At 40.9% G+C, this 121,582-nt stretch overlaps 16 protein-coding genes and 1 pseudogene across 21 annotated transcripts; 7 read left to right on the top strand and 10 right to left on the bottom strand.

Annotated features, from left to right (window-relative positions):
* The first annotated feature begins 2,649 nt into the window (after positions 1-2,649).
* LOC102710939 (structural maintenance of chromosomes protein 1) lies at positions 2,650-20,413 on the top strand. Its single transcript, XM_006664735.3, has 18 exons — positions 2,650-3,182; positions 3,319-3,555; positions 3,633-3,866; positions 4,837-5,075; positions 6,284-6,550; positions 6,671-6,941; positions 7,611-7,735; positions 8,998-9,107; positions 9,269-9,376; positions 9,473-9,612; positions 10,380-10,469; positions 10,553-10,761; positions 10,880-11,049; positions 18,174-18,283; positions 18,422-18,801; positions 19,270-19,521; positions 19,877-20,098; positions 20,178-20,413. The coding sequence occupies exons 1-18, from the start codon at positions 2,736-2,738 to the stop codon at positions 20,224-20,226; spliced, it is 3,660 nt and encodes a 1,219-aa protein (XP_006664798.1). The 5' UTR covers positions 2,650-2,735; the 3' UTR covers positions 20,227-20,413.
* Positions 20,414-22,856: 2,443 nt separating this feature from the next.
* On the top strand, positions 22,857-26,976 carry LOC102710655 (sucrose transport protein SUT2). Its single transcript, XM_040529303.1, has 5 exons — positions 22,857-23,354; positions 24,632-25,362; positions 25,449-25,512; positions 25,583-25,626; positions 26,417-26,976. The coding sequence occupies exons 1-5, from the start codon at positions 22,865-22,867 to the stop codon at positions 26,579-26,581; spliced, it is 1,494 nt and encodes a 497-aa protein (XP_040385237.1). The 5' UTR covers positions 22,857-22,864; the 3' UTR covers positions 26,582-26,976.
* Positions 26,977-27,052: 76 nt separating this feature from the next.
* On the bottom strand, positions 27,053-28,233 carry LOC102710366. Its single transcript, XM_006664733.3, has one exon. The coding sequence runs from the start codon at positions 28,041-28,043 to the stop codon at positions 27,084-27,086; it is 960 nt and encodes a 319-aa protein (XP_006664796.1). The 5' UTR covers positions 28,044-28,233; the 3' UTR covers positions 27,053-27,083.
* A 1,740-nt stretch (positions 28,234-29,973) lies between these two features.
* Positions 29,974-44,870, top strand: LOC102717305 (sodium/hydrogen exchanger 8). The gene is made up of 23 exons (XM_006664193.3): positions 29,974-30,541; positions 31,069-31,119; positions 31,194-31,285; positions 31,779-31,856; positions 31,927-32,084; positions 32,877-32,978; positions 33,068-33,185; positions 34,022-34,074; positions 34,150-34,215; positions 35,286-35,330; positions 35,477-35,532; positions 36,750-36,934; positions 37,041-37,091; positions 37,162-37,269; positions 38,018-38,252; positions 38,866-39,168; positions 39,737-39,834; positions 40,422-40,553; positions 40,656-40,874; positions 40,978-41,184; positions 43,239-43,497; positions 43,679-43,983; positions 44,191-44,870. The coding sequence occupies exons 1-23, from the start codon at positions 30,391-30,393 to the stop codon at positions 44,530-44,532; spliced, it is 3,414 nt and encodes a 1,137-aa protein (XP_006664256.1). The 5' UTR covers positions 29,974-30,390; the 3' UTR covers positions 44,533-44,870.
* A 215-nt stretch (positions 44,871-45,085) lies between these two features.
* Positions 45,086-46,742, bottom strand: LOC102716746 (actin-1-like). The gene is made up of 2 exons (XM_015842902.1): positions 45,555-46,742; positions 45,086-45,458 (listed from the first exon to the last, which is right to left on the bottom strand). The coding sequence occupies exons 1-2, from the start codon at positions 46,629-46,631 to the stop codon at positions 45,393-45,395; spliced, it is 1,143 nt and encodes a 380-aa protein (XP_015698388.1). The 5' UTR covers positions 46,632-46,742; the 3' UTR covers positions 45,086-45,392.
* Positions 46,743-47,046: 304 nt separating this feature from the next.
* On the bottom strand, positions 47,047-51,226 carry LOC102717028 (microtubule-associated protein 70-1). Its single transcript, XM_006664192.3, has 11 exons — positions 50,905-51,226; positions 50,660-50,745; positions 49,959-50,024; positions 49,703-49,873; positions 49,108-49,278; positions 48,867-49,022; positions 48,628-48,774; positions 48,449-48,520; positions 47,876-48,349; positions 47,595-47,782; positions 47,047-47,490 (listed from the first exon to the last, which is right to left on the bottom strand). Exons 1-11 carry the CDS (start codon positions 51,062-51,064, stop codon positions 47,454-47,456), a joined length of 1,728 nt encoding a protein of 575 aa, XP_006664255.1. The 5' UTR covers positions 51,065-51,226; the 3' UTR covers positions 47,047-47,453.
* A 3,243-nt stretch (positions 51,227-54,469) lies between these two features.
* LOC102716274 (serine/threonine-protein kinase GRIK1-like) lies at positions 54,470-58,508 on the top strand. The gene is made up of 12 exons (XM_015842901.1): positions 54,470-54,548; positions 54,714-54,760; positions 54,910-54,984; positions 55,058-55,102; positions 55,452-55,526; positions 56,152-56,239; positions 56,327-56,436; positions 56,563-56,658; positions 57,383-57,449; positions 57,720-57,835; positions 57,934-58,012; positions 58,111-58,508. Exons 3-12 carry the CDS (start codon positions 54,928-54,930, stop codon positions 58,278-58,280), a joined length of 903 nt encoding a protein of 300 aa, XP_015698387.1. The 5' UTR covers positions 54,470-54,548; positions 54,714-54,760; positions 54,910-54,927; the 3' UTR covers positions 58,281-58,508.
* A 1,469-nt stretch (positions 58,509-59,977) lies between these two features.
* Positions 59,978-75,892, top strand: LOC102715438 (serine/threonine-protein kinase prpf4B-like). 6 transcript variants are annotated; one of them, XM_015843149.2, is made up of 15 exons: positions 59,978-60,253; positions 60,624-61,639; positions 61,724-61,905; positions 61,992-62,215; positions 62,306-62,374; positions 63,230-63,302; positions 63,405-63,561; positions 63,888-64,179; positions 64,393-64,507; positions 64,614-64,777; positions 64,914-64,988; positions 65,068-65,468; positions 65,983-66,043; positions 68,353-68,437; positions 75,673-75,892. In XM_015843149.2, the coding sequence occupies exons 1-12, from the start codon at positions 60,038-60,040 to the stop codon at positions 65,254-65,256; spliced, it is 2,772 nt and encodes a 923-aa protein (XP_015698635.1). In that variant the 5' UTR covers positions 59,978-60,037; the 3' UTR covers positions 65,257-65,468; positions 65,983-66,043; positions 68,353-68,437; positions 75,673-75,892. The 6 variants fall into 6 exon arrangements, with proteins under 6 accessions (XP_015698635.1, XP_006664251.1, XP_006664248.1 ...); XM_006664188.3 differs by lacking the exon at positions 75,673-75,892 and having other exon boundaries at positions 68,353-68,664; XM_006664185.3 differs by lacking the exons at positions 68,353-68,437; positions 75,673-75,892 and adding an exon at positions 66,438-67,244.
* Positions 70,590-73,536, bottom strand: LOC102710085 (G-type lectin S-receptor-like serine/threonine-protein kinase At5g35370). The gene is made up of 2 exons (XM_040529896.1): positions 73,451-73,536; positions 70,590-73,279 (listed from the first exon to the last, which is right to left on the bottom strand). The coding sequence occupies exons 1-2, from the start codon at positions 73,534-73,536 to the stop codon at positions 70,837-70,839; spliced, it is 2,529 nt and encodes an 842-aa protein (XP_040385830.1). The 3' UTR covers positions 70,590-70,836.
* A 1,144-nt stretch (positions 75,893-77,036) lies between the features above and the next one.
* LOC102709800 (carotenoid 9,10(9',10')-cleavage dioxygenase) lies at positions 77,037-83,393 on the bottom strand. The gene is made up of 14 exons (XM_006664732.3): positions 83,065-83,393; positions 82,321-82,391; positions 82,021-82,035; positions 80,971-81,082; positions 80,274-80,373; positions 80,069-80,131; positions 79,603-79,713; positions 79,331-79,515; positions 78,623-78,761; positions 78,310-78,427; positions 78,133-78,234; positions 77,681-77,932; positions 77,413-77,524; positions 77,037-77,294 (listed from the first exon to the last, which is right to left on the bottom strand). Exons 1-14 carry the CDS (start codon positions 83,296-83,298, stop codon positions 77,262-77,264), a joined length of 1,647 nt encoding a protein of 548 aa, XP_006664795.2. The 5' UTR covers positions 83,299-83,393; the 3' UTR covers positions 77,037-77,261.
* On the top strand, positions 83,383-86,654 carry LOC102709521 (annotated as a pseudogene).
* A 2,266-nt stretch (positions 86,655-88,920) lies between these two features.
* LOC102709236 (cation/H(+) antiporter 28) lies at positions 88,921-91,547 on the bottom strand. Its single transcript, XM_040529670.1, has 2 exons — positions 91,325-91,547; positions 88,921-91,241 (listed from the first exon to the last, which is right to left on the bottom strand). The coding sequence occupies exons 1-2, from the start codon at positions 91,466-91,468 to the stop codon at positions 88,926-88,928; spliced, it is 2,460 nt and encodes an 819-aa protein (XP_040385604.1). The 5' UTR covers positions 91,469-91,547; the 3' UTR covers positions 88,921-88,925.
* A 2,745-nt stretch (positions 91,548-94,292) lies between these two features.
* LOC102708954 (premnaspirodiene oxygenase-like) lies at positions 94,293-96,138 on the top strand. The gene is made up of 2 exons (XM_006664730.1): positions 94,293-95,228; positions 95,527-96,138. Exons 1-2 carry the CDS (start codon positions 94,293-94,295, stop codon positions 96,136-96,138), a joined length of 1,548 nt encoding a protein of 515 aa, XP_006664793.1.
* A 6,036-nt stretch (positions 96,139-102,174) lies between these two features.
* On the bottom strand, positions 102,175-104,868 carry LOC102715162 (vesicle-associated membrane protein 722-like). The gene is made up of 6 exons (XM_006664184.3): positions 104,839-104,868; positions 104,139-104,702; positions 103,321-103,462; positions 103,074-103,194; positions 102,904-102,966; positions 102,175-102,805 (listed from the first exon to the last, which is right to left on the bottom strand). The coding sequence occupies exons 2-6, from the start codon at positions 104,326-104,328 to the stop codon at positions 102,662-102,664; spliced, it is 660 nt and encodes a 219-aa protein (XP_006664247.1). The 5' UTR covers positions 104,329-104,702; positions 104,839-104,868; the 3' UTR covers positions 102,175-102,661.
* Positions 104,869-105,268: 400 nt separating this feature from the next.
* LOC102708676 (beta-glucuronosyltransferase GlcAT14A) lies at positions 105,269-107,677 on the bottom strand. The gene is given in 5 exon segments (XM_006664729.3): positions 105,269-105,866; positions 106,637-106,752; positions 106,844-106,919; positions 107,009-107,405; positions 107,407-107,677. Coding segments are annotated over 5 exon segments (1,290 nt in total). The 5' UTR covers positions 107,593-107,677; the 3' UTR covers positions 105,269-105,351.
* Positions 107,678-108,426: 749 nt separating this feature from the next.
* LOC102708398 (HIPL1 protein) lies at positions 108,427-113,515 on the bottom strand. Its single transcript, XM_006664728.3, has 7 exons — positions 113,308-113,515; positions 113,082-113,239; positions 111,729-112,517; positions 111,424-111,640; positions 110,305-110,483; positions 109,258-109,499; positions 108,427-109,099 (listed from the first exon to the last, which is right to left on the bottom strand). Exons 1-7 carry the CDS (start codon positions 113,450-113,452, stop codon positions 108,724-108,726), a joined length of 2,106 nt encoding a protein of 701 aa, XP_006664791.2. The 5' UTR covers positions 113,453-113,515; the 3' UTR covers positions 108,427-108,723.
* A 5,228-nt stretch (positions 113,516-118,743) lies between these two features.
* LOC102708116 (AAA-ATPase ASD, mitochondrial-like) lies at positions 118,744-120,176 on the bottom strand. The gene is given in 2 exon segments (XM_006664727.2): positions 118,744-118,824; positions 118,827-120,176. Coding segments are annotated over 2 exon segments (1,167 nt in total). The 5' UTR covers positions 119,913-120,176.
* Between the last annotated feature and the right edge of the window lie 1,406 nt (positions 120,177-121,582).

Raw genomic sequence — 121,582 nt, 5'->3', positions numbered from 1 at the left:
AAACCCTAAACCCTAGAACCCGTAAACCCTAAACCCTAGACCCGAACCGTAAACCCTTAACCCTCAAACCTAAACCCTAAACCCTAAAACCACTAAACCCTAAACCCTAAACCCTTAACCCTTAACCCTAAACCCTAAACCCTAAACCCTAAACCTAAACCCTAAACCCGAACCCTAATAAACGCCCATAACCTAACCCGAAACCCTAAACCCTAAACCCTAAACCCTAACCTAAACCCGTAACCACTAACCCTAAACCCTACCGAACCCTAACCTAAACCCTAAAGCCCTATAACCCTAACCCCTAAACCCTAAACACTACACCCTAACCCTAAACCCTAAACCCCTAAAACCCTAAACCCTAAACCCTAAACCCTAAACCTAAACCCTAACCCTAAACCCTAAACACTAAACCCTAAAGCCCTAACCCTAAACCCTAAACCCCTAACCCTAACCCCTAACCCTAACCCTAAACCCTAAACCCTGTGTCATAAGAAGGGCCGGAGGGAGTATTACAAATTAGCGCAGCGCGGCGGAGATTACCCTTCTTGTTGTTATTCTTCATGGTTACAGATGGTTTGAATCAATGGTGAAGATGACCGACCGGTGCTGTTGGTTAATTTGGCCTGCGCTGCGCATAATTTAATTGTTTGCTATGAATGCCCACGTTCGTATACTCCATGGTCTAGCCAGCTAGCAACCTCCTATACTAGTTCTCTTCATAGCCGGAGCAAAGGAGGAGACAAAAAGCTTCCGAATTTATCCTAGATTTACTAGCTCGTAATATATTCATAGATAGAGATAGAAATCCTTTTCGAGTCTAGAAACCAAGACCGACTGCTATTCACATGGAATAAAAGCTACTGTACATACTAGTATTGTGCCTGTGCTAACGCTATGGTACCATAATATGTTCTATAATATATTATAAAAGAGTACCATTTAAGATATTATTTTTAAATACAAAGTGCTCAATTATGAAATATAATTTAGCATGAGTAACTCGTCAAGTAGTACATAAGTGATTATTAGTAAGCGTAACACGAATAGCTACCTATGTGTGATCATGAAAAATATGATAGCTATAGTATTATTTGCTACTAAATAATATATGTTATGAGATCCTAGAATTATTTATAATTTACTATATTCATTGGATTTATAACAAATGTCACTCGCTTATTTATAACATATAATAATCATCAAATTTATAACAAATGCAACAAAAGTGACCACATGTTTCACATAACTCCACATTTTCTAAATATCAAGTATATTTAATTTTAAAATGATATTAAATATTAAATTCACATAACTCACCGTCTTTTCTAACATCAATTTCTGATTTGAGTTACAGACCAAAAAAAAGGCAAGCAAGTACAGGTTGGGAAAAAATCAATGAAATTATATTCCGAATGTAGAGTTGATTTTGACTAAGTTTTAAATCAAACACATCACATTGATTGTGTTGTATGTGTGTATATATAGCATATAAAGGAGTTATATACTGTATAAATTTATATTTTATAGGAAGCTTCTAATATATAGAAAGATTTTCTCTATGCATGACATCTACAAAGTTTCTAATATAAGTTTATATTTCATAGATAGTTTCTAATATATTTTATCACTATAGGGTAGATTAGATTATACATGCGCATATATATTAATTAAATAATTTAATTTGGACCCAAACAAATTGTTTATTTATTTTGTGAATGACTTATGATATTGTATAGGTCTGAAATTTAGCGGCATCTAAAAAACCGGACGAAGTAGTACAAATAACACCATGTCAAAAAAAATACCTCCTGCAATCACCTGTGAGTTAATCTGAACACACACATATTTATAATTTAAATAATACATGTACATATATATTATAAAATTTATATTGTACTCGTTCATTTTTTATTTGACGTTGTTGATTTATTCACGTTGATATATATGTATAAAAAAACCCCAAGTGAGTATTATAAATACCACCGTGTGAAAAATATCTCTCTTTATTTAATATTGTCAACACGAACGTACATATAAATATTATATATATATGATACATCATTAATTGATATTTAGTCTATTTTTATTTAATATCGTTGATTTAGAGGTCTAAGATTGAACATTCGTGTTGATATATATACATATAAAAAATTATTTATTTATGAATTTGATTCAATATTAGTAACATAAAAACTTTGAAACGATGAATGATTAAACGAAGATTTGACCGAAATATAAATATAAGATGGTGGCATTTGTAATACTCCCTCCGGCCTTCTTATGACACGTTGAATTTTAGATCTATATTTGATCGAGATTTAATAAATTAAATTTGACATAGGGAATATAGATGGAAAGTGCATGTAATTTTGGGAGCCAGTAAATAAAAGAAGGCCATCTGATTTGATACAAATAATTTCAGTCATTGGATTTATCTAATCTAATGAGTAAAGTTTGTGCACTATAGATCAGAAAAGCTGGCCAGTCATGCGGCAAGGAGGGCGGGCTGTGTTCATGGACGCCGACACTGGAAGGAGTTTGTTCAGAGACGGGCTCATTTACCACCATGGGCCGAGACAAAACGAGAGCAGAAACGGCCCAAATGGCCGAATAGCATCAATCAGGGAGCGAGCGACCGTCGTCGTCTTGCTCCGCTCCGTGTGCCTCGTTGTCCATTTCGAATCTCGTTTTGCCGGAAACCCTAGCTCACTCTAGGGTTTGGAGGGGAAGCGATGGCGGCGGGCAAGGGCGGCGGTGGGGGGCGCATCCATCGGTTGGAAGTGGAGAACTTCAAGTCGTACAAGGGGACGCAGACAATCGGGCCCTTCTTCGACTTCACGGCCATCATCGGTCCCAATGGCGCCGGCAAGTCCAACCTCATGGACGCCATAAGCTTTGTGCTTGGGGTTCGCTCTGCCCACCTCCGAGGCGCCCAGCTCAAGGACCTCATCTACGCCCTCGACGACCGCGATAAGGAGGCCAAGGGTCGCAGGGCCTCCGTCGGCCTCGTCTACCACCTCCCCGGCACCGGGGATGAGCTCCACTTCACCCGCACAATCACCGGCGCCGGTGGCAGCGAGTACCGGATCGACGGCCGGCTTGTCACCTGGGACGACTATAACGCCAAGCTCAGATCCCTGGGCATCCTCGTCAAGGCTCGCAATTTCCTCGTCTTCCAGGTGCGCTGCGCTGGCCTCCCTCCTCTTACAATTCCTTAATTCCATTAATAATAGCACTACGTTAATGAATGGCCCTCTTGGACGAGGGGGATTGGTTCTGGTTCCTGGAGACGTGACATTAGCATTTGCACTCCAGGGTGATGTGGAATCCATTGCCTCCAAGAATCCCAAGGAGCTCACTGCACTTCTGGAGCAGATCTCTGGCTCTGACGAGCTCAGGAGGGAATATGACGAACTGGAAGACCAAAAGACCAGGGCCGAAGAGAAGTCTGCACTTATCTATCAAGAGAAAAGGACCATTGTCATGGAAAGGAAGCAGAAAAAGGCTCAAAAGGAAGAGGCAGAGAATCATCTACGCCTCCAGCAGAAATTGGTACGGGATAGGAATCCTCGCTCACATTTTTACCAAGAAACCATTGTTGTATTCTTCACATTAAGCTGTGTTTCCAGAAACTAGCCAAGACAGAACATCACCTATGGCAACTCTACACAATTGAGAAAGATGCTGAGAAAATAGAAGCTGAACTTGAGGAGGACAGGCGGTCTCTTCAGCAAGTGCTGGAAGAGAATCAGTCCTCTGACTATGAGCTTTCTGCAAAAAAGAAAGAGCAAAGTGCGTTTCTCAAGAAAATGACCTTATGCGAGAAGAGTATAGCCAAGAAAAAGCTTGAACTCGACAAGAAAGTAAGTACCTTCCTATCCATTTTATGCTTCACTGAACTTTACTTGTGTCAGTTCAGTCTTGGGCTTATAGGAAGAACCATTAAGTTCTTTTCTCGATGAAAATGGTACTGTTTCATTATTCAATAAAAACTTATTGCACGATAATAAGACTTCTTTCATGTAGTATCAAGGTTCTATGTGGCCATCGAATCTGCTGCCATGTCATTCACCAGTCTAAGCACATGCGCATCATTAACAATTTTCTCCCACTTCAAATTGCCTAGTACCCCTTTAGAATATCTACATATGCACATTAGTTTGTACAACTTACAATTGGGGAAATTTAAGATAGGTGTGAATTGCTGCTCCTACAGTGCTTTGGCGTTATCTGGTGGCTATCATGTTGCTTCTGCAGCTATCCATGTTGATCCATTAGCTGTTAGTGTGATTTGGGAACTCACTATCTACTCCAAGCGTCTGTCATGTGGGACATTACTACATTAGTCTTTTTGCTGGACCCATGGTGGTGAACACATGCTTTCACAGAAGTTGCTTATTTTTCTCCCAGCCTCTCCACATATAGCCTTTCTAGGCCTACCATGTGCTGTGCTGATATTCATACGTTGCCCTGCCCCCATGACGAGTGGTACTACCATTGGGTGGCCAGCTTCCGTTGTTCAGCTCAGCACGGTGCACAGAACTTTTTGCTTGTGCTATGAATATCTACTGCTTTACATGCCTAAAAATGAAGATTGTATATCCCACACAGTGATCTGATTTACTCTGGCCTCTTTTCCATGTGATTATTAATCCCACTGTTGTCAATGAATTGCATGCTCATATGACATCATGTTTGTTTATGGAATCACTCAACGTTGCCCTTTTGTTATTGCAGTCAACATAATTGCTTCTAGCAGTATAGAATCTGTACTTCATGAACTGGGTGCATTAAATGCATTCTAATTAATTACTACTACTTTTTCCTCTTCAGCAACCTGAGCTTCTTAGATTGAAAGAACAAATTTCTCGGCTGAAATCCAAAATCAAAAGCTGCAACAAAGAGATTGACAAAAAGAAGGATGATAGCAAGAAGCATTTGGAAGAGATGAAAAGGTTGCAGAGTGCTTTGGTTGATGTCACGAGAGCTATTGATGAGTTGAATGAGCAAGGCCAAAATAAAAGCGAGAAATTGCAATTAGCTGATGACCAACTCCAGGAATACCATAGAATGTGAGTTCAGAAGACATCTTACATAATGTGTTAAGCTTACATTTGAGTTCAGCTATCTATTAAAAGTACATACCTACACAAAAGGATATGTACCTGGGTTAGGAACTGTTACAGTTTAGATATGTATTGGTGACATATAAGTTTATTTCTCGTAAACAAATTTTCAAATAATCCTGACATTACTCCATATGCACTGGAGCAGACCCAATGACTGTCCTTGCCCCCAACAACTACTCTGACGTTGCAAGCTGTCTCCCTTGAATGTATAGGGGATGGGAAGGGAGGAAAGCTTAACTGCCTGAGCCTGATAGAAACTCTATATTAATATTCGGCAACAATTATTATAATGTATTGTATTAACTAAAATTGAGTTGTGAACTAAATTTGGGCACTAGCTCTATATTACTTTCTTAGCAACTTTACAAGTTTCTTCCTAGCAACCTTATATGTACCTAGGGGGTGGGCATTCAGTCAGACTTAACCGATCAGTTTGGTTCTTTTTTTTCCTGAATTTTGATCTAATCTATCTACCCTACAGTGCACAAACATGTTTTACTCATTCTACATCTTTCATTCATCATTCCGACGGCTAAAATCATCTTTGTAAGATCGGATGGTTAGGACAGACTCTACCTCTCCTTATGCAGACTTTCCATATATCCGAGGCTTTCTAAATTAGAAATTATCTTACCAATTATAGAGTTTCCATATGTTAGGAAATATCTTTTCATTTAGAAGCACTTTATATATATTGGACTTTATATAAAGATAAATTCATAATTTTTTAATAATAAAGTTTCTACAAATATACAATGTATATCTTTAGAATCAAAGTTCAATTATAATTTTTTAATCACACAGCTAGAGCACCAACAATGATACTAAGACAATGAAGTTTATATTCAACACTATGCCGTAGTTGCACTAAACATAAGATCAATCAAGCTCTAGACCACTATTGTTGGATGCCCAAATAGTCAAATCACTAGCAATAATATCAGAGATAAATCTCTGGTAAATAGGAATGAGTATCTGGTGCTCTAGAAATGGTTACGGTTAAGAATGAACCTTTCTACTATACTCAGCCAAAAAGATGTCCCTTTTTAGTAACTTATGGTTATGGATATTTAGCTTGTTTTCTTTATTCTATATGTATCAATGCATCCCTGTAAGATTAAGTACACTTTAGCATTAACTTTCTGTTACAGTAAGGAAGATGCAGGAATGAGTACAGCAAAGCTGAGAGACGAGAAGGAAGTTTTTGATAAAGAGCTTAATGCTGATGTTGAAGCAAAAAAGAATTTAGAGGAGAATATGCAGCAGCTGCGTAACCGTGAGAATGAGATTTTGTCACAAGAGCGTGAGTTGCGTGCAAAGCTTAATAAGATTCTTCATTCAATCCCCAGGCATGAAGATGAGCTTGCTCACTTACGTGAGGAACATAACAAAATTTCAAAAGAGCGCCAGTCCTCCGGGTTAGTCTATACGAAGTCCTTTGATATTGATAGTGTGTCTCACATCCTTAAGCACACTAATTTGCACTCGATTATCAACATTATGTTTTACCCCTTATACTTGTTTCAAATTTTGTGCAGAGTTAAATATCAAATGTTGAAGCAGAGGTTGGATGAGATAGATACAAAATTACGAGAGCTCAAGGCTGACAAGCATGAGAGTGAGCGGGATGCTCGATTTTCGGAAACAGTTAGGAGTCTAAAGCGACTATTCCCTGGAGTCCATGGTCGCATGACAGAACTTTGTAGGCCTTCACAGAAGAAATACAACCTCGCTGTCACTGTTGCTATGGGGAAATTCATGGATGCAGTGGTGGTAGAAGATGAGAACACAGGAAAAGAATGCATTAAGGTGCCTCTCCGTGACTTGACTTAGCTGATTCATTTTTCTTATATTTGGGGACAGTCGTTGTATTATCTGCACTTCTGCAGTACTCGATGGTAATAATTTTTTTAGTCAAAGTGTACTTTTAGAAATTGAAATGGGAGAACCTCTTTAATGAAATAAAATGTCTAGGCTTCACTGTTGAAAGAAGTTTGAACTGATTCTGTTCAAATGGATGTGAGGGTTACATGGAGGGAGAGTTTGTGAGTAGGGCATTGATAGACCATTATCATTTATTGGGATTCTGTTGACTCACATCCATTCAAACTAGACCCATGCAAATCTCATCAAATAACTTTAATAATAATAATAATAATAATAATACTAATAATAATAATAATAAGATAATCTGATTATATCTATGATCATGAGTTCATTGCAGCTGCAGTCTCAGGTGTTCGATAGATAATAATACAAAATACTCCCTCCAGTCAAAAATATGTCCTATTGCCTGTTGGGCATTGACAGGGTCCCAAAAAATCCAACTTGACCAGTAATTCTATTTGGAGTAATGGTTTCATTTTCCATTTATGCTGATTGGCCTGTGATGTTCTTGTCTAAGGTAGTTGTTTATTTCTACGTGATCTATGGGAATGGACAAAACCATAAATATCACCTTTTCTCTTCTGTGTACAGTACTTGAAGGAGCAGCGCCTTCCTCCTCAGACATTTATTCCCTTACAATCAGTCCGCGTGAAGCCTATAATTGAGAAGCTGCGAACACTTGGGGGATCTGCGCAGTTGGTCTTTGATGTTATTCAATATCCTTTTTTCCCCGTAAGGAGGCAATTTTAACCCCCACACATGGTCTTACGACTTTGCAGAAATCTGTATTTTTGGTTCCCCCCACCCCACACACACATGAGCGCGTGTGCACACCGGAAAATGAATCAAGCATATTGTTTTTATTCTGTATATTGCATAAGCAATCAGTGTTTTGTCCATACTCTTTATGGGCCGTGTCACTATGTTATCCTTGTTTTGGGTAAATTTGAACAGTGTCATTATAATTTTGCAAAGTTGGAGATATAACATTGGTATCTTACTGACAGGTGAGGCACACATAAGTCAATGATATGTGGGCCAGGATGACATATCTCCAATTTAGCAAAATTATAATGTCAGTCTTGAAATTTTCCTTGTTTTGTTTTTTTTTTTTGGTTTTTGTTTTGTGTTTTTGGTACTCATTTGCACTGTTTGTTATGGACTGTATGGGATATTACCAATGGCAATAAGCAGTCTGCTCATCCCGTAGCTTTTCTGGGCATTCTAGCTGATTAATACTTCCAGTTTGTTTAATATTACACATACTATCTCCTACTTTGTCTCAGTTTCCCTAGTTATATTTTCCACCTAACCTGTAGAAGAATTGACAATCAACAAATTAGAAAAGGGTTTCCCCCACCAATCTAGTGATCAGGGCCTTGAGCAACGTCAGGAGAAGCCTTAAGCCCTTGACCAGGAACTATCTGCTTGCACCATGATACTTCATATCAGAGCCAAGGATTTGTCATTGCCATTGCCATCCCCTGCCCTTTTCTGTCTCTGCTGTGCTGCTTTGCTCCCCATTTGCCACCACGTCTTTGCTTACTTCTGCTACCACTATTTTATTTCCTGAAAAGCCCATAGTTGGGGGTATATATATAAGCTACCAGCAGCATTGCTGCCTGCCATTCTCTCCCCTGCCCCTGTCACCCCCATCCACTGCATGCTGACTGTCTTGTCCTACTAATGATAAAATGTTGCTGACATTTTGTTCACCTCGCTTGATTTCTTCCATCAAATGTGCCATCTGTTTTTCTCACATGTATCCAAATTTATATACAGACTCCCTTGATTTTTGGCCTTTGGAAGAGCTGTAAAGGCTACCTTTCATTTGAGCCTTGGTAGTGTTGTTCAATTTTATGCTTGCTTGCTTGTTTTGCCAAGTGTTGCTTCTGTATCAATTATCCATGAACTATACTTATAACAGGTCATTACTGTCAGCTAAATAGTATTCTGTTTGCTTTGCTTAACGTTATACATTTGACCGAGCTTTGGAGAAAGCAGTTCTGTATGCTGTTGGAAATACGCTTGTCTGTGATGAACTTGATGAAGCAAAAACCTTAAGTTGGAGTGGTGAAAGGTACAAGGGTAGGTGTTTGCTTCTGCATATTGAAATCAGCATTTTTCTTGTTTGGTTATTTTGATGCTGACTATTCTATCATGTGTCTATTTTAGTTGTTATCATCAACGGATTCTTCTCACCAAATCAGACTTTTATGTTAACTGTTCTATCATGTGTCTATATTTAGTTGTTACCGTCGATGGGATTCTTCTGACTAAATCGGGCACAATGACTGGTGGAATAAGTGGTGGAATGGCAGCTAGATCGAATAAATGGGACGACAGCATAATAGAATGTATACATATCTCTTTTTTGGTTTATCTTTTAACAAACAAACAGATGTCTGTTTTGTAACTGTTTTTATTGGCTCCTTATACAATTTGTGCTGCAGCTTGGAAGAAGAAGAAAAATCAGTATGAATCTGAAATGTCTGAACTTGGGTCCCCCAGGGAGTTACAGAGAAAGGAGCTTGCTGTGTCTGAGAAAATAACTGGACTTGAGAAAAAGCTACATTACTTGAATGTTGAAGAGGTAGGTGCATAACTTTGAGTTCTAATCAGATACTGGTTGATGGCTTCTTTTGTCATAAATGGATGGCAGAAGATCTTTGTTAAGGCACACAAGTTTGACTTGGTCAAATAATGATTATGATTGATTTGCTCATAAATGGATGGTTGTCTGCTTGGTCCAAATTGCTTAACCCCTGAAAGAAATATCTTCATTGATGGTCAATGCTATTTTTTTAGTTGCTGGGCTAGCCCTTTTATCTCACTTCTTTTGTTTTCTTTTTTGCTTGTACAGGTTTATAGGTTTCTTTCTCTTTCTTTTTTTATTATGGCTATCTAGTTACTGCTTTTCCCTAACCCAAAAAAGCAATTTCTTCATTATGGTCTTAGGTCAAGATGGCTAGAAAACATGACATGGGAAAATGGATGAAAATGCAATAGCATCTTCTTATGAACTGCTGTTTTCATTTATTGTTTTTTGAAATATGGATCTTATGCAAATACTGTTTACTTTTGTTTAGTTCCAAGCTGTTTAATGTCTGCCCTTATGTTGTAATTCAGTAACTGTGAATCATAGTAAGAGTGAAATGGCCAAAGCCAACATCTGCCCATGCAGCAATTTCACTCAGTTTTACTTCTACACTGCCAGTTTTTTATTTTTTTTATCAATTTTCATGCTTCACATCTGACCTGTTAATTGTGGCTTGTCTGAATATGTGGATAATCTCTGTTATCAGCCACTCCAAGAGAACCTCATTCTTGACTATTTGTAATATTGAATGCTTCATGCAGAATAATCTCAGAGAGAAGCTACACAGATTGGAATCTGAGAAGTGTAATATTGAGGAAGAGATCAATCGTCTTGAACCAGTAAAGGAGGAGGTACTATATTACATGTTTTCCTGTGTCGTTCTGCTAGGGTTGCACTTTATTTTTGCATCAATAGCTATGTCTTGTTTCTTTAGTTGGAGACTCGTCTGGGTAAAAAGGAACGGGAAGTAAGAGTTCTTGAAAAGAAAATAAATGAGATTGTGGACCGTATTTACAAAGATTTTAGCAAGTCAGTTGGTGTGAAGAACATCCGTGAATATGAAGAGAGGCAACTAAAAGATGCTCAAGCACTGCAGGAGAGGAAGCTAAGCTTGAGTAATCAGATGTCCAAATTGAAATACCAGTAAGTAACAGTTACTAAATTACCACATCTTGTCGACCAATTGACCAAGCCTAAATTTTGCTCACATGGATGCCTTCTGGAAACTTTGGAGCATAATAAGAATTAATTTGTGCTGCAGGCTGGAATATGAACAAAAACGAGATATGCAGGCACCAATTATGAAGTTAAAGGAGACACGCGAGTCCCTAGAGAAGGAGCTTAAGAGTTTACAGGAGAGAGAGTCTGGAGCTAGGGCTGAAGCAGAGCAAATTTCAAATCAGATGGAAGAGCTGAAAGCTGAGGCTGAAGGTATGCATTTGAAGCTTGCTTTCTTTTTTTGTTGAAAATTCATGATCATTTAAAGGAGCAAACTGGGTGACTGTTGCCTTTTCATCCTTCATTTTGAACGTAACTAATTTGTTTCTTTACTTTTTTTTTCAATTTACCCACAATAATGGAATTTTACATTTACTTTCTATTATTCACACCTTAATGCGAGTAAATTTTCTCTTGCAACTTTATTCTCTTTTTTTTTTCATTCCAAAGGTCCACTTCTCTCTTGTCATTCTTCCGTTTGAACCTTACTAATAGAACCTAGTAAATATGTCATTTGCTTTTTTTGCTTTTCAAAAGAAGAGATTGCACACGATAGCAATTTTTTTTTATAGAGAAAAGGCTTAGAGCCCTGCTTTTTATAAAGCACAAAAGGAGTTTGTCTGCTGGGGATACCAGCTTACAACATCTGGAACACTAAAAACTTGACCTGGAGACAACACCATCCCCTTTCATACACAGCTCTGAAATCCAAAAACCCAAGATCCACCCAAACTCCACCCTCTGATGCAGAGCTAAAACTTTAAACAACCTCAAAAGAAAACGACAGACTCCCTGAAAAAACAAACTAACCAACCCCAACCCTGTGATTCAAATGCCTGACGCAAAGAAGAATCTTCTCCATTTCTGTCACCTTTCTCTCCTCTTCTTCTTTCGTCAGCGAGCGCCATTGGGTCAAATAAGAAACGCCCCTGTAAATCAAAAGACAAGGTGAGTTAACAAACTTTTTCCTAAAGATCATCTCATTTCTTGTGAGCCAGATAGTCCAACAGTAAGCCCCCATCACCATCAACACAGCCCCGGACAGTATGTAAACGAAAAATCATCCAAACTTAATTGTAAAAGTGACTCAAAATTAATCGGAATGAAAGGCCATCCAAAAGCATCTCGGCAAACACACCAAACAAACTTTGCCATGGGACAAGTAAATTACATGATGAGTAGTTTCAACCTCACCACACAACATACAAAACTCCGAAGCTCCCTCCCAATTCATGTTTTTCAACACCGCCGCGGCTTGAATACGCTCTTTTGCAACCAGCCATAGAAAGTGTTTAACTTTCAAAGGAATGGGTGCTTTCCACATTGCATTCATATTTTTATCATTCACACCTCTAAAAGCCATAAAGTTGTACATAGAGCTAGAAGAGTAAACTTTTTTGTTATCCAGCTCCCATAGTAACACATCTCTTTCATCTCTAATTTCAATGCTTGAAATAATCTCACAGAGTTCTAACCACTTGGCTCACCTCTTCTTGATTAAACATTCTTCTGAAAGAAAGGGCATCAGGCCCTCTCCTGGCAATCTCCTCTACCAAACAATCTTGCTGATTGCAAATTCTGTATAGTGAATAAAAATAAATTTTCAGAGGACAATTTTTAGCCCATACATCTCTCCAAAAGAAAATGCACTTGCCACTTCCCACATTCCATCTACTACCTAGATTAATCCATTTTCTGATACTCAGTAAATTTTAACTTAGTAATTTGGAAAATACTCCCTCTTGGTAAATATTTATTTCTAAGAAGAGCAACACAAAGATTTTCCTCCCCCCCCCCCCTCGCCCTTTTCTAAAAGAAAGATCCATTTTGCTAAGAAGGCAATGTTTCTCAACCTAGTATCTGAAAATCCTAAACCCCCATACCCCATACTCTTTCGGTAGAGCCATATGTTCTCATCTCACCAATAGAATCAAATTTCTTGTGAATGCCCTCAGGTAGCAGGTAAAGACCCATAGCATATGTCGGGATAGAAGATAAACAAGCCTCAAATCTAATAGCTCTGCCACCATAGGAAAGATATCTAGTCAGTAGTCTGCCAAGTAGTTAATCTCTTTTCAATTTTCAGGAATAAAATCAAAGTCTGTTGCTAACAGTTTGTCTGGGCTAATCTTAAGACCCAGATACTTCATAGGAAACACCCCCCTGTACAGTTAAGCATCCCTTCTACTCTTTCTTTCTTTACATCAGTTAAACCTATTGTAAACACCTCACTTTTGCGGTGATTTACCTTCATACCAGACATCTCTTCAAAGCAATACAACAGAAATTTAGTAATTCTAATCTCTTCATCATTGTAAGGCATCATGATAACTGTGCCATCAGCATATTGAAGATGGGTTAACCCTCCATTAAAAATATCAGGCACCAGCCCTGTGATAATACCAGCTCTTTTAGCACTATCGAAAACTCCTGCCAAGGCATCACTAATCAAATTAAAAAGCAAAGGAGAAAGGGGGTCACCCTGCCTTAAACCTCTAGAGGTATTGAAAAACTCACTTTTTATCCCATTTATATTCACACAAACTTTACCCCCTTTAAAACAACTCTCCATCCATTGAATCCATCTATCAGGAAAATTCTTTTTCATGACCTCACTCAGAAAAGACCACTTAACTCTATCATATGCTTTCTCAAAATCAATTTTTTGAAAAACCCATGTTAATTTCTTGATTTCATTTCATGCATCACCTCTTGCAGAACAACACAACTCTCCAAGATGTACCTGCCTGGAATAAAAGCATTCTGGGTAGGGGAGATAACCTTGTCTGCTACTTGGGCAAGTCTATTGGCTAACACCTTTGTGATAATCTTAAAACTCTCATTTAAAACACAAATGGGTCTGTATTGCTTAATATTGATTGCATCTCCAACTTTAGGGATCAAAGTGATCACCCCATAATTCAACCTCTTTAGATCCAACTCATTATGTAATAAGATAAGCATTTCCAAAAAATCAGGTTTGAGAAAGTCCCAAAACACTCTATAGAATTGAATGGGAAAGCTGTCAGGGCCTGGGGCAGTATTCAACTTAGCTTCTTTTATTACTTTATCTAACTCAAATATATTAAAAGGTTCAATCAGTACCTCTTTATCCTCCTCTTTTAGACAAAATCTATTCTCCCAAATTTCATCTCTAAGATGAATAGAGGCACTCTCTTCTTCTCTAAAAAGCATCTTATAATAAGATATAATATGCTGGTTTAGATCCACCTGGTCGGTAATAGTCCTATCCCCATCTTCTAGGAAGTGGATGCCACATTTCCTTTTCCTCCCATTAGCAACCGCATGGAAAAAATCTGTGTTTCTATCCCCCTCCAGGATCCATTGTTCACCACTTATTTTCATCCAGGCACTTTCCTCAGCTTCATACAACCTCTCAAGAGATTCCTCAATCTCGTATCTCTCCTTCCATTGATCATGAGAGAGGCCCTCCCCCTCATCTAACTCATCCAACTTCTCCAATTGATCTATATAAGCCCTCTTTGCCTGCTTCTGAACCCTTGTATTGTTTGCACTCCAACCTCTTAAAAATTTTCTTAAAAGAGCTAACATTTTATTCCAGTGGCTTAGGATATATTCACCATCTCTAGGGATCATCTTATTACTTAACAACTCTTTAAAACCATCAACCAAAAACCAAGCAGGTTCAAATCTAAAGAAATTAGTTTTGTTACACTGAATCCCTAAAGATAAAACTAGAGGAGCATGATCAGAGCCTATTGTCAGCAAAGATTTCAAAACTGCTAGAGGGTATTACTCTTCCCAGGAGAAATTAACCAAAACTCTGTCTAAAACCACCTGAGTAGGACAATCCTGATCATTAGACCAGGTAAATTTTCTCCCAAAACGATGCAACTCCCTGAGATTCCATTTGGCAATGAAATCATTAAACAACACCATATTTCTCACATTAAGATGATCATTAGACTTCTCATGAGCAAACCTATAAAGATTAAAATCTCCCCCTATGATATAAGGAATCTCAATGGCATTAATATGATAATCCAACTCTGCAATAAAATCTTTTTTCCTAGAATCAATAGTAGGACCATAAACACAAATCGCCTCCTAGCTTTTTTTTGTCTTTCTTGCTTTTAACCACTGTACTTAAAAAATAAGCTCCCACATGATTATTCTCCATCTCGTAATTATCCTCATTAACCCCAATAAGGAAACCTCCCGAGGCACCTTGAGAAGCTTTCCAAGCCCACACAAAACGCCCCTTTCACAAGGACAACAAGTCCTTTTCCTCGAACAGCTCTTTCTTAGTCTCCTGAACACAAAGAATCTGAATATTGTTGTTCTTAATAATCTCTTTCAGCTGAGCTACCCTACCCACATTACCTAACCCTCTCGCATTCCAGAAAAGAATAGACATCTTTTTTTATATATTTTTGTTGCTAACCCTCTTCTAATCAAGCACAATATCATTTCCCAAACCATCAATCATCTCTTTCTGGTAACTCTGATGTCTCAGGGTGAGAAAAGTTCATCTCTTTCTTATTTTTCCAAGCTAATTCAGTAATTTTAGCTTGAGCCAACTCTTTGGCCTTAATGGTATTAATATTATTCTCAATCTCTTCTTTAGAACTTCCTAAACTAATATTAGCAACCAAGGCAATTGAATTTAAAGTATCTGAATCTATACCTGAGAAAATAGCAAAAGGATTAGACTCTGATTACCTTCCAGATTCTTCCTTTGTGTCAGCATCTTGGCCTTCAGAGGTACAGGAATGTCTTTGTCTTTTTGTCTCAAACTCATCCTTGAGGCTAAAGCAGGGCCCTTCTTTTTGTTAACCTCTCTCTTTTTTGAAATCACCTCCTGAAATTGAGTGTTGTCTTCTAGATCTTCCTCTTCTCTCAACCTCTCCAAATCAGAGTCTGTTGGGATGTCACATTTCTCCTCTTGTGACAGTTCCAACACCTTACTATCACCTTCAAAACCAGAAATAACCTCTGCTTGAGATAAAGGGACAGCACTCAGAGGCAACTCTTCCTCTTGAGATTCTTGATTGCCCTTAACCTCCCATAGAACCAGAGCTTGCTCTGAAGATACATCTCTTTTGAAGCATAGATTCTGGGTAGAAGAAGTCACTTCAGCATAAGATTTTCTCTTGTGAGTAGGTGGGACTGAGTTAGAGATTTTATCTTGCAGCAATTTATCAGCCATCTTCTTGAAATCAGTATCCTCATCATCATCATCTAGGAGGTCCTCATCATCAAAATTACCGTCATCTCCTCCCCCACCATTATTATCACCACCATCTCCACCTCCCTTGTCTTCATCATCATCTCCTCCAGGGGGGGTGGCATCTTTTTCCTTGGGCTGGTACCCCTCCGGCTCCCAAACAATATCATATCTCACTTTGTTGATATATAAATGCACTTTAAAAAAAAAATAAGGCCCTTGGGTCAATACATGCACATTTGACCCTAACAGGTCCAACTCCACTTAAAGTGCTTTCATCTAACTCCTCAAACTCCCCCATCATTTCTGTTATAGCTCTAGTATAGGTGTCTGTCCTTGCTAACTCAGTTATTCCTCTCATTTTTACCCATACGACACCAATTAATCAACAGCCTCTTCTGTCATGTTTGATGCCACCACACTAGCCTTAATAGACAAGCATCTAAAGTCAAAACTGGGAAATCTAGTGAAAAAGTTCTTGTTCTCCTCTGAAGGGAAGTTAACTAAAAAGTCAGTCTCATTCAATTGTTTAACTCTCCAGTCCCATTTCAGATCAGGAAACAGTTCATTAAGCTCTTTAACAACTCTGGCTACATCAGCTTGACCTTCTTTGATTGACAAAATCCCTCTAGCTATGTGTTTGTTTTTGTTATCAGCATTCCTGTCAACCTGAAGACTGTAAAATCCTTGACCAGGGATACTGAAACCACATGACTTCACCACTTTCTTCCCCACTCCTGAAGGACAGTTGGCTGAAATGTGACCAATCTGTTGGCATGCATAGCATAAAGGAGGTTTAGTACAAGTGGCCTGATGGTGACCATCTTGCCCACACCTGAAACATTTGAGCACAGGACCCAAACGTCCCCCCTGATCCCCATTTTTCTGAGCATCACCAGCAAACTCTTTCTTACCCCATTCCTTTTTAGTTTCACCCATAGTTTTAACATTCCTCCATCCCTGCTGATCAGTTTTGCCCTGCGAATGACGACCTCTACCATCAGAACCATTACCACCTCTTCCTCCATCTGGCAACTCTTCAAAATTACAAGCATGAAAATTCTGCTTAGCTAACTCACCCCCCGAAACCATGTTACCACTACCAAAATTTCCACCAGGAGCGTTCCCCCAAACTGGATTCCATGATTGATTACCAACCCAGCGATCAGAAAGCGATTCATTCCCCTTGTTATTGCCTCCCAGATTAGGCCAGTTACCTTCTGGACACCATGATCAGGGCGAGGATGCTGCTGGCTCGCAAGAAGTTGACGACGCAGCTCCTCCTCACCTCGCGGATCATCCCCACGTCAGCCTCCCTCACCTCCATCCACAGCTCTCCGTTTGTTCCACTGCTCCTGCGGGGTAGGCACCGGCCAGCGATCCATCACTACCTCTGCGTAGGAGCGATGATCCTGTTGCTTCACTGGAACCTTCCAGATCCTCCTGGCGCACTCTCCCCAAACCTCACAATCTCCCTCGGCCTTGCAGGGAACCCTAACCCTAGGTGAGTAGAACCCTTGCGAATCCACAGCACCTGCTGCCTGGATCGCCTCCGCAACTCACCTTAGGGTAGAGATCCTCCACGCGAAACCCCCGATTTGCCCTCGCCTCTCTAGAAACAGCGTTGGGGCAAAAATGTCCTGCCGAATATATGGCCATCAGCCTTGGGCCTATGTGGGCCGCCGGCCTGACCTCCCTTGCCTACGAGACACGGGGACTCCGTAGGAGCAAGCTCGCCGGAGTTGCCAAGTTCGCCAGAATGGCCCCTCTCGTTGCCCCCTTTGACACCCTCCGAGACGCTCATTTTCCACCCATTCCACCAGATTTGCTAGGTGTTGTTCAGACACGACCCCTTCGAGAAAATTGTGGGAAAGGTCCCCACACGATAGCAAATGCTGGACAAGATACAGCAACTCAATGGAATTATCTTTATTTTTGTTAGATATATTTGGTTTGTTAACTAAGTGATGCTCCTCTTCATTGTGGTGCTGTTTTTAGGGCTCTGATGCTACCTGCTTTTATCGTCATAACAAACTTACAAACATCAACTTCTCCAAATTCTAAATGCTCAATTGTTTATGTTCATCATTGTAGTTGTACTGACCAATGGAACTCTTTCCCAATACAGACTGGAAATCCAAGTCTGATGAATGTGAAACAGCTATCGATGAACTGAAGGAGAAGAATGGTAGTGTTGCTGCGGCCTTGGCGAAGCTGGATCGCCAAGTGAAGTCAAAGGTAAGTCTTTCTGATAGTACTAGTCCTTTCATAAACTAGTCTTAAATAAATTTAACAATAATATGTCTGAAGCCTGTTAAAAGATTAGTTGTTTCATTTTGTTTGCACTATTATGAAACCATACCATGGGATTTGTAGGAGGGGAAGCTTGTGCAACTTAGATCACAGGAACGGGCGATTCATGAGAAATGTGAACTGGAGCAACTGAAGCTTCCTACAGTTGATGATCCAATGGATACTGGATCATCTTCACAAGTACCGATCCTTGACTACAGTCAGCTTAGCGAAACCTACCTGCAGGATATGCGGCTTTCTGAACGTGACAAATTTGAGGCAGAGTTTAACAAAAATATAGGGGTTCTAATTGCTGAGATTGAGCACACTGCCCCAAACCTGAAAGCGCTAGACCAATATGAAACATTGCAAAGGAAGGAAAAGGAGGTTATGGAAAAGTTTGAAGCAGCAAGAAAAGAAGAGCTGGAGATAGCTGACAAGTATAATTCTGTCAAGCAACGAAGGTATTGCCCGAACATTATCTGCTATACCTGTTCACTCAATCCATATTAGAAATGCAAGCATGCAAGTCGTTACCTGTTCAAATTAGTGCTTCTTTTTTCTTGTAGTTTGTTGTTGTAATCATCAGGATTAATCTCTGCTTATTTATATATTACAGTAGCTAGCTTTCTTTAAGAAATGGTTATGATTATAGGCTAGCCAGAAGAATGCACTGTATATTACAATTCAATACTCCAGTAGTCTAAGAAATACATGCAATCCAATGCCGCTGTTTTTGAAAGTACTTTAATTCCAAGTACATTCTGAACGAAACACCATGGTTTTCTAAAAGTGATTGGCCACGCAGCCACTACTTTGCCTACTTTGGAGGCATGTTCAATTTACACCATAGTTGTATTCATTGCTCAGATATCATATGATGCCGTCTGGTTCTTAGTCAACTATTTTATACTTATGATATTGGTATTTAGGTATGAGCTGTTCATGGAAGCCTTTGATCACATATCTAAAGGCATAGACCAAATTTATAAGGAGTTAACGAAAAGTCAAACACATCTACTTGGAGGAACTGCATATTTAAATCTAGAAAATGAAGATGAGCCATTTCTACATGGAATCAAGTACACAGCTATGCCTCCTACAAAGCGCTTTAGAGATATGGAACAGTTATCTGGTGGTGAGAAGACCGTTGCTGCCCTGGCATTGCTTTTTGCCATTCACAGGTAAACATTTCTTGTGAATTCCGCACAGTTTCCTTCAACCTGCTTCTTGTATTGCAAAAAGGCTGTCAGGTTGTTGCATCAGTAATCCTTTAGCCGTGGACAACACATTGCACTTGAACAGCCATATCGATGCATTTTGGTTATAATATTCATTTTAGTTCTCGTTCGACCAGCTTTTATGAACTTTGATCTTCCATGACCAACCAGTGGGTGTCATGCATACTTATCAGCATATCACTCCGAGAAATGAGAATGCGCGGTACATTTTTTTTTTGTGATGTGCCATATTTGGGCAATCTATTTCAGATAGTATTGTTGCCCAACCAAGTTCTTAACTTGTGTGGCGATTCCTCAGTTTCAGGCCATCCCCGTTCTTCATATTGGATGAAGTCGATGCTGCTCTGGATAATTTAAATGTTGCCAAAGTTGCTGGGTTTATCAGATCAAAGTCATGCCAACGTGTTGAAGAACAAAACGGTGGAGGATGTGGATTTCAGAGCATCGTTATATCGCTGAAGGACAGTTTCTATGACAAAGCTGAAGCACTGGTTGGTGTTTATAGGGACTCAGAACGATGGTAAGATGCACTTCTGTTATTATTTCTAAATCATTTTTTTATTTACACAGACCCTAACTCCCAAATAATATATATGCAGTTGCTCAAGGACCCTTACCTTCGACCTGACGAAGTATAGAGAAGCATGAGTCCACTTTGTTTGAAGTCTTCACTGTTCTTTTTAGTCGGTCTAATATATTTTTTAACTTGTGTACATAAGTGACCAGTCGCGATGTCGCTTGTAGAGTTGACGTAGAAACCGACATGCTACCTGTGTAGTAATACTTATTTGTATAAGCTACAGCAAATCAATAATGCGCGCGGCCTTATGTGTTACGTGCAACCGTAATTCTGTTTTCACACGACAAAACAAAAACCAAACAAATCAGCGAATACGTTGGAAGCAGTAGGAAAATTAGATTGAGAGAAGACCACATTGGACGTGACCAGTGGTGGTTTTATCTTTTCATTTTTATTTATGTTTACTAGTATAAATTTTCTTAAAAACATATAATTAGCATGTTAATAAATAGAGTTAAGAAAACTTTTACGTGCTACAAGATTTTTAATATAAAAAATCTAGTGAGCCATATAATCGAAATTTAGAGGTGATTTGATATGTTTTTGGACCTTGACTCATGGAGCAACCTATGAGTTGCACACCGTAGCGCTTATATATATATATATATATAAAGAAACAAATGTTTACTTTTATTAGTGATCTAATTCATCTGTACATGTTACGTCGGTGTTTTTAAACTAGATAGTTTAAAAGTTATCACTCTTATCTAAAACAACAAGAATTGTGGAATTGGAGTGAACTAGGAGTACAAATTATCCCCTAACGCCCCTTAATCCGTGCTAGATGATGCAAAAGATACCAGCAACAACCGAATAAAAGCGCATAATAAAATTATTAAACTCCATAATCCAACTGTTTACTTTAGTCTTATGCCTTCTACATTCAAATTTATTGCGAGTAAATTTCCTTAAATTGCAACAAAACTGTCAATTTGCTACAACTTTACATATGTATTTTACAAACTATAGTAATAACAAGGAATTTTATCATAATACAACTTTACCATCCAAGTTTGACTGATAAGTGGCCCAACTTGCATTAGCTGCAGATGGGCCCATCAACTAAAATTATAGTTTTCTAATAAATTCATCAAATATTATTGTAGTTTTGTGAAATACCCTACAAAAGTTACGACAATTTGATATTTTTGAGTGTTTAGGATTGATATACTCTAGTGCAATTACTTCTAATATTACTATCTAAAAACATGGGATATAAATATTCAATCAACACCTAATAAATTAATCTTAAGTTTAATCATGTAACGGAGTTAATTATAAGTCACAATGTCTCAATAATGTTTAATATTGTTGTGGCACATTTTTTTGGAGCAATATTGGTTGGACTTGTCAATTAATCTCTAAATCTAAAAGAAAATGTTGGTTGATTTAACAGCTCAATACCGTGAGGAAGAACCAAAGAAGGGATAAAACCACCGTATCTCTCCCCGACAAAAAACGAAACATAAATACTCAAAGTTTGTTTGCGTGATCGGTGGAAACCAACCAAAACCCTACCAGGAATAACCAATTTGATTGATTGATTCAATTGAATTGTCATTATATGTTACTCGTACGTTTTAGCCATATCTTATATTTTACATTTTACCTAGTGCCTTAGTTAGTTCATTTTGATTTATAGACCCTCTTGTCTGTCCATGAGATGAGAGCATTTACCCCCGATTCGATCTAAATCAGCCTAGTGGTAAGCTTTGATATATAAATCAGTTTCCCTAGCCATTTTTTAATCTTTTTTATCATCTTGGTCGACACGTTCCAAATTATGTGGAAAAACAACGTATTTAGATGTGGGTTTCGCAAAAAAAAAGGTGGGTTAAAAAACTAAAAATATGAGTTTAGTGGGTAGAAAAATTTTAAAATTAACTTTAGATTTAACATCAGAGTTGATGCGGTTGTCTATAGAAAATGCAAGAGGTAAGAGTATTTTATACTACCTCCGTTTTATAACGTAAGATGTTTGACTTTTTTAGTCGTGACGTTTGATCATTCGTCTTATTCAAAAATTTAGTACAAATATAAAAAAATGACAAGTCATGCTTAAAGTTCTTTTGATAATAAAGTAATTCATAATTTTTAAATAAGACAAATGATTAGAGAGAGTATTTGCCAAGTGAAACCGAGTTGTATATCCTTCTCTCTAACCCAAGTAAGTAAAAACCGTAGTTAAGAAAAAAAAACAAGCACTACATCCGTCCCATAATAACCTTATTTTTCGTTTTTTCGTGTTCAACGTTTTGACCATTCGTCTTATTTGAAAATTTTATGCAAAAATCTAAAAAAATTAGTCACGTATAAAATATTGTTCATATTTTATCATCTAGTAATAATAAAAATATTAATCGCAAAAAATTTCAAATAAAACGAATGGTCAAATGTTGGAAGAAAAACGAAAAATTTCAATAGATATGTACTGTTCATAATTATTAATAATACGAACATATTGTGATACTCGTATATATTACAAATACCAGTAAGGGCAAAAAGGAAAGAAAACACTCGTCTCCCACCTCATCATGTGCGAGGGAGAGGCCCACTCTGACAGCAGTTGATGTGTTGGCTAGTGGGAGAGGGAAAGGGAAAAATCCCTCCTCTCTTCCTCGACACAGAGAGGAGAGGCAGGCAAGCAAGCAAGAGACAATCCAGGCCGAGAGGAGCCGTGAAGCAGCAGCAGCAGGAGGAGGAGGCATGCCGCGGAGGCCTCCGGCTCCCCCCGGCCCTGGCCCCGCGCGCAAGGTCCCCCTGCGCAAGCTTCTCCGGGCGGCGTCGGTGGCGTGCGGCGTGCAGTTCGGTTGGGCGCTTCAGCTCTCCCTGCTCACACCCTACGTCCAGGAGCTCGGCATCCCGCACGCCTTCGCCAGCCTGGTCTGGCTCTGCGGGCCCCTCTCCGGCCTCCTCGTCCAGCCCCTCGTCGGCCACCTCTCCGATCGCATCGCCCCCGCCGCCTCCCCCCTCGGCCGCCGCCGCCCCTTCATCGCCGCCGGGGCCGCTTCCATCGCCGCCGCCGTCCTCACCGTCGGCTTCTCCGCCGACCTCGGCCGCCTATTTGGCGACCCCATCACCCCGGGCTCCACCCGCTTCGGCGCCATCATCGTCTACCTCGTTGGCTTCTGGCTCCTCGACGTCGGCAACAACGCTACGCAGGGGCCCTGCAGGGCCTTCCTCGCCGACCTCACCGGTAATCTACCTACAAATTCCACTTCCATTTCCAGTTCTACTGACGAATTGAATCCGTATCCTCCTCCCTTATCTTTTTCTTCTTTTTATTTTTTATATATTCCGGCGAGCGTTTTAGGGCCAAACTGCCAAAAAAAAAAATCTTCTTCTTCTTGTTATTATTGCTGGCCCTGGCCGTGGTGGTGACGTGGTGTGGACACAACACAACGGAGCGGCCTGCGTATCGCTTTCCCCTGTAGTCTCAGATTCTTGCTCCGATGCGATGCTGGTCGGCGTAACTCATTTTGCTTGCTTCCCTAAAATAATATCCTACGGCCATGTTTTCTCCATGCCCTGCCAGCTGTCCTATTATTTGCATCAAGGTTAGGCGAGCTGGACAACACGAACCAAATAATGACATGACAACCTAATGGGGTTCGCTGCTGCATTACACAATGCATGTCTTTGAATAATTATGGTTGGTGCAAATGTCACCACCAATTGTTGTTTTCCTCAATCCTCCTTTTGTTTTTCTTTTCATTTTTTGTTTAACACGGAGTATGCAATGGTTGTGGGAGGGAAAGGTCAAGGGATCGCTTTCAGACTCAGATAGGAATATGGAAACGAAGATATTTGTGTTACAGCACCACTGTAAGTTTGGAATCATAGGAGGAGAGCATCTTTTGCCAATACACAGGTATTCTCTGAGGGGGCCTGCTTAATGATTGCAAGGCTGGCAATGCTCTGCAGCTATGGTCTTGTTGTTGATGCCTTCACATTCAAAATACTCACAGGGCATGATCTTACTGTGCTTTTGGTCATGTTATAAATGTTGGAGTTCCACAGAAAATCGGTAACACATTTGATATGATTTTAATATTACTCACCATGATTTTCTGTTTAGACAATCGTGTTCAGCTGATAGAAACCATCTCAATTATCCAATGTGTGTGGATATGAGCTTTCAAAAGCTTGTAAAAAATTCTTAACTTGTGATTGCACATGCCTGCCCTGAAATTTTCAGTTATGTGTCACAGTGACAACCATCTATGCAAAGTAATATTCCCTCTATTCCATATTATAAGACTTTCTAGTCTTGCCTAGATTCATATGTGTGCTAATAATATACATTAATACATGGATGAATTTAGGCAAACCCAGAAAATCTTATAATATGGAATGGAGGGAATATGTTTGAAAGGCACGAAGATAAGGTTTTACCAGTCATTCTACATAGCTCTCTTTTCCCCACACCTTGTAAATGCCTCATTCTAAAGAGTCTAGCCCTTTCTATTTCAGAAAATGACCCAAGGAGGACTCGGATAGCTAATGCTTACTTCTCACTCTTCATGGCCCTGGGAAACATACTTGGATACGCCACAGGAGCATATAGTGGCTGGTACAAGATATTTCCATTCACTGTCACTCCATCATGTAGCATCAGTTGTGCTAACCTCAAGTCCGCCTTTCTACTGGATATTATCATTTTGGTGATCACTACATGCATTACTGTAGCGTCAGTTCAAGAGCCTCAATCCTTTGGAAGTGATGAAGCAGATCACCCTAGCAACGAACAGGAAGCTTTCCTCTGGGAACTTTTTGGATCATTCCGGTATTTTACGTTACCAATTTGGATGGTTTTGATTGTTACTGCCCTCACATGGATCGGATGGTTTCCATTTATCCTCTTTGATACTGATTGGATGGGTCGAGAGATCTATCGTGGAAGCCCAGATGACCCAAGTATGACTCAGAGCTATCATGATGGTGTGAGAATGGGTTCTTTTGGTCTGATGCTGAATTCAGTCCTTCTTGGTTTCACATCTGTTGTACTGGAAAAGTTATGCCGGAAGTGGGGAGCTGGACTGGTATGGGGTGTCTCCAATATCCTAATGGCGTTGTGCTTTGTGGCGATGCTTGTAATAACTTATGTGGCAAAGAATATGGATTATCCACCTAGTGGAGTACCTCCAACCGGCATTATCATTGCTTCCCTGGTAGTTTTTACAATTTTAGGAGTGCCCCTGGCGGTGAGTAATAGATTTTCCCTTCAGATTGTCTTCAAGTTCTCACTGATTGTATATGTTTGTATCCTTATTAATTATTGTTATTGCAGATCACATACAGTATACCATACGCAATGGCTGCTAGTCGGGTTGAAAATCTGGGGCTTGGCCAAGGTAATTTACTTTTGAGTTAAAGTTATCATTTTGGGTTTCTGTACTTAGAAAGTCTTTGTTTCACATGCAGGTCTAGCAATGGGCATCCTTAACTTGGCTATTGTCATACCACAGGTATTTCTTTCTTCCCTTTTTGTTATCTTTGTTTAAGTTCAATTAGTTCAAACATATGTCTGTATCCTTAAATAACCTGCTCGTGATGGATGAAAACCTACTAAATTCATGTCTCAACCACACAGTTATCAAACACAATTTAAGAAATGGTTTGGATAATTAATTGTAAGCTATGACCTGCTGTCCAAATAAAACCAAGTCAAAACAGCCATATAGTGCACAATTTACTAGGACTATGATACCTAGTCATACAGGTACAAGTAAATTTGTTACGAGGAACAATATTCACAGTACTGCACTGACCTCCATAATCATTTACTCTTATAACTTCTTTTAGTACATAATAAATAAAATTTAGTGATCGCGGTATTATCTTATTGACTTTGTGAAATCAAAAGCCAGTTTACTGGAGTGAAACTCAGCACATCTGTGAGCTACCCCAGCTCTGATATAAACCTTGCAATCTGTTAATCAAAAGCTGGGCTTTTTAGCTTTTCCTCAAAAAAAAAAAAGGTGAGAAAACACTCTCTTACAAGTTCAGAATTTTATGAGTACCATCATGGTAGTCAAACTTTAGAAGGTTGAAGCCCTAATTCCATGAGCCAGGAACATTGTAGATGAACAAGGAGATTGCAAGTTCAGGATTGCATAATTTACCCTGATTTACAAGCTGACATATAGGGAAAAAAATAGTAGTTGGGCGTTCACTACTCCAAAGCCTCCACGCTATTCCAGAAAATTACTTGCATACATCAGGTTATTGTGCATGTACTGACAATGGTACAATCAGGTTATTGTGTCACTGGGTAGCGGGCCATGGGACCAACTGTTTGGTGGTGGTAACGCACCAGCCTTTGCAGTGGCAGCTGCTGCATCTTTTATCGGGGGTCTGGTGGCGATTCTGGGCCTCCCACGAGCCCGCATTGCATCATCAAGGAGGAGAGGTCACCGATAAGAGTATGGCTACATATAAATTGTGGACCATTCTTTGCAATTCGACTCGTGAGAGGCACTCGCAGCGCTATTCGATACATGGCGAACTGTATATTATCTGCGGATCAAGTGGGGGAAAAGCTTGTTTTCTCCATGAGAAATTTTGCCTTTTCATGTCTCATCATCATGTGCTGTTGTACATTTGGACGTTGGTCATTTGTAGAGATACTAGTGAATAAAAGTTGCAGGATTTTACTGGAAAAAATTCTGGTCGGTAAGTATGGCGTCTGTGACAGGCCAGCGGTGTGGAGCCGTATAATATGCTGCCCGTATGGCCTCAAATGTTGTACCATTTATTTTTTGATACGTTCAGACGGCTTCAGTGCTGTGTTAATATATGTACGAAATACTACTGTACTTGGGGATGCAATGTTTGTTTGGTTAAGGTGTTTTTGAAAGTGCAGACAGAAAAGATGTGCCAATATACTACAGTAGTAAGCACTAGTAGGATATATACCTATATATTAAGAAATATTCGGTGGCGTGGGGTCGAGGTGGAGTGGGACGCCGGGCGTTGGGTCGAGCACCTGAGCCTCCGGCAGCGCCTCCGCCAGCATGGCCTTGAAGGCGTCCACCGTGCCCTGGGTGGCGAGGACACCGGTGAGGAGGCCCTTGGCGTCCACGTCGCCGTTGCACATGGGGACCACGTACCTGGCACGCAGCAGGGTGGCCAGCTGGACGGCATCCTCCTGGCCGGCGACGAGGGTGAAGTTGGCCGGGAGGAGCTGCTTGACGACGGGCGTGATGACGACGTCGGCACGCAGGCCCTTGCTCTCCAGGAAGGAGCGGTCGTAAACGCAGTGCGGCTCGTAGTAGACGACAAGGCCCCGTTGGTCGTCGATGATGTAGCCGTTCTCCGGGCGCTGCCACGGCGGCCCGAGCACGGGGCCCGGGGTGGCCAGTATGCGCACGCCATTGCAGGCTGTGGTGGTGGACTGGCCGGGTTCCAGATAGGTGACGTCGCGGAAGGGGGTGGGCAGCGCGGCGAGGACGGGACGCGCGTTGGGGGTGGTGACGACGGGCAGGGCGGGCGCGGCGGCGGCGAGCTGGGCCAGCGTGCGCGCGTGGCAGTGGTCGTCGAGGCTCTGCGTGATGAGGAGCAGGTCGAGCCCCCCCTCCGTCTGCAGCAGCAGATCCTGGACGCCCAGGTTCTTGAGACGCTTCTTGGCGGCGTCGAACAGCCATGGCGCGCCGAAGTCGAGGTTGCCGGCGAGGATGGGATCGACGAGGATGCGGGCGCCGCCGACCTCCCACAGCCAGCTGTTGATCTCCAAGTAAGTCAGCTTCATCTGCCCCTTCATTACGCCGGCACCGCTGCTGCTGCTTCGGACGGCTATCGGTCTGGGTCGCCGGTGCCGCGGCGCGGTCTTGCAGCCGCTGATGGTAATGGGCTGCTGGTGGTGGAGGCCCATGGTGATGGCCATCAATCGCAATCCCTTCTTCCTCCTCCTCCTCCTCCTCTTCTGATTGCAGCAGAGTCAGGTATGGAGTTGCTGCTGCTGCGCGCGGGTGGCGCCGCCGCCGGCTACGTGTCCAACTGCCCACCACCCAACCCAGTCAAGTCAGGTATGTGGTGTGTGCATTCTCTTCTCTTTTTGCTTTTTGCTCTTTGCTCCAAAGAAAGAAGGCGGCCAGGCTGACCCGACCTTCATGCAATTTGGGCCGCATGTAAGAGTATCAGCTTATCTATCTCATTCTACGTATGATGATATGATTGCCATGCATCTCTCTCGCCACAAAATAAAAGATATGTGTTTATTGCACACGTCACAACAACCCGTTAATAAATTTAAAAATGTTTATATTACACAAATTTCTAAAGAAAGGAACACAAGATAAGCTAGATAATCATATTGCTTGTCAGATCGATCCATCAGGTGATTGCGGAAGGAAATGGGCGGTCAACACAGGACAACGATACCTACTACCTCTACCTATTTCTCGTAGGAATTTCATTTTTCGTTTTTTCATGTCCAACGTTTGACCATTTATTTTATTTAAAAAATTTATACAAAAATTTAAAAAAATTAGTCACGCATAAAATATTATTCATGTTTTATCATCTAGTAAGAATAAAAATATTAATCATAAAAATTTTTTAAATAAGACGAAGAGTCAAAATATTATATAAAAAACTAAAAAACAAAGATAGTAAAAAATTTATACAGAGTATATGTTGCTGATAGTTGCATACTGGAGTATAGAGTAGTGAGTATTTTAGGCGCCAGGTCATGCCTGCAGATGTTGTTCTGTATACTCCTAGGCTGCGTTCGCCCCCCTCCTCAAGTTAACTTATCATCATCGTTTTTCGCACGCACCTTTTTCAAACTGTTAAATCGTATATTTTTCAAAACTTTTTTTAGAAAAATTATTTTAAAAATCATATTAATATATTTTATATTTTTAATAATTAATAATTAATTAATTATGTATTAATTAGTACTACGTTTTCCGTGCTAAGATAAGTTAACTTATCTAACTCGGCCCTACTAGATCACTAGCTTGCTATGGCACATGGCAATAATGTGCATACAGATGCCGATCTGTTTCTTTTTTCTTCTGTATAGTACTGGCCGCGGCTTAAACAAATATAATCTTCCTGCCTTCCTCTCGACTCATTCTCGTCAGATGAGACTAGATCGGAGATCTGACGTAAGTATTAACTTTATATTTTAATAAATGACATTGTTAATTTTTTATTTACATGTTTATTATTCGTTTTATTAAAAAATTATCTAATTATTATTAATTTTATTATGATTAGATTTATTACTAAATGTATTTTAGTTATGAGCTATGTCTTTATAAATTTATATTTTCTTAATATATTAAAATACGAAAAAATTAGTACTGTAGGACTCTACTTGCAGGGCTGCTAAAGTACAGTTTACTTGTGAACCCCAAGAAGAAGAAGAATACAGATCGGAGTTATATCATCCGACCGTTCTCTGCTGTTACAGAAGATATTACGCAACTTCTCTTGTCATATGGCTTCGTTATCTCGAAATATATATCGGCCCAGTCTTAAACTGTGTTTTACAATTACGGATAAGAATCAAATACTAATCCGTAGTACAGTTTCGGTGTGACAAAATGTGTAGCCTTGTAGCTGCAATAGAGGATCCAAACGAAACCTGAATGTACAGAAAGTCAAAACAAAAGTTGAAACACTGCTACATTTGTGCAAAGAGGATACGTACAAATAGTACCGGGTTTTATTTATCGTTTCGTAAGCCGAAATCATGCACCAACTATAAGCATTATCCATATCCATGATGATAATCATGTCAAAACCACATGATTTTAAATTTAATTTTTTTAATAAAATCATCACGGTTTTAGGGTCAACCTGCGTGGTAGGGAGTGATTATTCCACAGTTTTAATGGATACAATAATTGCCACAAATAAGACAATAATCATAGCGATAATCGTGACATATGATACAATAATCATAGTGATGTATCGGTAATTAAGATGATTTTTTTAGATTTTTCTTTTAAACTATTTAAATTCTCATAATATTTATACAACCAAATTGCGATTTATCGTATCATGACGTTACGGCCGATCGTCGCAATATTGGGAAAAAAAAGCTGATAGTAGTAGTGTCTTTTCCCCCTTGGATTCGTCTCATCTCCCACTCTTGCCAGTGCCCCCAGAGACCCAAAACCAAACCAAACGAGCAGAGCTGCCTCTTGAAGCTCTCGGCTCTGCCTGTGGCTTCCGCTATTCCAGTCCTCGGGGAGGACACTAGCTCTCCATCCACCTCCATGGCCGCTCCCGACAGCGAGCCTGATGACGCCGTGCTCTTCGTCGGGGTCTCCCTCGTTCTCGGCATCGCCTCCCGCCACCTCCTCCGCGGCACCCGCGTCCCCTACACCATCGCTCTCCTCGTCCTCGGCGTCGCCCTCGGATCGCTCGGTCAGTCCCCTTGCTTTATCCTTCCATTTCCATTCCATTCCATTCACCCACAATTTCATTTCTTTTTCGTTTCTGGTCCGCCCGTTTACTTTCTTCCGTTTATTTGCAGTACTAGTACCTAATAATGTCGTACGGGACCCACTTTCTTTTTCTCCTTATCTTTCGTTAAATATTATTATACATACTATTATGCTTCCCATGTTTCAAACTGGTGAAGAAATTCTCGTATACAAACAATGGTGATGAATAAAAAAAGTGTTATTTTAATCAAATCTTTTGAACGAACATGCACGGGAAGGTGCCAATTTCATTGAATAGAGAAGAGCACGAGTACCGGGGCCAAAATAACTATACAGGACTCTACAAATTAACGTATAAGATGCACACCGTATTCCTTTATTAGCTGCAATAAGTAAATACCTCAAGTAAGGTATACCAAGTCATATACTTTGAGTGCTATCTTTAATAGTATATGTCACGGATGCATCCATTAAATCTGATTCTCAAGTGCCTTCTTTGATATTCAGAATTTGGCACAAAACATAGCCTAGGCAAACTCGGAGCTGGCATTCGTATCTGTAAGTTCATCTTCGATTCATGAAACAAATACTTAATTATCTGCATTTCATATGCTAATATTCCTAAATTGCAGGGGCTAACATAAATCCTGATCTTCTCTTGGCTGTTTTTCTACCTGCTCTTTTGTTTGAAAGTTCCTTTTCGATGGAAGTACACCAAATAAAGGTATATCTATTCTTACTTTGTTCATGTGTGATGTGATGCGATTGGCCTCATTAAAGGATGATGGTGCTTTCCCTTGCCTTCGGATCAAAAGATCTATGTATGGTTCTCTGCAGTTTGTTTCAATGTAAACAACACAATGGCTCCTCATTCATCCATAGTTTTAAAGCATGAAAGTCTCTCATCTAAAATTCCCTGTAAGATCAGTTCATCAGCATTCAAATTCAATGTCCTAATTAGTTGGTAAACCGTCTATATACCATGTTTTGTCCTAACGACTTGACTTTGCAATTGATCTTACGTTGTTTCATTTTACTGTTATAAATTCATACAATAGTACCATCTAAAGTGGTTACGTGCGCATCAATTTTGGTCCCCTCCCCCCCCCCCCCCCCCCTAATATTTCTATCTGTTGATTGCATTTCTTCTGTAGGTGTAGCATTTCAGGTGCATATATGCCTGTTGAGTGTATTATACTAAAAAACATCTTTTCCAGAAATGTATGGCACAAATGGTGTTACTTGCTGGGCCTGGTGTCATATTATCGACCTTTTTCCTAGGCTCTGCTCTAAAGGTATTTGTGTAGATAACTAGTTTCCTTTTCTTTTGTATGTCCTGATGCTACTTAGTTCATATGTCTTCAGCTCACTTTTCCATACAACTGGAACTGGAAAACATCATTGTTGCTTGGTGGATTGCTTAGTGCAACTGACCCTGTTGCTGTAGTTGCACTTCTAAAAGAACTTGGAGCAAGTAAAAAGCTTAGTACGGTAATTGAGGGAGAATCCTTAATGAATGATGGGTATGCAAATCTGCCTCTCTACTGGTTGTCTGGTTAATTCTATGATCCCCTAGAAGATATCTTTCCTACTGCCTTTTCTACCCTGTGATCCCATATGTGTTTGAATTTCATTTTTGTGTTGAATTTTTCAATTTCAAAGTTTGTGATGATAAATTTCATGACATATTTGCTCATCCTGCTATGAGAGATTCTATCAGATGATCTAAAATTGTTATTCCCCCAAAAGAAGAAGATTGTAGCTGATTTCTTTATGGAGACCTAGAAGCTAAGCTACTGTAGTTTTCATGGTCATATTAAAATTGTATTTCCTTTTATTGTCTTTGGGAAGTTAAAATTATGAATACAAAATGGATACTGAAATGTGCTGGGTAGTAAACCCATACAAAAAATTTTCATTACTTATCATTTTTTTCTCCTGTGGAGTTTTGTCTAGTTTATGATATGACCTGACTTCCTTTATCTGCAGTTATAAGGCACTCTTGACGAATGTTGTGCTACCTCCGTTCCAAAATATAAACATTTCTAGGTTGTTTAGCAAAAACTAAGGAGAGGTCAAAAGATTCCCTTTCAGTCACTTCAGTTTTTTTAATTTTGAATTAATTAGATTCCCTTTCCAAGCACCTGATTGGCTTTGGAATCATTTGAATGGTTGGAAACATGTGAATCAGTGCATCTTATATTATGGTACAAATTTGAATCCTAGAAATTCTTATATTTGGAGCGAAGGGAGTAATGTTATTGTACACATAAGCTACATAGAGGGATAATGCGTGCACTCTAAATGTTATACAGGACGGCTATTGTTGTCTATCAGCTATTCTATAGGATGGTGCTTGGAAGAACCTTTGATGCTGGATCAATAATAAAGTTCTTGTCAGAAGTTTCACTTGGAGCGTATGTGGAATATTCTTCAAATCTCAAACTAAATAATAATGTTAATTTTCTTTTAAGTTCTAATTCCATTTTGTATCTCCTTTTATCAGTGTTGCTCTGGGCCTTGCCTTTGGAATTGCATCAGTACTGTGGCTGGGCTTTATTTTTAATGATGCAATCATAGAGATTGCTCTTACTCTTGCTGTCAGCTACATTGCTTTCTTCACTGTAAGATAATATAGACATATCAAACCTTTTCCACATGTTCTTTTCTTCATAAAGGCATTGCTGGTCAAGTTACTTGAACCAGATCACACAAAACAGTATGGTTCATATGTTAGAGGTGCCATTTTACTGCAAAGCAGTGGTAGTTGCTACATGCACATATAGCTTGAGTGTCTATCATATCTTTGGTTGTTTATATTATATGCAGTGTTATGGCTGCAAACGACGTAATAACTGGCTGTAGCTTCTATTGAAGTAAAGGCTGTGATATCCCATTATCTAAAAGAAAAAAATTAAAGATGTATAATTGGTCAGGGATTCATGATTTCTTCAAATGTGCATATGCGATTGAGTGACAAATGATTTGATCAAATATTATTGTTGAGGTTTTACCAGCAGGCCTTGTGGTGTAGCCAAAATGTTACTACTGATGGCATCTCTGATTATACTTATAGTAATTTGGGCAATGTTGGATGAAGCTTTAGATAGCTGAATGATTTTTTGCTGAAATGTAAGGAGCATGTATGATAATATGATAAATGGATCAATCATCATTTTTACTAGTCCAATCAGTTCACCTTCGTTCCATATTTTGCAGCTACTAACTGCATACCCTTTAGTCTGTTTTTCTAAGAGCATTTGCACATATGCAATTGACGTATCAGTACCCCTTATCATTGTTAGCTGTTTGATCACCTGCAAGTGTCCATCATGAACTGATTTTCCCATACCTTCTGTAAAAGAGAAATGTTTTGGATAAAACTATGGCATTTAATAAGAAGTAATTACTTCGCTCTATTTTCTTGGAGGCTTCTCATTTGCTAATGTGGTTATATCAGGCACAAGATGCACTGGAGATCTCTGGTGTTTTGACGGTCATGACATTGGGAATGTTAGTAAACTAGTGTTGACAACCTATTTTGTGTTTCCCTTAACACCATCCAGTATTGACATGTCATATGCCCAGGTTCTATGCAGCTTTTGCGAAAACTGCTTTTAAGGGTGACAGTCAGCAAAGCCTGCATCATTTCTGGTATGCAAGCAATGTCACTTTGGCAAATGTTAATATTCTCTTGTAATGATCAATCTTAATATGCCATCACTTCTGTAAATCTGTTCAATGTTCACACTTCCTTTCTTTGAGCATTTTTTCAGTAGGAGATTTGTTTCGGTCCAACAAAAAGTATCTCAAGGTACCGGTACCTCGCGGTACCAAATTATTTCTAATCGTTGGATCTAACAGTGCACATCCTATTCAGCTAGATCCAATGGTAGAAAACGATTTGGTACCTCGAGGTACCGATACCTCGAGGTACTTTTTATTGGACCAGAGCAAATCTCTTTCAGTAGACGCAGCCTATACACTATTTTTTTGTAGAGGTACTGTGCTGCATTATCATTTTTGTTGAATTCATTAGCCAGTCATCTTGCTTGCTTACATGTCTTTATTGTTCTGGTTGCACCAACAAAATATTAGTAAGAAATATGCAGCATAATGAGATGTAAATCCAATTTAGAAGTGGAAGGCCAATAAGAAAGACTAGAGAGTCCCTCCAGATTTACATCTCCATCCTTTGGCCTAACACTACTGAAGTCACACCTCTTCTACAGTTCTACTCAGTTTCCGTCCTACTATATTTTAAAGGCCATCTCTATAATTCTAGTTTCCTATTCACACACATGCTACTTCTGTCTACCATCAGTGCATAGTCAGCAAAAATCATACACCAAGGGAATAGTATCTCCTTTTTACCCATTGTGATTTATCCATAATTAAGATATGGACTCAAGGTTGACCCTTGGTGTAGTCCTTTTTTAAGTTAGTTTGATGTGGTCATATCTTGATGGGCAATGCACTGAAGTTTCTCATTTAACAGATTTGTTTTTGCAGATAGTAACTATCAAAATTTAAGGCAAAACATACTGCATCAATATTCTCGTCATTTACCGATGAATAATGTGGTTATTATTGGGTTACCAAAAGTACCTTGTGATATATTCACTTGATAACAATTAGGTCACCCGGCTATTTCTTTTTTATTACTTTTCTGAGACATTTATTGTAAGCTGCCTTCATATTTAATACTATTTTTCTTTATTCAGGGAAATGGTTGCTTATATAGCAAACACACTCATATTTATACTGAGGTATTGTCAGGATACACTTGCTCTTGAAACATTCTCTGATCTTTTTCCTTTCTGGTCAAACCAAACTATTTGCTTTTATTTGTTGTTATCCTATCCTTTCTATATAGATACAGTTATAATGTTTCTTACATGTGAATTCCCCACAGTGGGGTTGTTATTGCAGATGGAGTACTAGAAAATAATTTCCATTTCGAGAGGCATGGTATTTATCTTCATTTCCCTTTGGAAATTTCCCTTTTTATGTAATAAAAAAACTACAAAAGAATAACTGTTTGGTTTTCACAACTCCTATATGCCCTCCTTTTGTTACTTTTGAACTCATGGTGAGACCATGGCATTGCAAAGAATATTCATCTAACTTTTCTTCTTCTGAAGTACCTCTTATTATTATTGTTATTGTTATTTTAAGATACACCAATATTTATTTTGGCCATCTGTTCCATTAAATCTAAAGGCTTAGATTCAATTTGGTGACCTATTACCACCCATGAGGTAATAGATCTGCCACTAAATGGCACTATTGTGTCTTATATTTTGAGATCAAGTATGGAATAAAAATGTGTCAATTGTAATGTACATATTCGAAATTCTCAAAATTACACCCATGGTGCATGATCAAATATTTTCTATTGATCTATTAAAAAAATTTATTTATTGGAAAAATGTAGTGAATATATTTTCTACCTAAAATTTGAATATGTTGATGTCTGCATGCTTATCAAAGAATTTGTATAGTGGGGAAATTGTTGTGTCAAATTTAAACAGGATAGTTTCTTAAAAAAATGAAATCGGATAAACGGCCATTACTTCTATGAGGCAACCATGCTGATATGCATGGCATTTAGGGCCTGAGTAAAGCTTGAATTAGGGGAGTTTAATGAGCCTATCAAGTTGCACAGGAAAGTGCAGCGGACTAGAGTAGGTTCTATCTCATTTACTAATAATTTGACCCCACAAACTTGACAATTACCGGTTCAGATTTATCCATTTGACTTACCTAGTAAGTTATTGGAGCACCCTAAAAGACGTCGTGTGGATAAATATCTGAGCTGGGTTGTAATAATCATTGAGACCCTGTATTGATCACAAGTAAACATGTGATAATGGCTAGCGACTTAGGCTGGTTTATTGTATGATTGAATCAAAAAATATTAATGGTTGAATATTCTCTTAGAGCCTAAGTCTACTTGATCTAAACCTAGTTCAAAAGCCCATATAGGCTCCCGGCAGATGACTAGAGCCTTTCATGAATGTAGAGAGGATACCTAGAAGGCGCTGCTTCCTTTTAGAGGAGGGAGACACCACAAACTTGAATGTTACCTTGCAATTGCTGATATGAACTTTCTGTAATAGAAGATTATTTGAATTTCTAATTTATGCTTGCATTTTTCTAATTTATTTTATTTGTTACTGTTTCAGGTGCTTCATGGGGCTTCCTTCTTCTGCTCTATGTATTTGTGCAAATTTCTCGGATATTAGTTGTTGCTATTCTGTATCCATTACTACGTCACTTTGGGTACGGTTTGGACTTGAAAGAAGCCACAATTCTTGTCTGGTCAGGGCTGCGAGGGGCTGTTGCTCTGTCTCTATCATTATCTGTTAAAGTAAGTTGTTTTCCTTGTGCTAGTCAGCATTTTGTTTGTCTCCTGTCATTGTATAAGTACATATTCCATTATATATATCTGAATCATTTACTCATTTTTTTACTAGCGTGCTAGTGATGCAGTTCAGTCCTATCTGAAACCGGTAGATGGAACAATGGTATGCCTTTTTTTTGGTGGTGAAGTTTGAAATGTATGATTTTAGCTTTACTAATGCTACATCTTTGCAGTTTGTGTTCTTCACTGGTGGCATTGTGTTTCTCACATTGATTTTGAATGGGTCTACCACACAGTTCTTGTTGCATCTACTTGGAATGGACAGATTATCAGCAACAAAGGTAAAAGGTTAACCTCATGAATCGTTACCTATGATTTCATTTCCCATCTATATAACCTTTTTGTGTGTCCATCATGGTTTTAAAAGTGTCACCTAGGCGTCTGAGCAGCCGGCACCTAGGCGTCTGAGCAGCTGGCAAAGCATCATCATCACTCTACCTCTTCTCCAATCCTATGCTCTTATTCTCCCCTCCTCTTTGCTCTGCCTCTTAGATCTCTGCTCTTCCTCTTGTGCTCTTGTGTGTAAGGCATCATCTTGACTGTTGCCTTGAATGCCTAGGCATCGCCTAGGCAATTGAGTGGTGGAGTGTCGCCTTGCCTTGCCTTAGCGCCTTAAGAACCATGGTGTCCCTAGATTTTCTCTGCTTTATAAACCTTCCAAATTCTAATTGATACCCACTTGCCATCTCCCTTCTATTAATTAGTGAATTGGGAAACATAAGGTTTTACACAGAACAGATATTTTAGTCTAGTACCTTTAAGTTCAACACATTTTTGGTTACCGGTTGTAGTTTTCCTCCCTACTTTTTATGGGAATGTTTCTTTCTTTTGGAAATTTTAAATCAATTTTTGATCTTTACCTTTTTTTTATGTAATATTTTCCTGTGGAGCACTCCCCTACTTTTCTCCTTGAAAAGGTGGTTGAATTTTTCTATTATTTTTGTCATGCCAATTTTTAGGTTGTATATGATACAGTAAGTTACTCCCTTCACACTCCAGATAAAGATTCTAACACTATTATTATTGTAGCTTCGCATATTGAATTATACAAAATATGAAATGCTAAACAAGGCATTGGAGGCTTTTGGTGATCTTAGGGATGATGAGGAACTTGGTCCCCCTGCTGATTGGGTTACTGTGAAGAAATATATCAAATGCTTGAATGATCTGGACGATGAGCCTGTGCATCCCCATGCTCTTTCTGACAGAAATGGTCGCATGCATAGCATGAACTTAAGGGACATCCGTGTGCGGCTTCTAAATGGTATGTTATCACCTTACATGATAATGTGCTGATGATGGAATTTGATACATATGTTGCTTGGAGATCGAAAAAGAGGCATATTAGTACACTCATTTGGCATATTCTTGTGTTCTGTTGTCATTTAGCTTTTTCAAGCCAAGCCTTAAGTTTGACGTCTTGTTTTATGTTCAATATCCCTTTTATTACTTTGCTTAGTTGCTCTCAGACTTCTTCCCAATAACATTCTATATGGAACGGTTATGTATGTTTACTAATGCATCATTTGCTTTTTACATTGTCTGCTGGAATCTGTTTGCTGAATGCTGATATACTTGAACCTTGGGCACTTCCTTTGGTTCAGTGATATGTTTGTTACTTGTTTGTTTCTCTGTTATGTTGTGTAAATGAACTGCGACTTGTTGGCTTCCAATAAGATATATCATCTTTTTTTTTTCTGATGAAACTGTCAATTTGATGTGTTAGGGTTTGTTTGATTTGTCTACCATTGTTACCTACTTATCCATTTTGGCTCCCTATTCATTGCATTCAATTTTTTTTATACCCACGTAGTTCAACTAATATTTCTCATGGAGCTACTTAAATTATGGACTTCTAGCTTAATGAATAAAAACAGGTGTTCAAGCTGCTTACTGGGGAATGCTTGAAGAGGGACGAATAACTCAAGCTACCGCAAATATTTTGATGAGATCAGTTGATGAAGCTATGGATCTCGTTCCTAGCCAAGCATTATGTGATTGGAAGGGTTTGCGGTCTAATGTCCATTTTCCAAATTATTATAGATTCCTTCAAATGAGCAGGTTGCCACGAAGGCTTATCACTTACTTCACAGTAGAAAGACTGGAGTCAGGATGCTACATTTGTGCTGCATTTCTCCGTGCTCATAGAATCGCAAGACGGCAGCTACATGATTTTCTTGGTAAATACTTCATGTTCATTTGTGCATATCAGCTACCATTTATTTGGGGTGCTAATTCCTGAAACAGTAAATTTGAATACATGATGCAGATGAGATTCATCTGATTTGATATATATGTGGGTGGAACTTACCATTTATTTGGGGTGCTAATTCCAGAAACAGTAAATTTGAATACATGATGCAGATGAGATTCATCTGATTCGATATATATGTGGGTGGAACTTACTCCTGGAGTCCTGGCGTACATTGTTGTAGTTTGTAAATGTGATGAAGTGCAATATATATACTTAAGAAAGGGTTATGATTCCTATAAATCACTGCAGAATTTAGTGTCAAACTGGCCAGGCCTGATGTGTTGGTATTGCTATTCTTTCAGCAAAACCACTTTATAGAATAAGAATAAACCTGGCAAGTTCATGTTTTGCAGTTACTCTGGAAACATGGTCAAAGGCATATTAATTATTGGGAATGCACCTTCTTTCATATTAATGTCTAAATGACTCATATATCATGCTAATGCTCTTCACACCTGTTTCCGTTCTTATGCACGTTCTTGTTCTTTCTTCAGGTGATAGTGAGGTAGCAAGAATTGTTATTGATGAAAGTAATGCTGAGGGAGAGGAAGCTAGAAAATTCTTGGAAGATGTCCGCGTTACATTCCCTCAGGTCTGTGGTTACAGTTTGTTCTCATCATATGATTTATTAATATTTTCAGTCATCAGCACAAAATCTTCATACCAATTCAACTAACATTTTCTTTTCCCAAAACATGAGTGTAATGGCACTATGTCCATGTTATTATGTCATGTGTCATCATTTATAAATTATGATTTTTTGTGTCCGGACCTTCTGCAAGCCAATTTATTTTCCTGGGATAGCTGGTGGAAGGAAAATAAAGTACTTGTGTCATAAGCTTCTGATCTGAACTGCAATGGGACTAGTTTTGGTCTTTACATGTACTTAAAATGACATCAAAAGGCCGACAGGTGGTTTATGTTTGGATTGGTGTATTTAATGTGACATAACAGTTCCACTGTCTATTGTAAAATTTATGTGAAATTCCTACTCTCCAAACAAACAAACAAAATCATATCTAGGAAGTTCCGTTGATAGGATGAAAGGCAACAAAAGCCAACCTTCTATTAAAAAAATTATTGTTTAATAGACAACATGGTACTTGTATCTCACACTTAAGGCCATATTTATATTAACAAAGAGAAATGTCACTAAAATAAAAATTTTCCACAATTTAGGTGCTTCGTGTGCTCAAGACTCGACAAGTGACATATTCAGTTTTGACCCACTTGAGTGAGTATATTCAAAACCTCCAGAAGACTGGGTTGCTGGAAGAGAAGGAAATGGCCCATCTAGATGATGCTTTGCAGGTGGTCGGAATATTTTACTTCTCTTCTTTTATTATTCTGACTTTGCCGTTTTAGTTCACAAACCACAATGGAAATGCTAATTCTAGTCTATCTGCTTGGCAGACAGACTTGAAGAAGTTCAAGAGGAATCCACCATTGGTGAAAATGCCAAGAGTGAGTGATCTTTTGAACACTCATCCATTAGTTGGTGCACTGCCTGCTTTGATGCGTGATCCTTTATTGAATAGTACAAAAGAAACAGTAAAAGTTCATGGCACAATCCTTTACAGAGAGGGATCAAGGCCAACTGGTATATGGCTTGTTTCTGTTGGAGTAGTAAAGGTCTGTTTCTGCCTTAAGACTACCTTATCACACTTGCAGAGCTTACTGTACTTTCCAGTTTGTTCCATGATGAGCATGTACATCTCTTCCCATTTTTACACAGTGGACAAGTCAGAGATTAAGTAGCAGGCATTCATTGGATCCAATTTTTTCACATGGAAGCACTTTGGGCCTATATGAGGTGCTGATCGGAAAACCTTATATCTGTGAAATGGTTACAGATTCTGTGGTTCACTGTTTCTTCATTGAAGCTGAAAAGATGGAACAATTGCTTCAGTCAGATCCTTCTATCGAGGTTTTTCTGTGGCAGGTATCATAAGCTTAACCCAAAGTTCTTTGTTCTTTGCCTTCTTCTATGGTTTCGGATTTTGGAATATCAACATAGAGCAAAAGGTGTTGCAGGGAACGCCTGCAACATGTTGACAGGTACATCAACCAGTGTTCAGGAAAGTGTGCCTTTCTATTGAATACTTAGGTACTGATTTTTCTTTAAACCTGCAGTTTAGGTGCTAAAAGTACCCTAATCTGCCTTCCCAGTTTTACCTGAAAAAGGGTATCTATGCTTCTCAAATGTTTTGCAAGAACTGGATATCTGAAAACTGGTCAAAATCTTAAAATTTACCAAAACTACAATATCTCCTCCCCTGGTTCTTGATTTCTTTTTTAATGTATAAAAGCTCCTGATTATATCAAGATAGAGTTTAGAGAATTTCGAAGTTACAATAAGGAAATGGCCTACAGATAATCATAAGGAGCCTTCAGGCATCGCATCATTTTTTTCCTCGAACCGGCAGGATAGCTGCCTGTCATATATTAAGAAGAAGAAAGGATACAACATCAGAAGACCAGCATGGCATTTAAGTACCCTAAGATTCATCAAACGCACCTAGTACCTATGTACATCTAGGAAGAAAACACATAAGCAACCTAAAAAGGACCGAACAGATTGGCAAGGGATGTCGGACATCTTTCCTTCAAAGACATAATCACTAGGGTGTTTCCATGTGAACTATGCCATCAACATGACGGAGTGAAATCCTTTGCACCACTGAGTATCCACCAACACATGATCTCAAATCACCAGTTTTGGAAAGGTAGATGGTTTTGGCTCACGAGAACAATCTACCCTGATCCAACCAATCATAGGATTTCCACCCAAAACTGTTTAGCAAAGACACCATTTGCCAACAGGTCTGTAAATGATTTCATCCATTTGATCACAGAGAGGACTTCTCATAGAGTCAGGCAATCCTCGGCGTTCTAGATTACCTGCCAGCCAGCAGTGATTGTGGTAGTCCCAACCAAATGAAATATTTGACTTTAGGAGGTGCCCATGACTTTCAAAACATTTTCCATGGTTCAAACTATACTGCCTTCGAGAAAAGTGCTGTAGACTGAAGCTTTAAAATTTTAAGGAACTATTTCAGGAACTGAACTGTAAATAGTCCCCATAGCATCCTTAATCCAATTATTACCAAACAAAGCTTCTCTGGCAGTTCTCTTCTTGGCAGTATGCTTAGACACCAGATCATATATGTGAGGCACTAAATTTCTCAGACTGACTTACAGCCATTTCTTGGTTCAAAATTTAGTATCCATTCCATTTTCAACTTCTGTCATGATCATGATGGAGAATAAAGCCGAAGTGTTACCTGGTACTGGTGTGTCAAAAATAGCCCAAGACCAGTTGGGTTCGGTCTTTTGGATCTGTAGACACTTCCATTCACAATGCCCAACTCAGGACTTCCACGTTATGAATGCCCAGCTCTCCTAATTCTTTTGGTCTGCATACCTTACTCCAAAAGTGGAGGCAGTGTCCCCCCGTTAACTTGCTTGCTCCTTTTCCACAGGAATCAAGATATGATGTGACCACCTTGGGGTCTGTTTTCACCTTTCATACCATAGTATTGTCTAGATATCATAGGAGCCTTCAGAACAGAAAAGGATGGAGACTTAGCTAAATACTATGAGTCGTGAATCATGAATTCATGACCACCTGGGGTTTGGATTTCATCATGGGCATTTCAATCAAGCATGACATACCAGAGCCTTTTCCTAAACACTGATTTATGCTCTTTTGACAAATCATATATTTTCTTTTCTTCTTTCTGGTCAATCCTTTATTCAGAAGGTACTGTTTACACCAAAGTACCTGCACCATAAACATTCATCACCTAGGGCCCCATGCATATTGGCCCATTTCAACTTTATTATCAAAGTACTTCACTTTTTTTTTGTTTTCTTGATTATTACTGTGAGGGCAAGGTAATAAAATCGATTCGTCATTTTTCTGTTACTAACCGTAATTAATCTGTGGAACTTGTAAACTTATATGTACATATTAAATATTCATGGAAATTACAGGAAAGTGCTCTAGTCGTTGCCAGGCTTATGCTCCCTATGATGTTTGAGAAAATGGCAACACATGAGCTCAGGGTTCTCATCACTGAAAGATCTACTATGAGCATCTACATTAAGGGCGAGGAAATTGAAATTGAGCAGAATTACATTGGCATCTTACTGGAAGGATTTTTGAAGACCAAGAACCAAACTTTGATCACTCCTCCAGGGTTATTGCTGCCATCAAATGCTGACTTGAACTTATTTGGTCTCGAGTCCTCAGGTTATTGAGCTGCCCTCAGAAATTCAACATATAGTGATTAACGCCTGCAGTATTTTTGCAAACTATGGTGCATTGTTCTAATCTGTAGACAACGAGATGCCTGTTCCTTTTGTTTTTCCTTGAGAACACAATTATTTCTTGCTGTCAATGAGTTTTCTGTTTCTTCATGTTGTGTTTGCAGCTATAAATCGCATTGACTACTGCTATACAGCACCCTGCTATCAGGTGGAGGCTAGAGCAAGAATTTTGTTCGTTGAGTTAGGGAGGGCAGAGGTAGAGGCAGATCTTCAGAGGAGTGCGTCATTGATATCTCAAACCCTTGAATTGCCTCGGACACACAGCAAGGAGCACAGCGGTTTGCTCAGCTGGCCGGAAAGCTTCCGAAAATCCAGGGGTGCTCATAATACTGCCAGCTTAGCTGAAATCAGAGACCATCCAGCAAGCTTCTCTGCAAGAGCATTGCAGCTGAGCATGTACGGCAGCATGGTATGTCGCACACGATAAGCAAGCTAAACTAGATTTATTTCAGATTACAATAGTTGACAGTAATAGTTGCTAAATATTAGTAATTAATGATTAAGGTTTTGGTTTGGAATGGAAGAATTTTACGGGAATTGAACCGATTCCTATGAAATTCGTGCGTTCCAAAGGAGTCGAGTACTTGTGAGCTCATGGAGTGAATGGCATTTGCAGATCAATGACATGCAGGCCGGTCAGGGTGAGAGGAGGCAGTGGCATCGTCACACAAAATCGTCCAACAGTAAAGGGCACAGCTCGTCATACCCAAGAGTGCCTTCGAAGTCGTCCAACACGCAGAGGCCCCTGCTGTCCGTGCAGTCCGAGGGTGCCAACATGAGGACGGCTGCTCCTCCGGCGGAGGCGGCAGGACGGCGGCGGCAGCGACAACGCAAGGCGATAGAAGAGGACGAGGACAACTCGAGCGATGAGGAAGAGGTGATTATCAGAGTCGACTCTCCCAGCATGCTCACATTCCGTCAGCCATCTGCTGATCATCAGTTACCGCAACCCAAGTAACCAGTGGATCATCGTCCAAAATATTTGCAGATTTCCTTATCGCTTGCGTATCTCAAATATAATATATTTACCATCTAGAGCACTAATAAAGAAGAATCGCTACACGTCTCTCTTATTTGAGATGGTGATTGCTTCACTGGTTAGCTCATTCCCTTCCGTACGCATAGACAACTAATTTATCTATGTTTTGCTTCATATATTATTCGTTTTTTTTGGTGCAATGTAAAAATTGGTATATACATACTCGATCGGAAATGTTGGTGACTATAAATTGTTGCTTCTGTCAAACAGGCAAATGCTGGCTATGGCATGGCCTAATAAAGTGATGATGTTGTTTTCTCTTTGCCTTTTTAGCTTTGAGGTGATGGATCAGACTCACACCAATACATGAATTATCTGTAAGATTGGAACTACTCCAAATGACAGATATAATATGTCAGTCCGAATGGATCGAGATGATGCACTTACAGTCAAATAATAATAATAATAATAATAATAATAATAATAATAATAATAATAATAATAATAATAATAATAATAATAATAATAGTGAATTAAACACATACAGCCTCCAAATGAAAACGAGGAAATATAGTACATAATATCTATACGTCTACCAAAAGGGTAAAACGGAAAATAATAAAAATGAGTAAAAACAGGGAGAAAATTGGGGGGAAAAGTGGGGCCGGGAAGCTGGACGTGATAGTAGTACTTTGTGATTACTCGTGTATAGACGTGATGAGAGGTGCAGTGAGATATATATATATATAGCCTCTCCTCCTCTGGGATGTAATTAATTAGGTTATTGTTTCAGCTTAAGTGTTATTAATGGGTTAATGAAATGATTAGGGAAGAAATAATTAGAAGCACTTCCGGTGGACGATGGAGGGGCCGGACTCGTCGTACTCCGCCTTGGCGATCCACATCTATATATAATATAATATTTATATTTATATTTATATTTAGGCGGATGTATAAATAAATATAATGATATATATAGTATAAAGAAAAGAAAAGAAGACCTGCTGGAAGGTGCTGAGTGAGGCGAGGATGGATCCTCCGATCCAGACGGAGTACTTCCTCTCCGGCGGCGCCACCACCTTGATCTTCATGCTGCTGGGCGCCAGCGCGGTGATCTCCTTGCTCATGCGGTCGGCGATCCCGGGGAACATGGTGGTGCCGCCGCTGAGGACGATGTTGCCGTAGAGGTCCTTGCGGATGTCGACGTCGCACTTCATGATGGAGTTGTAGGTGGTCTCGTGGATGCCGGCGGCCTCCATGCCGACGAAGGAGGGCTGGAAGAGCACCTCGGGGCAGCGGAACCTCTCGGCGCCGATGGTGATGACCTGGCCGTCAGGGAGCTCGTAGCTCTTCTCGACGGAGGAGGAGGAGGCGGAGGAGGAGGAGGTGGCCATCTCCTGGTCGAAGTCGAGGGCGATGTAGGAGAGCTTCTCCTTGACGTCGCGGACGATCTCGCGCTCGGCGGTGGTGGTGAAGGAGTAGCCGCGCTCGGTGAGGATCTTCATGAGGTAGTCGGTGAGGTCGCGGCCGGCGAGGTCGAGGCGGAGGATGGCGTGGGGGAGGGCGTAGCCCTCGTAGATGGGGACGGTGTGGCTGACGCCGTCGCCGGAGTCGAGGACGATGCCGGTGGTGCGGCCGGAGGCGTAGAGGGAGAGGACGGCCTGGATGGCGACGTACATGGCGGGGGCGTTGAAGGTCTCGAACATGATCTGGGTCATCTTCTCGCGGTTGGCCTTGGGGTTGAGGGGGGCCTCGGTGAGGAGGACGGGGTGCTCCTCGGGGGCAACGCGCAGCTCGTTGTAGAAGGTGTGGTGCCAGATCTTCTCCATGTCGTCCCAGTTGTTGACGATGCCGTGCTCGATGGGGTACTTGAGCGTCAGGATGCCCCGCTTCGACTGCGCCTCGTCCCCCACGTACGCGTCCTTCTGCCCCATCCCCACCATCACCCCCGTGTGCCGCGGCCGCCCCACGATGCTCGGGAACACCGCCCGCGGCGCGTCGTCGCCGGCAAACCCGGCCTTCACCATCCCCGTCCCGTTGTCGCAAACCAGAGGCTGGATGTCCTCCGCGTCGCCCATCTTTCTTGATCCCCTTTTTTACTTGCTCTCTCTTTCTTTCTTCTCGATCGCTTTCTTCTCTACCTCGATCGATGCCTTTCTTCTCTCTCGACTCTCGATGCCCGATGCCCAATGCATGGTATATATAGCCCCCTGCATGCCCTGCCCACATGCAGACCATCGACCGAACGCCCGCCTTCCTCTCTACCCCAGTGCCATGCATGGATCCATGCCTGCCAACGGTACGTACGTAGGCGGATGGACACCACACACACAGCCCTCCTCCACTTCTCATGCATCCATCAGCTGGGCCTGGGAATTCAATCTTTATATATATATATATATATATATATATATATATATATATATATATATATATATATATATATATATATATATATATATATATATATATATAATAGCCACCACGTACGAGGACCAACTCTTCACTCTCTTCAGTACATTACAAGCCAATTATAAATCGGGCTCACCAAACCTATACAGCACCAGCCAACGATACGATGAGATGAAAAAAAATTGAACACCACCAAATCTCATAAATTCAAGATACCGTCGAAAATAAATGTGACGAAAAGAAAGAAAAGAAAAGAAAACCAACACTCTAGCTTAATTTGCCAGGTTAGACAGACAGAGTCGTCGGTTCCCACGAGATGTAGGCTTATCGATCACCGCTCTGCCCTCCTCTCGATCTTCGATCAGCAGCTCGTCATCTCATCGATCACTACTAATCCAAGACAAGACAAGCCCAAGCCCTGCATGCTCTTCGAATTGTGTTGTGCTTCCTAAATTAAGGGTTCCCTTCCGCGTGTTTTCTTGCTTGCATCACATATTGCGTGCTGATCCACTCCGAGGCAAAGTCCTGGGTTTACATGATGTATATGTGAACTTGCATAAGCTGCCTTTCGACAATTAGTTAATAATCTCAACAAGGAAAAAAGGCATATTTTTGTTCGCAGTAAATACCTGCCAGGTGGCAGCTGTGAGCTGTTGGCAGAGCCACTTGAACTACCAAACCTTTTTGCTTTGCTATCCTGCTCTTTCTCCATGCGCAAAGCCGCCATCTCTTTTTCCATGGCACCTACCTCCAGCCTCCTTTTTTTAGCCTCTGATTCCATTGCCTTTGTCAATGTATCTACTTTCTTTGCTAGCATCTATATACATACCAAACCATCCATTAACATGACAAAGGCAAAATTGAATGTAAAACAAAAAGGAAAAAAACAACCAAAAAAAAAAAAGTTTACCTCTACTGCGTCGTCCTTGTCTTTCAGGCTTTGATCCTTTTCATGGCAAGCCTTCCTTAGAGCAACTACCTCCTTTTGCAGCGTATCATACAGCAAACCTGATACTGTATCCTCTGACTCAACTGATGTGAATTCATTAGCCTTCTCGTCTGAGTTGTTTGATTCCTTATCTTCACTGGAATCTGTAGATACATTCATACCAGACCCGTTTATATGTCCCTTATAACGGTCAAGTGATCTACAACCTCCATCAAAAGACTTAGATGCCCCTTTTGCGTGGTTGACTAGAGTAGTTGTGGTGGTAGATACTGAGGATCTCATCTGGAACGACGGGCGTTTTGCTAGGAACCCATTGGTCTTGGATAAACTATCAGCACCACCAATAGACTGGCGGCGTGCTGTGTTAACATTGGTTCGAGTTGTAGACATTCTCAGACCTTCCTCCAGTACTTTAAGCCGTAGCTGGAATTTGTCCTGAAGAATTTGATGCAGATCACAATGAAGAGATAGTGAAAATAAAAAAAAAAACTAATAGGATAATTGAAGAAGTTTATGAAATGCATCAACTCATACTTTCAATTGAGCTTCTGATCGTGCAGCCCTTTCAGCTATAGAAAGTTTATCCCGGAGTTGCTGCATTTCTCCCTGCACAAAGACAATTCCCACCACATTACACCAAAAATATGAACCATGGTATACTCCGTTTAGGAATAGGGAAAAGCAAAAGGACACTGTTCCATTAAAAGACTTACTTGTAAAATCCTTCGTTCTTCTAACCATTGTTTAACAGGCATTACTTTATCATTGCCATCTTTCCATTCATTTGCCACCACTACTGCAACTCTATTCGCCGAAACTTTCGCACGAGCTAGCTCACGATCAAGAGTTTTCCTTTCTTCCTGATATCAGCATAAGTGCAAATTGGCATAAATTACCATTCAATTATGTACAGTTAAAAGCAGGAACACGAGATCAGGCTATCAGGCATTACATTCATCTCCTGAACTTTACGCTGATAGTCTCTCACAGCATTTGCAGCTGCACCTCCAGCAAGAACAGCTTCTTCTAGCTCTCTGACAGTCTGAGTGAGCTTCTCAACCTCAGCTACTTTTTGGCGGTGCATTCTATCCAAGATTTTGTTCTCTTCCTGCAAAATGACAAATACTTATGTACTGTAGCTAATCATGTGTACTACACTGTTGCAGATGATTACTACTTCTGTTGTCCTATACCTGACAGATCTCAATCTGTTTCATCAATTCTTGGTTTTTGTTTTGCAAATCATCGACCAAAGAAGCTTTTGCTAATGCTATCTGAACTGTCCTTTCTGCTTCGAGCAGAGCTGCTTCTTTGGACTTCGTAAGACGATCCAATGCCCTGTTGTCATCCTGTAGTTTTGCGATCTAAAGAAGAAAATTAATGCCTTAGTCCTGAGTGTTTCAGTAGCAGCTCGCACTCAATCAATATAGAATAAACAGTGAATAATTATAGGTAATATACTGAAATTAACGATAGCACATAAATATTAATAATAGCATAAAGTATATACACCTCTACTCTTAGCAAGTTTCAGAATTACCGAGACACGCAACAAATTGGGATTAGGTCACATTATATTGTTAATATATCTCAAGATAAGATATGTAAAATAAGTAAGTTATGTCACATAAAGGTAATATCTTTGAGAAGGATTGCAGCATTACGGGCATAAAGGAGAGCTGTAAAGTAGGCATTTTGACACAAAGACGGGTTCACAAAGAACATTGATATTGACTGCAAAGAAGAAGAAGAAAAAAAAGAATCCAAGTATACACTTGGATGAAGTACCTCCTGACGAGCTATTTTCAGTTCAGCTTCCAATGGCGCAAGAATGGCCTCAATAGGGGGCATGTCATCATCCTTCTGTGCTGCATGAACCCTTCGAAGTGTTGCCTCTGCTGCAAATTGGGCTGCAAGTGCCGCTTTCTTTTCATCGTTGATCTTCTTTGCCTCAAGATTCTGCAGCGTCATTTGTTTTCAGTAACCGTTCTCGAGACAAGATGAGCTCTGGAAGAGAGGGAAAAAAAAAGGGCTGCTCCATTACCTTGCTTTCAAGGAGAGATTCTGTAAGCTTCAGCTTCGCATCCACCTTTGACAATTCTTCCGTAAGCTTACATCAATGCAGAAGGCAAAGTCAGGATTGCCGCCAACAAAAGTAAACTTAAAGTTTCACTACAAGAATGAGTCAAAATCTTTGACGATGCATAAGTTAAGGCTGTCAGGTATGGCCACAACAACTTAATCATTGAATTATCCCAAATTACTTAGAATGACTATTAATGTTGACAATTAGTGCAGCATGATGGTTACAGCCAGAAGAAGAAGAATTCATGTTCGATGACAAAATCACAAGCTAAACCAGTTAATACCGTGACTCACTGAGAATTCATTAAATCAAGGTGTTGGAGCAACTTGGTATACGTAAGCATTGAAGCTTTGGAACCTATTAGCTATATGGAGACATTACTAAGTTACAAGCATATGCAGAACATACTTAATGGAGTTTTTCATGAGTTATGTTCACACAGTCGTGAGTTACAAGCAGATAAAGAAATGACGTCATTTTCAAACTAAAATCTAGCAGGTCGCTAGGCATTAGTAGACGACAATGAAAAATGAAAATGAAGAAAGCAACTGGGATCTGCTTAGGACAACAATTGGCACAAGATGCATCGGTAGTCTAGTGGCTAGTCCAGAGGGAGGTAAAAGGAAAGGATTTTATTATTATAATTATTATTTACTGACATCCTCGACGGCCTTCTCGCGCGCTCGCTCGGACAAACGCAGAGCCTTGATCTCTGCCTGCGCCTCCCCAAGCTCCTTCTCCTTATCTGCAGCAGGCAGAGGGGGTTGCGAATTACTCTAAGATGCATGCAAAATAGAAGGGGGAAAGATCCGAGAGAGCGAGAGGGGAGATCCAAAGATCTAGGGGCAGATCAGATCGGGGCGGAGCGGAGCGGCATTGGACGACAAAGGGTGGATGCGCTTACACTGGAGCTCGTTCTCGAGGCGGGTGAGCTCGACACGGACGGGATCGGAGCCGTGGAGGAGGTTGATGAAGTCCTCGACCTCGAGGGCGGGCTTGAGCTTCTGCCGCTGCTGCGGTAGCTGCTGCTTGAGGCCCTTGCCGTCGCCGTATGGGTCGGCCATGGCGGCGGCGGGCCGGGGAGACTACGCCAGCTGTGCCGATCAGCTGCCTCTCTGTCTGCCTTTGACACGAGCGCGCGCAGCAGCAGCAGCAGGAGCCAGCCAATAATCTCTCTCTCTCTCCCTCTCTCTCTCTCTCGACCGAGAGAGGAGGAGGAAGGGGGAGAGAGAAGAAGAGGATGATGAGTCGAGTCAGCTCAGCTCACTGAGCCTCAACCAACGAACCAGCGCAGCAACAGCAACACCGTCCTGTCCATTTCTAAACGAAATGACCTTGAATTTTACTAATAACGGTATCAACAGCTACGACTATGGCCCCAAAAATTTTGATGATCAGACGTCATATCGAATCTTCAAATACATTATAAAACATTAAATATAGTTTATAAAACTAATTATATAATTTAGAAGGAATTTACGAGCCGAACATTTTAAGCCTAGCCTACTGGTTACCAGGACCTTAGGTTACTAACGTCCTGAGTTCGACTCATTAGGGGTAGGGTTTACGTGTGTGTCTCTAAAAAAAATAGTCCATGATTAACCATAACTAATATAGTAAATCACATGAACTAACGATGGATTAATTAGGCTTAAAAATCTAACTCGTGATTTCCTGACACTCTATGTAATTAGTTTTCTAATTATTTATCGAAATAGTCTTTTGACATCCGATCAAACATCCAATATGACGACCAACCCAAAAATTTTTGCGAACTAAGCAAGATATGCAGCTACTCGAAAAATTCTACCTACATACCGATTTTTCCTTTGCTCGGACACGTTGTCGATAAACAATATATTTTTGTGCAAAAAGTCTTTACGTATAAATTTATCGTCTCATATTTCTAAAATACAGTTAACTTTATCGTTTATACCATTAGACATTAAATAAATATCACAAAAGTTAGAAAATATTTCATTTTGTTCTTCATTTGTCAAAAAGACCGCAGCATATCTGCAACATTTGTAAAAGAACAAGTGGCCACAACTTCAAAGTCTCTCCAAATATTATAGTAGTTTGTCCAAAATTTGAAAATCAGTAGCAATAAATTCCAGAAAAGATAAACTTATTAGATTTTCATCAATTTGCTTCTTAGAAATTTCTATCCCCTTAAATAGCACTTTGAGTCTGCGCCAGCCTATGTGTATATTTTTTAGGCGGATATGAATGCACTACTTAAATTACTGATTTTATTAATACACAATCTTCTTGATAGATAAACTTTTTCTTAAGGGAAGATTTCTTGTGTGCACCTCAAAATTTACCCAAACCATTTTATGCACCTGTCAAGAACAAATCAGGTGCATAAAAATGGATTGGGTGAATTTTGAGATATACGCAAGAAATTTGTAATTTTGATTCTGAAGAAAAAAGTAGTCTACACTTAACATATAAGTAAAAGATGGTTAATCAATATGAAAGAACTAGAGGATAAGCCTTTTTCAGCTATAAAAAGGAGAATGGAAAAATTGTTGTACCTCGAGTATAGTTTTCTCGTCCTCTTGACGTTAACAAATTTGCTATTAAATCAATTTACTTTTAACATGTCACTTAGTGATGTGTTTCCATCCTTTGTCACTTAGTGATATCATCCTCGTGTCAGTTGCGCCCTCCACATGAGGTACAGAGAAGAGAACGACTCAACCTAACTCAGGGAAACCATCATCGAAAATCCAAAACCAGAAAAAAAAAACCATCATTGTCCAACTCAACTCAAGAAAGAAGAATAAAAGCAATATATTTTCCTTAGGGGAAAATTTCCTGTGGGCACCTCAAAATCCACCCAATCCATTTTATACACCTGTCAAGAAAATTCCAGGTGCATAAAAAGGGATTTCCCATGTCTAAAATGGTTGATTTTGATTCCGAAGAAAAAAATAGTTTACACTTAACATGTAAGTAAAAAATGGTTAATCAACATGAAAGAACTAGAGGATAACTGATAAGCCTTTTGTAGCTGTAAAATAGATAAAGGAAAAGAATTCTCAAGTATATTTTCTTATCATCCCGACGATAATAAATTTGCTATTAAATCAATGCACTTCTAACATGTGACTTATCAAATCTTAACCTACTTAACAAAATTTGAGGCGTTTCCATCATTCGTCACTTAGTGACGTCATTTCTATGTCAGTTGCGTCCTCCACACGAGGTGAAGAGAAAAGAACGACTCAACCTAATTTAGGAAAAACATCATCGGAAATCCAAAACCATGAAAAAAGCCATCATCGTCCAACTCAACTCAAGAAAGAAGAATAAGAGTAAGGTATCAAACATCAAGGAGTGAGTGAACATCCTGAAATGAGTGTCAAGCATGACTAGGCCTACACAGGCAGAACACAATGATGAGTCATTTGTATCATCGACACACATAGAATTAGAACTATTTCGGTAACATAGCACTCGCTTCGTAATAATTTAATAGATAATGTTGTTAATTTTTTTGACAAATATTTGACTATGTGTCTTATTGAAAATTATTGTGCAAATATACGTAATTATAAGTTAAATTAAAATATATTTTACAATAAGTTCAATCATAACATAGTGAATAATAATTATGTAAATTTCTTAGCAAAACGAATAGTCAAACATGTGTCATCGATAAAACATATAAAGGGAATTATTGTTTTCAATAAAGAAAAGAAAGTACTGCTTCATATTACTCCCTACTTTCCAAAAATAATCCATTGCTTGTTTTTGGTAAAACTAGTATCGTGCAAGTTTTTATACAGTGATAAACTTTTAATTTTATAATTAATTATTCATTACTATTCGGCTTATATAAAAAAATGAACTGTTTATTGTAATATCAATTTTGTGTGCTGTAACACCTGAAAATTCAGATCAAAATGCGCCAAGCCTTTTGTATGGTATTTCTCCGCCGTCTCTCACTCCCGGCGAGGCGAGCTCCCCCCTCCGCGCGCTCCCGTATTGCGGCGGCTCAGGACGGGCTTCTCCTCCCGCGAGCAGGGGCGCTGTCGTCCTTCGTCCTCACCGGTAAACATCCACATCCTCTTTTCTCATCTCACGCACCTCTGGAATCTGCATCATGAACCCTAGGTAGGTTATCTTGTGGATTTAAGGGAGGAGACTAATAACATGTTTTTTTTTTCTTCTTTTTGTTCCCAAAAAAAAGTTTCCTGAACCCACGCCCCCCATGTCCCACAATAGATCCACCCCTGGCTGGCTCTGACTGACATGGGATGCTGCAGCTGTTTTGGATTTCTCAGAAAACCCCGTACTCCTCTACTCCACTTCACAGCCTCCGATAGCTTCGACGATCTCTTGGTTTCTCAACATGATGGCGACGATCCGAATATAAGCTTTTACGCTGGACAGGACACCGATTTCCTTGACCAAAGTGATAATGGGTCACAAGGGCCTGTTAAGCGATCTCAAGAAATTATACGGTCCAGGGCTCAGAGTGGCTTTGTGTGTCGGCAAGTTCCAGTGAAGGAGACCAAAAAAGCAATTTGTCTCGAGGTACTTATTCCATGCTCCTCTAATCTGAGATATATAATTATCCAACTACCATCTACTTGGAAAAATACCCTCTCCCGTCCGTTTTGCATGCATAATGCCATTGCAAACATGAACAACTCTGGAAGATGCCACGTTTTCAATTTCTTTTGCTTTTCTTACCTTCAGTTTTTACGGAGGTTGTCCCACCTGTTATAAAGTTCCAAATCTCAAAGGTTAGAATGAACTATTTATTTCAGTTTCACTAAAAGTTTGGGCATATTTTTTTCCAAAAAAAGAAACATCTCGAAAAGAATTCCATAATTCCATATTTTTATTCAAGCATTCAGACACAAGTAAACACTAATTTGTGTGGCATGTTTAGGATGAAAATGGTAATAAGATGGTCAATGAATATATCCACCAGCGCAAGATTGGGTCTGGAAGCTATGGCAAAGTGGTAACGGGGTCAAAATTTTCTGTATTGTATTTCTGATAGTTGCATGACCAATTCAACTGTTGCTGTTAAACAGGTTCTGTACAAGAACATGGAAGACGGGAAGCTCTATGCAGTCAAGGTAATGATTTAGATGTCTTTTTGGTGACAAAGTTTCATGGCCACGAGCTATTTATTGCCTACATTTTCTTGTGGGTTTTTAAAAGGCCTTGTTTTATTTCTATGTAGTACCTGCACTTCTTTTCAAGACCAGGCTCCTATGTTTAATTTTGTTTAAATGTTACTTAATTTCTTGCTAACATGCTTATCCTTTTGCATACTTGATTTATTTTTACTACTAAGATAGTTCTTGGAGTTGCATGTATAATGCATTACAGTCTGCAAGTAATGTAGGCACAACTGGGATATGCACTTGGTGGTTGCATCTGATTTCTGATTCCTGGAACTCTTCATACCTGTTTGTATTATAGGTTTTGCACAAATCGTATATGAAGAAAATACATGTAGCACCTTCAGAGACTGCCATGAGTGATGTTCTTCGTGAGGCAAGTAATATATACTCCATATGGTATTCGAGAAAGCGAACACTATTGCTTGTCAACTGCATAGCACTCATTTAGTCACAATTCATCCTGCATTCATGAATTAATTCTCCTCCGGGAAGGGAATTCCCATGTGCCTGTGTTTGTGCGGTTTATCACACCAGCTTATTGCCCTTGTGAAGTACATCTAAAGTTTCTCTTTCTTCCTTGCCTGTAAATATATGTTGCCACGAGATCATATGGTCAATCTTTCTAAAATTAATGCCATTGGATTTATCAGGCAAAAACTTTCATAATACGTACTCCTTTGGCCACAAACACATGCCATTTATACTCACGTCTTGCATTTGAAAGGACTTATATTTGTGAGCAGAGAATGTAATATGTCAAGCACCAGTTGTGGGTTTGTATTGTCAGTAGTCCAAGCCTATGGCTGATTTTGCAGCGACAAGGTGATAATAAATATCGATATAAGAGATGCACCAAATGTTAATTTCCACTTCTTGGAAATAGTTCAAACTTTACTTATAGAATGCCACAGAAGCAATCTATACCGCACTTGCAATTCTGTGCGATAATTTAGCAGATCTGTTCTCATTCAAATGATAATAGTAACTCTTCTTGACAGGTATCCATCATGAAAATGTTGGATCATCCCAATATAGTAAATCTTATTGAGGTGATTGATGACCCAGAAATAGATAAATTCTACATGGGTATTTGTTTGCACTCTCTTCATTATAATGTTTTAGTTGTTCTGAGATGGCTATTTAATGCAGGCTTATTTGTGTTCCTGTTTCCAGTTTTGGAGTATGTTGAGCAAAAGTTGGTATGTAATAATGGTCTAGGAGAAACTTCTTCCAGAAAGTATTTGCGGGACATTATCTCTGGTCTCATGTACCTCCATTCTCATGTAACTTTTGAGTCCGAATCATATCCTTTTTTTTTTCTCTCAGACTGCGAGATGATGAATGACTGTTTCCTTCATTTGGAGATTTTTCTGGGCTGGAGTATTTAAATCTTCTTCCATTCTTTGTAGAACATCATTCACGGTGATATTAAGCCAGATAATATCCTGATCACGATTAATGGCAATGTGAAGATAGGGGATTTTAGTGTTAGCCAAATCTTCGAGGTACACTTTCATAGTCTTCCTTTTTATGTTTACTAGAGGAAACTCCGTGCGTTGCCGTGGGAAATTTGTATAACATATGTAAACATGAGGTTCCATGTATTAACCAATGTTGAAAATATTAAGATAACATATCTTCATAAGAGATCAAAGGGCACAGATGATATATTAAAAAATGTTAGGAATAAAGGACATGATGCGCATAGCTAAGATAGAAACAATTTGCACCATAGATAAATGATCCAAAATCTACAGGCAATTAAGGTGATGTGACTTCATGAGAGAAGAGAGAATTAGCATTAACTGCACTTAGTGGGGATCAACTTTATAAGTATATAGGATATCATGTTATCGAATCAGCTATCCTAAGGCCCTTGGTTGAATGGCAATACTACACCATAAAATAAGTCGATATGCCTAGAACTGATGGGGTTTACTTTTTGTTAAAATGCCCACATTTAGTATTTGGTTGTTCTTTGTAAATAAAATGGTATATTCGCAAATGCCAAATCATATAGTTGCACATTGGGTTAGCAGACAATCCTTTCCTTTGGAAAGTGTTTGTTAGTTTTTACAGGACCAACAGTTTCATTCCTAAATTAACTATTGTTTATATTTCAGTTCCCCTCCCTTACTGATTGTCAGAGCCCTGAGTCTGTATAATCACACAGTAATGCTTGGCTCTCAGTAAGAATTTCTGTCTTGATGGCTGTATCACAATTTGCAGGATGATGATGATACACTCCGGAGGTCTCCTGGTACTCCGGTTTTCACTGCACCAGAGTGCTGTCAAGGTAAATAGACTACCCATGTTTTGGTTACAAGCACTGCTTGCACCTACCAGGTTATACATTCTATTATTGTAACAGAATACAAATGATAAACAGTGGATGAGCAATGTGCATCCTTGGACAAATGATAAACAAAACCCAAATAAAAATAAGTCGGAGAACAATTGAATTAGTGATTAGGTGATGGATAATGGATGAATAGAAGAACTTATCCCGCTACTAGCCCATCCTTCTAAATTCAGGCCAAAGTTTTTCATGTCTTGTCTCATTCAGGTCTAACCTATCACGGTAGAGCTGCTGATACATGGGCTGTTGGTGTTACTCTGTACTGTATGATTTTGGGTCAATACCCATTTATAGGTGAAACTTTGCATGAAACTTATGACAAGGTGTGTATCTATCTTCTAATAGTTGCAGTATAGTAGTTGTTTTGGTGGGGGTTGGGGGTATTTGACCTGACCTCTAACTTTTCTGTCTGTGAAAACAGATAGTGAAGGATCCAGTGGAAATTCCTGATGGCATGAATCCCCAGCTGGTTGATTTGCTGGAAAGACTTCTCTGCAAAGGTCATATATCAGTAATCAGTTTTACTTTCCTTTCCTGTATATGAGGTGAGCCTATATGTATTAGGTTACTGATTGATGGTTTGCATTGGCCATTGCAGAGCCAGGGGATCGGATGACATTGCAGGGCGCCGCTGAGCATCCGTGGGTGGTCGGGGACGACGGCCCAATTCCTGAATACTGGTGTCGATGTGGATTTGGGCGTCGTAAACAGGGTCAACCGGTTCAGTCGCAGGCGTCTCAACAACATAATGCTGGTGGTGGCCAGTGACAGCAACAAGATCGATCCAGTGTGTATCAAGTTCTGGTGTATATATTATTCCTACTCTTACTCCTAAAAGATAGAGCTATTGAGTTGCGGGCAAAAATACGACAGATGCAGACATTGACGGTAGTGTAGCCAAAAGGCAAACTAAAGTTGGTGGTTTTCTCTCTCTTTCATTATACAGGCCTTTCACTGTGACAATCCCTTCATGGTAACGGAAACAGAATTTTATTATTTGTACGGGAGTAGACTACTACACTAGTGTGTTGCTCCGTGAGAATTTTATTTAATCTATGTGTTGCAATTGTAAGTTGGCAGCTTCTTGTTTGTGGCAGCTATCCATGCACAAGTCGCTTGTGTGAATTGTTATGCTGTAAAGTTTTCCAAAAAATAATACGATTTGTTTCTTGGTTATATTTATTTATTTACTAGCAAAATGACCATGCCTTGTTATGGAATTAAAAAAATCACATCGGTACATTGTACATCTATTTTGAATTTTACAGCTTAACTTTATAATTAATTAGAGACTTTTGCTTTTTGGTTTGGTAAAAAGATCTTCATGTTATTACATGCAAGGATGATCGTGGTTGGGAGCTCTATAAGTTAAAGATGTTAGAGAAGTATGAATAAATTAGATAGAGCTTTAAACCTATTTTAATTAATTTTTAATATAAATTTTAGGGGAAGGCTCTTTGTTTTAATGGATATAAAGGGGCTTGAGCTCCACCGCTCCACGCTACATCGGTCCGACCACAAATACTTAGGAAGCTAGTGATGAGGTGGTAGCAGAAGAATAAGGCCACGTTCAGATAAGGGAGTGATGAGTTAACTTATCCCGCGCACAAAACAGAAAAAGTACATGATTAATTAATTATTAAAAAATATAAAATAGATTAATATGATTTTTTAAAACAACTTTTCTATAGAAATTGTTTTAAAAAATATATCATTTAACAATTCGGGAAGCACACGCGCGGAAAACGTGGGGTAAGTTAACTTATGGCCGGTGGCCAAACAACTTTTCTATAGAATTTTTTTAAAAAAGATACACTGTTTAACGATTCAGAAAGCGCACGTGTAGAAAACGTGGGGTAAGCTAACTTATAGCCAGTGGCCAACATGGGTAAGGCTCACGTTCACATGGGCGGTAAGTTAACTCTATCGTTTTCCACGCACACGTTTTTCGAACTATTAAACAGTGTATTTTTTGCAAAAAATTTCTATAGAAAAGTTGTTTTAAAAAAATATATTAATCTATTTTATATTTTTATTAATTAATAATTAATTAATTATGTATTAATATATTACTGCGTTTTTCGCTTAACCATCTATCCTCCCCCCAAACACAGCTTAAGGGCCTGTTTGGGGAGCTTTAGATTCTGAGAAGCAACTGCTTGGTAGCCACTTCTAAGAATCTGGAAAAGCTCATAAACCCAGCTTCTTCAGATTCTGGATTCTTAGTTCATTTTCAAGAATCTGTAACTACATATTCTCAGAAGTTGTGGACCGTTTAGGGCAGCTTCTGGCAAAAACAGCTTCTAAAAAAGCTACAGCTGAAAGAAGCTCCCAGACATGCTTGTATGTATGTATATGAAATTGGAGTCGAGCTGGGTTGGGCCGTGTGGGCTGGGGGGCCATCCTGTCAGTGTCGGTGGAGTACAATAAAGCGCTCCGTCGACTCTCGCATATCGGCCGCCGCTATTGACTCGCTCCTCCTCCGACGACGACGATCCTCCAAACCCTAACCCTAGCTCCGCTCCATGGCTGAGGAACCCTCTCCCTCCCCCTCCTCCACCAAGCACAACCGCTCGCCCGACTCCGGTGACCCCGCTGACTCCCCTAAGCGTCGCCGGAGGCACCACCGCCACGAAGATGACGGAGACGACTCTCCGCTAGCCGCCGAGGACGACGTTGAGGAGGGCGAGATTCTGGACGACGCCATGGATGTCGACGCCGCCGCTCCAGATGCTGCCCCGGTCTGTCTCCGTCCCAACTTGACTTTTCCTTTCCTCCCCCTCTACATGTATGTGTATATGCTTGTCTAGTGGTTTCAAGGTCGTACCAAGGATGTATGTATGTAGCGTGTGCAAATACATGGCTTGATGATGATAATCAGCACGTACAACTCAAAAAGGCTCTCAATTGCCGCTACCTTTCAGTTCTCCAGGCGCAACACTTTGTTTTGCTGCAAACTTCTTTACTAGTCCTAACCAGGTCGGCTAGAGTACCTTGAGAATTTCATGGGTAAATAATATGCAATTTTCGTTGAAATTTTCTTCTGCTCTTCTTCATGCTTCCACCCTAATAGTGAACTGTGCTTATTATGCTGTGTTCTCTAATTTGCAGGAACATGAACTCTGTGGTAATCATGACCAATTGAACTCAGATGCTGATGCAGGAGTGCTGCGTGCTTCTCGCTTGCCTAGTCATTCATCCTCAAGGGATGAAAGGAAGTCAAATCACACTGCCCATGAGTCCACAAGTGGAGGCATCGTTTTTAGCGACGCTGATGACACCAAAGGGTATAGAGAAAGTCAAAGGGTGTCAAAATCACCGCAATTGACAAGGGGGAAAGATAGGAAATACAAAGACGAGCACAAGTCACATCGTAAAGATTCACATTTGAAAGAACACTCTAGAAGATCTCCTTCAAGGCACACTAGTCAAGATCATGCCAGGTATCACTCAAGGTCTAGAGATACTGGTGCTGAAGCTAATGGCTCGCGGGCAAGTACAAGGGAAGATTCTGACCGTGACAGCAATGATCGAAAGAGTAAGCATGGTAGGCATGCGACTAGGAGTCGGGAGAATGAGAGAGAAAGGAGCAGCAGCCATGTTGTTTGTGATGAAGTGTATGGTGAGCGGGAAATATATAAGCACGAAAGAAGGCACAGAGACAACCCAGTTGATAGAGACAAAATGGATTTGCATGAACTAACTCGCAGGGATAGAGAAAGGAGCAGCAGTCACAGTAGATCTGATCGTAGGGAGAGTGCACATCACATTCGTGATGAAAGCAGGGAAAGCGAAAGGCGGAGTAGTAGTTTGAAGCATAAAGATAATGATAGAAAGGACAGAATTAAGGATCGCTACAAAGAATCTGACAGGGTTGAAAGTGGGCATGATAGGGACAAAATGAGAGATGATAGAGACAGGGCTCGCCACAAGGATTTGGAAAGTGGAAAGCGGAGAAATGGTGAAGGAAAGGACAGAGATAGCAATATTGACAAGTACAAGGATTCGTCACGCTCAAAATACAACACTTCTGATGGCCATAAACACCGCTCAAGATCCAGGGAGAGAGGTAAAGGTGCTGAACGCAGAGGCCAGAGATCTGAAGGACTGAAGGAAAACTCTTCCAAGTAAAGCCTTTTTCACATGATTTGCTTTCCTCTTTTTGACACTTAAGAATTTCATAGTTCATATTGCTGTTTTCATGATGTTAGGGAGGAAGATGAAGAAGAGTACCAAGAGAAAATCGAACAGCAGTTAGCAATGCAGGAAGAGGATGACCCTGAAAAAATTAAGGAGGAAGCAAGGAGGAGGAAAGAAGCTATTATGGCAAAATACAGGCAGCAACAATTGCAGAAGCAGCAGCTGGAAATTCTACCGAAAAGTAATGATGAAGGTATCTTGAATATCCAAAATTGAGTGAGTATAATATTTTATGCTTAAATGAATTTATTCCATACTGACTAACTTGTGCCTGTACAGAAATGGTGGAAATGAATAGAGGTGATAATGCAGATCCCAAAGATGGTATTGATAGCAGATTTGTAGCTAGTGAGGAAGCTGAAAACAAGCACGATTCTTCGGATGCAATTGTGGGTGAAACAGATTTCACTGTGGGAAAGTCTCCTGCAAACAGTGATGGTGTAGGAACTTTAGATAATCAGAGAACTACTGGTGTATCAGGACTTGGAGAGGGCACTCCAAAGGTAATCATGTTCTTGTACCCTGGTGTTCAATTTTAAATATATAAATGAGGATATACATAAGTTCTATTTTCCCCCCTTTTTTACTTGCAGAGTGAGAGATCGGCTGATATGTTCTGTGATGACATTTTTGGAGAATCACCTGCTGGTTTCAGAAAATTGGTAGGCTTCTTTTCTTGCTTTCGTGTTTCTTTTGTAATGATGAATTAAACTGTTAGCAGTTTGGGACAAAAAAAGTCTGCCATCCTGTGCGTATAGTGCTGGCATCAATAGCATCATCATGCTGTAGATAAAACAGGAAGCAGGAAGAGAAAATAAGTCACCACACTAGAAGACATCAAAGCACTTCCACATATGATTCTTCAAAACCTTGGTTAAAATCTTACCATACTTGGATAGCATAGACAATAAAGTTAATTTGTTATTATCATCTAATGTTGAAACATCAAAGAACATGTAACTTTACAAGGTCAGGACCAATTGTCTCATCACATACAATCCCAGTACTTGAAGGAAAAAACCCTCTAGATTCAACTGTGAGGAGGTCCATCTTTTAATATGAATTATGGAAGAACTATGGATGTGTTTAGAGTCAACCTACTTGAAGAAAAAAGCCCTCCAGATTCAACTATGAGGAGGTCCATCTTTTAATATGAATTGTGGAAGAATTATAGATGTGTTTAGAGTCAACCGATCGAGTGAATGGCTGGTTAAGACATGTTTTAAAATCAGGGTAGCAAAAAAAGGTAATCCATCCGAGTGATGAGGCAGCTGGAACAGAGAAGGCGTAGGCACAAAGAGCATTAACTGTGAGGGATCCATTACACACTATGAAATGTTAGACTAGATGTGAGGCTATTAATCTGATGGACAGGATTGGTAGGTGCACGCTTCTATGGGTGGTCATAGAAAATAATAGAACCGATCCTTTTCTATATTAGTGCAGAGATATATTGTCCCAATGTTAGATACATAGAGCCACCTGTTTACTCAATGTTTGAATGTTATATTGTGCAGGGCAAGGATGATGGTTTGCACATTGAGAAAAATGCTCTTCATGACAACTGGGATGATGCTGAGGGGTATTATAGTAAGTTCCACTATCTCCCTTTTGTTTTGTAAACTGTGGTCAACAAACTAGTCCTACAGTGTTCATTCATTTTTCCTCCCTAACTTATGCAAAATTCTGCAGCTTACCGTTTTGGAGAATTGCTGGATGGCCGCTATGAGATTATAGCAGCACATGGAAAGGGAGTGTTTTCAACAGTTGTCCGAGCAAAAGATCTTAAAGCTGGGAAGGATGATCCTGAAGAAGTTGCTATTAAAATTATTCGCAACAATGAGACAATGTGAGTTAACCTCCCTAGAAGTATTTTGGTTTTGTTGTACCCCCTCTATTTCAAAATATAGTGAGTATTTGTTTTGTTAGTACAAGGGTTTTAGCAAAGATTACTCTATTATGATGTAATTTTTATGACGCAAAATTGATATTATTAGATTTTCATATTCGAAACTACTTTCTTATGATAATACTTTTGTGTCACAGAAGTGATATATTAATAGAGTAATGTTTAATCAAATCCTTGTCCTAATGAAACAAAAGACGCCCTATATTTTGCAATGGAAGTAGTAGTATGGAATAACAGCATGACCATTTTGATATTTAATTATACAGGTACAAGGCTGGTAAGCAAGAGGTTTCAATATTAGAAAAACTGGCAAGTGCGGATCGTGAAGACAGGCGCCACTGTGTGCGGTTTATTTCTAGTTTCATGTATAGGAACCATCTTTGCTTAGTTTTTGAATCTCTAAATATGAATCTTCGTGAGGTACTAAAGAAATTTGGTCGCAATATTGGACTTAAACTAACTGCTGTGAGGGCATATTCAAAGCAGCTTTTCATCGCCCTGAAGCATCTGAAAAACTGCAAAGTGCTGCATTGTGATATAAAGCCAGATAATATGCTGGTACATCATCTGACTTTCCCTATTTTCTTACACTGTTGTATTATTGCTGTTTGTTGGATACATAAATACACTGTTTGCAACATGCGAAGCTTGGTTCCTGTGGATAGTAAAAGGCCTGAATATTTTTGTTTTTATTTATCCTTGTTATACGCCACATTGTAGAATTCTGAAGTAAACATTATTTTTAATTTTATATGATCTTGCTATTTTTAGGTGAATGAGGCTAAGAATGTGCTGAAGTTATGTGATTTTGGCAATGCTATGTTTGCTGGAATGAATGAGGTTACACCTTATCTTGTGAGCCGTTTCTATCGGGCACCTGAGATAAGTGAGTACCTTTTCTTGTTCTTCAATCAACACACTGATATTCGTTTTGCATATATTCTGTCTGCATATATGTAAAACATGTGGTCTGATACACTTTTTTCTTGCAGTTCTTGGGTTACCATATGACCACCCATTGGACATGTGGTCAGTTGGCTGCTGTCTATATGAACTTTACACTGGAAAAGTCCTATTTCCAGGTCCATCAAATAATGACATGCTTCGGCTTCATATGGAACTGAAGGGCCCCTTCCCCAAGAAAATGCTTCGAAAGGTTAGACTAAGGAACTTACATCGCTTAGTATATCATGCTTGAATCTGTTGTTACCTATGAAGAAACAATCTTCTTCTGTAATTTCACTAAGTGAATATGCAAATACTTTTCTAAAGCATTTTTCCTGATTTTGCAGGGTGCCTTTACAATGCAACATTTTGACCAAGATCTCAACTTTCATGCTACCGAGGAGGATCCCGTGACAAAAAAGGTGTCTATGTAACCATTTTCTCTAATCCTTTTGCCTTAGTGGTTTGGATTATCTTAATGTACTCTTGTTTTGCTTGCAGGCTGTGACGAGAGTGATTTTGAACATTAAGCCAAAGGATATTGGTTCTTTGATTTCAAACTTCCCTGGCGAGGATCCAAAAATGCTATCCAACTTCAAAGATCTTCTTGAAAAAATATTTGTCTTAGATCCAGAAAAGAGGATAACCATATCACAAGCACTTAGCCATCCATTTATCACTGGCAAGTGAAAATAAGATGTTGATTACTCTTGGCACTGCTAACTTAGCATCTACCTTGTAAACTACATTTTGGGTCGCTCTTGTCTAATCATTGGCATTTCTGTCTTGTGTCTTCGGAGCTATGAGATCAGAGTATGTGGGCGAAGCTCGGAAATTCGGAAGAGATGGCTGTCTTACAAGCCTTGGTGCATGCAGTTACATTTGGATGTGTTCTGTTGCTTGTAAGACAACTGGCCAGCTGGCATTTTATTACATGTATACATTCTTTCCTATGGATTTGCAACTTGCAAGATATACATGATACTTTTCTTCATTTCGCTTGACAGTGTGCTGACTTGTACGTCTGGAAATCTAGGTTATACGTATAATTTTTTTTATGGAGGTGGTTTTTCCACCCAGGATTAACTTACTCTAGGGATCCCCCTAGTGCCTTGTCTGAATACAGAGGGTTGCCTGTTCTATCTATTGCTAATAAGTGGAGTTGATAAATATTTACATGTGCTTGAATTTTGTACAAATTGGCCAATTTTTTATTGTTGCTCTGCTAAATACTCCGGTCATGTTTAAGTTGTCTGTTTTGTATGCTTGGCATCAGGCATTTACTCATCTGGATATGCGTTGGATGGTCACGCTACTTGACAACCTCTTTTATTTAATGTTAACAGGGGCTTCTTTTTTGTTTACTTATTCTTTACATCCCATGATTTTCCGAATCTAATTACTTCTTTCATTCAGGAATCCTGCCAGGGCCTCTGCTGTGTGCACATTTTATATGCTAAAGGGCCAACATAAGAAGGTACCCTGATTGATATCTGGGTAACTAAATAGTTGCATCCATGAGTGATACATTTTCTCTTTTGAAGACATTATCTTTTTTGATCAAGTTGTCAGGATGAGTCAATAGATGACAATGGGAATTGATTTTTTAAAATATAGATGCACATGATCTCTCTACATATATACTCCCATCTTTTATTATTATTAATAATACTTTGGGATGGATATGTCTTTTGATATTGCATAGGTCACTGCTAGTTTGTCTTTTGATATTTTGTATGAATTGATAAATTATGCTTACCTTCTCTTACATTTGTTAGCTTCACTGAAGTGGTTTTAGGAATTCTTCTTTTCTTATGTACTTTTATGTGGAACATCAATTGAAAATTTTATTTTGCTTTTATGTTACTGAGGCCCTGGGATGGAGAATAGCTGATTGCGCTGCTTACACTAGCCCCCTATGATGGTAAATTCTTCAACTCTGTAGGTGCCCCATTCTTCCTAATCATTCTTATTTTACAGAAAGGATTTTGAACTACATCCCTAATTAATATGCAGCTTTACTTGTATTCCATATATGTACCCATTGAATATGGCTGTAGTTGTAGTAGTTAGGAGGTAGTACATTTGTTTTAGTGTCCATCTTGTTCCATGCACAAGCTGAAAATATGCTCTATAAACATGGACATAGTACTTACTGTTAATGTGAACATTTTTGTGACCTTCCATGTGATTGTAACTCATTGGTAAACAGCAGTACAGTTTATGGAAACTTTGGGTGCATGGGTACATAAATTTCCTTTTGTCTAAGATTAATATTTTGAAATTTACTTGATTTCTCTTGATGTTTCTAGGAAACTTGAGTAGGGTGGTAAGCCTTGCAAATAAGATCTGGTATGAGTAAAGTCATCCACCTAGTAAAGACAATCAAAATTATGGGCCTAGTTGTGGGTTAGATCGGGACAGACAGGATAAAAAGGTGATATTTAATTGTGCTGACTGTTCCCCTTGAAGAGAGCTGGGGTGACAAGCACTGAATTGATAATCCACTTCCTGCATGATAGGACGCTGGCCATTTCCATGCAACACTGCAGTTTAATTATAATTACACTTGGGGCAGTGTTTAGCTATTTCTTGACTAACAACATTTTGTAATGATTATAAACTACTGATCTAGTGATAGCTAAAATGCTGCTACCTCTGTTGCAAAATATAAGCATTTATAGGATTCAAATTTTGTACACAGTATAAGTACTCTTGCACTGGTTTCATTCTAATGATTCCAAAACCAATCAGGTACTTGGAAAGAGAATCTAAGGAATTCAAAATTCAAAAATTGACCACTGTAGTGACTAACAGGGAGTCTTTTGAGTTTTAACCCAACCTCTAAACAACCTAGAAATGCTTATATTTTTGAATGGAGGTCAGGGTTTACCTTACCGTAGAGACCTCTGAAGCCGCCACCCAGCGGAGTGCGATTATTGTGGTTTTTCTGGGGTTTTGCGCTGTTTTGCACCATGATAATTGTGGTTATCGCGAATCGTGATAACTGCGGTGTTTCTGCGCTGGTTTTGTGAGCCCTGATGGAGGTAGTATATAACTTTAGAGTAGCAAGCTAGCTAATAGTACTAACTGGGCAAAAGTTTATGAGAATAGTTTTCCATTCTATGAAATACTGTGCCCATTAGTAAGGGTACAACCTGACGAAGGATTGCGTGGTCTAAAATGTCAATAAGCTTGGAATGTCATTTTTTAAATAATTTGATTTTTTTTAATCTTGTTATTATGGCTGCTATCTTGAACCTTACATCATGAAACCATTTTTTGGGTTCATTCTTCCCCTTTCAAAACAAACAAATTTAAATTTCAGAATATTCTATTCAAAACAAATAAATTTAAATTTCAGAATATTATATGATGTTGGATTTCTGCAATTCTTTGCTTCAAGTGACTTTCTGCATGCCAAACAAAAACATTGAGAGTAAAAAACTCACATATGATAATATTCTGATCTGTCAAATCCTTCATTCCTTCCTTTCAGAGGATGGTTTTCCATGAGCTTAAGGTATGTGTGTTATACAATGTTAGTGGTAAACTGGAGTTAGTTAATCTGGATGAATATGGATTGTACTGTACTTTTCATTTCTCACTGATGTGCTATGCCCGAATCTATTCCCTCGAGAGTTTAGGCCGCAAATTTCCTCTTGTTCATAGTACAATATATTTCAGCGCTTCACCATCAGTTTATCTGGGCAAGCATTCACGTTGCAAAGTATGCCATTAAACTGGCAATTTCTTTGAGAACCTACTATTGCGTGATTGCAGCAGTATTCTTTGGCAACCCAAACAACCAAAGGCAGCATGATTGCGTTGTATGCGAACAGGCAGACTGGTATATAGTCACAACCAAAAGGTAAGACAACATCTATCTGAACCGCTTGTTGCATTTGGTCCTTACATCTTGGTTGGGTTCACTGAATTTTTTCTCCCTTTACTCAAAACCGGATAAGTGGTATTTCGGCAAGTTGTTATGCTACTTCTAGATTAAGTGAATGGATGCATTTAATCTTACTGGCAAATTTTGCTCGAGGAAACTATTACATATAGTTATGCTTAAACATAGAAAATTAAAAGAGATATATGTGCCACGTGCTTGCTTCTGAATTATTATCCTAGTCAGCTTACCGGCTGATATCGTGCAGTGTTTACATCCTGAACAAATATCATATCTGGATTGATCGGACCAGTTATGTTACTCGGCCAGCAGATGTATCTATATGCGAACCCAAGAGCTCCAACTTGGTAGCATACAACGCCTGGGCCACCAGTTTAGCCTCAGTTATTAACGTGGTGCGCTGGCTGATGAGCTGCTCATATTGTTATATCATTACGTAGTATTTGCTCATATTTCTTTTAGTCGGGTGGTTGATTAGACTACGCCGTTCTTTTCTAGAGATCACACGCAGAATAAGAAATGATTATCATATGATTAATTGAAAACTAAGTATAAAAAAGTTGAAAGAATTTATTTTAAATTTTAAAAGAAACTCGTATAGAAAATTTTCATATGAAACATACAGCTTATTAGTTTGAAAAGCGTGCTAATCTTATTTAGCGGTATAGAACGCCTTTGATACAACCAGGGGGGTAAGTGCACGAGGCATCATGTTGAGTCGAGCGGTGAGGAAACGCAATGGAAGAATGCGTGCGTTACACTGTAATCTATATAGACTAAACGGAACTAGAAAGGCCAGGTAAGAGCATTTCAAGAGCATGGATAAAATTTGCCATTTTAAAATATGAATAGATAGATTTTATCTTTAAATTGATACTCACTCCAGCAGACTTCATCCTACTCTTCAAATTCTAATGGCTATTTACTACTTTTAGAAACTTCACCATCTCTATATCTACGCTCTATGTTTCTCTAGAAAGTGGAGGTCCATCTCTATGTGACTATGTTACTCATGGTAGCCATCCAACTTGGTGGATTTGACTATTGAGGCAACAAGTTTAGATATTTAGATAACATGACAAGTCACATGCATAATCTCTTAAAGATTATAGTTTTGATATAATTACTAAAATTGCTATAGATAGTCATTGATCGTTCATTCTTTGGGAGATGCTCGTAAGTGTTAGCTTGACTCCGTATCACTATATTGTAAATGGCCAGATCTATTCAACCACCCTTCTTCTTTTTGCTTAAATTTGTACTTATAAGCTAAAATTTAAATTATAAACCTTAAATTTGGAGTTGATAGAAAAAAATAGCCATAAAATTTAAGGTCATCAATTGCTTGCACTCCACATGAAGTTGATAGAAAAAAATAGTCGTAAATAAACAGTAGTTAGTTCATCCTTGCAGTCATAGTTCATCCTTGCAGTCATCTTTGACTATGTGGCGCGTCTTTTGGGGTTGAGTTTACCACGTCATTTCTTCAAGTGGTATCAGTTAATTAGAGCATGCCTGATGATTTATCTATCTCATGCTTCGTCTATTTTAATGAAGGTTAAATATATGATTCAGCAAATCCTCCCACCCATCATTTTTAGCCATCTGTCTACATAGGGAATAAGATTAGAGTTTCTCTCTGTATTTTGAAATGGAGATGCAACACTATTTTTTGAGTTGTATATGTTTAACGAAAAACAAGGAACTAATATATATTAATAAAATATAATTAGGTGTGATATGGATAATCTGTTAGAGTACAAATAGACATGGAGGAGCAAGAATTTTTTTTGATGATCATTTAAATGGAGATACGAATGACTAAATTTTAATGAGATGTTAGGTAAGTTCTTAGCATCCGTTAATCTAGGTTATCTTTTTGCTAAAATTAAATACAAGCGAAACAACTTATTAACTATTAAAAAGTAATTTTAGTCAAATTTTGATATTCAAGTTCTTAGTGATAAAAATCAAATGTCAGAAAATAAAGTAAGATAAAAAAATATCCAAAGTCAACTCTAAATTAAGTTTTAAATGCTAAATTGTGGCTTATTTACTTTAGAAGGGACTAGGAGGTATCACTATTTTCTATGTAAAATTTGATATTTCTATTATCTAAAGATACCATGGGAAAAATGCTATAAAGAAAAATGAATGGAGGGATAGTTAGCGGACTGCGGGCTGCAGGTTGCAACCTGCGATCAATCATGTGCGGCAATTTGCCTGCAACAATAATAGTATCATCTGCTTTAATTTATGGAGAGTAGTGTAGTGTACTATAATGCTTGCTGATGCTATTCACACAAGACCAACCAAAAGAAATAGTAAAACGAAAGAGGGGTTCCGGCATGTGTGTGTCATCTGGGTCCCGACAGCTGCTGCGCTGACACGCACGACGTCGGCGCCCAGCTGCTGCTGCTCGCTGCGCCGGTGCTAAAGTCGGATCCTTTGCCCTTCCCGCCGGACCGGACGTCCACCAGGCCGCGGCCGTACAACCTCAGGTAGCCGAGCAACTCCGTCCTGGGAACTCCGGCGTCCATGGTGCCGTCGAGCATGGCCGACACCGTCGTCATGCCCGGCCGCAACGCCGCGTCCTCGTGAAGGCAGCACAGCGCCACGCGCACCACCCGCGCCACCTGCGACAGGTCGGCTCGTCCCTCCAGCCGCTGGTCCACTAGCGCCTCGTACCGCCCTTGCTCGTGCATCTCCAGCGCCAGCGCCGGGAAGTAGCCACCACCATCCGACGACGCCTCGCCGCTGCTGCTCTTGCCCGGCGACGAGCTCTGCCGCTGCAGGTCCCCCCTGCAGTTCTTCCTGCCGCGCACGATCTCAAGCAGCACCATGCCAAAGCTGTAGACGTCGGCCTTGTCAGTGATGGGCGCGTTGGTCAGCCACTCCGGCGCCAGGTACCCACGCGTGCCGCGCATCGTCGTGAACAGCCCCGACTGCTCCGGGCTCATCAGCTTCGCCAGCCCGAAGTCGGCGATCTTGACGCCGCCGCGGTCGTCGAGCAGGATGTTCTCCGGCTTCACGTCGCAGTGGAGGATCTTGCGGGCGCAACCGGCGTGCAGGTAGGCCAGCCCGCGCGCCGCGCCCACGCACACGCCCATCCGCTCCGGCCACTCCAGCGTGGCGGCGCCGGCGCGGAAGAGGCATTGGTCCAGCGACCCGCGGTTCATGTACTCGTACACCAGCAGCTGCCGCGCGCCCTCCGCGCAGAAGCCACGCAGTTTCACGAGGTTCACGTGGTGCACGTTGCCGATCACCGCCATCTCCGTCAGGAACTCTCGCCGCCCCTGCGATCCCAGGTTGTTCATCCGCTTCACCGCCACCGCGCTCCGGTCTGCCTCCGGGAGCTCGCCCCTGTACACGCACCCGAACCCGCCTGACCCGATCTGCGACTTGAACCCCTCCGTCGCCTCCTCCAGCTCCGCGTACGTGAACCTCGCCGGCAAGCCGGGGATCAGGACCTCGTCGCCGTCGTCGTCTCCCTGGCCCTCGCTGACCGACGACGCCTGCTGCGACGACAGCATCGGAAGCTTGAACCAGCTGCGGTTGCCGACTGGCTTCTTGCCGACCTGCCGGCGCTTGACCCACTGCGAGCCCATGACGTACACGAGGAAGCCGATGAGCACGGCTGCCACGGTTGGTAGCGCGATGCCGAACACGATGGTTATGAAGCTGAGTGACGAGCTCTTGCTGCCGTCCTGGTGGCGCGAGGCCGGCGGCAACGTCTTGATGAAGCCCACGGCGGCGCTATTGTCGCCGCGGAGCAGGGAGCCGATCTGGTTCTGCAGTAGGAAGCACGACTTGGAGGAGTTCCTGTAGAAGAAGCCGAGGCAGGAGCAGTTGGCCGAGCAGAGGTCGCGGCACGCCGGGAGCTCCACGCCGGAGGTGTCCGGCGACGCGAACTTGTTGGCGAAGTAGCCGATCCCCTCGCCTACACGGAGGCTCATGTAGTTGAAATTAGGCGGCGCACTGCTGGCGGCGGCAGCGCAGGTGTCCGCTCCTGGCAGCGGCGAGCCATCCGCCGGCGAGCACCCGCCGCCGGAGTAGGTGCTGAAAGCGTCGGGGCAGGAGCAGGAGGAGCCGTTGGTGCCGGGCGTGCAGAGGCCGAGGGACCGGCAGGCCAGCGGGAGGTCGCAGCCGTCGAGCGGCGCGGCCCAGACGGTCGGGAGCATCACGCGCGGCGATGTCGTTGCGGAGTAGGCCATGCTGAGCGCGCGGAGGCGGCCGGAAAGGTCCAGCTTGAGGAGGCGGGGCTCACCGTTTGTCGGCGGCGACGGGAAGCGCAGGCGGAAGACGGTGTCCCTTCCGTTGGCGGCGAGGAGGTAGAGGCCCGAGGAGTTGGCCGTCATGGAGTGGACGGCGTCGCTGGAGTCCTGCACAGAGTTGGGGTCGGTTGAGAGCGCCCAGTAGGTGAGGAAGGAGCCATTGTTGGTGGTCGCCCACTGCAGCAGCGCGTCACCGGCGGTGAGCAGGAGGCGGTAGGCGCCCGGGTTGAGGTCCTGGTCGGAGGCGGCGGACGTGAGTGGCACGCCGGCGAGAAGGGCCTGGCCGGGGAGCAGGGTGTCGGTGGGACGGTCGAAGGAGGACCAGAGCGTGGCGTTGGCAGCGTCGAGGAGGAGGAGGTCGCCGGTGTCGAGGAGGCGGAGCGCGGCGACGGGGGAGCGGAGGGGCGGGGTGGCCCAGGCGGGGGTGGTGGCGTCGGCGGGGTCGGAGAGGGCGAGGCCCTGGGCGGTGAGGGAGAGGACGGTATACTGGAGGATGGTGGTGCCGGCGGTGGCGGTCCAGACGGGGCTGCGGGAGGCGGCGTGGAGGATGGAGAAGAAGAAGTGGGACTGGCTGTCGGCGGAGGAGGGGGAGGGGGAGGGGTTGTAGACGGCGGCGGCGAAGGTGGCGTTGCCGGAGAGGAGGAAGACGCCGTTGGTGTCGAGGAAGTGGAAGTAGGTGAGGTTGAAGGGCGGGTACAGGAACTCCACGGGCACCTCGCGAGCTGCTGCAGCTAGCACAAGGCGGAGGAGGAGGAGGAGGAGGAGGACACCTGCCATCACCATGGAATCGCTTAGCCTAGCTAGCATCCATCATCCATCCATGGCGCCATGGCGGCATCGGAATGGAGGAGAGGAGCGTAGTTGACTCTTGGATTGGATTGCTTGCTGGCGATGGCGAGGAAGACACGACAGGTCAAGAGTGCCTTTTAATGCAATGCAATGGTATGGTAGTCAAAGCGCTACCATTGGCTACTTCATGTCAAAGCTTTTAATAGACTCGCTACACACACTGGTATTAATAAAAGGGATTAGCTGCTCTCTGCTCATGCCGTTATTCTTTTTACATGCTGTAGCTTTTATTTTGAACAGCCAAATTATATATTTTGGTAAATAAAATTTTCAGACAATTATATTCATATTCCAAAGTGTCTCACTCTCACCCAATATTACTACTACTATGGACTAGCTATTAAGATTATATGCTTTCATCAATTATAAAAAGGTTAATCTTCACTTCTACAATTTTTAAATCCACCTTATATGCAAAATCAAGGGAGATAGTAATTTACTATCTGTCAACATAATAAGTGTATTTCTGAAATTCAAATTTATCTCACAAAAACATGTATTATGAAGTACTAGTTGTAACATTAATTACTTCATATTTAAATCTCCTTCCATTTTCCCCCAACCTACCTCCCACTCCATAACATATCCTTATTTAACAAGGTGTATTTATATGGTTTTTTTTGCAACTAATTTGCCTCTCAGTGCTAGAAATGTACTTTATTGGGACGGTGGGAGTACATCAGAAATATAACTAACACTTTGTAAGGCCCTATTATTATACAAAAAAAAAAATCATATAACCACATTTAAAAAAAATACGGACTGACTTTATCATTACTTCATTATCCTTTTGAATGTGGGCTATTACATACAAATTTACGGTAATTTCTTATTTGCTACTAAAAGAATTCATGTGCATGTTATTTACCATGTAAAGAATTCAGTAAATTTATAGTGGCATATTTACCAGGAATCTATCTTACAATTTTTGGAGGGATACAAACATTATGCTTTGTTTATGTCTAATTTTCTTCATATTTTTAGATGATGGGGCTCAATCTAGGATGTTTGAACTGTTTTCTAACAAGAGTATTGTCCTCATGTTTCGTCTTGGACCCATTTCAATATATACCATTTTATTATACTTAGTTAAGTCCTTGTATGATCCAAAATGGTTTTGTCCCACCAGCTCAACAAGGAACTACAAATCCCCAAGGGGAATTACTTATGTGCTTGCCAAGTGCCTAGAACTGTGAAGGTTAGTTATGTGATAGCAAAAGTACAGTTATTTACCGACGTAACCTTTAATATAAATGTTGATGAGTCTTGTGGTTCCCTCGCGAAACCAAGGAGGATTGGGCATCTCAAGTTCTAGGCGTTGTCCATGTGTTTGGTTAATGAGACATAAAATACGAAGTGCGAAATAATTTCCTCCCACGCTAGGGGAATAAACCACAAATCCACAATGGTATCACCCTTGCCCAATCATGGATATAACAAGTGTAGACGGAGAAGGTAATTCACCCCCTCTTTTTGCTTGTGCTTATATACCAAAGTTTAAATTTTCATTTTGGTTTTTTTCACCAGAGTTTATATTCCAGCTTTGACTTTTAGATTACTAACAATACGTACATAAATTTTTTATTCACAAATTATTTTTCATTTGCAAATATGTCGTTTGACTTTTTTTATGAAAAATCCAAACAATCACCCCGTTATGGATAAACCTTGAATAGTGATATTTCACATATTTTAGGTTTAATGAGTGAATATTTGTTATTATTAAAAAGATTATTAGCAGTTGACCAGATAGTAGTAGTAATAATTACATATAATTTAATTAATTAATGAGGACTGGAGCCACCTTATTTCCACTCATATATATTTATTTTTTTCCCAATCATATTGATATAATGATTATTTAGTTGCATGTTGCTGCCTCAAGATACACCCAGATTTAGTAAATTACTTGTAGTACGTAGGCTAGTTGATCAGCGCATGTATCATTCATGATATGTTGAATCAACTTGTCACTAGTTTAAATATTTATCTCTATTTTTGTTTCTTGTCACTCTCATGCACCATGCGAATTTAAGTAGGTATCTGTTTTTTTTTCCTTCAAAACAACAGGTACGAAGCCGGCCAGCGGTGTTTGACCAATCGAAAGAGATTTGGATCCAGGACGGTCTGATCAGGCTGACAGCGCTTGATTAATTAATATTTAATTGTAGTAAGAAAAGTTAGTAGCTCATGGTAGGTTAGGTGCATGAAAAAAAATTGCATGATGATATACCATCATATTAATTCGATAGAGTTGCACCAAACCAAATTAAGGCTCTAATACTACGTTCCCTCTGTAAAAAAAAACCAATTCTTTGGTTGTTCAACGTTTGACCATCTATTTTATTTAATTTTTTTTAAAAAAATTATAAAAAATTTAGTCACACACAAAGTACTATTTATGATTTATCATCTAATAAAAATTAAAATATTAATTGTAAGTTTTTTAAATAAAACGAAGAGTCAAACATCGTAGGTAAAACGTGAAAGATTGATTTATTTTGGGATAGAGGAAGTAAGTCTCAATTAGAAAATACTCCTCTTTTATTTAACACGGATAGCTTTTAAGTTCACGTTTGATTATTTATCTTATTTAAAAATTATATAATATTATTTTATCATGATTTGATCTATTACTTTAGAACTTTAGAAATAACTAATGACTTTGTATATTTGCATAAAAAAATAGATATGACGAACAATCAAATATGATTCAAAAGTTAACTAACCACTAAACTTTGGTTGGTACTTTCCTTCCATCGTGCTCCCTCCGTCTTAAATCATGAGATTTCACATGAAGATTGAGACATAGAGAAATGACGGTAAAAGGTTGAGATGGAAAAACATAGAAATGATGGTAAATGGTTGAGAGGGAAAAACACGTCGTGTGGTGAAATTAAATATTTGATGGAAAACGTTTTATTATTTGAGAAAATACCTGTAACTATAAAATATTTACATTTAAAATTTTGGTATATCGAGATACAAAGAAAGTAGAGGTGCCAAATTTTACATAAAAAATATATATAGTAACTCCCAATGCTTCCTCGATAATGGTAAAATCGCCTGCTATAATTCACTAAGACGAGAAAGCCCTTAGAAAAAAAAATGCTATATCCTATTATATTCTGAAAACTGAAGTTGCTATATTTTGGAATTCGAGTGACCGATGGTGTGATTAATTAGTGGCACTAATCACGTCGGTCGGTCGATCGTCGTAGGTAGTTGGTGGACAATTCATTAACCCAATGGCACGCAAAGCACCCCTCCATTAATTCCCGTTCACAGCTTCCATTAACAAATCTCCAGACGACAAGACATGCGGCTCCATCATTTCTGCATCGGTGCTGCCAATCGACCTCACCTCGCCGGCCCTTTTACTGGCCTGTATGTATCATGCATGCATCATATAGACTATATATTACTTAGGAGTATATTCCAGTAAGATGATGCATACTTGCTCCTAGTAGCATGTAATTCACATACAAAGAGTATCATTGATATTCACCTTAATCCCTCCTTAGATAATAATAATAATCCCCCTCAATAGTTATGTAGGAGCAGCCCGTTTAAAGTTATACACATATATAAATGTAGCTTAATTCCAATTATTTTACATGTATGTGTTTCGGCGGATTATGCAGTCCGTCCTCCATTTTTCACTGCCCCGCTGATTGTTTTGCCAGTTGTTCCTGTCAAGGGCAAATTAAACAATGCATATCATATCGTGTGTATATTTATATATATATGATCCCATGGGCCAGAAAGGAAAAAAAAATGCATTTGAGCTCAAAACGATTGAATCCGTACCTCGTTTACAAAGAAAGCATGGAATCCGTATGGGACCCGGTTTGGTAGCTCAACAACTGCCACCGGATCAGCGGACATCGTCTTTGCGTCGATCACATGGACTTGGGATTTCCTACATCAACGACGCAAAAACAATTTGATTATAATGTAAAGTAGAAAAATGGAGAGATCAACAGGTGGTCACGTATGCTTTGTACTGGATAGAGGAGTACATCAAGCACGGGGCAGTTAATTGGTATAGGGAAGAAAAATTATCAGAATGCCCTACCCTGTTTTCTCATCGTGGACAAAGAATATCAAATAACCGTCATCTTCTTCTCCAGATACACCTGGCTCCTTAGGCACAAAAATTGCCTCTGAGCCGAATCTACCAGGTCCCAGGTCATATATTCCTTTCACAGTTCCTCCCACTTCAAGCTGTTTCTTGCCACTCTCTGGTTCAGCATGTAGATCAAATTTTACAATGCCTGTCACCTTCGCTATGCTGTCCAGTGAGGTGCAGTACACATACCGCTGCTTTCTGTTTTCATCAAATTAAAGTACAAGTACGTTAGAAGGTTCTCAATGATGCTAACTTCCATATATAGGACCACCATCAAATCTTTCTACCAATACAACAGAAATGAAAAATGCAGCTGACAATAAACAGGTTTACTCATGATTTCCTAGCGAAAAACCATCACACATATACTGCGGTTGACATTTTCCGATAAAATTTACCTGCCAGTGTAGCTCTCATTAATTCGAGGAAAATCCACAGTAGAAACAGAGAGTTGCTTTTGCGAAGCAGCACCAGTTTTCATGTTGAATCTCATCTCATACCTAAAAAAACATAACATTGGGTCAATCATTTCATTTCTTGGAATTTAAATGGCGACTGAGACTGTAGGTACATACAGCTCATTCCCGAAGTTCTCAAGCTTCTCGCTTTGGTAACCGTTAACCTTGTCCAGGTCAGGATCCTCAAGGCGGCAGGTAATTAGGATAACTTCGTCACCCTCTTCCCAAGCATTTGCTGTGACAAGAGAGAATTCTAATGAGTGATGAGCATAGCTAACTTTGAACAGCATGAAATGAAATACTGATATATCTTCTAGTTCCCCTTTTCTAAGCACAAGACAAACTTCTGCTACAGTTCTTAAATTCATCCTCATGTCCAACGTACAAACTGCTGTACATTTGAAGTTCAAGAAGGTTACAGATGGCATACCATTGTGGAATATGAAGCAGTTGGGAAGTTCAAACCATCTGATATTTTTGTCATCCTTTTCATAACGTTGGAGTATACCAAAACGAGCTTTCTTTGTAGGATCAAACTTGTAGATAAACTCGCCGTTCTTCACCATTTCCTTATAAAATGATGGGACATGATAAGAGTCAAATTATGAAGAGGTTTTCTCATCATTTATCAAATGCTTATGTGAACATATGTCCTACCAAAAAAAGTGTGGAAAAATTAACTATTCTTGAACTGAATGTATAGAGATGGAGTAGAAAAGGAGGGAAAGTAAAGAAGACATTCATCATGGAGAACTTAAGAAAAACCAACGAATGCTCCCTTAGGATTTAAAACTAGTAAACCGCTATAAAGGTATGTGTACTAACTAGGATTTCCTCCGTTTCACATTATAAGATGTTCTCTCTATATTCGTGTGAATGCTAATAAATCTGAACACATATATAAAATATATTTATTGATCCATGGATAAATCTACATAGGGCTAAAACATATTATAATATGAAAGAGAGAGAATAACAATCTGTACATGCTGAAACAGTCTCCTATGGTTTGGTCGATATTCTCCAGTTACAGTCAAGGCAATGTGAAACAACTATGATTATTTATTAACACAGTGAAACAAGGGGTAGAAAAAATTGTTGCTGCACAAATTGCCAGAGTAGCATGAACATCACGCACCTTTGGTCGGAACAACAAAGGAAGGTCCATGAAAATAGAGTAATTCTCTGTGATGGCAAAGTCATGCATCATTACAGGTTCTGGAATTGTTATTGGCACAGGATCAAGCATAACTCCATCCTTGGTAATGACTCGGTATGTACAATAAGGAGGTTCATGCGAATATCCAAAGGTGAACATTTCATCTGAAAGAAAGGTAAATAAAAACCTTTTAGCACAATTATGGTAAACAACAGGGAAAGCAAGAAATAGCATGAGTCACTGTTGGATACCTGTAAATGGATCAACCTTTGGATGAGCAGTGAAAGAATGTTTCAACCTTTTGTCGTAATCCAACAATCCAAGAGTTTGCAAGTCTCCATCTTCAAGGACCTTAACAACATCTGAAAACGAATGTAGAAACTACAGTTTCACAATTGCAAAAATAATGATTGTTGTGGATGATAACAGCTGATAAACTGTTACAGTTATCAGAATCTGTACACAACTTACAATTAACATAGATGTAAATCTAAAAGAAAAATCATCTAGCATGCAAAATTGTTCATGAGAAAAAAAATGAATTTCCTACAATGGTATATGAACTTTCAATGGCTTCTGTAGTGGGTTAGTGGCTATAGAAAAATGTCAAGAGTGTTAACATTTTCAACTAGATGTGAAAATACCAAAGTGGGTCTAGCTGTATATCCATCTTTAATTGCAACTTCCCCAACTAGACATAATGGGTTGAGAACTTACAGGGCTTATCTGCTTCCGAAAGGGCCATGAGTTTACCGTGATGATAGATAAGTGCAGTATTAGCTGAAAAACGGGCAACAAATCAATAAATTGGTTTTACATCAAATTGTCATGAAAATATGAGCATAGCGTCAATGTAGTGCAGAAAGAATGCCCTGTTTCTAAACATGATATTTAAATAGATAGTGCATAAGACAAAAAGAACCTGTCCCAAATCCATATGTAAAATCCAATACTTTGAGTTTTTTCCGGAGTTGTTGCATTTGGACCATAAACAATCCAAAAAATCCCTTCAAGTCTCCAATCTGTAAAAATGTAAAAATCGGGTAACACACATGAATGTATTACACTATTACTGATTGTCAATGGCAATAAAGAAACCCACGAGGAGTGTGGAGAGCTGGAGAGTTTGGGTACTGAATTAGTTATCAACAGGATGTTAGGCTTGAATTTTTTTATAGTACATTTAAAGATGACCATGAAGTTACATTGATGTCACAAGAGGTCAAATACATAGTCAGGCAGTAAGTGCAGAAGCAAAGAAACTAAGGTCTAGGGAAAGTTCAAAGCTGATATGCATATCAAATCAACAAGATTCAACATTGCAACCCAATATGCAAGCACAGAGAGATCTGTGAGAAAGCCGATAACCAAAAATACGCTGAAGAAAATTATGCCGGCCGAGCTATGTCGTTATGAAGTACTAGCACTCAAGTGATTACAAAAAGATGGGAGTATTAAGTCGAATTCAGAAACTTAATTAAAAAGGTACAAAAGTCACTCTCGCCAACAAGTTGAACAAAACACATTTTAGAGCTTTAATTAAGAAAATATTATAGTAACAATTGGTTGATTGCAAAGGAATAAAAATTAGGTTTTCTACCTCAAACAAGTGAAGTTACCTTCATAAACTTTGCTCCACCAAAATACTCTTCTTGCTTGAGGCGAGAAGTCTTCACATATCTCGACACGTAGGTAGCTTTTCCATCTTTAATACGCATTGCATGGATCATTCTGTTAGAAACAATAAAGTTATTTATCAAACTTTGAAACCTCATTGTCACTTACATATAAGTATTTGTTAAACTCCTATTTTTCACTTCCAGAAATTAAAAAGAAACACATATTGATTGATAATATTTTGCAATATGCTTTAAGACTGAAGAATAGATAATATGCCATCAGAAACATTAAAATTTAGATAGTACTAAAATTGCCCAAGAATCCATGAAAATACATACGTTTAATATTTGGACAATACTAAAACTATTTTATATATATATATATATATATATACATATCTGTGTGTGTGTGTGTGTGTGTGTGTGTGTGTGGTAAATATGCCCAACAATCCATGGAGATATATAATGTGTACGATCTGCATCAGAATGATCTAGTGTGTGCACATCTGGTAGTCTGACACTGAATCTTCTTTTTTTAGGGAATCCGATACTGAATCTTTAAACAGTAGAGAAAACTAAATTTTCCTTTACATATTGAGATACAATATACATGAGAATAAAATTCTAAGAAAAATTATATTAAACAATAGGTTTTATCATGTAGACTCGCATTGGAAAGAAAAAAAATGGGGTGGTTGAAAAAGCCAAATGGCATATTTGCAAATGAAAAATAATTTGTGAATAAAAATTTTATACACATATTCCTAGCAATTTAAAAGCCAAGAATGAAAAATAAATTTTGGTTAAAAAAACCCAAAATTAACTCCAAATTTAAGATTGAAAATTCAAATTTTAGCTTACAAGTAGAAGCAAAAAGATGGGGTGAGAACCTCCAATTTAGGGGCAGACAGAAAACCTTAGTCAACTGCTATTCTGCTAAAGAAGTAGGTAATTCAATACTTATTTGACAGAATTAAATGTATATGCTAAGAGAAACAGATACGCCGTTAAGGATGTGCATCTGACCACAAAGGGGCCAATAGGACATACCCATCTCCATCAAACCTGTAGAAACAAGCAGAGAATATGAAATCAATTAAAGAGGTTATGTGTATATATGGGAGCAACATATACGAGGATGAGCATTTGTGTTTAGAACACATTGTTAAGATAAACCATTCTCCATTTTGTGCGCATAACGCAGATGCATAAACGGAAACATATTCGGATAACATTTTAAAATATGTGCAGTTTGTTTTGTTTAGACGCAGTAATGAAAACAGGATACCATCCTGTAACAATAATGTCTTTTAAGACAAAGGAAAATTGTCAGCAAGCAAGAGTTGATACCAATGATAGCCCGCGACAGGGACAAACTTTGGATTGGGCCCCACCCTGACAAACTCTCCATTCAAGCATTCCTATAGAACAGTAAAACGGCAAGAAGGATCACTGAGTGAATAATAAAGGAAAAGGCATACATGATCTAGTGATATTCATAAATATATAAGGAAAAAGTTTGTAGAGGTAATGCTGAAAACATTTGTCAAATACCAGAATCTTTAATCATATCACCATATATGTTGTTGCTACTGCATAATTTTGATAAAGAGAATATGTAGTCAAAATCTTTGGTGGTTATAATTTTGAGAGGTGATAAAATTCAAAAAAGAAGAAGAAAGAGAAGGAATGAACTCCGAAATTAGTTTTGGTAGTGTAAGCACATAAAGCCCAGATCTTTGACAGGCGACGGCAGCAGGAATAGAAGCACTAGTTTGTGCAGTGCATTAATTGCCGTGACTTGTGAGGCTCCGCTCGCTCATCATCATGGAGTAGTATAGGATACCCAAACCAAACATAGGAGTACTTGGATTTGGGGTGTTTTTTAATTCATTGTTTGTTGAGACGACAAAGATTTGGACTTTGGGTTTGGGTTTGGGGTAGGGAGGAAGAAAGAGGGGAAAGTGGTACTTTTCTCTCTCTCTCTTTTTTCTATAATAGAACTCAAAAGCAGGAAGTATTTATTATTAATGTTGTGAATGGAAAAGAAGAAGAAGAAGAAGAAGAAGAAGAAGAAGAGGAGGAGGCACGTACGGGGAGGTGACCGCGGACGGGGAGGCCCTGGGCGGGCGGGGTCTCGTCGCGGATGGGGGCGAAGTTGCCGGAGAGCCAGTGGAGCGGCTTGGAGGCGTCGTGGCCGAGGCGGACGGCGACGCGCTCCAGCAGGTCGAGCGCCCAGGAGGCGAGGCCCCTGCGCGGCTGCGGCTGCGGCTCCGCCACCACCACACCACCGGCCTCGTCTTGTTCTTGGTCTTGCGCCAGCGCCATGGGGAAGGGAAGGGAATGTGCTACCTGACCTGACCTCACTCACTGGAACCTCACTCAGATTAGAGAGATGGCCGGCCAGATGTCATGGAACAACCGAGGGTTTGTTTGTCGTTCTCGTTGTTGCTGCTACACTACACTACACACACTCTTGACGTGTCTGCCCTGCATTGGATGTTGGGAGCAGCAGCAATCCATCCATCACTCACTCGCTCGCTGCGTCGACTGGTTGGTTCCCCCTCTGCCGCGTTCCCCTTCCCTCGCTCGCCTATTTTCCTGTGGCTTCTATGTATTGCATTCTTCCTTCCGAACCCAAACAAAACCTACCACATCCTCCTGTTTTGCAGAATTTTCAATAGCAAGTTAGAATTTTTTGTGTGTTCCAAAGAGATCCTTAATTTCCTTCTTTCCTTTTTCGATGGCTGACGATTCGATTCCGCGTATTCCACGTTAGTTTTCAAGATGTCTTGATCTTTGCGGTAAATTAGATTGTAATAATCATAAGCTAAATCAAACAAGGCTTAGTGTGGTTCAAGTATACCAGATCCATTGATCATTTCTAATCTAACTATAAAAAGTACCTACTAAGAGTAGTAGTTAAAAAGTGGATAATGTATTAACTTAAGGATTTTTTTAGGGTTTAGCAAGTTTATTTGGACCCTTCATTGTCTTCAATCCAATGATCCATACATCTCTTACCTCATTGGTGGTAATAGTATTTTATATATCATAAATAAGGAAACAAAATAAAACATTACATGCCATTGAAACACATGGTATTTGTTTGGTAAGTACCACCCCTAACATATAAACGTTGGTTAAAAAAAATATTGCCATTAAATTTCAAATATATCTAAACTCCTAAAATCAAAAGTTTTCAAATCATCTTCCAATTTGGTACTAAGATCTCAACACCCAGATTCAAACTCTTGAGAAAAGTAGTAAACATGTTTGTTTTCTATTTCACAGTAAAAAATAATTCGAAATATTTTGGAATTTTAATTCATTTATTTGGTCAAACTGAAATTTTAGATTCAGATTTCAACCAAATATGCAAGAAATTTATAATAGTAGTCCTAATTATTAGTGCATGGATGATTTACTTTTTGGAAGAGGTATTCATTACCGCATGCATGATTTACTTTTGGAAGGAGTACTTAATGCATTGATCCTTAATGAAGTAGTATTTTTATTATCAGAATAAGGGGCTAATAATCAAGGGTGAGGATTAAATTAGATATCTTAAAAAGGAGGTAAGATGGAGTACCTTAAAATAACTGTTAGGGGTTGTTTAGATGGGACTAAACTTTTTAGCTCTATGTAACATTGAATGTTTGGATACTAATTTGAAGTATTAAACATAGACTAATAAAAAAACTAATTTCATAAATGAGTAGTAATCCGTGAGACGAATTTTTAAAGCCTAATTAATTCATAATTAGAGCATGTTTACTGTAGTATCACATAGAATAATCATGGATTAATTATGCTCGATAGATTCGTCTCGCGAATTAGCCCAAAATTATGAATAAGTTTTATTAATAGTCTACGTTTACTATTTATAATAAGTACCTAAACATTCAATAGGACAAGGGGCTAAAGTTTAGCCCTTGTCCCAAACACCCCCCTAACTTAAGGATTTTTTTAAGGTATCCTTCGGTGCATGTGAGCCGTCTATTAAAGCTAATCCAATGGTTTAGATATATCAATAGGGTGTTGATTAAATTGTGTAGTAGCGTAGTAAAGGGGTAATATGGACAAAAAAAAAAAAATACTGTGCCGTTATTGTAATTTCTGAGTGTTTGTAGGGTATAGCGCTAAGCCAGGTCCTGTCCTACGGCAACACAGGATGTCGCCGCCGCCGCCACGACTGCTGCTCCTGCGATCGTGAGGGTGGGGAAGGAGAGGGAGCGGGAGCGGGAGCGGAAGAGGGAGGGAAGGTCGCCGTCGGGCGAGCTGTCGCTGCAGCTCGAGCATGTCTCCCTCTTCTCCTTCCTCACCGACCGCCCCCTTGGTGCCGCCGCGGCGGCGCGCACGCCCTTCGAGGAGCTGCTCGAGGGGTCGTACGACCCGACGCCGCCCCCGCCCCCATTTCCTCTTCCTCTTCAGGCGGAGGCCACGCCGATGGACGCCGACGAGGTCATAGAGGAGAAGGACCGCGGCATCCTTAGCCAGGATTTCTTCTGGTAGGTTCCCGATTCGTCTCAAAGTTGTGCTTTAGGTTTGCTTCGAGGGGGGTAATACTTGGATTAACCCTATTCCTCATCAATGTGCTTGTTGTTCTGCAGTACCCCGGATTACATCACGCCGGATGCGCCACAGCTCGCTAGCGGATTTGGCGCCAATAAGGTTGGGAAAAGGGGGCGCTTTTGTTTTTGAGAGGCAAGATAGATCGATTGGAGTATGGATGTTGAGCTGTACTTGCGATTTTGCCGAATTTTTCTGAGATGTTTTGGTTGTGATCTGCAGGATAATATCCCTTGCCCCAATTCTCTAGAGAAATCGGTCTGCAGGAGCAAGAGATACAAGCTAGGTGGGACTTCACGCCCCTAGTTAATAAGCAGTGGCTCTCCACTGCCGGGTGATGCCTCCACCATGCATCAGGAATCCATACCTCAATACAAACCATCAAATAGATGATAATGTTTTCAGAGGGCGACAATGCAAATCATCAGGTAGCATTGATGCACCATATACTATTGGAACATAATCATCTCCATCCCCTCAAAGCTACCACGTATCTGTTTTTGCAGCAGTATAATTCTCTCGGCACACACTTTTCATATTTAGGGTTTTCTCCTTCAGTTGGTGGTGATGGTCTTTCACGTTACCGAACTGATTTCTATGAGATTGAGGTATGCTCTGAATATGTATCGCTTATCTGTGTCTATCTCGGTTACACTCATTCCATTTTGTGTTGATTTTGGTTATAAACATACTTGATTTTCAGCAAATTGGACAAGGAAACTTTAGTGTTGTGTTCAAAGTTCCGATGAGGATAGATGGCTGCTTATATGCAGTAAAATGGAGTATCAAGCAACTGCATAATGACCGGGAAAGGTATTGTTGTAGCAGTCATTGTGCTTAATGAGTTACCATTACAAACTAATGTTGCATCCTTGTGTGTTGGCTCTCTCATTGCAGAAGGCAAGCAGTGAAGGAGGTTCAAGCTTTGGCAGCCTTAGGCGCAGGATTAACTATAACCCCCTAATTTGTAAAACCAACTCCACCTAGATAATTACATGATGCATCTGGTCTACAGCAAATTGCTATTTCTAGCACATGTTACTTGTTGATTTGGTTTAGCTAAGCCTTCAAGATTACTGTATATATGCTCTTAAAATTTTTTTTGAACTAGAAAGGGATATATATATATATATATATATATATATATATATATATATATATATATATATATGCTCTTAATGCCCAAACTTTCTTTAAGCCTGCTCTTAAAACATTTGCTCTCCAATACCAGTCCATCCTACATGCAACTCAGCATTCTCTTTCTGCTTGTCTTCAGTCCATGATGGATCCGAATCCAGTGAGGTGGCCTTCTGCAAAAGACATCCTGAGACAACCCATCTTTGAGAAGCTTCACAAGGCCCCAACATCCGTCTGATCCCGGTAGCGTGATGCTGTGTCAAAACTCAATCAGCCGCTGCCAAATTTTGTACATCCACTAAGAGAACTGCCCAATTGTGAACTACTTGTCTCCAGATAGGCAGATTCTTTGCACTTGTGATTGGCCCAATATGATTTTGTATAGAGAATATGAACACCAAGCATTGATCTGATTTCTTTGCTGGGAATTTGAGTAATGTTTGTAAGTTATGGATATTGTCAAGCCAAGTGGCTTTGGCTCCTAGCGTTTTTGTCGTGCTCTGAGTTTGTCGTGGAAGGATGGGGCATCTGCCGTTCTATGCATGCTCAACGCCTGTTCGTGGCTTGTTTTTCTTTGGATTTGTGCATAATAATCTGGTTGAATGCGATTTGATATCAAAAATTAGTCGGGTGGTTTGGTTGCCTGCTAGTGAAGTTTGATAACACTTGTCTTTAGATCAGTTGAACTCCCAAGATTTTCTATGTAGGAAGCTAAAATATCAAATTCAAAATTTGATATCAAGATTCTCTCTGCTGCGGGCGTTTTCTTTCTTCCATCAGATGTGTTCTTTTTCTTTCTAGGCCGTGCGGTTTAGCGGATGGGCCTACTATCTTGGTCCAGTTAGCAAATAAAAGAAAAAGACTAATTTACCCCTCTTTCTATTTAAGCAAATGACGAAAATATCTATTAAAATCAACTGTGGTGGATGTAGCTACTACGTCTTTTAAGTAAGAGGTACCTTACCGTGAAAGCGTCCTAACTTAAAGGTTCGATGCAAGGTTGATAAGTCTAATATCAAAACACAAGGAGTTGTTAAAAAGGGCGGATCAAATTGTGATTTTCTGTCTCTTGTTTGACCGGTGGGCAGTCCGAGAGAGATGGCAAAGGAAATAAGTTCCGAGCGATTGATTGATTGATTTACTATGTGGTTGATAACGGATCCGGAAAAACAAAATAATTGACATAAAACCGACTTAATGACTTATTTTGTTCGGAGGCTTCTTCGGTTTTCTAGCCGAGTATGTACTCTGTAGTGTTCATATTTGGTGGAGGGAGCGAGTGTAGTAAATCGGCCCTGCCGAAGAGGTGCAGCAGCAGTTTAGCGCTTGTTTATAGTTGTACTGGCCTCTTCACCCTTCTCTCCTCCATCTTAATGAAAATTTAAACAAGTATTCAATTGATTTGTCAATATTACCATTTATAATCACGGGGTACCAGATTAAACATAAGCTGATAATTGAGTAGAGGACAGAGTTACATGGGATAATCTTGGATTAACAATACTAATGTAATGGGTATGAAACAACACATCTCAATCAAACATGTTGGGAATTAGGGTGAAGCGGGGCAGGACATTTCATAGCGTAACCTCCCAAGCAACGTAAATGTCTCTTACAAAAAAAATTCCTTTAGTAAATACATACATATACCCCCTGCATCTGACTGCTACACCTCATTTGTTTTCTTTGGAACTTTTTGAGAAAAAAAAGTTAAAAAATTAACCGTTTGCAACATTGAGTTTTTTTGGAAAGAAAATAAAAAATTAACCGTAGTACTTTGGATAGAATACTAAGATAAGAATGGCGGTAACATTCGGTGCTATTAAAGGGCACGATAAACTTAGGGGGCTATATATTGGTGAATTTTGTTCCTTTCCACGTAGGCTTTATCAAGAAGAGGACGTATGAATTATGAGCAATTTTATAATACTTTAGAAAGTACTAAAATGTAAAAAAACTTTACCTCTTGGTACTACTTAAAATTTTGATATCTCTCAGTATTTACTTAAGTACCGTAAAATTACTCATAAATGTACCATTTTGAGTCGGCATCGATAGATTTAATTTTTGTCATCTTTGTGTAGCTATGCAAGTGTTGTAGTAGAAACATTCAAACAAGAAAGTCAATGGAAGTAAGACCCTGTATATTATATATTTATATATAGGGAGAAATAAAAAAGAAAAAGAAAAGGCAGATGGATATATATATATATATATATATATATATATATAATTATAATTATATATTACAAAGGCATGAACTCCTCGTCGATGACCTTGTAGTGCTTCTTGGCATCGTACTGCTGGACGATGAGCACGGAGGCCGTGGTGGAGAAGTCCGACGAGGCAAGGATGTCGCCGACGGGGCCGAGCTCCAGGCACTCCGACCACTCCTCCAGCCCCTCCGTCAGCACGGACCACCGGTCCCGACCACGCCCCACCACGAACAGCCGGTACTCCGCCTGCAGCGCCCGCAGCACCGCCACCAGCTCCGCCCCGTCGCCCACGTGCTTCTCCATGTACCCCATCCCCTTCCCGCCGCCGCCGGCCACGTGTTTGCGGTAGAACTCCGCGAAGAACTTGTCGTCCACCTGCATCTGCAGCTCCTCCTGCCCCAGCGCCGACGACGCCGACGACCCCGCCGACCCCGCGCTCCCTCCGCGCCGGCTCTTCGACTCGAACAGGCTCGTCCGCGCCCGCGCCCGCGCCTGCGCCGTCGCGTTCTGCACCACGCGCAGCGCCGTCAGCCGCACCCCGCTGTGCTTCGACATGAACGACGCCAGCGTCAGCGCCTCCCGGTCGTCCGCGCCGCCGATGAACACCACCACCACGCCCTGCGGAGCCCCGTCCGCCTGCTGCTTCCCGCGCCCGCGGTCCACCAGGATGCCCACCGAGCACGGCGCCAGCTGCAGCACCTTCTGGTTCACCAGCCGGAGCCCCAGGTGGCCGGCCTCCATGGCCCCGTCTGCCCTCTGCCTCTTGTGGAACGGCAGCAGCACCAGCGCCGCCATGGCGTCCTCCGCGCAGATGCAGATGTCACTGTGCATGTCCGGGAACGACGACAGCGCCAGCACCCTGCGCACCCTCACCACGCCCTCGCCGCCGCGCTCCGCCTGGTACGCGTCCAGCGCCTCGCCGATGAGCTTCCGCATCTCCGACACCTCCTCGTCCACCACCGTCACGCCGTCGAAGCCACCGCCCTTGACGATGGCCGCGGCCGTCTGGTCCGTCAGCTGCACCATGTCGACGGCGTACACCGCGAGCTCGCCGTTGCCGCCGCCCCAGCGCAGCGCCTCCATGAGGAAGGCGAGCGTGGGCACGTCCTGCGGGCCGTGCAGCCCCACCACGAGGCGCAGCTCCGTGGACGGGTCGTGGTGCTGCAGCCCCATGAGGCGCCACTGCACGCTCCGCCGCGCCCACGACGCGATCGCCATGCCCACCATCGGCGTCGCCGCCACGTTCAGCGCCACCATGAAGATGATCGCCATGAACGACTTGTCCGTGACGATGCCGGCCTCGAACGCGGCCAGCGCGCAGTACACGTGGAAGTAGCCCTTGACGTTGAGCAGCAGCCCCAGCGCGAGCGCCTCCAGCCAGCCGAGCCCACGGAGCAGGCCGGCGGCCGCGCAGCCGACGAGCTTGCCGAGCGTGCCCATGGCGGTGACGAAGAAGACCTTCCACCAGGGGAAGGGAAGCTCCATGACGTAGACGCGGAAGCCCTCGTCCTTGCTGAGACCAGCCGCCTCGACGTCGTCGGTGGTCTGGCGAAGCGAGAGGCAGACGTGGGCGACGTAGAGCGGGAGGACGAAAGAACTGAGCACCAGGTTGATCTTGCTGACCAGCAGCCGCGACACCCTCCCCTCGCTCGGGAACGCCAGCCCCACCAGGAACGCCGCCATGTTCACGTCCAGCCGCAGAGCCGAGCTGAACCAGCATAGCGTGGCCGCCACCAGCGCCACCAGCGACAGGTCGAAGCCGCGCATGCGCCGGCCCTCCGGGTTTCGCCCGTCCACCCACTCCGCCATTGCCCTCGACACGAACCCCGACATGACGACCACGGCGAGCACCGCCGCCGTGAGCGCCGGCTGCGCGAACGGCGAGGCGGCTTGTTCGGTGCCGGTGTCGCGCCAGACCATGCTGCCGAGCGCGATGAGAAGCGTGGTGAGCATGTCGGAGGCGATGCCGGCGCCGACGGCGAGGCGGCCGACGGCGGTCTTGGCGATCTTGAGGTCGGTGGCGAGGCGGGTGAGGACCGGGGAGGCGGTGTTGGCGAGGGCGGCGGCGAGGCCGAGGAAGGCGCGGAGGGAGTGCTCGTGGACGATCCCGGAGGTGGAGCGCATGATGGGGGTGTGGAAGAGCGTGACGAGGATGGCGGTGGAGAAGATGCCGGCGTAGGCGACGGCGGCTTCGGCGGTGGGGGCGTCGAGCAGCGCGGAGGGGTCCATCTCGACGCCGAGGGCGAAGAGGTAGGGCGCGAAGACGAAGCCGCCGATCTTGCCGAAGACAAGGTTGATGGCGTTGGTGAGCGACAGGACACGGAACTGGGCAAGGACGATGCCGAGCTGCCATGGATTGCCAAAATTAAGAGCCACAAAAACTGCAATTGCATCAATGCATCATGCAACACACAGAGATAGAGTGAGACCAGCAGGTCGGAGAAGATGCGTGGCTGGTAGAGCTTGCGGAGGAGTGCGTAGAGGATCTTGCTGGTGACGAGGATGACGCCGAACTCGAAGAGGATGGTGTTGTAATTGGCCGACAATATGCTGCTTGTCATTGAGCAATCCATTCTTCTTTCTGATCGATCGATCGATTCCAGCTCTTGCTTGATAAAATCGATCGATCGATCGATTATTTCGATGAAATCATTTTAGTTTTTCTTCCGCCATTGCTGCGACTGCAATGCTAGGACGAACAGAGGGGTGCATGCCAACGTCTTTGGCGGGGAGCATTTTGCGGCTTCTTTTCTTTTTCTTCTTTCTTTCCATTAATTTCATTCTCCTACTGCTACTGCCCACTCTCTCGTCTTAATTTTCTTCACATATCCCTAACTCATCTCTGCAGGCGACCAGAGATCACCCAAGGTATTAGTAAATTCAATGAAACAGTTGAAATTCTTGTTCCAAAATAATTAGTAAGATAAGAATAGTTCTTTTAGCTATCACCGCTCTATCTAGCTAATAATGCCAAATGGTCTTCTAATTTAAACCTTTAGAATTTTGATTTTCCATATATCAAGTTCTTCTTAATCTCAGATCACCTTAGTGAATTAATGCACAAATAGAAATTCTTCATTTTACCATCGACGAACTTACCGGTATACAAATTATTATCACTAAACTAAAGTTCTATAAAATATTATCGTACAAATGTTCTTGTCCCTTTTTTACGATTGCTATTGGATTTTCATATATGAACCTTCGTTAAGTATTCTAAAAGGACCATTTATCCCTATAATTTGGTAAATGACATCATTCTAAATGCACAAACTACCCTTAAGAATCTCTTAAGTGACCAAAAATTCTGCGTATTTTTTATGCAAAAAACTGTAGAATGGTCTTTCCGAACCATTCTTTAGGCTCAAAATGTCCTTTTTTTTTCTGGTTGTTACCGCTCCAGCTCCAGTTTCATATTATTTAGAGCTACCACCCAACCAAACAATTTTAACTTCACACAAAATGGAAGCGGAGCAGTTTGGAGCGATATGAGCCATAGAGGTGGAGCTGGGTTCAAGCAGCTCTAGTACCACTATACTCCAAACTTTACTCCAACAATTAAATTTTGGAGTCGTAGCCCTACCAAAAGTTTTGGTTAAAAGGTTAAAGAAACTTAATTTCATAAAGGTTTATATATGAAATCTTTACAAAGGTTGAAAGAAGCGACAAAAATGCTTGTATGGTAGCATTTTGCACGATTCACATCCGTCAATTTGTATACAATAAATCGCTTGTCGATAATAGATCGTAGAGTTTCTCAAATTAATATATAGTCGTCACTTTCATTTTTCTACCTCGCATAAATTTGCACATGCATATATGTTTACGTGATAAAACATTATAGTATTTATTGAAACAAATGTAACACGACCGACGACGACGCACAAGCAGTGATTATTTATATATGTATGCTGACTAAAGTTTAATCAATGACTACCACCTAATGACCAGAACGTCAATTAAAATAGTTAGTCCTTTTCTTGACAAGCTAGTAACACGCCAAATTGCATTTCAAGTAGTATATGTGCTGGACTTGAATCTCACCCCTTATTTTTTTTTTGTTGTGGGGTACCTATTTCAAGATATATGGTGGGTGGGAGGGGGTGATTTTGTTTGGCTTTTTAGGAAAAAAATCAAACAATTTATTTGCAAACGAAAGATAATTTGTGAATAAAACATTTATATACGTGTTTTCAACGAAGAATGGAAAATAAACTACGATGATAAAAACCTTAAAATCAACTCTAAATTCAAGATGAAAAATTCAAAATGTGATTTATAGGCATAAGTAGAAGTAAAAAAATAAGGGTGATGATATTTTTACGAGACATCACTTTGTCCAAATTTTGCTTGACATGAATATGTGTCGTCAACTACTGTAAAGTTCGAAGAAACTATAATTGTTATTTGTGCATCATTAAACATATAGTTCAAATTAATTAAAAGATTTCATGATATTACTATTTTATTGTTACATCCTTATGTAAAGTTGCAAAATCTAATGGACAAAATATATCGATCACAAGGCAAAAATGATTAAAAAAGACAGACACAATAAATTGCAAAAGGAAAGAAAAACAAATATCACTTTGGATATGTGTATAGCAATGAGAGTTTAATTTATTTATCACTTCAGTTTCAGGTTATAAGATGTTTGGCTTTCCTTATATTCATATACATACTAAGAGTATGTTCAAAGGTAGAGTGACTTTTTTCTCTTCTACATCAATAATATAACTCATTTGATAGCATAGATATAAAGTAGAGTCATGTATAGTTTCTTCATTAATACAATAAAATAATTTTTATTACTTCTCTTTCCTTTTTATTTGCCCCATGCAATAAAATTTTCTTAAATAAATGCTAAAAGTTGACTCTAAGATGTTGTCATACATAACAACCATATTTCTCTTTCTTTCCTATCATCGTATTTGGTCATGTAACACTAGAGAGAGTCAGCTAATAATCGTCTTTGTGCGTGCCTTAACGAATATGGATATGTATATATATTCAAATGTACGTTGGTTCATTGATAAATTTAGAGAAAATCAAAACATTTTATAACTTAAAACCGAAGGAGTGCGACTCATGCATGTTAAATTTGGAGAAACATGTTTATATAGTAATATAACACATACTAATCTATCTTATTAGTTATTTTTTTCAGAATTATTTAGATGATACCAAAAACACATGGAACATCCTGCAAAATGGAACCTGGACGGATGCAGAAATGGTAGAAAATGAATAAGGAGTTTGCTTGACCTCGCCATGCAAATTGCTGCTGTGTAGTCAATTAATAAAGAATAATATGCCATATTGTCCTGTACAAGTACCCTATAAAAGGGCTCCAATGCATCAGTAAGCTGGCCACGATCGAGCTCTAGCTGCAGATCGATGGAGTACGTGAACTACATGGCGCTGTTGGGTGATGAAATGGTGAACATGTGCAATGCCCTTGTCCTCTCTGTGTTGGCCATCGCCTTCCTCCAGCTCCTCAAACAGCTGAGGGCGCCGCCCCTCCCGCCGGGCCCGCGCAACCTCCCCGTCGTGGGGAGCGCGCACCGGCTGGTGAACACGCTGGCGCACCGCGCGCTCCGTGACCTGGCCGACGTGCACGGCCCGCTCATGTACCTCCGCGTCGGCCAGGTGCCGGTGGTGGTGGTCACCTCCAGGGAGGTCGCCCGGGACGTCCTCAAGACCCACGACGCCAACTTCGCGACGCGGCCCAAGCTCATCGCCGGCGGCATCGTCGCCTACGACTGGAGCGACATCCTCTTCTCCCCCTCCGGAGACTACTGGCGCAAGCTCCGCAGGCTGTGCATCCAGGAGATCCTCAGCGCCAAGCGCATCCTCTCCTTCGAGCACATCAGGGAGGACGAGGTGCGGATGCTCGCGGAGGAGATCCGCGCCGCCGGGCCGTCGGTGGCCGTCGACCTCAGCGCCAGGCTGCACCGGATAACCAACAGCATCGTCTCGAGGGCGGCGTTCGGCAAGAAGAGGAGCAACGCCGGGGAGTTCCTCGTCGCCATCAAGCAGAGCGTCGTCATGTCGTCGGGCTTCGACGTGGCGGACCTCTTCCCGAGGTTCGGCGGGGTCCTATGCTGGGTGACCGGCATGCGCCGCAAGCTGCACGCCATCCGCGACACCATCGACAGCATCCTGGAGGAGATCATCAGCGAGAGGGAGGAGGAGCGGAGGTCTTCCACTTCCACTGCGCCCGTGGAGGATCGGGACAGCAATAATAATCTGGTGGACGTGCTGCTCACCCTCCAGGACAAGCTCGACTTTGGCTTCCCCATCACCCGCCACACCATCAAGGCCATCGTACTGGTACGTACCTATATATTACTCCTGTTTCTTTTTTTTTTCTTAAAAAAATTAACTTTGACCACCTTTATTAATTTACACCAAAAAGTCTCTACATCATCGATCATCAATTCAGTTTTCATTAATATGCATGCATGCACCATAAAATGTCTTCATTAATTTCTATAAATTTAGCCCAATTTAAAAACTTCAAATTGTAAACTCTGAAATAACTCTCAATATGGAACTGAGAGAGTCCATCCCTTACTATTTAGATTACATTAGTTTGGACATGTATTCTTAATGTATAATTGATGACCAGGACGTATTTGCTGGTGGATCTGGGACATCCGGTAGTGCCATGGAGTGGGCGATGTCAGAGCTGATGATGAACCCTAGGGTGATGAAGAAGGTGCAATCGGAGATCAGGGAAGCATTCCGCGGGAAGCAAAACATCAGTGAGGCTGACCTCCGGGCTAGTGATCTCAAATACCTCAAGTTAGTTATGAAGGAGACACTGAGGTTGCACCCTCCGGCTCCACTATTAGTGCCGCGCGAGAGCATCGAGGCATGTGAGATCAATGGATATATGGTCCCAGCGAGGTCAAGAGTGATAGTGAACTCTTGGGCCATTTCAAGAGACCCAAGGTACTGGAAGGATGCGGAGGAGTTTAAGCTAGAGAGATTCACAGAGGGAAGCATCGACTTCTACGGAAATAATTATGAGTACACTCCTTTTGGGTCAGGGCGAAGGATGTGCCCGGGCTATAACTATGGCCTAGCTAGCATGGAGCTCACTTTGGCGCAGCTGCTGCACTCGTTCGATTGGAACCTACCAGATGGAATTACCGAGGTTGACATGGTTGAGGCTCCGGGGTTGGGCGTGCGCAGGAAGACGCCACTACTTCTGTGTGCCACCCCTATATATGCTTAGCTATATACACGAATCTTGCTTAATTATATCTATAGCACTCCAGCATGGTACCATCCATCTATCCTTATATATATGAAATATAAAATAAATAAAAAATATGGTTCTAGTTTTTAAGTCATAAATACCTAGGCGCCTAGCTAAAAAGGATGATATAAGGTTGTGTGCATCCCTCGCTAGTTGATGCAGATCATTTTGGAGGTTAGTTATACTTGTATCGTATCTAAAAGAAATGATATAAATACAAACCGAAGTCTTTGGCCGGTTGGGTATTATGTATTGTAATACTTGATGCATGGAAAGTATAATATGCAGGATATCTAGCCACAACATCCCATCCAAGGGATGAGATAGTTAAATGATCTTATCCTCACCCCCGTACGTCTTGAGCTCTTCACATGGGTCATCGAATAGAGATCTGACAATATGTTAACATCAAAATTTGGTAAATTTCCATATTGGATTTGGATAAAGAAAGTTGCAATCGCCGACAGATATTTTATCCGGAAGAGACCGAATTCAACAGGAAATCATGAAGACCAAGGCTTGGCGGCATAAATTTATCTATTAATTAGAGTTAGTTTAGATTTTATCTCTAGCAGATTAGAGTCCGATTGGGACTTGTTTGTTTTCTTTTATCTATTAAAAACCGTGTCGTGTTAGAGATATAGTTTGTTATTTCTTTTTATCTGTTAGGAGTTGTGTCCGACACGGATTACTGTCCACCCGAGGGTATAAATATGTATGCCTCGGGTCATTGAAAAAGATCGACACATCAATTAGATCAAATATTTTCGGCGCATCGCCACCCTCTTATCCGAGGTTTTCAACTCCGGTGGAACTTGGCACCTGACGCGGGGTTGCATCATCTTGATCTCCAGCGGAGGGGTAAGTCCATCGTTCCGTCGGGCCATGATAATTGTTCAACTAGATTAGAACTGTCTCGGTTCAGTCTGATCTTCTAATCTAGTTGCGTGATTGCTAGTTACCGTATCAGTTTCAACTTAATCACTTTCGTGTTTTGAGTTGATCCGGTCGACCACTATGGGCGATCTATGTTGGTTTGATATTTGTTATTTGACATAACTGTCTCGGTTAGGTCTGATCTAGTAGATTACGTTTGTCAGATGGTTTATATCAGATCAATGTATTTTACTCATTGTTTTATCGGAGTACCAGCCGATAAGTTACCAGTCATCGGCTCATTGGCTTGATAGCAATCTAGATCTGTTTAGTATCTATCGTGACATTGCTAGGTTTAATCTTGAACTGTCTCGGTTGGGTCCGATCTTCTATGATTATTCTTAGCAATCTAGACTAGATATTTTATAGATCTTGGTTGTTTGTCTGCCGTCCATAGCCGATGGTTTTTGCCGATCTACATGCTTATCATATTTACATCAATAGAGTAGCCGATTGCTTTGCTGTGTTATTTCTAGACTAATCGGCTTGATTTAGTTAGATCGACACTTATTTATGTTGCATCGGTTTATGAGGATTGCATGCAAATTGGTTTTAGCCGATCGCAGTATATGATTCATTGTTTATTCCAAGTAATTCATCGGTTTATTTATTAGCCTTATCGATCTTCATGTTTTCTATAATCATATCATGCTCGACTGCATACTGTCTTGGTTAAGTCCAATCTCTGCACGTTTGGTTCGATCTGGTTATAGGGGCTCGTCCGATCGACTAAGATTGATAAGTAACTTGATAGGTTATGTTGGTTTAATATTCCAGTCTATTTTTATTGAGTTTCTAGCCGATCCGAGCTTTTTACAGCCGATTGTTTTCCCTATCAACTAACCGTTGCAACATCAACATTCAATCGGTTGGATATTTAGTCACCTATCGGCTTGATAGCTGATCGGATTGTTTTACTGTTCATCTTGTCAGTTGCAGGATCAAACTGACTGGCACGCCCGTGCATTCTAAGAATTTAGGTTCTGCACTGGAGCTGTCTAAGATTAACTCCCAGGCCTTCGTGTGTGACGCGTCAACGTTCACATTTTGACGTCAACACAACGGTATCAGACACATAGGGTTCGGTCGATACTAAGATATATGCAAGATCGTGGGATTCTTATACAATCTCTGATGATGTGTAATAGTCATATTCATATTAGCTGGAGCTAGTATTACATTATATCTATTCAACGAGAACCACAAGTACAAGATGTTAGCAAACTACTCTTCTAAGTCAAGTCGACGAGATCAAAGTTGGTGGCTAGCAACGAGGTAACTCTATGTATTTTGATCGGTGTGACTTGTGTTTATCTTCAGACTTCATCCTCCCCTCCTAGGAGGCCTTGGTATTTATACCGAGGTACCTATTCTCCAAGTAAGAATTGGAGAAAACTCTAGGTAATATGAGTAGATAGGTTGAATCATACCTGGATCGGACTAGATGTCTTCCCCTATTTGAGCATTACTCACTTCCTTTATCGTATGCTTCTAAAGTGTTAAGACACCTATTAGTATTTAATAAGATATGTGGTATTCTCAGGGACACATTATCACAAGTGTGAGGTACGTCATATCTATTACACTATCAACATCTCAAGCATGAATATTGTAGCTAGCTAGAACTCTGGCTCCCAATGTAGCAGCACTTTGACTCCCCTCCTACTCCATGCACGTGGCTGTGGAAGAAGGCTAGAAGGCAGCAATGCAAGTTGTGTTGTCAATTGCAAGAAAGGGAGGAAGGGGCTAGGGAGAGGAAGAAAGATGTGAGCACATCAATGTTCTCCCCCTGCCGCATGCTTGAGGGTAGTGGATGGATGGAACCATCACCGTTTTGCAGTTGTTGACGAGGTACCAGATCAAAGTGCCGATATAAGATGATACATGCATCTATCAGCCAATACCCACACAAGCTAGGCATGTGTGGGTATTGGCTGATACCCACATGAACTAGGGTTGATAATTGCGGGTATTAGCCAATATCCACATGTACCTAGGGTATTACGTTCTTGATATCAGATGATGCATGTAGGTATTAGTCGACACTCACATGTATTAGGCTTGATACCGATGGTTATCAGCCAACATATGCGGTGCACCACACCACTTAGCACGAAAGGTGCCCTACAATGCCGCTAAGCAGCATGGCCCCGCCGCCATGGTGGCCTGTCTACAGCTCACTTCGCCTGACCATACCTTTGTCGATACGCTATTGCATGGCACCTAGTTTTGGAGCCCCTTCCTTAGGATTAGATCTCCCAACCATCTCCCATCTCCCATCTCCTTATCCATTCCTTAGGATTGGATCTCCTAACCATCTCCCATCTCCTTGTCCAAGATCTCAATGGTTGTTTTTGCCTTCATCGGTTGTTTTCGCCTTCATCCAACTCCGCTCCACCACTAGGTCATGTTTCACAGCTTGGGGCATTGCGGACCGGTGGCAAACTGACCTAAAACCTCATGGCCATCACAACTGGCGGTGAAAGAAGTGCGGGTGCGACAACGAGTGAACTCATGAGAAACCAAATACAAGCGGTGAGGGGAAGAAGAGGCTGAGGATTCGGAGGTAGTGTGTAGGAAAAAGAAACTGAGAAAAGTGAGGAGAGCACGGTGGGGAGAGGAATATATTGATTTCATTGAACTTATTTCTATATAAGATATGATGAAGAAGAAACTACATATATATATATATATATATATATATATATATATATATATACAAACATCACGTATATATGTACACGTGTATGTGTATGGCTATATTTGTTTGGACCTTCAAAGAAAAGTTACAAGGCCTAGAGTACGGCAAAACATGTTCGGGGGAGTTAACCCTAGTTTGCTTAATTTTGGTCTTTCTAGTCCATAACTGCTACACCAATAAATATGTAAATTACCCGACCCTACCATATACTGTAATAAGAATTAAAAGGGAAACAAATTAGTTTTGAAAAAAGAAAAGGAAAATTAATATGAATTGAATCCGATCGATCGTAGGTCATATCTATCAGCTGGCTTTCCTCCCTCCCTTTAATTTGATCGATCAAACTCGATCCGCTCCATTCATATCGATAGATAAACGACAGGAAACGCATGCAGGCGACCGTCGGTGGTGGCCATGGCGATGGCGGAGGAGGAGGAGGAGGGGGAGGGCGTCCGCCGCCAAAAGTTCTTCAAAATCCTCTTGCCTGGCACCTTCGAGTCCACGCTGGTATGCAATTTCATCTTCTGATTGCTAGATCAATTCGACGGACTTATATTTATTTATTTGGATGATGGGCTATATATATCATATATGTATAGAGATAGATTAATTTAGTTTAATTTGGGCGTGATCTATCACATCACATCATCCATGCATGCAGTGCCTGCCACCCAAGTTCGCGGCGCGCCTCCTCGGCTCTCCCGCCACCGCCACGCTGCGGAACGCCGCCGGGGAGTTCGTGGGACGTTGAGGTCGCCCGGTGCGGCGGCCAGAGCCAGCAGGAGCCGTGCTTCGCGGGAACGGGGTGGCGCAGCTTTGTCCGCGCCAACCGCCTCGCCCCTGGCCACATGCTGGTGTTCGAACACCGGGTCCGGGGCGGCCTGCACTTCGCCTGCCTCAAGGTCGACGACGACGATGACATGGAGTCCGGCAATGCAGCGGCCTGGTGGGGTGGTGGGAATGGGATGAAGAAAAGGAGGAAGCTGTCCGGGTGGTCGTGCGGAGCCGGAGTAGAGGAGGAAGATGTGGTGATCCACCGGCGGATCGCGAGGCCGGCCGTACGAGCTGAGTTTGCTGGACCTGAGCAAGAGCTTCTGCGAGCGCGTGGGCTGGACGTCGTCGCGCAGCGTGGAGCTGAGGCTGATCGACGACGACGATGAGCGGCGATGGAGGGTGAACGTGAAGGTGTCGGGGTCCGGCATGGGCGGCATGATCTGCGGGGGATGGAAGGCGTTCGCCGAGGACAACGGCCTCCGCCTCAACGACACCTGCGTCTTCAAGCCTCGTCTCGGCCATGGCCACATGCAGGTCCAGCTTCTCAGGACCAATCCACCATAGCTCATCCATCCATCGTACTCGTACTACTAAAACCTCCAAAACAAAATACATTAATTTACTGATGCATGCAGGCTTGCTAACACGTACGTCTCAGCTGATATTTGTGACACTCCTCAATTCATGGCTGAATGCATGGGCCCCTTCTTTTCAGCTTTTTTGACTAACTAATTATTTATTTCCGTTAGCATGTTTTTTAAACTAATAAATAATATATTTTATATAAAAAATATTCACACAGGAGTTATTTTAAAAATCAAATAAATTTAATTACTTTCCAAACTATTAATAACTAATATTGTTACACCTGCGTTCTACTCGCAGCTAGCATGCCTGCGTACGTGAATATTTATTTATGGATGCCCAGTAGCCAGTAGGGACATGAGCGGCGGGTACATGAATCACAAATAATCAGAACCCAGCGGTGAACAGACCATTTTTAAATCCAACCGGTAAAAAAATAAAAATGGGTGGTTTTCGTAAATGGCAAAGCCATTGTTTTTCTTTTCGGATCGAACCGATGGGAAATTAAATTTATGTCTGTCTTTGCTTTTTATATAGTTAAACACATGTATATAAATTATTTTTGTTTACAAATATACCGTATGTTTTCAAATTAACTCAACTACTACATTTTTCATATATATATATTTTCTAGTATAAATAAGTAATCTTTTAAGAGAAATGCAACATCAGTTATAACTTACAAAGCGTACACACGTCGTCTCTCTCATGTTCTAGCAAGTGAAACAGTGTCTATAATTTTTATTTACGTTTCTATTCTTTTAAGATTTACCGAACTGTATTTTTATCTTAAAGTATTACAGCTCTATACCTAACGCCCTCACCTACGAGAGAAGTATTTATGTGATGTGGCATACAACCCGCACGTTAATGATGAGAAAAGAAAGAATGACTACATTTTATATGTGGTCCCTAACTGTCCTTATTGGTATAAAACTTTAAAACAACAATATACTTGTGTAAATATTTAATTTAATTAAAAATATTTATAAATAAAAAAACTTGTTGGGCTTGGGTGAGTGGGCCCAATCGGTCCACTGAGTAGCTAGCCGCCTCCATCGTCTCGGAATCGGAGAGCAGCAGATCGAGTGTAATTCGGACGGACATCGCGCGCTATGGCATCGTCGAGTCGAGTCCAATCTCCGCAAGCAGCAGCTGCAGCCGGCAGGTCCCACGGGGCGGCAACATGGCCGGCCGCCTTCCTCTTTGGATGGCCCAGTGCGCCTTCACCCACCGATGATGCAGTCAGAATAACGGAAGCAGCACAAGTCGACGAGGCCCTGTCGCCGCTCACGGACATGTCCTGGTTGATGTCGGCGTCGGACGACGAGGCGCCGGTTGGACGCTAAGCAAGCAAGCAGTTCTACTCCAATAATAATCGATTCAATTAGTCTTACTAACACTCTGTTTTACTACTAGTAGTAGTAACTCATTTTCCCGTGCCAGACCAGATTTACAACAACAATGTGGAGTGAAAATTAAATGAAAGAAACAAACAAGCAGCTAGCATTTGAAGCCGCGGCAAACGGAGAGGATTATGATGAGGATGAGCGCGATGATGATACCCAGGACGATCAGTTTGATCTTCATGTTCTGATACCACATCTTGCGCCGCACTCGTGTCCCTTGCTGCCTGAAATCAGCAGCCTGCAATGTAAAATTTAGGACAACACAATAAGTTTCTTTTCTTTTACAAGGAAAAATTGTATTAAGTGACTTTGATAGATGAAATCAAAATGCCTTGCCTGATCATGGAGTTGCTCTGTCCTTGTGACAAGCACGTCGATCTGCTGCCCGCGATCAATGGCCTGATATCATGCCCAGACATCGATGCAATAGCAAGCAATACTAGTAATCAGTAACAGAATGAGAGACCTGAGTCCAATTGGTGAATGGATTATATGTAGAGAGCTACCTTCTCAATGTTTTCCATCATGATGCCTTTTACTTCAGAGACCTGAGCCTTCACTTTGGCTAGCTTGCTCACCTCCTCAGGGTGATCCATGCAGTACTGCATCTGCTCTCCAAGCTTTGGACTATCAATTCAATTCAATTCAAGAGGAAATATGCATTGAGACATGGAGGATACATCAACATATAAAGAAGTAATATATCTATCTCAACCCATAAATAAATAAATAAATGAATGAATGAATTGTTACCCGAAATCTCGGCTGAGGCTGTTGGCTGCAGCTGTGGCTGCTTTTCCTCCTGCATACCTCTTGTTGAAATCGTCCTTGATCATATCTAGCAACGCAAGAGGTATCTGCCGTCCTGTCGACTCGGTTGCAACGACGCAGTATGCTGCAGTCACACCGCAGACTTAATTCACTCGTACAGCCAAGCCGCAAGTAATTGAGATTTTTCTCTTGCCCTTTCAGGTTTCAGTCTAGGGTACCGCACAACCACATCGGATGGAATTATTCCCTCCTTATGGTGAGGTTACGCTCTATTTGGATTGGATTAGGGGTCTATCTCTAATTAACTACAAACTTTTTGGATAATTAGAACCAAAAAAAGCCTGAACATAAAACAAAAATCTTATTGAAAGCAACATAGATAGCAGACAATTGAAAATAAAATTGGGAGCTAGGACGACGTGATTAATTATTCGTAATATCACATCGATGATCATGTCTTAATTAATATGAACTCAAGTAGGGGCGGAACCAAAAAAGTTTTAAAAATAGGGCTAAATATGTTGTTAACTATTTTTAAAATTTATAGGGTAATTTAACATAACTTTAAATTATGAACCTAGGCCTAGGCTCTAACCATAGCTGCCCTAGGCCTGGTTCCGCCCCTGAAACCAATCACGAGTGGCTAGTAGGCCAAATGAAATAAAGCGTGATTAGTTAGTCGCTGGCAAGAGATCATATATGATAATCCAGCTAGCTAGTATGTAATGAAGAAGGCAGAGAGAGAGATTAATTAGTACAGTTAATAACGGAGTAGAGATAGATGATAGAGGTGTACGAACCGTAGCCTTGGTGGATGAGGAAGTTGAAGGTGTGGGCGTCGCAGGTGTAGGTGAGGCGGTTGTCGCCGGCGGGGAGCTTGTGCAGGCACTGGGCGGCGATGTCCCGGAAGTTGCCGGCGTACGCCGCGTGCTCCGCCAGCACCACCGTCCCTCGAGCCACCATCGCGTATATCAGCTTCGACTCGCCCATCTCTTCCTCTTCTTCTTCTTCTTCTTCTTCTTCGAGATCTACTGTCTTCTCCTTCTCCTTGTTGTGCTTATGGGCGTTGTGGCCAAGGTAACAAGGAAGGATGGAAGCAAATCAAAATGAAACGCCTGCCGTCGCGTCGCAGTTGCTGCTCTCCCTTTCCCTGTGGTAATCAACGGAGAGAATGAAGTTCTAGATGCTTTGACTTTTGATCAGAACCGTCCATCCTCTAGTAGTTCTCCGTTGGTCGTCGTCTCCCGCCCGCGTCAATTTATGTGTTTTGTTTTAATTTCTTGGACGACCTTCCTTCCTAACTTGTCTATTCCTTCCTTATATTAGACTCGGTCTCGGTATAAGCACAAACATCTTCCGTGTTTCTAGAAACACGAGACATCACATATTCACATCAGAATCACAAAGTGCTTAAAAGTCCATTGATGAATACCTCACATGGTTAACTAACTCCTAGTAGTAAGTAATGTTCTTGGAAATCTAGAGGATGAATAATAATACCTCTGCAACAAATTCTTCTACTCTTAACTTCCATAACAAGACCTTGATCCACCCAACTTTTGTTGCTTCTGCCTGGTACAACCTTAAGGCCCAGACATCCTGCCCCTTAACACACATAGTAATGAACAGCACTAGTCATGATCAATCAAATCAGACGTCCGAACCCATCGTACTATTCTTAACACATAACATAGTATGCAAATGCAACAACCCCAGTATCCTTAACAATGTCACTCGCCTGTAGACAGCGAAATACACCGATCGCCAACTTCAATTTTGCATTCAAGCTTCACTTTAGAGTTTAGACAGTGGGTAACACATCATCTCGTGTTTGTACAAACGGATGATACAATATCAGCATAGAGGAAACAGATCGATGTTGTGGCGTGGTCCTAAAACATATATTGCACAGGTTAAATGGAAGCTGCCTGACAAAATGGTGAACTATTGAGTCAGAACAACCATGTATCACCAGTAGCAGTCTAATGCATAGAGCCTTGAGTCAGAAACACATCACTTGCACTGCCTTGGGTGAAACTTCTCCTCTGACAGGAGCGACGTCATAAGCCGCTGCAGTCGTACAGCTCCACGACCAGGCTGAAGGAGACTGGTATTCCCAATGGCAGAGCAAGGGTCACTTCCATTTTCTCGTGTTCCTCCACACCATCCTCCGGGAGTCAGCATGTCCGGCCCACGGGACAGGATCTCCGCATCTATCTTGTCTAAAACCGGGTCATCTGCATGAAACTTCCGAGCAAATGGTGCATCACTAGCAACCATCCTGTCCAAGTCTTCAATTGTGAGGTAGTGTGGATGCTGCTTTGGAGGGTTGTCCCATGATATGTAATGCAGGTCATGGTTCACCGTGGTGTTTTTGAACTCCTCAGCATTGCAGACCACAGTGTGGAAGTAGCCTTCTGGTGAAGAGATGAAATTGGCATAGTACATGAGCACAGTGCGAGGAAGGTTGTCCCAGCCCCATATGCAGTATTCGACAAATGACTTAGATAGCGCCATCCAAGCAGACCCTGCAATGTGGTAGGATTATCAGATGCATCCACTCAAAGCCTAAATCATCTCATTTCATACAAGTTCTTGGAATACAAGACCGGTTTTGCTAGATGGAAGGAGAATAATTAAACAAATTTGTGCTTGCTATTTATAAATCATATGCCTTTGTTTTCACTGAGAGGGTGGACTCTATATCTGCATCTTAATTCTCAGTATCTGGCAGTGCTATCTTGTTGTCTGATCAGAGTGTTTGCATCTGAGATATAAGAGCCATTGGAAGAATCCAGTTGTTCTAGATTCTAGAGGCAACAAACAGCAGTTTCGATCTTGGGAATGCTACTAAGATCATACATATAATAATTAGGCGATCACATAAACTTACTAGTTAGCAGTAACAAAATGGTTCCTCTTTAAGGAAAAACCAGATTTTTGTGGCAGGTAAATGGACATGAACTAGAAAAAGGGGCCAAATTTTGAAGTTGATGATAGCAAATCAGTAAAGTTTGTAGCCCAGGACTGGATGCATTACTTTCCAGGAGCCTCATATTTCTTTAAATGTCCAATACAAAAGCCAAAAGGTCAGTAAATTAGTCAACTGGACAGTATGGCCAAAGAGATGGTTTAATTCTCAGTACATTCAATTATATCATCAACACTAGATACTAGAACAAAGAATAGTTTTTTACTGTATGTTGTGGGAAATTGTAGATTTTTTCCCCTAATGAACAAGCAAGGAAGAAACAGCATTAGTGCCATCTATTAGAGCCAGCAGATGTGATGTCGTCACCTGTGAAGAGCTTGAAGGCAGTTGGGACGCTCCGCCGCTGCGGTATCCAGAAGACATCGGATTTCTTCTTCATGTAGAGGCCAGGGTCAATAATCACTGGCTTTGCCCTCTGATACCTGCGCAGCAGGCCAAAGAAGAGAAGAATGATGCATGTGAGTGAGTAGAGTAGCTGTCCAATGTAAATGCAATGATGAAGAATGAACATACTCCTTCCACCCAATGTTGCTGGTGTGGTCGATGAAGTTGAGAGCGCGAGGCAGGTTGGAGAAGACATGGATCAGATCTGCAGCAAAATCATCAAATCTCTCAAAAAGTGAGAGTCGGCAAGGCAAGGCAAGGGGGGCTCTAGTCAGTCATGGGGCAAGTACCTACCATCCTGCGTGACGAGCGGGTAATCGGAGGCGGAGAGGTTGATGAACCAGTCCCAGGCCGGGTCCCCTTGCCCTTGCCCTTCCTTGTAGAGGAAGGCGGCGGCGGCGTGCAGGGTGTTGGCGACCATGGTGGGCCCGCGGTAGGTGACGAGATTGGCCCGGTCGACGACGCGGACGTTGGCGGCGGCGGCGATGACCGGGTGGCCGGCGAGGTCCGCGGAGAGGTTGGCCCGGTCGGAGTCGGGCGCCTCGGCATCGAGGTGGAGGATGTAGAGGTTCCTGGGGTGGTAGAGCGCGAGGAGGACGCGGCGGAGAGCGGAGGCGTCGCCCGCGGAGCCGGAGATGAGGTAGGCGAAGCGTGGGGGCTGCGACTGCGATGTGGAGGAGGAGGGGGGAGGGGGAGGGGGAGAGCTTGTGCTCGACGAAGAGGGTGGGGTTGGGGGAGCGCGAGGCGGCGGAGGAGGAGAAGGGGAGGGGAAGAGGGATGGTGGTGAGGAGAACGAGGAGGAGGAGGGAGAGGGCGGAGCCGACGGCGAGCGGGAGCAGCCAGCGGCGGTCGACGGCGGCGGCAGCGGCGGGCTTCATCTCATCTCATCTCATGGGCCCCGCCCCCGCGCCGCCCTGCCCCGTGCAGGCAACTGTATTACTCGAGTCAAGCCAAGCCAGTGTAGTGTCTCCATCCTCATCTCATGGTTCCCATTTGGCCAAAAAAAGGTCACCTAAACTTCCATCTACCCCAACCAACTAAACTAAACCAAACATCGTGTAAAAATTAAATTTACTACTAGTTCCTAAATTTGTACTTAGAAAATAGAACTTATTAAACCCTACGATTAAAATCGAGCAACCTATCAAGATAAAATTTATAGCATAGCTGCTGCAGTGGATTACATCTCATTAAACACTAGTGTTATAGTCTTAGCAGCTACATTTGAGACCCTCTTGTAAAAAAATGTAACTTTTCAAGTAGTATGCCAGTGACCCTTTGGACTTGGCACTAAAAGAAGATCTAAATTGCTGAGCTATAGATTTGGTTGCTGCATCATTGGGATCAAACAACTAAAGGCATGCGAGCCTTTGTCAAATCTAAGAAACAATAACTTCTTAATTATTGGCCTTTTGGATACAAGCCATCCACATTCAATCTCATCTCAATCCATACAATGGCTCCAGAATAGTCACCGGTACTCCAACCAAAAGTAAAAAAAAAAACACAATGCAAGTTACCTCCAACAATGATTATGGTTAATGATAATGTTGGACATAGAACGCTTCTTAGTAAGATGGTGGTAGAGTGGAACTAGGTATTGCCTCATAGAACTTTAAGAACTGAAAAATTTTGGATAGTACTAACACGAGGCTGAATTCGGGAACATGCCCTGAGATACCTCAAGCTAGTGATGAAGACGACGCTAATGCTCTTCGTTGCTAGTGCCATGGGAGAGAGAGTATCGATGCATAAGACATCAATCAATGGATACATAATCCCGATAGAGGCAACAATGATAGTCGCAGCGCATCAGGATTCAGGAACGAAATCACGACTACTAGTTAACAGCGCAAGGTTTATTTTTCTCAATTTATATATGTACTGATGACTTATTACTTGCACACACCATATGTAGCATCTGAATATATGTACTACCAGTACATAGTAATGTAGGATCAGGTTGATCTGCAGCTCATACCAAGACATGTGAGGATAGGAGACGGATACTATCTTACCAAAACCCAGAACACAACAACCGACAGCAGAAGAGCTCCAGTTTCTGTCACAGATGCCGCCGACGAAGCAGCAGGGGGCGTGTTGGCTGCAGGTTTCTCTGTTGCACAGGTGTAGCTGCAGAGGCTGGGCCGAACAACTCGGTACACGCCTTTGCTCGACAGGACGTAGGTGTCCTTGTTGTTGTCCTGGCCGAAGGAATATATGTAGCCAAGTGACGGGAGGGGGCTCCCAGCAGCAGTGTCACACGCTATGGGAGAGCTCTTGGAGCAGCTGAATGAAATCAGACTGGAGCTGTAGTTCCCACTGCTCTCTGGAGTCTCTGTGCCAGTCCACATCGCTGATGCGTACAGGTCAGCATATAAGTACCTGAAAACACATGATACATCTTGTGACATAATAGAATTTCAGGGACTTGTGCTGCACAAAATACTCCTATTACTACTAGTTTAAAGTTCCGCAATAAAGCAAGATGTGGTATGCTTCCTCAATGTCAATGATCGATGAACTATATATATAGTACCTACCTTCCGTACAAGCAGGGGTCTGTAGATCCTCGATAAACATTACCACCTATGATCGATGCAGATCCGATGTTCTTATTGACATCAGAATGGTTGTAGCCCATGATAGGGGGAATGGCGTTTATGGAATTGAGGGATGTGTTCCCTCCAGGCGCTGAAGGTGGATGGAAAACAAGGGGGCCCTCGTATGCACGCCAGCCATAGTTTCCTCCCTTGGAGATCAAATCTACTTCCTCGTATTGATCCTACATACACAAACTCAAAATATAAATGATAAATTGCATGCAAAATGCACATACTGGATCTGTAATACCCTGACTTTTCTTTTTTCCAAATTTGATGAGATTAAGTTATCGCTGTCTTAGAACACAAAAGCTTGCCATCAGAAAAGAACAAAAAAAAGTGCTAAATGTGTCGTATGGAGAATGAACAGTTGACTTCCATCTGCTATGCATTTATCCTGCCTTCATGCCTTTATCTGTAAATGCTTATCAAGTACTGATAATTATGAGTGCATGGTCAAGCTAGATTACATACCAAGACTAAGCTCCTAGGTGGTGACTAGAAGCAATACAGCCCTCAAGGACACCAAACTAAGACAAAAACCACCCATAAAAGGGCAGGACAAATTCCAATATACTCCCTTGAACAATTGTTTGGTCCACGGAACCCCCTGAATATTTTCTAAGTCACTTGCCCCCTGAATTATGAAAGCTGAGTCACTTAATGTCTTGAAGATGGTTTTGCCACCATATCTGCCACATTCCCACTTGGCATCATGTCAGGACAACACAACCAACATGGAAAAACCTGATGACAAGGCAGCCAAGGTGGTAGAACCACCATCCAAGGTAGTAACTAGTTACTGGAAAAAAGTTGTGGAGGCTAGGTAGACTGATACCATATCTTAAGAAGTAAAATAGATCATTTCCCGAAAGAAAAGAAGTAATAAAGCAGCACTGCTTTTACTGCATCAGCTGTTAACCTATAATATGATGAACTTAAGAAATGTAGCAAATTACCATTATTGCTCATAGTATTGAATGTTACCTGACCAACATCAGCACAATAGAAGTAGGAAGGTCTCTCAGAATCAAAGCTGCATCTCCAAGGGTTTCTAAGACCCAATGCCCAAACTTCTGGTTCTAAGGCGCTATCATCTGTGTATGGGTTGTCTTTTGGAATGGAGTAGTTTCCCCATAAACTCTGGTTAGAAATTTCACCCTGCCCTGTAAAGGGACCAAGTTATCAATTATAGTACATATTGATGCTCCACATATTGCAAAGTGTTTCTTTGTGTGGAGAGAAGTTTAAGTTTGTCATACAAAATACTTTCACTGAGACCAGTTTATCCTGCAATATATTAAATTTGTATTGACAGGTATGAATCTCTCAAGTGATAACTGTCTGCATCTGCAAGGTCCCTTAACTATGACCATATGAACAACGTAACCTAATATTTTCATGTGGAATGATAATGCTGCCAGTCTGAGGATTCTGAAGTATATTTCAACTCACCATCCGACATCCTTGACTAACACATTCTTTAGACAGGAAAATAAATAAAAATATGCCCAGTAGTTCAATTATTTAATACAAGGGGCCGACTCCGGTGCATATTACTTGTAGTATAATTTAATCCAGACCGCTGATCTAATTTTGTTGGACGGTTGTGATTAAATTATACTACCAACAATTTTAGGTGTGGTAGAATTCTAAGAGGGCAATATCGTTTTTTTACTGTGATAGTAAGTGGGCCTTGCTGGGCTTTTTTTGATCCGTGCATAATGTGATAAAAAAATAATAAATACAAATCAAATATTAATCAAAGTACGAAAATACCCTTTTAAATCAATGAACGAGATTATTCTACTGGCAGTATTATATTATAAGTAATATGCACCGAAGCGTTGCCCTTAATACAATTGGGCATTGGCACAGAAGAGAGAAATTATTGAAATATGCCCACTGAAGGTGGTGATTAGGACTCACAAGTGTCATTTTGTCCTATAGTACTGATGCCAACATTTACAAGTAAAATAAAATGAGGAAAAAAATAAGAACAAAGATGGAGACGCAAACATAGAATTTGAATAAACTCCAGGAATGTGATTCCAAATAGATAAATCCATCAACAAATGACAAAATTTGGCCTTCTGGAATACTTACTTGGTGCATTATCAATATCAAGCCTCATAATTTTCCCCAGAAGTGACTTTTTGTTCTGAGAGAAGTTAAAAGGGTCCCCCTTTCCTCCACCATCCCCCATCATGAGGTAGAGATATCCATCAGTAGGCCCAAAGAGGATCTGACCTCCATGTTGAGATGTATAAGGCAGCCCCATGGTAAAGATCCTTGTGACTTCAGATGGATCAGCAGATGTTACCTAACAAAAGGCGAAAATAAGAATGCGCATGAATGAAGTATGGAGAATAACTAGACATGAATGGAGAAGTGTCTCTAGATGAGCAAACCTCAGAAACATTTGATGAAGAACCTTTAGCAGAATACTCTGATACAACAACTTGATACTGGCATGGTTGAGCGCCATTATCCAGACCAACCTTTGATGGATCACAGCCGACATCAGAGTTGCAAGAGCACCTACCAGAACAGCTGGGTGACTTTGTCCTATCACAGTTGTAAGAGGCAAAGAAGCGGCCATTGGTTGCAAAATTGGGATGAAATGCCATGCCCATGAGCCCAAATTGCGAATCAAAATGCACCTGGTCGGTTAGATCAACAAATGGGCTTGTCTCATCAAACTGCAGGATGCCTCCAGATCCCTGCTCAGGAACTGTTGCCAACCATATCTTCCCAGGTTGGCTGCCTAAGAAGATTCTATTGGACCCATCAGGGTGAGGAGCCATGTTAAGGTATGATCCGTTACCTATCCTCTCTAGGCATATCCCTTTAGGAGAGGGTGAAGGCGGCGTGGTATTGAATGAGACAGAGTTCCCGCTGAAGCAAACAGACTGGTCATTAGGTGCACCACCGAATGATTTACAGAAGTCAATTTCAGACTGCCAATCATCAGTAAGCTTCGATGGTAAACTGGGAAGTGGTGTACTGCCTTGAAGAGGTGGTTGAAAGGGAGAGTTGGATATGGTCACATTTTTGCAAGTTTCCCAGACTAGTTTGCAGTAGTCTTGTGTGGAGTCCTTTGATTGAGCAGAAGTGGATGAGGTAGAGTTGCACAAGAAAGGGATGGTCCGGATGTTTGGGCCGGCGTTGAACAGCTCAGCAGAATACGGATTACATTTCTGAAAATGGAACAGAGGCAAACTTCACATAGAAATCAAAAGAAAGTATTCGTAATTGAATCAATACACTGCACTCCATTATGATATAGTACTCAAAGGTTGCATCTTTTGTACCAAATTAGAAAGAGCATACCTAAATTTACATCAAGAAAAGAATATAACTGTATTAGTAGTGTGGCCATTAGATATAGAAGTGAATTTGATAAAAATGAAAGAATCTCAGTTCAATTGTAAGTGAAGTTATGAACTAGTCGAGATGATGATCCCTATCTATGTTCTTTTTTGGCATGAATAGTAGTAACCTTGATTTAGTTGTCTTGGTATCAACAAAAATCTTCCCTTTTTATGTTAAAAAATGACATAATAGCAACCGAGTGAGAAATGTCAGGAAAAGACAAGCAAATCGATCTGGGACCAGGTTATCCAGTGAGGCAAACCGTCGAACAGGCGTATGGTGTGCCTGACCTGACTGCTTGAGTAAAGTAAGCAGCAGTGACTCGAGTATCCAGCGCAGGAAGGATGTCATTGAAGAAGATGGATGGAGTAGTAAAAAGGAAGGAGTACCGCGCAGAGGATGGCCTTGAGGAGGGCGGCGCAGGATGCGTCGGAGACGTTCATGGCATCGAACTGTTTGTTCACGGCGGCGTCGGCGGCGGCGTCGCAGCAGCTGGCCCCGGCGTAGGCGCAGAAGGTGAGCGTCTTGTTGAGCACCAGTGGTGGCCCTGCAATCAGCAAGCTCATGAGCAAGAAGTAGCTAGTGTGGACATGAACTTGTGACTGACTGACTGACTGGAGTCTGTGCATAGCGGCAGGCCACGGGACGCCGGAAGGATGCCGCCGACGAAGACGAGGAGGAGGAGGAGGCCGCGGCGGCGCATCTTTGGTGAGCGTGGAGTCGAATGGAATGGAGTGGTAAGTTGACTAATGCGACTCATCCATCGCTCCAGTCCATACTTGCATCCCAGTGAACGGAGACTGATCCAGCCTCTCCCTCTCCCTCTCCGTCTCTCCCCACAACACAACGACATGTTCTCATGTCTGTTTCTCGTATAATACTCCCTCCGTAATCTTTTTTCTTTTCAAAAAAAACTGGACACATGGATTAAGAAAAAAATAGATAGAAATAATTATTATTTATAAAATCTGTGGTTAGTTAAGAAGAAGAGTAAAGCACATGGCCGATATGGCGTGATACCACTTAAGTACATGAATTTAAAAAATACACGTTTAATTTCACGATCTTGTTTTTAATGTAACGTCTCGGTCCAATTTGCGCCCGACCCCGTCAAATGTACCGGCGGTCAGATGCGTTCAACCACGGATTGAACCAGGATGGTACATTAAAATGAGATCGAGGACCTAAACGTGTATTTTTTAAGCTTATGACATTAAGTGGTACTTACCACAAGTACTTTAAAAATAAAATTAGAAAAAAATAAATAAAGAATAGTTATAATTGGTTGAAATAATGAGATAGGTGAAGAAAGAACTATATTTTAAACCAAATAGCAAGTGATAGAAATATCTTTAGTGTGGGATGAAGGGAGTAATCTTGCTCACCACAAGTACTATTAGTACGTTTCTTTACTTCCTCATGCCATGTTATAATAATGCTGAGGAAAGTTCTAAAAATAAATTTAACAACACTAATCATTGTACCCACCACCATCACTTCATACATGTTAGACAAAATTTCACCAGCATATCGTAATCGAAGAAAGAAGACACTCGGTTTCCTGTTCCAATAGTATAAGCTTGATATAAAACTAAAAGCATCTTATACTTTCACAAACTATAATACATTTTCTTGTTCAACTTTTACGAATTGATCGAATCGGATGGAAATGGGATGGATACAGTACGTGGCACTAAGTGTTGACTGACTAGTGCCTTCCTACTTCCTACCTGGGCCACCACCTTAATTTTCTTTTCATTCAGTCACCAACTCCAACTCGATCGCCACCATCTTTATGTTCATCTTACAAATTAAGATTTTACCTGACAATAATAATTTGAGGAAAGTTATAATAATAATTTAATAAAATACCATGAAATGGTTGCATCCATCATCATTTCATAAGCAAAATTTCACCGGCATATATACCTGTATGAAAGAGAGAGAGAAAATATACTCCCAGTTGTATTGCAACTGTTGCTTGTACTATTCATATTCTATATATTCTTGTTTGTTGGTTGGTTTTCTCGATGGGTCGTGCAAATATTGATTTTGGAGATACTAGCTAGTACATATATATATATATATATATATATATATATATATATATATATATATATATATATCGCTGCCGTACGTACGCACGTATTATTATTATATACACGCACATACATATGTACATATTATTATATATTATATAGGTAGATATGTATTATTATATAGTAGGATCTATATATGTATATAGGTGATGAAGGCAGCTAGGGTGTAGAAATCAAGGAGCGACGGACGTTGATTAACGAGCAAGTTGACGCACCATTCAAGCCGGCCGGACAATTTCAATGGCAAAAATCAGCGCGCGTGCCCCTTTGCTTAATTTGCTACGGACTGCATTTGTCATCACAATGCATGCATCCTCCTTTGAAGAAAAACAGTGCATGCACGTTAAATCTGCCGTCAGTCCACCGCCAACTCTCATTTTATTTTTAAAAATTGAATACTATACCAACCTTCTACTCTCTCTCTCTCTGTTACTACCCTTGGTTCCATAGTTTCTTCACTGTGAAAATTGGACCAAAAATACTGTCAGGATTAACCATGGGCCAAAATAGTTCACGAGTAAAATTAATGCCCTCTCTTTTAGCTATGCAAAATTTATCAATGGATCAATATATTATATTGTTTATATATATATATATATATGTATATGTATAGATATTTATTTGGAAAATGCTACAAGTTCTTGTATCATAAAACGGAGTCAATATGTCCCAAAAGTACATCACTGCTACCCCTCTCGCCAATATGTCATCCGTACAAGCCTTTGGACCAAAATTTCATAAGTGTTAGGCGCCGTTCGGTCCCAAAAGAGAAGGGGGTTAGCTATCCGGCGCAAAAAACGTACTAATAGATTAGTACATGATTAATTAATTATTAATTATTAAAAAAATAAAATAGATTAATATGATTTTTTAAAATAACTTTCCTATAGAAAATTTTTTAAAAAATACACCGTTTAGCAGCTCGAGAAGCGTGTACACAAAAAAAGTTACATAACTTATCTGGGTGGCCGAACACGGCCTTAGTTACTTTTTGAAATCAATATTTCTTGAGTATTATCCTTTTAACCATAATTTTATCACAAAAATTAATTAACCTTGGACAACAAAAATTATAAGTATTAACCTTTGAATAACACATGAAATTTTTTAATGGTCCAAATTATTTTCTCGGTTATTTTCCTTGGGATTACTTGGATTTCTAGATTTGTAGCTTTCGGCATAAAATTAATTTCGCAACTTATATACTTCGTCAAAAAAAATAGGAGTCTGAAAAAACATGAAATTTTTTTGGAGGTCCAGTTTTCATTTGATTATTTGCCTTAGAATTGCTAGGCACAAAATCATGAATACTAGGCCCAGCACCGAAACTTTCATGGTTTTTTGTTTTCTTCTAATATTTCACGAGTTATAGACTTCGGCCAAAATTCATTAGCATTAACCTTTGGAAAAACACATGAATTTTTACATTCTCAAATTTCTCAATAATTTGCTTTGGGATCATTAGGCACAAAATTCTTGAATGTTAACCTTAGCACTGAAGATTTCGTGACTTTTAGTCTTCGGATTATAATTTCGTGAGTTATAGACTTTGGCCAAAATTCTTGAGTATTAACCTTTGCAATGAAGTATATAAATATTTCTATGGCAAAAAATTTGTCAATTATTGCCATAGTATCGTTAGGCACAGAACTGGTGGATATTAAGCTTAGCATTAAAAATTTCATGATTTTTGGCCTTATAGACTTCAACCAAAAAGCATGAGTACAAATATGAGGAAAAATACGTGTAGCTTTTGTATGGCCCAAAAATCCTGGAGTATTTGACTAAAAATCCTTAGCCACTAAATTCATTAATATTATGTTTTGCACAAATAAGTCATTATTTTTATCTTCAGCCTGAAGTGTCATGAGAAATATACATTAGCAAAACTTCATGAGTATTAACCTTTGGAAAAAAAAAGAAAATACATGTACGTTAACCTTTGGAACAAAAAAAAATACATGTACGTTTTTGTACGACCCAAAATTTCCTGATTGTTTGCCTTAGCCTTGTCAATATTTCATGGTTATTATGACCCTTCGATCCAAAAATGCATTTCATGAATTTCTTGAGTATTAACAATGGACAAATAAAAACCATAAATATTATTTCTTTTGTGAAAGCAAATGATAAGTACTTAGCTTCGCCCCAAATATTTGACAAGTATTGGCCTGTGTCGCCAAGGAGATCGCGTCTCGCGGAAGGTGATCTCCTGTAGGTAGGATGAAAATAGTTTGAAATTTTTTCGGATTCCGGATCAGTTTTCGGAAACAGAAATTGTCGGTCAGAATTTATCGGAATCGGAATTTTTTTCCTCGGAAATGGAAATGGATGCGGTAAGGGCACTATATGTCGAAAATCAGAAACGGTCGAAAACTTTCCGGAATTTTTCTGCAGGCTTATATGCTTAAATCCACAATATCAACCCACATAACCCAACCTACTTTATCAAGTTAGCATTAAGTACTTAATCAAAACATATATACAAATACTTTAATTTGTAACAACATGTATGATACTCACTTTATTTTATAATATGATATGTGAACTTTTATAATAGAGCAATTTTATAGTACTTGAGTAGATACTGAGAGGTACCAAAATTTTAGTGTAAAATTTGGTATCTTCTAGTACCTAGGTACCAAGAGGTACCAAAATTTTACACTGAAATTTTGGTACCTCATGATACTTTCTCAAGGACGGTAAAATTGTCTTTTATAATAATATGCGTGATTTGCACTTTACTATAATAATTTGTAAATTATAGCATTTATTTGGTATTTAGACAATCATTAACAAAGTGACCTATGAACTTGGTTGTAATGATAAAAAGTGGTATGGTTAGTTGCTAATGTTTAAAATTTTTGATCTACTGTTTTAGAAAAAAATTAAAACCTCGGTTTAAGAGTTTTTATATTGGGATAAATTTTCGTTGCCGTATCCGCTCCGTTTTTTTATCCAAGGTTTCCGATTTCGATTCCGAAAAAGATATGGAAACGGAAACAGTAAAAATGGTTTCCGTCCGTTTCCAATCCGTTTATATATATATATATGTATATATATATATATGTATATATATATATATATATGTATATATATATATGTATATGTGTATATATATGTATATGTGTATATATATGTATATACATATGTATATACATATACACATATGTACATATATACATATATACATATGTATACATATTACATATATGTATACATATGTATACATATGTATATATATGTAGATATATATATATATATGGGCTAGCTGTAGATGGCCCAAGTAAGGCCTTATCCACTTGTCCAAATCAAATCCTAAGGTCACCAACATGGTCAGATGATGGTCGGGCAGGCTGAACTGGGGTCATCTTCTTGCCACTCGTCTTTTTCTTCTTCTTCGTTCATTCTTGCGCTAGGTTGCCGGTGAGGTCAATGGACTTTACGTATAGTCCCTCAACGATTGACAGTGATATTCCAGCCACTAATGTGTAGGGCCGTAAAATGATAGGATCCACGTATAGTGACTACTATATATGATACTAACATAATGACAGAGATACAAGTCTCGTATATGTACATGCCCTCAGGGTTTGCTTACTTGTGGGGCTTCCTCCTAAATCCTAATGCTTAATATATATATATATATATATATATATATATATATATATATATATATATATATATATATATATATATATATATATATATATATATATATATATATATATATATCGCCATTGGCTTGATCTCCTAGTAGAAACTTTAATTCAATTGATTGAAGCGATGGATGTATTTTCGTCCATTGATATATCTCTTCCTTATTAATGTAAGCAAACAACATAAATATGTATGTGTTGATTAATTTGCCCCGCACGCCGGCCACCGAGACATACATGGCCCAAGCCAAGTAAGGCCTTTCTCTTTTTCACAAGCACAGACAGATCAATATCTACTGCTTATCCTCCTCCTCCTTTGGATCCGAGTCACAGTCAGAGTCAGAGTCCTCGTCGTCGATTTCTTGGACTGCCTTGTTCCCGCGCCGACGGCCAGCTTGGCTTCGTGGAGCGCCTTAACCAGTCTCTCTAGGCAGCCGTTCACGTCCTTTCTCTTGGACCTCGGCATTAGGTTCTCCGCCACGTCCGCCGGCGACATCTCCACCTCCCCTAGCAGCCGCCGTATCTCGTCGAACACCTCGTGCTGCTCCACGCCCAGGTAGTTCTTGGCCAGCACCTTGAACGCCTCGAAGCAGCAGTAGGACATCTCGACGTGCACGTCCATCCTGCCCCGCCGGATCAGCGCCGGGTCCAGCTTCTCCTTGTGGTTCGTCGTGAAGACGATGATCCTCTCGCCGCCGCACGCCGACCACAGCCCGTCAATGAAGTTGAGCACCCCAGAGAGCGTCACCTTCTTCTCCTCCTCGTCATCGCGCTCCCACGGCGGCATCATCTTTTTCTTCTTCTCGCTCGTCTTCGCCTTCTTCTTCTTGCGCTTGCGCTTGCCGGTGAGGTCGATGGAGCAGTCGATGTCCTCGATGACGATGATCGACTTGCCCGTTGTCTCGATGAAGAGTCTCCGCAGCTCGATGTTGCTCTTCACGGCCGTCAGCTCGAGGTCGTACACGTCGTAGTCCAGGAAGTTGGCCATGGCGGCGATCATGGTCGACTTGCCGGTGCCGGGAGGGCCGAACAGCAGGTAGCCACGCTTCCATGCCTTGCCGACAGAGGCGTAGTAGTCCTTGCCGTCGCGGAACATGTCGAGGTCGTCGAGGATCTCCTGCTTCCGGGCGGGGTCCATGGCGAGCGTGGCGAAGGTGGAGGGGTGGTCGAGCTTGACGTGGCTCCAGGCGCGGCCGTCCTCGGAGGCGGCCCAGTCGGCGGCGGGATTTTTGGTGAAGAGGCGGCGCTGCCTGTTGCGGACGGTGACGGCGCGGCCCTCGGCGAGGACGTGGGGCAGGTAGGCGTTCTCGACGAGCGCGCGGTGGCGGCGGTGGAAGGTGAGGTGGTAGCTGCGGCGCTCGGCGTTGCGCGGGGACCAGGTGATGACGTTGGCGCGGGGGAGCGCCTTTGTCTTGCGCCACCACATGGCGACGCCCTCGTGGTCGTCGACGGCGAGGGCCATGCGGTCGGCGCCGTCGGCGAGGTCTGCGCGGAGGCGACGGGCGTGGGCGTTGCATGGGGAGGCGCCGAGGTAGGCCTCGACGTCGAAGAAAGCCTCGCTGCGGGAGAAGTAGTCGTCGGACCTGTCGTCGATGGTGATGGTGGCGTAGGGGGAGAGGAGCGAGTGGAGGCGGGCAGCGAGAGCGGCGAGGTAGTCCTGCAGCTGGAAGGGGATGCACTCCTGCAGCGAGGAGAAGAAGAAGAGTAGGCTCGCCGCCGCCGACCACCCTGCAACTGCAAACGACGACCCCTCCGCCATCGACGTCATCTCCTTCTCTTCAATGAGTTACTGCAAATTCATTCCTAGCTTTGCACTGGAGTCATCAATTTATTATACTGCTCGATCGATCGAGTGCAGGTAGTCTGTGTGTCGCACGCAGCTTCTGCGAAAATCAAAAAGTCTCCGTCCTAATCTATCTATTATATATATAAACTAACGGGAAAATAAGGCTCACGTTCTATTATATATATAAACTAACCGAAAAATAAGGCTTACATTGATCTCACGGACTAAAAAATCCCACTTTAATAAAAAAAGAAAAAAAAGAAAAACATCGGTTTTTTATTGAACAATGAAAAGACCGTGTTTTACGAGAGAAAAAAAAAAGAAAACATCACCTTTTTGAGTCGGACAACAGAAAAAAAATCAATCAAGTGATCAACCGTGTATTAGAAAAAAAAAGGAAGGATCTGCTTTTTTAGTCGGACAAGAGAAAAAAAAGAAAGATCAACCGTGTAATACGACATAAAGAAAATATCAGTATTTTTTATGAGCTAAAAATCCCATGTTAATCAAAAACAAAAAATGTGTGATTAGAAATACAATTTCAGAGTCCATTTGTAATAAAAAAAATCCAATTATAAATACGATTTTAGAATTAAAAAAATAATAATAACAATAATAATAATAATAATAATAATAATAATAATAATAATAATAATAATAATAATAATAATAATAAAAGAGTCAAGGTGTAAATACAATTTAGAAAAATCCAAATATCGGACTAAAACCCACATTAATCAAAAAAACATCTAATTACAATAACATAATTATCAAATAAAAATAATAATAATAAAGTCCATGTGTAATAAAAAATCCTATTAGAAATACGTGTCGGAATTAAAAATAAAAAAAGAGTAGATTAAATTTTTTAGAATATTTGATATTGAGGGAAACATCTAATTAGAAATACAATTTCAGAATTATGACATAAAAAATACTAATAATAAAGTCCATGTGTAATAAAAAAATCCTATTAGAAATACGTGTTGGATTTTAAAAAAAAAAGTCCATGTATCGATAGTTCTAAGTCTCAGAATAAAATTTTTAGAATAATTAATATTGAGGGAAGAGTCCATCTATAAATAAAAAAATATGATCAGAAATACAATTTCAGAATTAAAAATAAATAAAAATAATAAAAAGAGTCTATGTGTAAATACAATTAATAAAAATCAAATTTTGGTTTAAAAATCTATTATATATATAAAGTAATAGAAAAAGGAGACTTCTGATATTAATCGAAGAAAAAAATAGAAAAATAATTATCATAAAAAAGATAAAAAAATCAATCAGAGTAAGAAACAGAAAAGATTGATCTCAACTTGATCGGCCGTAAACAGAGAAAA

Source organism: Oryza brachyantha, chromosome 12, assembly GCF_000231095.2.
Source record: "Oryza brachyantha chromosome 12, ObraRS2, whole genome shotgun sequence".
Lineage (NCBI taxonomy): Eukaryota > Viridiplantae > Streptophyta > Magnoliopsida > Poales > Poaceae > Oryza > Oryza brachyantha.
Note: the sequence above shows the minus strand (reverse complement) of the source record. Positions and strands in the feature narration are given on the sequence as shown.

Excerpts from the sequence above, each read along its gene's own strand:
- LOC102710939 (XM_006664735.3), top strand. The coding sequence starts at position 2,736 with ATGGCGGCGGGCAAGGGCGGCGGTGGGGGGCGCATCCATCGGTTGGAA. Across the intron at positions 10,762-10,879 it reads ATGTCCAAATTGAAATACCA|GCTGGAATATGAACAAAAAC; the intron begins GTAAGTAACAGT and ends TTTGTGCTGCAG. Across the intron at positions 20,099-20,177 it reads TATAGGGACTCAGAACGATG|TTGCTCAAGGACCCTTACCT; the intron begins GTAAGATGCACT and ends ATATATATGCAG.
- LOC102710655 (XM_040529303.1), top strand. The coding sequence starts at position 22,865 with ATGCCGCGGAGGCCTCCGGCTCCCCCCGGCCCTGGCCCCGCGCGCAAG. Across the intron at positions 23,355-24,631 it reads CTTCCTCGCCGACCTCACCG|AAAATGACCCAAGGAGGACT; the intron begins GTAATCTACCTA and ends TTTCTATTTCAG. Across the intron at positions 25,513-25,582 it reads AAATCTGGGGCTTGGCCAAG|GTCTAGCAATGGGCATCCTT; the intron begins GTAATTTACTTT and ends TTTCACATGCAG.
- LOC102710366 (XM_006664733.3), bottom strand. The coding sequence starts at position 28,043 with ATGGCCATCACCATGGGCCTCCACCACCAGCAGCCCATTACCATCAGC.
- LOC102717305 (XM_006664193.3), top strand. The coding sequence starts at position 30,391 with ATGGCCGCTCCCGACAGCGAGCCTGATGACGCCGTGCTCTTCGTCGGG. Across the intron at positions 31,120-31,193 it reads CGGAGCTGGCATTCGTATCT|GGGCTAACATAAATCCTGAT; the intron begins GTAAGTTCATCT and ends CCTAAATTGCAG. Across the intron at positions 36,935-37,040 it reads CTCTATCATTATCTGTTAAA|CGTGCTAGTGATGCAGTTCA; the intron begins GTAAGTTGTTTT and ends TTTTTTTACTAG.
- LOC102716746 (XM_015842902.1), bottom strand. The coding sequence starts at position 46,631 with ATGGGCGACGCGGAGGACATCCAGCCTCTGGTTTGCGACAACGGGACG. Across the intron at positions 45,459-45,554 it reads CACTCAGCACCTTCCAGCAG|ATGTGGATCGCCAAGGCGGA; the intron begins GTCTTCTTTTCT and ends TATTATATATAG.
- LOC102717028 (XM_006664192.3), bottom strand. The coding sequence starts at position 51,064 with ATGGCCGACCCATACGGCGACGGCAAGGGCCTCAAGCAGCAGCTACCG. Across the intron at positions 50,025-50,659 it reads GCGAGAAGGCCGTCGAGGAT|CTTACGGAAGAATTGTCAAA; the intron begins GTCAGTAAATAA and ends CATTGATGTAAG. Across the intron at positions 47,491-47,594 it reads TCACAGCTGCCACCTGGCAG|GACTTTGCCTCGGAGTGGAT; the intron begins GTATTTACTGCG and ends ATGTAAACCCAG.
- LOC102716274 (XM_015842901.1), top strand. The coding sequence starts at position 54,928 with ATGGTCAATGAATATATCCACCAGCGCAAGATTGGGTCTGGAAGCTAT. Across the intron at positions 55,103-55,451 it reads GGAAGCTCTATGCAGTCAAG|GTTTTGCACAAATCGTATAT; the intron begins GTAATGATTTAG and ends TTTGTATTATAG. Across the intron at positions 56,437-56,562 it reads TCATGTACCTCCATTCTCAT|AACATCATTCACGGTGATAT; the intron begins GTAACTTTTGAG and ends CATTCTTTGTAG.
- LOC102715438 (XM_015843149.2), top strand. The coding sequence starts at position 60,038 with ATGGCTGAGGAACCCTCTCCCTCCCCCTCCTCCACCAAGCACAACCGC. Across the intron at positions 61,640-61,723 it reads CTGAAGGAAAACTCTTCCAA|GGAGGAAGATGAAGAAGAGT; the intron begins GTAAAGCCTTTT and ends TCATGATGTTAG. Across the intron at positions 63,562-63,887 it reads ATTCGCAACAATGAGACAAT|GTACAAGGCTGGTAAGCAAG; the intron begins GTGAGTTAACCT and ends TTAATTATACAG.
- LOC102710085 (XM_040529896.1), bottom strand. The coding sequence starts at position 73,536 with ATGGTGATGGCAGGTGTCCTCCTCCTCCTCCTCCTCCTCCGCCTTGTG. Across the intron at positions 73,280-73,450 it reads GAGGTGCCCGTGGAGTTCCT|CCCCGTCTGGACCGCCACCG; the intron begins GTACCCGCCCTT and ends CGCCTCCCGCAG.
- LOC102709800 (XM_006664732.3), bottom strand. The coding sequence starts at position 83,298 with ATGGCGCTGGCGCAAGACCAAGAACAAGACGAGGCCGGTGGTGTGGTG. Across the intron at positions 78,762-79,330 it reads CTTTGTTGTTCCGACCAAAG|GAAATGGTGAAGAACGGCGA; the intron begins GTGCGTGATGTT and ends TCATTTTATAAG. Across the intron at positions 78,235-78,309 it reads GAGAACTTCGGGAATGAGCT|GTATGAGATGAGATTCAACA; the intron begins GTATGTACCTAC and ends ATGTTTTTTTAG.
- LOC102709236 (XM_040529670.1), bottom strand. The coding sequence starts at position 91,468 with ATGGATTGCTCAATGACAAGCAGCATATTGTCGGCCAATTACAACACC. Across the intron at positions 91,242-91,324 it reads GCATCTTCTCCGACCTGCTG|CTCGGCATCGTCCTTGCCCA; the intron begins GTCTCACTCTAT and ends AATCCATGGCAG.
- LOC102708954 (XM_006664730.1), top strand. The coding sequence starts at position 94,293 with ATGGAGTACGTGAACTACATGGCGCTGTTGGGTGATGAAATGGTGAAC. Across the intron at positions 95,229-95,526 it reads CCATCAAGGCCATCGTACTG|GACGTATTTGCTGGTGGATC; the intron begins GTACGTACCTAT and ends ATTGATGACCAG.
- LOC102715162 (XM_006664184.3), bottom strand. The coding sequence starts at position 104,328 with ATGGGCGAGTCGAAGCTGATATACGCGATGGTGGCTCGAGGGACGGTG. Across the intron at positions 102,967-103,073 it reads TGATGGAAAACATTGAGAAG|GCCATTGATCGCGGGCAGCA; the intron begins GTAGCTCTCTAC and ends GCATGATATCAG. Across the intron at positions 102,806-102,903 it reads CAGAGCAACTCCATGATCAG|GCTGCTGATTTCAGGCAGCA; the intron begins GCAAGGCATTTT and ends TTTACATTGCAG.
- LOC102708398 (XM_006664728.3), bottom strand. The coding sequence starts at position 113,452 with ATGAGTCGCATTAGTCAACTTACCACTCCATTCCATTCGACTCCACGC. Across the intron at positions 109,500-110,304 it reads ATTGTGCTGATGTTGGTCAG|GATCAATACGAGGAAGTAGA; the intron begins GTAACATTCAAT and ends TTGTGTATGTAG. Across the intron at positions 109,100-109,257 it reads GACCCCTGCTTGTACGGAAG|GTACTTATATGCTGACCTGT; the intron begins GTAGGTACTATA and ends ATGTGTTTTCAG.